The sequence below is a fragment of the Typopeltis vanoorti genome, chromosome 26 (assembly GCF_054136105.1).
Source record: "Typopeltis vanoorti isolate ZY-2024b chromosome 26, IOZ_Tvanoo_1.0, whole genome shotgun sequence".
In the NCBI taxonomy this organism is placed as follows: Eukaryota; Metazoa; Arthropoda; class Arachnida; order Uropygi; family Thelyphonidae; genus Typopeltis; species Typopeltis vanoorti.
In genome coordinates this window covers 25901087-26009616 of record NC_143574.1, presented here as the reverse complement: position 1 = coordinate 26009616, position 108530 = coordinate 25901087, and the positions used below count along the sequence as shown (strand labels likewise).

General features: G+C 35.8%; 1 protein-coding gene across 2 annotated transcripts; it reads right to left on the bottom strand.

Annotated features, from left to right (window-relative positions):
- Positions 1 to 17421: 17421 nt before the first annotated feature.
- Positions 17422 to 106371, bottom strand: LOC150092423 (uncharacterized). 2 transcript variants are annotated; one of them, XM_090415074.1, is made up of 5 exons: positions 106098 to 106371; positions 103624 to 105813; positions 58476 to 58677; positions 27045 to 27259; positions 17422 to 19574 (listed from the first exon to the last, which is right to left on the bottom strand). In XM_090415074.1, the coding sequence occupies exons 2-4, from the start codon at positions 105790 to 105792 to the stop codon at positions 27060 to 27062; spliced, it is 2571 nt and encodes an 856-aa protein (XP_090271200.1). In that variant the 5' UTR covers positions 105793 to 105813; positions 106098 to 106371; the 3' UTR covers positions 17422 to 19574; positions 27045 to 27059. The 2 variants fall into 2 exon arrangements, with proteins under 2 accessions (XP_090271200.1, XP_090271199.1); XM_090415073.1 differs by having other exon boundaries at positions 17422 to 19571.
- Positions 106372 to 108530: the final 2159 nt, after the last annotated feature.

The following is a 108530-nucleotide window of genomic DNA, read 5'->3' as shown; positions in this document are numbered from 1 at the left end:
GTATATCTGCTACTGCTATGTATATACCATGGATCAAAGCAAGCTGTTATTTTGCATCAATTAATTTACCAAATTTCGTCATACTGACAAACCATCGGTTGTCATGTAATTACATCTTCACAAAAAATGAACCGTATTCACTTATCTTTTTCTCTACAACTTCTAAGCAATTCCCTGCTGGCATACTACCATACACATGCAATATTTCACAAAATTTTCTCAACAGTGACCATTATTGTCTGTGGCGTACTGATGTCCACTCATCAGACTATTTGCTTTCTTATTTAAGTTGAGCTATATCTTGTATTGTCTGTGGAGTACTGATGTCCACTCATCAGACTATTTGCTTTCTTATTTAAGTTGAGCTATATCTTGTACAGGCACACATACGATACGTCAGGTTCCAGAACACCATCATATAGCGAATTTCGTCACACATATAGTGACTTACTGCATTTTTTTTCTTTATCGAATGCAGATGGTACTCGAGTGTCAGAAGCTAATGAGATTGTTCAGTTAATGGGTACTCACTTTACTAAGATATATCAACCAGGTAACTACTACTACATTGGATGAAGAGTTAGAGGTTCATGAAAATGAGGAGGAAGAGCTATTGCATAGCCTGGGTAATAATTTGTCTATCGGGGCAAATGGAATATCAGCCCGTTTGATAAAGGAATGTTCAGCCGAATTGGCTACGCCTTTCACATGAGTCTCAGCTCAGGAATGATACCACAGGAACGGAAGGAATGTAATATAGTTCCGTTGTACAAGGGTGGTGCAAAAACTGATGTGTCTAACTACCAACCTATCAGTATCTCTGGTGTGTAGTAGTGAAGATTTTAGAGAAGTTGGTAAGAATTTGCATACAGAAATGGGTAGACAAACATGGATTTACTAAAGGAAGATCAAGTTTTAGGCAATTTGCTTATTTTATAACGATGTTATGGCCGATACACACTGATAATGTTGGATTTTTCTAAGGCATTTGATATGAAACCACATGAAAGGCTGTTGCATAAACTGGAGAATATGGGATTGGAATATAAACTCTTGAATCGGATCAGGGGATGGTTGACAGACAGATATCAAAATGTGGTATACAGTGGGTGTGAATCTGCCAGATTTAAGGTGACCAGTGGTGTACCTCAGGGTACAATCCTTGGCCCATTATTGTTCAATCTGTGCATTAATGACATCAGGCAGGGTCTAACATCAGATGTGCAATTGTATGCCAATGATGTGAAGATATGAAGGGCAATCAGGGATACTACTGATATTCAGCACTTACAAAATGATTTGAATAGGCTCAAAATTTGGGCAAACGAAAATGGCTGTGAGTAAATGTTAGTAAGTGTAAAATTATGCACTTTGGCATTATTAGAATTCGCAACAATTATATTATATTATATTAGTGCTACAAGAAACTGAAGAGGCAAGGGATCTTGGCATATCAGTGGATAGGAATTTAAAGTTCAAAGGACACACGGCAAAAGTTGCAAATACAACTTTTGCTGTGTGGATAATTGTGATGTTGAAGCGAACCTCGACATCTAAGGATAAGAAGACATTTTGCATCATTTTGCATTAAGACTTTGATAAAACCACACCTGGATTATTGTGTGCAGATTTGGCCTTCCAGGTTCCAAGAGGATAAAGAAGCTGTGGTAAGTGTGCAAAGAAGAGTTACAAAGATTATATTCTGATTATAGGATTTAGATTATGAGGACAGATTGCGAGTGAGATTGGATTGCAGATGCTGCTTAACAGGAGAAAGAGGGATGATATGATAGCGGTCTATAAACTTTTGAATGGATGTTATAGGATATCAACTGATGAAATTTTTCTTTGTATAGAAGGTGGAGAGGGAACACAGGGACATCCATGGAAGTTAAGTTTGTCCACAGTCAAAAAAAAGGGGTAAGAGTTAGGTTTTTCTCTCAGAGAGCAGTGAGTAAATGGAATAATTTGTCCTTAGGGGTAGTGAGTGCATCTAGCTTGAATGAATTTAAGCGAAGGTATGATGATAGCTGTTTGGGTGATTTATAGCCTCCCTTGATGAGTCTTTGACTCCCTAGAGGTCTCAGATAATAATTTAATAGGTAAAAAATTGATCTGGATCATGGTACCATAAGCCCTAACTGCTGTAGGTTTTGCAAGTCGTCACGCATGGGTTGATATTGATACAGTATTTAAAAAAAAAATTCCTAGTGGGTTCAAAATGTTTAGCATGCAAGTAAGCTTACTGTACATTTTTTTAAGAAAAAAAAATTAAGTACATATATAGTTTCTTTAAAATTTCTGTAAGTTGTTTTATGGTTTTTCACTGATTATTGTAGCTGTAGTGAATTTCTTTTAGCATTGTGTCCATAGGACTTTGATAGTTTGTTATAGTCAGAGGTGACATTCATATTCAGTGAGGATGAGAATGTTATTTTCTTAGGTGTGTATGAATCACAGGATATGCTATAATGGATAGATAGTTGGCTGTAGAATTTTATAAAAATAGTGTACCTAATACCAGTCTTGGTCTTTAAAAGGCATTAACTTCATTCTCCACTGTTTTTTTTTTTTCTCTATTATCTTTGACATCAAACATCTGTTTTGCCATCCTTTTCTATCCTCTTAGATTAGTTCTGCTCACACATTCAAATGTTAACGATAAAAGTTCTTTTCTGATTTTTATTTTTAATATGAATCTCATTGAAGTCACATGTTCATTTCCATAATTTTTCTTGGAACTGTCAATTCTGCAGTTCCCAGTCATTGGTCAGCTATTTTAATTCTAACCCACTTTCAATTTGTTTAAATTTGTCTGTATGCGGAATGAAAAACCCGAGCTTCTGGGAGAAAAAAACCCTGCTACCTCTGTATGAGATCGGCTAACTCACCTTCGATTGAAATAGTCTAGATAAAGATTCCTCCCATCGTGATGAGAACTGAACTTAGGCCTATTCCAATTGAAGGGTGCAATATACCGTCGTTCTTCCAATTGCACTACGGAGATGCTTAATTGATGTGAAGTTATTAGCCTCTATATGCAAGTGGCCCAGTCGTGAAGTTACTTCATGCACAAACTTTGTTTGCTTCTTGGATAAAGGATGAAACCAAGGATATAATTTTTTGGCATCTTTAATTTTATAGACCTTGATGTTATTAGCATTCAGGAATGCATGAGTGGGAGTCATATCAGATGGTATAGTAATTTAGACAGAATGAGAGAAGAAAGATTAGTAAAGGAGGTGTGGATGGTAGGGAAAAAGACCCAGATCTTTTTAGTTAGAAGTGCTTAAGAAATAAGGTTTGATAATTTTTTTATGATGAAAAACACTTGAGTATTAAGGATTTTTTGTATTAATTTGAAATTTATGCCAATTAGCTCACCTAAAAAAAAAAATGGTAGCATGGCTTCTTTAGGGTTTGTAATTTGCATAAAAAAGGAAACAAGAATGCAACAAAGGAAACAAGTCATGTTATGTCATTGCATAACACATGACTTTGGCATCCAGTCATGTGTTATGCAATGCATGGTCAATAAGAATGTGAGAACATTCTCACAGTCTGAGAACTGGAGACGATTGATTTTAGGCAAAATTAAAATCTAAGATGTTAAAAGATTTAATGCGAGATTTTCAGATGGCATTTAATATTAATCACTGGATTCTGTTGAGAGATTCATCTGAATGGAAAACTGTAATGGATTCTTTAAGTAGTCTGGAGTAAAAGTTTTATTCTAAATATGGATGGTGAAAATATCCTAGTTTATTATATAAATAGATGAGGTAGGATGGGCGAGACCAGATCTTCCTTTGAATGTTGAAGTCCTGACAGACAAACCAATTTGGAGGATGATTGTTTGATAGGAAATTATTAATAAAGAATTTGATTAAAGAAAATTAAAGCATTTATCATAAAAGCCAATAACACAAGTAGCATTCTTCAAAAGTACAATCTCAATCTACAAAAAGAATGTTTAAATAGGCAAGCAGCAGTCATCCCATAAAACTGACAGCTATCAAGGTTCTTGATACAGTTTCAGTTTACAGAAAACCCACCCATACAGGCAGATACATCCACCAACAATCCCCCCCCCCCTCACAACAATATAGAGTGGTTAAAACACTATACAACAGAGCTAAACAAATCTGTTCTAACGACATAGCCCTTAACACTGAACTAAATCACATCCTCAACACTTTCTCAGCCAATGGCTACCCCCCCCCCCCCCAAAAATATAAAAACCTACAAACCACAGCCCCCCCTCCACAAAAAAGATTACTCTAAATCCATCACCATTCCCTACATCCGAGGCACCTCAGAAAAAATCACCAAAATTCTAAAAAAACATGACCTCACCTCCTGTTACAGGCCTTACAGAAAATTGGCATCCCTTATCCGCTCTACCAAAGACCAACCACTTCCCCTAGACCTACCTGGTGTATACCAGGTCCCTTGCAGTTGTAAACTGTCGTACTTTGGCCAAACAGGCAGGACAGCGAATATCAGAATTTCTGAACACAAGGACTACATCCGGTTTTACAAGTATAGCCATTCTGGTCTTGCAGACCATGCTCTGGATACTCGCCACAGAATACGGTGGAAGAAAGCAACAATAATACACCGGAGCAAATATAAATTCGAAAGATTATTTATGGAATCAGCCTCTGCCATAAGAAACTCTCCAAACCTCAACAAATTTGGTTGTATGCGACTGCCCCAAATTTGGGAGGCATACATCAGCAGACCTTCAGCCCAACGGCCAAGAACGCCTACTTAGCCCGCCAGAGGGCACCATCAGGACTTCTAGGAGAACGATAGCTTCATATCTTCATTCTCAGTTACTGTATTGTTATTGCCTGTTTGCACCTGCCTTTTTGTAAGTTCCTTTAGAAAATGGCAATGTGACATTGCTGAAATATCGGAAATATCTATTAAAGTATAATTTAATTTATATTCGGATCTACGTTGTTTCAATTCCCTAAGTTATTTAGAAATGCATAACCAACGTATAAGCCTGTCTACGAGAAAAAAAGAAAAAGAAATATCAAGGTTCTATAATAAATTTTTACCCATAATATGTACAACATATGTTCATGCAGGATCAAAACAAAGGGTAGGGGTAAGGGCTTACAAAATTGAGTGCTAGCTCAAGAAATTGAGTCACAGCGAGTGAGTGGTATTTTCCCCAACAGTAACTGAAGACATTGCTGCAAAAAGGAGACAGTTCTGTTTTTGGTCAAATTGAGTTACAGGTTGCACTTATGTTAAAAACCACTGAATAGATTGGTGTTAGAATGAGGCAGCTCTAATAAGCCAGTGCAAAGTTATGATGGTACTTGCATCCTAACTTTGCACAGCATGGAGATGACAGGTTCTATGCTCATTTTCAGCTGATTCAAAAAAAAAAAGAAGCTTACTATCCAAATATCAGCCTGTTTTTCTTACCTTAGTGCTGTCAGAAGAAATGGAGATAGCATAAACCAGGGGTTCCCAACCTTTTTTTTGTTTCCTAGAGCACATTCTAAAATACTGATAGGGCAACGGGCACCATCTATTTTTTCAAGCAAATTTTTTGAATTCGCTTGTTAAATGAATACATACAAAGTTTACATTATAATCAAATGTTTTATTACTTAAAAGTTTACATTAGATAAAAATTTAAATATATATATATATATATATATGTAAGTTAGTGTGATCTTTGGCATTGCATTTCATTGGCCAGTGCTTCATAATTAGGAGAATATGATGATATTCCAGTTCTTAAACTGGAATGAACAACTTCGAATGCGCGTCTACTTTACATTGTATGCATTTAATACTCGTCATGTGTCATTAACGCATGCATCATATAACATGCCATGAATTGTTGCGTGATTATTTCAAACTATATGACACATGGTTGAACAGCGGCGGGCACACACAAATTGGTCGATGGGCGCCATGGTGCCCGTGGGCATAGGGTTAGGAACCCCTGGTATAAACTGTCAACACCTGAAATCTGTACTAATCAGTGACCACCTTTATACATTTTACCAGTTGAGATCCATAGCCAATCTTGCTTTCATCACCATAGAGAAACCTATATCTTTGCACTCAATGTTTCCATGGCTTTTGTTAGGGTCTTGTCTTAAGGGCCTATCAGCAAATTGCAATGTTTTAGTCTGCTTTGACCCTCTGCATTTGGATCACCAGTTTTCTCTTAGGTTATTTATTACATGTAATAGTGGAGGTTGTATGTACTTGAGGACTCTGTTTCACTCACCTTTATTCTCATATACATACACAATCTTCTCTTTGTTAACCTCAAATTTTATCCATAGTTTTGCTGATTACAGCAATCTCCTATTCCTATGTTGAGCATTGTAAAATTACAAATTTTACAATGCTCAACCACCACTCTAATCACTGATCTCCATATCTTCTTCAGCATTAGTTATGCCAGATTTCTTTTCAAGGACTGATGCTGGTTCTCTAATCTTTTCTGGCATAAACATCAATTCTATAAGCCAAAGAACTGGACAATTTTTCACTCAAAATGTTCCTTTTGTCTCCAGTTACTAACTCTGTACAAATCCCAAATCTACCTAATCTTGAAATATTGTTCTCACATTTGGAATGGTGCACCAAAACTATCTACGTATTCTCAGATGTTATCTAGAAGGGTGCACTTCAGCTAATAGATGACTCCGCTCTTTCATAGATATTTTGTTGCATTGTCTTTCATGGACAATGTTGAGAAGAACTGACATTATCCCCCATCCATTTCAGGTAGATGAATGGGAAAAACAGGTTTGCTCATTGGCAATTCAACTACAAATCAATGCTGAGGCAGCTGTTGCTTGTATTCGAAGTTTAACTGAAATGGATGTGGGGGATAATATCAGTTCTTCTCAACATTGTCCATGAAAGACAATGCAAAAAAATATCTATGAAAGAGCAGAGTCATCTATGCACAATGAAGCCTGCCTGGTTGGCCGAGTGGATAGCGTACCCGCTCTCCATCCAAAAGGCTGCAGGTTTGGATCCCGCCGTTGGCATGGATGTTTACGGAAATACCAGTGGTGGTCAGCGGTAGATGATGGTGTAGTTGCAGTCAGTTGGTGATTGAATGGTGGAGACGGAGTTGTAGAGCCCTCCCTCGACGAGTCCTTTGACTCCCTGGAGGTATCAAATAATAATAATAATAAAAATCAATGCTGTGTGCATAGGGGATAAGAGAAATAACCAGTCGATATTCTTATTGACCCCCCCCCCCCTTCAATGAAGAGGAGGTGTTCTCTTCAACTAACCTTCATGGGGGGGGGGGGGGTTCAATAAGAATATCGACCGGTTTATTTCTCTTATCCCCTATGCACACAGCATTGATTTTTATTATTATTATTTGACACCTCCAGGGAGTCAAAGAACTCGTCGAGGGAGGGCTCTACAACTCAGTCTCCACCATTCAATCATCAACTGACTGCAACTACAGTCATCTACTGCCGACCGCCACTGGTATTTCCACAGACAATCACAAACTTCGAGAAGCTTGGAAATAAGACAGAAAGAACATGTTGGCGATGTAAATCACAACAGAACGATCACCTCCGGTTTAGCACATCACTTTTTAACTTCGAACTACACTATAGACAGGGATAACAGCTCTATTTGTATCTATGGTCAGTTTATCAATAAGTCTTATTTTTTTAACATTTTACTACCAAAAAAAGTATATATATATTTTTTGGGGGGGAATAGGTTCTACTTAATTTCCAAATAAGTTGATAAAAATTGGAGCTCATACTGTAAAGGCCTCAGTTATTCACAGTGCTCTATCCTGAGCAAATCTATGCAGCGATTTTTTTTTTTTATAGTGGAAAATGTTTGATATATTGGGCTGCACTGCATTACATTTTTTCAGTTACTTTTCAGTGTAATTTTATTGGTGAAGTTGTTTTTCTGATAATCCTATCTCTGAAAGTTGTTCATCCTACAGTACATTAGTGTAATGGAAATAAAGAAAGAAGATTCTGACATTGGATTTGAAGAACTATAGATTATACACTGTTTAGGAAGTACATGTTCCAAAAGACAATAAGAGAAATGAAAAATCTGTTCTGAGTTTGGAGTTGAACAACTGCAGCATGCATTTTAACACATTTGGAAGAGAGCAACTGATTCAGATTTCTTATGTCTTAGAATGGTTAGGGGTAGCTGGTAGACATGAACACTTCGAGATTGCTGGTGATGGTTTTTGTGCAGAGGTAAAATGAACACTGCTGACGAAACTGCAATCACACGTGAAATGAATTGAGAATGCATTGGAAGGTTAGCCTTTATCTGCATGTAAGCATTTTTCTTTGTTTGAATTCATGGTTGTTTAGTTGAAACTTGAGAGGGATATAGAATATATAGTAATGGATTCCTTATTAAACTGTATGCATGGAGAATTTCACTCTTTAACTCATTGTAGTTTGCAACTTTGACCATTTCCCCCAACATACTGACTCTCATCAGGAACATCTGAAAGAATAGTGGCAGCAAGCAGCATGGTTATTTGCTAGCTAGATCTGGAGCCTCTTAAGTAGCAGCCACACTGGAGAAAAACTGTTTTAAAGTTGTAACGTTGAAGAAGAAATGGAAGAGGAAGTAAAAAAAAAAACATGCTTACATTCCAGGTTTAAGATCTGGAATGTAAAAATGATTTTGACTTCAAGTCCCTAATAAGCAAAGTAGCGTAATGTATTACACCACACAGTAGATCTCGTGTACTATCTCATGACGCTACATTGGGCATCTGTAGAGTCATGAGATATTTTTATTTTTTAAAAATACTTCTCTTCCTGTGTTTTTCACTCTACTTCTATCTCCAGTCTATTACTCATCTTCTAGACAACCCCCAGTGGAAACAAGTGGCTTGCTATGGTGGCAACTTGTGAATATCCAGAAAGTGGGATTGTGGTCAAGATCACTCAGCTAGTGGGCTTGCTTGCACTGGCTAACAGTGTCGCACTAATTCTCCTATCATGGTTTGGGGTTCAGGATCTAAAAGAATGCTACATTATACAGGGTAACAGTGTTTCACTTCTGCAAGAATTTGCTTGCCTGCCAGATGAGTGCACAATTGCATTTCTATAAACGTATTTGTGTACTCACATTTTCCATACCAGCTAGCCAAGCTGCTAGTATGCCACTTGAAACCTCAAGTGGCATAAAAAGTCCTATGTTTGGTCTTCAGAGAATAATTTCAGGATTATCTAATCATTAGCCTAGCCACAGGACTAATACCAATGTATTAAAGCTAAAAGCCCTTCTGGGAATTGATTGCAATTCAAGCAGTAATCAGTACACCAACACATGCTATAATATTCCATCTTGGTTTTAATTCATTTTATTTATATACTGTTTGATGCCAGACGACTACCAACAAAATATTATGACTATTAAATTATTTAAGGAATTTATAACGTATAATGGAATATTAATTAAAAGAAACTTTAATAAATACCTCCTATATTTCTGCAATGTCACATTGCCATCTTCCAACATATTCTGTGGTGGGTATCTAGAGCATGGTCTGCAAGCCCAGAGTGGCTGTACTAGTGAAAGTTTCTTCTAATTAATATTCCAGTATACATTGTAAATTCCTTAAATAATTTAATAGTCATGTTATCAACGTATAAGCCTATCTACAAGAACAACAAAATATTATGCTTTTATATACTGATAATTTTAATTACTAATTTTCAACCTACTTTATTTTATAATTATGTTTGATTATCATATTTAGCTTAGAAGAATAGCATTAAATGTGGTTATATTTAATTTATAGCTTGTAATGACCAATTTCATGCATTAAATATCAGCATTTCAACCAATGCTGGCCTGGATGGCCAGGTGGTTAGTGTATCTGCTCTCCAGCCAAAAGGCTGGGGGTTTGAATCCCGCCATGGATGTTTGTGATTGTCTGTGAAAATACTAGTGGTCGGCGGTAGATAGCATTGGTGTAGATGGAGAGTTGTAGAGTAGGTGCCTTCCCTGAGTCTTTGGACTCCCTGGAGGTGTTACATAATTTCACTGGCACTTCCTAAATAAAATAAAAATACAAACAGCCAGCCATAGATTTTGTGACTGCAAAACAAAATGCAGTTTCACTAGCTAATAAATTTGTACAATACCCATGTTTATACTTTATTTGCATATTTCTTAAATCTTACATATAACATTTTGAAAGTTTATTTTTCACTTGGTTAGACTATAATAAATTTAGTTTAATCCTTTATCCAAGTGTGAGCAAACAAAGTTTGTGCCTGAAGTATCTTCAGGACTGGAGTAAGGTAGTACAACACCAGACAACTCGTTGCAAAGGTGGACCAAGCTAACATCACTCCTATCTCAGTATCTCTCCCATAATGCAAAACACATCTCCTTGCGGATATGTATAATGTTATGCATTAAGGGGAGGGCCATTACCCAGACTAGTTTCGACCTTTATTGAGGTCTCTTCAGTGGGAGCCAGGCCCAGATGTGGAGATACCAGGCAGAAGCATTCCAAGTGCTCACACTTGGATAAAGATACCTGGATAAAAATACCAACTCCTATAGGTAAAGATGACCTTGCTATTGCTTCTGCCTGGTATCTCCACGTCTAGGCCTGGCTCCCACTGAAGAGACTTCAATAAAGGTCGAAACTAGTCTGGGTAGTGGCCCTTCCCTTAATGCATAACATTATACATATCCACAAGGAGATGTGTTTTGCATTATGGGAGATACTGAGATAGGAGTGATGTTGGCTTGGTCCACCTTTGCAACAAGTTGTCCGGTATTGTACTATCTTATCCCAGTCCTTATTAAGATACTTTCAGGTGCAAACTTTGTTTGCTCACACTTGGATAAAGGATTAAACTAAATTGATTATATAACATTTTGGAGGAGAAAAAAAATTGCTTATGCAAAAGGTATATACAACGTATGCCTAGAACAACTTTCCTTCTTCTAAGGAGAATGTACAATCCCTACAAAAATACCAGTTAAATATCACAACACTTCCCACTTATACAGTATATTAAAAAATATTTTATTTTTTGTTGTGCTTTTGTTTTAACCACCATAAAAATTTCATAAATGGGAGATTTCAATTTAGGTTTTTCATCCCTCATACATTCAAATCAGCCAAGAACACATACTATGTGGTGGGTGGTAGATGGTGTTGTATGTTGATGGTAGTAGTGTTCTGGTTGGTGGATTAAAGAGGGAAGACAGTGAGTTGGATGGAGTGGCATGCCCTCCCAAGATGTGTCCTTTGTCTCCTGGGGGGTGTTATATAATAATTCGTATGACTACTTAGGAAATGTATTGTCAAGATAAAAATCAACTATAACTGGCATTCATCAAAATCCCCCACCCTCCCACACTGAAATTTGCAATAATTATAATGCAATTGTTAAATGCATTCTGTAAAGTCAAAATTTGTACTCAAATAGCTGTTCTTTCTTGCCCTTCAGGCCTTCAGTAAGCTAGGTGGTTGTCTCACCCCAGGGTGTGGCACTGGGGGAACAATAGCAACAAATTAATCTGATAGAACTAAATTTTTTTTTTTTTAGCCATATAGCTAGAATCTATGCTATTGTTACTCCAGAGAGAGAGAGAGTTAATTTCTGAATTTTTTTTTTTACTTATCCTTCTAATGCTCCATGCATGTTATATATATATATTAAAAAAAAAAGCTAACTTTTTACATTCTCAAGAATCTTTAATTTGTATTTATCTTGTAACTTAAGAATTAGTATTCAACTGATTCCTAAGAGGAAGATTAATCTTGGCAAATAAATAACCATCACGTTTCACTTTGAATACTAAAAATAATGAAATCTATTAATCATTTGACTTCTGTACTATATGAAAACCAACACAAATGACTACAGTACAGATTCTGTCAATGGCTATCTTCCTCTTTGAGAAGGGAGAAATCCAACAAAGGGATTCTATTTTTGGATAAATGGCTTGGAACAGCCTGGAAAAACTCAGATGAGCCTTGCTATGTCTTCTGCAATAACTGCACAGCTCCATTTCTTTTATTAGCCGTGTACCAACTATTTTTTTTTTTTTTTTAATACCAACAAAAGGCTTGCAAAACTTACAGCACAAGCACCTCCATAGCACAATTGGAAGAACAACACATTGCTCCTTTGATTGGAAAAGACCTGAGTTTGATTCTCGTCAGAACAAGAAGAATCTTTATACAAATGGACTTTTCAGTTGAAGGCAAGTTAGCCAATCTCATATGAAGGTAGCATGGTTTATCTCCCAGAAACTTGGGTTTTTCATCCTACATCAGACAAATTGGCCATGAAAACACGCTCAGTTTACAGAGACAAAATTCTGTTAGTGGTATGCAGTAGATGGCATTGTGAGTTGATGGTAGTAGTAGTATTAAGTAGAGGAGATGGTAGATTGTGTTTAGTGGAGTAGAATGCTCCCATGAGAAGAGTCCTTGGAGGGTGTCATGTAATAATAACATTGTTTGAAGACAACAGACTGCAAATGTAAATTTTTCTTAATGACATATCTTAGACTAAGCAAAGTACAAGAAAAGTAGAAGCTATCTACCTAGTCTTACACATCGATCATGTTAGAAGTAGACTTTACCACCAAATATGTATTAGAAGAGTCTGGGTTTATTTTGTCATTCAAAAAACATACAAAAACACCAGCTAGTTACACCACAGGTAGTTTGTGGATTCTTCCGGATAAAAAATAAAGATGACAAGTGAAAAATATAAATATAATATAAAATGCTGAAAGCAACTGTTATGGGATAAACAATGGAAAAACAGAGACAGTGAAGTATGAGTTATCTATTTTCTAGTAGTGGATGGAAATGGGTAGCAAAAAATTGAATTCGGAGTGTGAAGTGATCTAATCGATGACTTTTTTCACTTAGGATGAGTCCTTGGTTTTTGTTGCAAGAGTCAAGTGTTCTTTAATCTGATGAGAAAGAAAGTTATTTTCATGCCACACTTCACTGTCTCCTCATTTCTTAACTGTTTATACTTCAACAGTTTCTGTGTCAATTTATATTTTGTGCTTTACATTTTACCCTGAAGAAGCCAAATTACCTGTGGTGAAACTAGTTATTTTTATATGTTAAGATCCAAATAAACCATCTCTGAATATTAAATGCTGATTTCCAGTCCATTCAGTGGGATATAACTTTAGTACTAATAAAACTTATTTTAGTTCTTACAAAAAAAGCCTCTATTCCACAATTCTTTATCTTTGATATCTTGGCATGAACATCACATGTAATCTTCAGCATTGAAGAAACAGGTGTTTTCTGCATTCAAGGCCATTACTTTAACATGAAACAATTGTTATCTCTAAAAATTGAAAATCCAGTAATCAGAATACTCTTCTCACTGGGATGTGATCACAGGAGCTCTAATAACCAACTGTAGAAAAGAACAATTACACAGATAAATGATATATCAGTAATTTTCACCCATTTGTCAATTGTAAGAAAATGTTTGTTCTTATGCATATACAATTTCTACAGGATCACTGTTCTCTAAAACTGGCATCTATTTCCATGACCAGGGCTGGCAGAAGCGGGCATGCGATGCATGTAGGCACCGCAACGAACCCGGGGCACAGTTCATTTTTAAAAAACAAAATTTTTATCATAAAAACAAAAAATTCTTAGAATGATCAATATTAAAATAAATAAGGCAGGATACACCGAATAAAAATTTAAAAAAAATTGAATATTTCTGCTTCTTTGATCAGCCAGCTGTTTACAATTTTGCAGAGAGAGCAGGCTAAATGCTTGCCTGCAAAATGTTGTGTCTAATGCAGTCTATCTAAAGTGAAATGGTGAACGGTTTTTATGTGTACCAGTCATATGGCATGCATCTCAGTAGGCTACTGACAGTAGCGCAGTGTGGACTATTATTTCGTCTTTGTGTCGTGTTGTGTAATAATTTTTTGTGGGTATAAAACAGAAATGGAATCAAAAATTTAAAAAAAGTTATCTGGTGCACAAAATCGTAAGCATCATGCTGCGAAAGAAGCAGATATTAAGAAACAAACTGGGGCTCTTAATAAATTTGTTAAAATATCAAAATATTGTGATGCAGATTGTAACCAACTCGATACATCAGAAATCAGAGTTGAAGAACCGTGCACATCATCCAGTTTGCATGAAAGTATTGTTGCAACTATTGAACAAGATAATAAGACGCATGATTTAAGTGAAAAACAGAAGATTTAGTTGTAGTTGACCACGAAACTAACACATTGTTAGTCTCTGTAAATTTAGAAGATCCAAGTGAATGGGGAAATATTGATGAAAATTTACGAGTTGTTTTCACTGAAATGGGGCCTGTTCAAAAGAAAAATATAATATCCCAGAGATACATACAGATACATATGGTTGTAAATTTGGCGACATGTATTATAACAGAAAAATGGAAAACGGGGAGCTCGTGCCAAGAAATGGCTCATTCATTCCAAAACTTTAAATCCTGTTTTTTGCTTTTATTGCAAACTTTTCACACCTACTGAATCAAGTAGTCTTGTAGAAGGTTATAACGATTGGAGAAATGTAAGTACAACTTTGCAAAGACATGAGACTAGTTTAACTCACATGAAAAATTTCTTAAAATGGAAGGAACTTGATAAAAATTTAAAACACAAAACTACTATTGATTGTCAGATTCAAAGCATGTATGAAACGGAAAAGAAACATTGGACAAGTGTTTTAGAACGCTTGATTGAAATTATAAAATTCCTTGGTAGCCAAAATGTAGCTTTTCGCGGATCATCTGATAAATTATATGAAAGGAATAACGGCAATTTTTTAAAATTAGTCAAACTGTTTGCAAAATTTGATCCCGTTATGGAAAATCATGTTGAAAGGGCCCTACAACGAAACAATAGAGTACACTATTTGAGTAAAGACAGTCAAAATGAAATATTGGAAACTAAGTAATGGAATACAATTTTATTATCAATTTGCAAATCTAAATATTATTCCATAATTTTAGACTGCACACCTGATGCCAGTAAAACAGAACAAATGACCATTATTATTCACTTTCTTTCCTGTGACAATGGAATTGTCAAGATCAGGGAAAACTTTTTAGGTTTTGCAGATATATCAGATTCCACAGGAAGTGGTTTATGTGCAACAATAATGGAACAACTGGAAAAATGGAACATTCCCATTGAAGACATGCGAGGTCAAGGGTATGACAATGGGGCAAATATGAAAAGGAAAAAATATGGCCTCCAAAATTCGCTTTTGAACAAAAATCCTCCAGCTTTTCACGTGCCATGTGCTGCTCATACTCTAAATTTAATCATTAACGATGCAGCCAAAGTGAATGCAGATACAATTAATTTCTTTGCAATTATTCAAGAAATATATAATTTCTTTTTATTCTCTTACAAACTTGGGCAATCCTTTTAAAGTTCGTTAAAAATTTAACATTGAAACAGCCATCAAAAAATGCAATGGGAAAGTAAAATTAAAATCAGTTAGGAGAAATTTATGATGCACTTTTTGAAATTTTAAATAATGAAAATTTTAATAAAGAAACTCAGCATGAAGCACAAACATTATGTGCTAAAATAAGACTACAAATTTATTTGCTCTCTTATAACTTGACATGATTTATTAACAGAATGAACCCTGTGAGTAAAATGCTTCAAGACAAAAATATGAACATTACACTTGCTTTAGAATCTGTCGAAAACTTAAAAATATTCTTACAAGAGTATCGATCAGATACAAATTTTAAAGAAGTTATAAAAACAAAAGAACTGAGTGAAGAGGTGGATGGAGAACAAGAATCTAAAACTGGTACGGAAGTTCGACGACAAAAGAGGATACAACAATTTGACTACGAGCATCATGACGAAATGCCATAATCGCCAGAAGATAAATTTAGAGTGAATGTGTTTTATACACTTCTAGACGTTGCAATGCATTCGTTAATAGAACGTTTTGATCAACTAAAAACATATGATAATTTCAATTTCTTGTATAGATTACTACAAATTAATAATGAAGATTTACGAAAAAATTGTGACGATTTAGAGATTCTCTTCAAGGACGGCGACAATAAAGACATAAATGCAATAGAACTATATGACGAGTTATGTGCTTTCCGGGATATTTTTCAGAAGGATAATTTAAATATTCAAAACCCTTTCGATATTCTTAATTTCACTGTGTCCAATAATTTATCTTTCCCCAACTTTTCAATTGCTTTAAGAATACCTTACCTGTTAGTGTAGCGAGCAGTGAACTTTCTTTTTCCAAGTTGAAATTGATTAAGACCTACTTAAGAACAAGTATGTCACAAAAAGGGCTTGTTAGTTTGGCGTTAAAAGCTATTGAAAATGATATATATGAAATTAGACGTTAAGACCATTAATTCTAATTTTGTGAATATGAAATCAAAAACCCTAAAATTTTAATAAAAAAATTTCAAGTATATTTATGTAATTTAATTTATTTTCTGTTATTCTGTAAAGATGTTATTTTTTGAATACTTATATTAAATGTTCTAATTATTTCTGAATTCTTTCCTTATTTTCTCATCTATCTTGAGTTTCTTTTATTTTCCTAAAAGATAGTTCCGATTATAAAAATTTTTTACAAGTTACTAAGAATTTAGTAACTTGTAAAATGCAAGAATTTTTTAAACTTTAGTTCAAATAAATTTTAACTTTAATTAAAATTCATTTTAATTTTGTTAGCGATTTGAGTCGGTGAGAAGGCTATAATCGCTGTATCATTATATTCAACGATTAAAGTGAAGTGGCTTTATCAAATTTTGCTTTAACTTATGAGAATTTTTTTGAATATTCGGGTTTTTAAAGATTATCCTGCCTAGTCAACACCCCCGGTTCATTACATTTAGCGAACCAACGTGTGGCTGTTCTGTCAAAATTGATTTAAGAAATTTCAAATAATTTAAATTTTTATTATCGTAAAAGAACCACACATGCCCAGATCTTTACAGGGGCGCTTAGAAATTGCATGCGGGTGGCAAAGACCCTAGCGGCAGTTCTGTCCATGACATCTGTTAAGATGCAGTAACTAGCTCACATCCATTCACTATTCATAGGTTCAATCACTGCCTCTGATTATAGACAAAATTTGAATCTAAGTATGAGCTAATGATGGAAAATCAAAGCTCAAGACATTGAAATAGATAAATCCAGCAATACATTTTTTTCTCAAAAACAATGTTATTTTTAAACTGTTTTCAATATGTTTTTCACAAAAGATAATTATAACAGTTTCATGTGAACTATATCATCAAAGCAGAAACTGGTAGTTTAGTCTTTCTTGCAAACAGGAAACTGAACATACAAAGGAAATTCTTGAGGCAACTATTCATTGTCAAGCAGTAATGATAATGAAGCTAAAACCTATTAAAACAGTTTTATTAATATTCTAATTGCAAAGTCAAAACTGTGAAAAAAAATTACACTCTGATCACTCAAAGAAATAACAATTATTAGGGCTTATTATTTCTGTCTAGCAGATTCACCCTTTTTTGAAAAATGTACAACTAAATCGTCAAAAAAACAAATTTATACACCATTATATATACATGACTTGGAATTATGGTATAATATAAAAAAAGTCCCTCATGAATGAAGGGATTAAAAAAAACAATAGATTAAGTAGAAGAATCTACTGTATACAAGCTCGGAAAACAAAAAAACGAAAGAAAGCTGATACTGAAACACGTGTACAGTTACACATTCAGAAATCTTTACACACAATCTACTCTTGACTGCAGCAGGATATCTACAACACCATTAAGACTTATTTCTTAATATAAAGTTGTCTTAAACAGTTTTAAAAAAAAGTTCATTAAAATTATCTTTTTTGTTTTAAAAGTTGTACCAGTTACTATGGTCTTTGCAAAACTATACTGAATAAGGATGATAGCAAATTAAGCCATGCATTTTAAATATGTTATCGTCTAAAGTAGATATTCTGCTGAAGCCCTAGAACTTTTACAGTTTATCCTTTTCACTCAGATCAAGGCACATTACATCTAAAGCGTGCACAGACACACATCATTAAGTTAGACCAGCTGCATAAAGCACATATACTGCCTTAACACTTAGTAAAAAGTACTTCACAATACCGTTTCACATTTCATAAATGCTTAGTTCTCAAAAAAAATAATAACAATAATATTTGGTTAAAATTGCTTGTAAGATTTGAAACATATCCCTGATTTTTGAGCTTTAAAAACAGAACTCATTTGCAAAAAGCTAATAAATAAGAAAATATTCACACACTGATTTTTGTATGATTAAATGAAAATCATTAAAAATAATTTCATATAAAACTATTTTCTTGGTGGATGGAGAAAGTAAGATAAATTTGCATTCCTTAAGTGAATTTTTGCACCATACATATACACTCTCACTAGACACCATCTATTTTATTATGAGAGGTTAAATGTGGTGTTTTATCCTATGTGCACAAAAACAAATGCACTCCAAAACTGCCTTCCAAAAACTTCGTGGAAAAACTGCTTCTAAAAGTTTCACTGTGTACAAACATCACAAAAACTCCTGAATTATCAAAACATACATATAAATCTTTACATATAAATTGAAGTGTTTTATAAACCATGAACAGTTAAGTAAAAATACAAAATAAAAACAAACATTCTATTGCTTAAATTTGTTCAGGGTTCACAGTTAATTGCTAATACTTAATTGGTAATAAATTTATCTGCATATTTAAAATAATATGATCTAAACGCCTATTATAGATATGTATGTCAATATTTGAATTCTTAATATAAACTCATTTTAAGAAGGATAATTTCTGCAATTATACATGATTATTTTTATTATAAGTTAAAAAAAACAGTGAAAATATCCAGATATTTATGAATGACTTAACCTTTTCTATTATATTGGCAAAGTCATTATAAAAAGGCATCCAAGTGTGAAATAACCCCCCCCCCACCCGCATAGATAACTAGATTCCAAGATGAACTTGATATACTGTGTCAGTGGGCTTGGTACTTTCAATGATATGTAGGTTTGAGAAGGAAAAGTTAAGAATTCAAAATTGCACTACTTTTCATTTTCTTTGTGTAACAATATTTTTATGATACTTTCACAAATACCTGAAAGACAACAGTCTTTTTTAAAATATGACAAATTTCTACAGCTTGATTTTAAAGCATTACAAAAATTACCAAGTTGGAATGTAAGTTAATTCATTGTCAGTACTTCTGCTCCTAAAATGGAAACAAAGAATTACATTTAACAAAAGTTATGACAAGATGGATACAGAAATTGGCAATTAGCAAATGCATAGTTATTTATTCAAGTACCAATTAAAACATTCTAATAATGCAAATAAATACAGATAACTTTCCCTCACTCCTATCTTCTCTTGTTTTTTTCAAAAAAAGAAGCACTGTATTTTCCATCTTGTAATCGACCAGAAAAGCTTCAGTGAAATGCACCTTAATGATTCAACTTTAGCAGAAACAGCTTTAGAGGACACACCTGTAGCTGAGAGATGCTTGCACATCCTACTTAAAAAATTAATATATATATATATATATATATATATATATATATATAAATTACTAGACTCAACATTTGATATATATATATAAGGCAATAATAATCAGTAAGCAAGTTAAAATGGTACAAATTATGTGAATTTTCATATAAATTACAGATTTAGTTAAAACTGAACAAGAAATTATTTTCTACCCTGCTAGTGGGATTTTAACTAGACAGTAATTCATTCTTACAAGGATACTTGAGAGATAAAGCATCTCTTTTAAGATACTGAAATTCAGTCAGTATCCTCTGGAATGATATACAGTATTCAGACTCATATATAGGAGAGGAAAAACAAACAATTTAATGCAGTTTGTGTAACTGTATTTTTTAAGGAAATTACGAACATAGACAAATATATTAACTAAAATAAATTGAATTAATACTTCAAATATTTCAACAAAGTCAATTTGACATCGTTAGGGAATAAATTTTTGGGGCAGTTTCATGCAACCAAATTTGTTGAGGTTAGGACAGTTTCTTAAGGCAAAAGTAGATTCAAGGAAAAGTATTTTGTATTTATAATTTGCTATGCCAGAGTAATATGGCTTTCTTCCAGCATATTCTACAGCAGGTGTCCAAAGCATGGTTAGCAAGTCCTTAGTGCTGTAGCAATGGAAACTGATATAGTCCTTATGTTCAACAATTCTGATGTTGCCTGCCTTGCCAGTTTGGCCATAGTAGGTTAGTTTACAACTACAAGAACACCTGGAAAGTATAGGGACTATGGCTGGTCTTTGGTGGAAAAGATAAGGGATGCTAAAATTTTTTATATGCTCTGTAAGGTGGTTGAAAGGTATTTTTTAAAAAGATTTTTGTTAGTTTCTCAGATGTGCATTGGTTATATGGAATAGTGATAGCTTTGACGTGGTCTCTGTTCTAGAGAGAGGGTTTAGGGTTTTAATATTTTTTGGATATAACAGGAATTGTAACCATTGGCTAAGAAGGTTTTGTGAAGGTGGCCAAGTTCAATGGCAAGGGTACTGTTATCTGAATTAATTTAGTTCTGTTATATATAAAGTTAATAATTCCATACTGTTGAGAGGGGAGGGGTGATGTGACTGTTTGTGAATGTATCTACTAGTGTGTGTGGGTTTTCTGTAAACAGAAAATGCCAGGATCCATCAGGCTAATGTGTAATTAAAGTGTTCAGGAAGGGGAGACTGTTGTCATTTTCTTTTTCTAATGTGAACCAGATCCTGAGATGTTGATTGTTTAGGTATGTTAAAAATATGCTCAAAGCATCCAGACCAAGCATAGCCAAAAAGTGGGTCTATATGGTGCAGAGTTTAGAGGTTTCTCTTCAAGTGTTTCCATGAAGAAATTAGCTGGGGAAGGAAGAAAGAAAGCAGACAGCCCATAGTCCCCTCTGTTTGTTTGCAAAACTTTCCTTGCCAAATGAAATAGCCAGAGTTCATAGTGAACTTAAACAAGGCTGAAATATTGGGAGGAAATTTAGTTTGGATAAGGTCTAAGGTATCTCTTTAAGTGGGACATTGGTGAATAGAGATGGGATCTTCAAAACTAACGATAATGTCAGTGTGTTGGAGTGCGAGGTTTTCTATACTTGCTTTAAAGTGGGTTGAGTTTTTTTTTTAAGTGTAAAGGAGTATTGCCAGTATGTTGTAAGAGCACTTGACTAATTTGTATGCAGGTGACTCAGTGGCATCTATACTTGGGCATAATTATATATTCTTTTTATGAATTTTAGATAATCCATATATATGGGAGGGGGGGGGATGGTCTAGAATTATATGTTTTTAGTTTATTAGTAACTTTGACAGGCCAGAAGGTGACCTTTTTTAAATCTATGAGGTAATCTGATTTGCCTTGATAGGGTCAGTCTAAAGGAAGGTAGGTTGAGTTATCTTTAAGTAAAGAAGCCTGTTTTAAAGCATAAATCATTGCAATTTAAAACTAGCGTAGCATTTCTCTTATCAGATTTAGTAATTACTACATTATTCTTCTTGATTTCCAAGTGCTTCATATTCTTTATAGAAGAGGTTACTTTTTGGAGGTTTTGCTTGAATTAGTATATTGCAGCATCCATTCTGATATTGTTGGCAATATGGGTAGGAAGGCTGGGAATCCTACTTTCAATCTGAATCATAATTTCTTCTGTAGGAATTTTTATAGGTTTGAGAGTGTAAAACTCGATTGGAGCTTAAAAATATCAAGGTGCTTTACATCGATTTTTACAGGTCAAGTCTCATGGGAACTGTTACAAAAATAACCTTGTTTGTCTCTATGTATTTTATGTTCAAGATTAATGTAATTAACCCTATGGGAATTGATTGTATTTACTGTTTTAACTAAAGTTTATAGAATGTCAAACACTAAGGCAATGCTTAGCTATTATACAAAACTTCCGATGGCAATGTATAAGAGCACAAGAAAGTTGTTTACGATGAAGTGTGTGAGAAAGTTGTTTGCGAGCTCTGTGCATGAATACCTTCAAAGCTAGTATCAAAGAGGTCCACTAGGTTCAAACAAGTTTCCGCTGCCTGGCAACATACGATCAAAAGAGTGCACGGAGGAGAACAAAGAGTGGATTGAACTTAAAAGAAGATGAAAGAGTCGTGCCAATTCTTCAGGGGTTACAACCCTTCGTGCAAGGTCTCAGAGGAGGCGAAAATAAAAGGGGACTGAGCTGAACATCATGATGGGAGTTCCAGGTCCAGTTGCCGAGAGAGAAGAGGCGAGGTCCAATTGCTGACAGAGAGCCGAGATCCAGTTTCCGAGAGAGCAGAGGCAAAGCGCTGTTACCAAAGAGAGCCATAGGCAGTTGGCGGAGAACCAGAAGCAGTTGGACCCAGAGGAAAAATTGGGAGAACAGCCAATGTGATGCCAAGTGCCGGTTGAATGTCCTAGTACTGGGGGAAGTCAACGGAAGCCAAAAACCGCAGAACGATCTTCAATACTGAAAGCTGAAACTTCTTGCCTGAACTTTTGAGCACTGGGAAGATTGCAGTCCAATACCCGCTGATTTTTCGCTGAAGCGCCTCTCCGGACGGAAACCTAAGGCCTGAGATGAGAGAAAAACCATACAGACTTTGATGCAGGACTTTTGGAAGGTGTCATGACAAAGAGCCTCTGTAAGTGTATTACATCCTTTAATGTACATTCTTCTTGTAATTTAGGAGATATGTCATAGATGGACCGATAAGAAATAGCAATAAGAAATATCTATAAGAGAGTCCTCTGAGTTGTTAACTGGAATATACATTGTAAGATAACTTGCCATAGCTAGTTAATTTCTTTATGAGTAAATTAGACTCGGCAATTTGGTTTTCTTAAGCAGAGAAGTAACAGAGTAAATATATTGTTTAGTCATTTAATATTGAAAAGAGAAAGTTTGCTTCTTTCTACCAAAAGCATAAAGGATAGGTAGAGAAGAGTAACCTCCCTATCACTTATTTAATGTACATTATTTTAAATGTAAATAAATGTGTTTTAATTGTATGGCTATAGAGTGCTGCCTGATTGTTTATTTTAATTTTTGCAATTCACTGTTCCTAAAAAAAAATATCAGACTTGTGAGCAGGAAACCAAGTGAGATAGCTGAAGCATATAGTTAAGTGCAAATAGACTATGACTGTTTGTGTAAAGTTTTACTGATGGAATTTGTGTTAGAGAAAGAGAAATCAACTGGCCGTATTATTGAGTTTTATGCCAATTAAAAGATATTAGTGGCGCAGTCTCAATAAAATAAATTTTCTAGTATCCATAGGTATAAGACTTGTAGTGCAAAAGGTAGATAAACACAGTATGCAATAGTGCAAGCGGGAAAGGTTACGAGAAAGTGCACACTGCTAATTAGAATAACGATATTTCAAAGGCGCAGTAACCAAGCAGGCTTATTAAATAGCAAGAAGTAAGAGCACACACATTATTACAGAGAGTATAGTTGTAGAAAAAAGGATAGTGCACTAATTGCTTCCAATTTGAGGATGAAGGAAGATAAGTTTATTATAGTGTTTACTTGACAGCAGAGTGTTTTAGAAGTTTAACAAATGTGGATGTTCTGACTTTATATTTTTAGAAATTCTTTAGCAGCTAATGCTTTAGAGATGTCTAAAAGAATCATCCAAAGGTCAGCATTGCAAAGCGCTCTTCTTCTACCACACAAATAGCTTCAATTAATGTCAGCAAGTAGAATGCTTATTTGGCCAGACCTTACCTTCTTAGCCATATAACTAAGGTCTGAAAACAGAACAAGAGGTCATTCCTGGAAGATGAGTAAAATTGTGGTTAGTAGGGATGTGAGAACTAGATTTTTTTTGTTGTTGTTTGGAGAGTTGTTAATGAATGGAATGGGATGCCAGAGTCGGTTGTGAGCACTTTGTCTATTAATAGATAAGAGGAGAGGCATGATAGATTATGTGGATAGTGTGGATCTCCCATGATGAGTATTAATACCTTAATATCTGAATGCCTTAAAGAATAATAGAAAAGTAAGCAGTCAAATTTTAAAGTCATTTGAATACTTACAAACCTTTTTTGGAGTGCAAAATTATATTATAATTGCTTTACTGGAGTGATTTTTTTTTTTTTTTAAATGCCAGTTTTACCTGTAAAGTTATAAACTTATAGCACATTAGATGGGATAAGGATCAGATAATCCAGAAACCCTGTTCTAGAGATAAACATACTTTTTTTTTTTTTTTTTTTTTTACAAGCCACACCTTTAATATGAAGGATGGTAGTCTTATTACTTACTTGATGCTCTTCACTCCACTTGGGAGCATAGGTCTTCCACCATCATTTTCCACCGGACTCTGTTTTTTGCTTCATCCGGTATCACATTTTGGAAGATTTCAGTTTGCATAGCAAAAATTTTTTTCTGAGACTAGGTTGCTAGCCCTGCGCTCAACCCTCCCCATTTATCCGGGCTTGGGACCGGCATGTCAAGTTTTCACTAAGCATGGCTGGGTTGGTAGTCTTATATAGTTCGCCCACCATTTGTAGGTCTCTGCTTCGCGTCTTTCCAAGAATAGTTGATTCATGCTGAAGGGGAGAAAGAAATGAAGGACGTCCGAATTGGTCGCCAACATGCGAAATCACATGCTTTATAGGTAAAATTTTCCAAATGTTACACAAGCAACATAGTTAACTACAATAATCATAAAAGAGAAGTTAATTTTCCGACCGGTAATAATAAACAACTCATTCCACAATACGGACTGATTACCCTATTATCGGAATGGATTCTCCTTTTTCTGAGATGTGCAGAAGTGTCGAAGGATCTCTAATCGGTGGGCAAACTATACCAGATGATAAAAAGCACTGATCCACCTGACACAGCGAGACATTAAATTATTCTATTCTTCTGCAATGTTTTTTGTATACTAAGAGAAGTGATCCTATTTCTTTCCCTTCCCACTAAAGAAAGCTTCTGGTTATATGTGAGACAATTGATGATCTTGCATAAAGCTTCCAAAAGAAATTCCTGTTCCATCTACTTCATTTTTATTTTTATTAAAAATGCTCCTCCAGGGAGTCCAAAAACTCATCAAGGCAGGGCCTACTTAAACATTCATGCTTTAATACCTATGGGTAGTCCATTCCACATGCTTTCTCACCATACACATAGCCAGCTTCCAGAGATGACTTCAGGTCCTAACTCTACCAGAAATAAGCTGCAAAATCTCACTTGTGCTATACTGTAAAATTTGTTTACTGACTTGTATATATTTCTATCATATCTCCTCAGATTTTGAAGACCACATTCCCTCAATGTCTTCTCACAGGAAGAATTCCACAGCAGTTATTTTGGTCACTGACTGGTGATTTGCCATTTTTCCATCTCCTTGGAATCCTTCACTCACTCACTCACTCTCTCTCTCTCACACACACACACACACACACACACACACACAGTGATCAAAATTAAAGCATTCCTGTTTAAGTCTGTGGGGCACCATCCAATGATCCAAATGCTTTGCAGGAATACATTGTCCATCATGTGGAAACAATATCTGAGAAAAAAAGAAAGTTCCAAAATTCACCACTGAGACACTGTAAACACCAAATGCATGGAATTTGCATATCATGCAACTCGGCAGGTGCTAGGAGGATTTAAAAAAGATGGACATGGGATTTGGTTGTTAATACAGTCCACAGTGATGGCACTAACCTTGCCCCAATATGCTTTGCTTGTGAAGCTGTACTACTTAAAAAATCACAGTGGCATTGCTGCACTCCATGAATTTTGTTACCTGACAAAAGTCAATGAGGTCCACTATCTCAGTGCTCTGCAATGAATGATTAGTTGTTTTTGAAGAAACAGATTTGTTGGCAGTTAGACCTGGCAGAGGTTAGCAAGCAAATCAGTTCACAACAAGTGATGAAGTTGTTACTGCCATTGTGGAGCAGATCATGAATAACAGCATTGTTATTCATGACCTGCAATTAACAGGAAAATTCTACAGAAGATTCTGTATTTCTACCCATTCAGGATAACATTGACACAGGAGTGGCACCCATGACATTCGCTTTAATATTCCTTGCTTGAGTGGTGTTGGATGCTGTGTGGTTGTGGATGGATTTGTGGGAAGAGGCTCACATTCACCTGAACAGAGCAGTGAAATATCCCCACACTTGCTGGGTATGGGCTAGGTAAAACTTGCATGCAATCCAACAAATTCCTTTGCATCACCCAAAGTTACTGTCTGTTTCAGGTTTATAGTTTCATCATTGGATCATTCTTGTTGGAGGACATTTAGTAGTCAGGTCCTGTGACCTGCTCAGTTACTGCTGAGAGGTATTGCAATATGATAAACAATCTTGTTGTGCCACAGCTACAGCAGCACCTGTACATGGATTCAGTCATGTTCATGCAGGATGGAGGCCCCTCCACACATTGGTCAATCTACAGAAGGTTCTTTGAGAATATTTCACAGAAGCCAGAACGATGCATTTCCCACTGCATGGGCCACCTCATTCACCTGATCTGATCCCCTGTGACTTCTGGCTCTGGGGATTTCTCAAAGACATGATTTATAGGGATCATCTTGATAACCTGCCATCACAGAAAGACAACATAATGCAGTATGTGTGCAACATCAGTCCCAACCAGCTGTGTTCTGCCACTGAACACACTGTGCAAAGGATGCAATTTGTGGCATACTAAGAAGGGCAGCACATTGAACCATGAACTGGAATTACTTTTTTTTTTCTCAATTATTGCTTCTGCATGACGTCCAATGTATTGCTGCAAAGTTTCACAGCATTTGGATCACTGGATAGTACTCCACAAAGACTTAAATGGATACTTTAATTTTGATCACCCTATATATAAATATAAATAAAAAACTAAAAGCTAAACATTAGCATTTTCTACATGCATAGATACTTGATTCCTAAAAGATACATTTTACTTCCTTAATAAAATTTCTTTCACTTTTTTCTTTAATGCGACATGAAGTAATACTCACAAGTTGCATATTGAGTTAGAAGAGAATATCTGAAGTGCTGGATGCTGACCAGCTAGTAATATCTTCAGGATCAGCTGGCTTAATAACTTCTTCCATGACTGGTGGTGGACTCTTTGGAAGTGGGGGTGGGGATGCTTCTCTGTGAAGTGAGCGATATATACCCAGTTCAAATGTTTCATCACTTAGTAGGCTTGGAGTATAACTTGAAAGACTACCTGTCAAACAAGAAAATTTAGACAAATTACAAATCTTAACTATGAAAGGATATTCACTTTAAACCAGAAATATTTTACTTTTAACATTTTTCAGATAACCACAGGAAAAACACACAGACACAAACACAAAATATATTAGACATAACGATTTAACCCTTCATCAAACATAATTACAAAATCAAATCAGTGATTAACAGAAATGGTAATTCGGTAACAAAATCATGAGGGGGGGGGGGTGAACAACAATTAAAGTCAAACACAATAAAAGAACAATCACATTACTGATATGTGAAAACATGCAGAGCGGTTATATTCTCACCCCCCCCCCCCCATATTAAACTGAATATCTGAACAATATCATCATTATCAATCCTAAGAGGATATTATGATAGCACATAAAGTTTACATCATTACAAACTTTCTTCCAAAGTAACCTGCTGTCTGTTAGACTCCAATATTGCAATCTCATTTCAGTCTTCTTAGACACTTCTTATGTATTAATACACCTAGAGCTTGGTCTTCCTCTGGGTCTTTTTCCTACCATCCTGACCAAAAAAATGTTTTGTATTGACAATGGCTATGAAACTTTACCAAAAATTTTACAAATAAAAATATTAAACATAAGTGATTCTGGCAATAATATTTTGATAGATTAAATTGACAGTAGTGAATATTTAGATAAGCATAGGGAAGGTCTTATTTCTCTAATGTTAGCATTAGCATATTGACTATTTAGATTCTCATAAAGATGATCTTCTTCTTTGAGTGCCATCTCCTATCGGAGGTCGGCGACCACCTTGGCAAATTTTGAACGATTCTCAGCTATTAATGGAGAATGGAAACTGCAAGATGAGATCATCAAGGTCATCCTGGTACCAAGTACAGCATAGTAAGAAGAGGTACTACTGAGAAGTATATGGCTGCTGCTTCTATGTTTGTGCTGAGTGAGACTTGTTGGAATGGGAGGGGGGGAATAAGAACAAGATAGGGGATGTTGTTAGAATAAGGAACTTGTTGTAATAAGGAGAGGATATGGAAAAATTTAGGCTTTCTATGTTTAAAATATAAGAAATGTTCATTTCCAAAGGACTGTGTGTATAGGATTATAATAGTGTAATAATTTTTAAGCTGGTGCTCTTGCAACCACACGTGAAAGGATAGGGTATCCTTTACCCATTACCAATGCTTGTGATTACATTGTTGTTTCTGATGGTTTATGAGATGAACCAAAATATTTGTATCTAATTTGTACTTTAAACTTCTTTACTGCTATCATTTCTGCAAAAGATTTTTGTTTACAAACTGCCATAAATAGATGTAAACAAAAATATAATTTATTAGCAAGTATAATTGCTCATAAATTAGACAACTGATATTTTAAAAGACAAAGATGCTAGAAAACAAAAATTCCTGATACTTAGATGCCATTGAACAGTATTAGAATTTGTGACTATAAAACCCCACAAGTAATAAAATATACAAGTCAAGTAACTAATATATGGCATTTTAATTTTTATGACAGCTCAGAACCATGTTTGGTGTATAGCAAGGATGATGAATTATTTAACTAGCCCAACCAATTCATTGTAGGTATTACACAGTTTCTCAATTTATTTTCATTTTTTTTTATGCATGAAATATAAGCCTGTTATAGAAGACTTGAAATCATATTTATACACAGTGTACAAAACCTAAGGATGAACACTATTTCTGAAGATTACAACTGCAAATTCAACGAATCACCTAGTGGCAATTTGTATAAATGACAATTTTGAGTATAAAACAGGTACATATTAAAATCACGCACAAAGGGGTCACATGGTAGCACCCAACAGGATAAAAGCTTTCACTGCAAATTGTGTTTGAAGGAAACTCTTTTCATGAAGGAATAAAATTACAAACTTGTAATGTCTCAAAGATATCATCTGGATGATTTCATGTGGGGAAGAATTATTTGAAAGCTTGAAGGAGGCCACAAAATTACTGATATTGCCAGAGAGTTTGGAATTTCACATAGCATTGTATCCAGGCTGGGGACAGTGTTTCAAACCAATGGAATGTGTTTCAGACATTTGCTAAGAGGATGCCCTGGTTCTATCATGAAGCATGAAGACAAATTTTTAGTTATAAACAGCAAAACGTAATCGACACACCATGGCAGGTCAACTTGCAAATCTGCTCCATTCAAGCATGCAAACTGTGGCAAGACACCTACAACAAGTAGGCCTATGCACCTGAAGGACTATAGTCTATATCCCTTTATCCACAGTTCATCATTGAATAGAGCACGTTTTCAGTGGTGTTGTATCCAACATTACTGAATAGAGTTGAAAGTTTAGTCTTTCCTCTGATTCTAGACAAGCTTGATCTGGTGTGAAACTGGTACTGCTTATCATTGTGAGAATGTTCTTGAAAGTGATAGATATGGCAGTGCTGGGAAGCATTATGCTTAATAGATACACCAAGCTACAAATGCTGGAAAAAGGGGACTATGACTGGTAAACAACATTACAAGGAAGTTCTTCAATGTCGTGCTCGATTGTTCCATAGTGCTGTACTCAAAGAATTTATTTTTATGGATGACAATGCCACACCACATTGTACACAAGCAGTGGACATACTTCTGGAGACCGAGGATATTAATTGAATCGTGGCCAGCATGCTCCCCAGATCTCAACCCTGTAAAAAAACATATCTGGAGGGCTGTTGGCCCTCCAGAAAACAAATAAAGCATTGTTTGTTTGTTTTCTGGAGGAGGAGTTTTTTTATTATTATTATACGGGCACCTCCATGGAATCCAAACACATCATGGGAGACCGAATCTATCATACCTCTCCTTGAACTGATTAACAGACAAAGCACTCATAACTGACTCTGGCAATGAATTCCACTCATTCCCCACTCTCCAAGCAAAAAATCTAGTCCTCACACCACTACTAACCACACCTTTATTCAACTTCTAGGGATGACCCTAGCCAAGTGCTAAACAGTTCCCCTGCATCTATCCTATAAAATCCTTTAAGCAACCTACACGTTTCTATCATATCCCCTCTTTCTCTCCTCTCAACCAATTTCTGCAATCCACACAGCTTCAATCTATTCTCATAGGGAACATTCCACAGGCCACTCACCTCTGAATCCTCTCCACTGCTTCCTCATCCCAAAGAAACCTAGGAGACCAGACTTGAGCACAGTAATCCAGATGTGAGCATATCAAGGTCTTATAAAGAGGAATTACAACTTCCTTATCTGTACTTGTTAATGTGTTCCTCACTAGCCAAGTAATCTTATGGGCTAATTTAGAAACCTTAGCAATATATCCCCTAAGGTTTAACTCTGTCTACCACCACTCCTAAATCTCTAGCTTCATCTATTTCCTGAATGAGAGTGCCATCAATGTGATACACAGCTTGTAATCTATTTATCCCAAAATGCATAACTTTACATTTCTTGACATTAAACTGATGCCCATTAACTTTTGCCCATACTGACAGCCTATTTAAATCTTCCTACAAAATCTCCATATCGCCTTGATTAACTATTACTCTACCTAATTTTTCAACATCCTCATCAGCAAACAACTGAATATTTCCTTTCAGGTTATTTCCTATATCATTTATGTACAAATTAAACGGCAATGGTCCCAGCACTAAACCTTGTGGCATACCACTAGTCACCTGTTTTTGCCTCGATTCTGCTCCACCTCCATACACCACTTTTTGATATCTGTCCAGCAGGCACCCTCTTATCCACTTAACCAGTGTAATATCTATCCCCGTTTGTTCTAATTTGTATAACAGTCATTCCATGTGGTATTCTGTCAAATGCTTTTTGTAAAATCATCGTGCAGCCATTTCCTTTATCCATCTCGCTGTCCATTATAAAAGGTTAGTAAATTACTAAGGCATGACCAATCCTTTACAAAGCAATGTTGACCCTCATAGAGTATCATATTTTTATCTATGCATTCTTTAATTCTCTTTTTTACCAATTATTCTAGTACTTTTACCACCATGCCTGAGATACTGATTGGTCTATAATTTACTACTGTAGTCATAGAATCTTCCTATACAAAGGAATAATTTTGCCTTCTTTCCACTCCCTTGGAACTCTACCAGAGCTGAGACTTATATTAAGCAGTTTAGTCAAAGGCATTGCCAATTCCCTTGCACATTCTTGCAAAATCCTAGCTGTTCTCACTATGTTCCCACATTAGTGTCTGTCACATAAGTTAAAGCAGTAACCTGACTGGCATGATATATCCTTGCAAAGTGGTCACTCAGTAGCTCAACTATTTTATCCATTTCTGTCTCCTCATGACCATCATCATCACTCTTAGTTATTCTTCCTCTTACTTGCCACATAATGAAAGAACTCTTTGGGATTTCCTTTGGCCTGCTAGGCTAAGTTCTTCTCACAATCTGATTTTGCCTTCCTTGCCATGCTGGTCACCTTTCTTGTTATATCCATAGTATATCCTATGCACTACCAACATCCCTTACCCTGCAGCGTTTTATGCGATAGTACAGATTTAAGCTTTTTCCTAAGCATGTCGTAATCACCTGCCTTGTAATTTCACAAATACCCCTTCTTGACAGAATATTCCTCATGTTTTACAATCTCCCAAGTCAAGAAGACCACATGGTCACTTTCACCAATTGGGGGGCAATGTTGTCACCTTGGTTATGGATAGCTCTTCTGATCCTATGACCAGGTCCAGTACTCTCACTTCTAGTCCCCTCCATCATAGGCTGCCTTAAGTAATTATCCCCCAGCAGGTGTATAAATTCTATTTCCTTCCTGCCATGTGATCTTTCTTCCTTCCAGTCTATATCTCCATAGTTGAAGTCTCCCATAATAATCAGACGACCTGTACTCATTGTACTAATTTGGCGATGCATGTCTTCCAGATCATCTGTGGAATTTCCTTGCCTATAGCAACAACCAACTGTATATTTTGTCTTATTGGTCTTAATCTCACACCAGATTGCTTCAAATAAACAGCCACCATCCTGCCTGTCTCCTATTCTTTTTGGTTGCAATTCATCTGCTATCAAGAACCCCTGAATCACTTGATGCCAAGCATTGTACAACGTTGTGAGAGAGCTGCAGTTTGGGATAGACATATTTCATACTAAAATACTCTATCTGAATAGTCTAATTAAGTACTACACATTAATTCCTTAATTAATTCCAAAGTCTCTTGACAATGCTAGAAAAGACAAATGGATTAAAACAATTTTAATTTTACTCATTCCAATCAAAAATCTTGGTCCCTGATTAGAAAGCTTGACCCTAATACAAGGACTTCTGGTAAACTGCCCGCCATAGATCCAAAACACAATGCAAAGCATATAGTCTCGATGACTAAATATCCCCAAGACAGAGTAACTACGAGAGAGGTGAAACAAAAACCCAAAAAAATCTTAAAACAGATCTTCCACCATCATCACTATCTCAGGCTTTCACTTCCCAGGAACTTACCCAGGCAGTTACCTCATTGAGGACTGAGAAGGCAGCTGGACTCTATAACATCTACCTTGAATTCATTAAGAACTGTGGACCAAAAACTATTAAATGGCTCACTGCTATGTACAATGATATCCTGGACTCTGGCATACTTCCATCAATTTTTAAAAGATCTAAAATCATCGCTGTCTTAAAATCTGGCAAAGACCCTACAATTGCTTCCAACTACTGTCCAATTGCCTTGTTAAGCATCTGCCTGAAACTTCTCGAAAGAATGCTATACAACAGAATTTCTTCAAGTATACATAACAGAACTCCACAGGAACAGGCTGGCTTCAAACCTGATAGAAGTTGTTGCAATCAAGTACTGGCCTTGACAACCTTTATAGAGAACGGTTATGAAAAACAATTGAAAACAATAGCAGTATTCGTAGACCTCTCTGCTGCCTATGACACAGTGTGGAGAGAGGGTCTTATCTTAACATTCCTAGAAACTATCCCATCACCAAAACTAGCCAACCTAATTAATCAAATACTAACAGAACAGATGGATATAAGTATCTCTCAATGAATCCAAAACTAAATTCTTTAACATTAAAAATGGCCTACCTCAGGGGTCAGTTCTTACCCCATTGCTCTTTAACTTATATATTAGTGATATCCCAGAGACAGCATCACAGAGATTCATGTATGCTGACTATATTGCCATTGCAACTCAACATTCAACATTCCAAAAAGCTGAGAACACCTTAACTGAAGATCTGGTTGTACTTGATAAATACTTTAGACGATGGCAATTACAACCTAACCTGAACAAAACTGAAGTAGCATCTTTTCATTTAAGTAATATCCAGGCCAACAATATCCCAAAAGTTTACTTCAGAAATAAACAGGTGAAATTTAACAATCATCCAAAATACCTAGAAGTTACCCTAGACAGAAGTTTGATATTTAAATATCATCTAGAAAATATTGCCGTAAAATTAAAAACTCGGAATAATATAATGCATAAACTTGCTGGTACTTCTTGGAATGCTGATGCCAACACATTGCATACTACTGCACTGTCTTTGGTCTATTCTACAGCAGAGTATTGTGCTCCTGTGTGGCTGAACAGCACACATGCCTCTTTAGTCGATGTCCAGCTGAATCAAACAATGAAGATAATCTCTGGAGTTTTAAGATCTATTCCTGGCTACTGGCTCTCAACTCTCAGTAATATAGCTCTTCCCTCACTCCGCAGGACCCAAGCCTTAAGCAAATTATGGACAAAAATAATTGGAAACAGTTCTTTGCCTATCCACCAAGACATTTCTTTCCATACTTCACAAAGACTGAAATCCAGGCACCCTGCCTGGAGGAGTGCAATACAAATAAACGACCAGAACTTCAACCTATGCGAGTCATGGGGATAGTATTGGTTTCAACGTACCTCCAATCTTCAAATTCCCATTTCAAATCCGACATCTCGTTTGGAGGGCTTCAATTTCCCTAGACATGTCTGGACCACTTGAAATTGGATCAGAACAGGACATGGGAGATGTAAGCATCTCTTGCATAAATGGAGCTGGTCCAATACTCCAAACTGTGAATGCAGAAGAAAGATCCAGACCATCAATCACATTGTGCTTGAGTGCCCTATCTACTCATTCTCAGGTTCTAAACAGGACTGACTCCAGAATCCCTGGAGTGGATCTGGGATTTAAGGATTAAGCTCCGACTCCTGATTCTTAATTTTGAAGTTTAATCATTTCAACCTAGTGTACCCCTTTTTTAATATGATTTTTACAATTGTCTTCATGCTGTTTTATGTAATTTGTATGTATTATCCTGAGACCTGTACATCATATGCTAAATAAATAAAAATAATTTCTTAACTACATCCTTAAGAAAATTGTAACTTTTGCCAAGAACGTATTACAATTTAATATTTACGAAAATTATAACATGTTTTATGTAATATAATTTATTAGTATGCTGGCAATAAATTTATGTCCACATTTGGCTGCAGTCATGAAAATGTTTTCATATACAGGTATAAAAAATAAATTCGTGTTTAGCTTTTGGACACCAGTGTACTACTGGTAATCTCTTAAAAAAAAGCATCTGCCTGAAACTTCTCGAAAGAATGCTATACAACAGAATTTCTTCAAGTATACATAACAGAACTCCACAGGAACAGGCTGGCTTCAAACCTGATAGAAGTTGTTGCAATCAAGTACTGGCCTTGACAACCTTTATAGAGAACGGTTATGAAAAACAATTGAAAACAATAGCAGTATTCGTAGACCTCTCTGCTGCCTATGACACAGTGTGGAGAGAGGGTCTTATCTTAACATTCCTAGAAACTATCCCATCACCAAAACTAGCCAACCTAATTAATCAAATACTAACAGAACACATGGATATAAGTATCTCTCAATGAATCCAAAACTAAATTCTTTAACATTAAAAATGGCCTACCTCAGGGGTCAGTTCTTACCCCATTGCTCTTTAACTTATATATTAGTGATATCCCAGAGACAGCATCACAGAGATTCATGTATGCTGACTATATTGCCATTGCAACTCAACATTCAACATTCCAAAAAGCTGAGAACACCTTAACTGAAGATCTGGTTGTACTTGATAAATACTTTAGACGATGGCAATTACAACCTAACCTGAACAAAACTGAAGTAGCATCTTTTCATTTAAGTAATATCCAGGCCAACAATATCCCAAAAGTTTACTTCAGAAATAAACAGGTGAAATTTAACAATCATCCAAAATACCTAGAAGTTACCCTAGACAGAAGTTTGATATTTAAATATCATCTAGAAAATATTGCCGTAAAATTAAAAACTCGGAATAATATAATGCATAAACTTGCTGGTACTTCTTGGAATGCTGATGCCAACACATTGCATACTACTGCACTGTCTTTGGTCTATTCTACAGCAGAGTATTGTGCTCCTGTGTGGCTGAACAGCACACATGCCTCTTTAGTCGATGTCCAGCTGAATCAAACAATGAAGATAATCTCTGGAGTTTTAAGATCTATTCCTGGCTACTGGCTCTCAACTCTCAGTAATATAGCTCTTCCCTCACTCCGCAGGACCCAAGCCTTAAGCAAATTATGGACAAAAATAATTGGAAACAGTTCTTTGCCTATCCACCAAGACATTTCTTTCCATACTTCACAAAGACTGAAATCCAGGCACCCTGCCTGGAGGAGTGCAATACAAATAAACGACCAGAACTTCAACCTATGCGAGTCATGGGGATAGTATTGGTTTCAACGTACCTCCAATCTTCAAATTCCCATTTCAAATCCGACATCTCGTTTGGAGGGCTTCAATTTCCCTAGACATGTCTGGACCACTTGAAATTGGATCAGAACAGGACATGGGAGATGTAAGCATCTCTTGCATAAATGGAGCTGGTCCAATACTCCAAACTGTGAATGCAGAAGAAAGATCCAGACCATCAATCACATTGTGCTTGAGTGCCCTATCTACTCATTCTCAGGTTCTAAACAGGACTGACTCCAGAATCCCTGGAGTGGATCTGGGATTTAAGGATTAAGCTCCGACTCCTGATTCTTAATTTTGAAGTTTAATCATTTCAACCTAGTGTACCCCTTTTTTAATATGATTTTTACAATTGTCTTCATGCTGTTTTATGTAATTTGTATGTATTATCCTGAGACCTGTACATCATATGCTAAATAAATAAAAATAATTTCTTAACTACATCCTTAAGAAAATTGTAACTTTTGCCAAGAACGTATTACAATTTAATATTTACGAAAATTATAACATGTTTTATGTAATATAATTTATTAGTATGCTGGCAATAAATTTATGTCCACATTTGGCTGCAGTCATGAAAATGTTTTCATATACAGGTATAAAAAATAAATTCGTGTTTAGCTTTTGGACACCAGTGTACTACTGGTAATCTCTTAAAAAAAAGCATCTGCCTGAAACTTCTCGAAAGAATGCTATACAACAGAATTTCTTCAAGTATACATAACAGAACTCCACAGGAACAGGCTGGCTTCAAACCTGATAGAAGTTGTTGCAATCAAGTACTGGCCTTGACAACCTTTATAGAGAACGGTTATGAAAAACAATTGAAAACAATAGCAGTATTCGTAGACCTCTCTGCTGCCTATGACACAGTGTGGAGAGAGGGTCTTATCTTAACATTCCTAGAAACTATCCCATCACCAAAACTAGCCAACCTAATTAATCAAATACTAACAGAACACATGGATATAAGTATCTCTCAATGAATCCAAAACTAAATTCTTTAACATTAAAAATGGCCTACCTCAGGGGTCAGTTCTTACCCCATTGCTCTTTAACTTATATATTAGTGATATCCCAGAGACAGCATCACAGAGATTCATGTATGCTGACTATATTGCCATTGCAACTCAACATTCAACATTCCAAAAAGCTGAGAACACCTTAACTGAAGATCTGGTTGTACTTGATAAATACTTTAGACGATGGCAATTACAACCTAACCTGAACAAAACTGAAGTAGCATCTTTTCATTTAAGTAATATCCAGGCCAACAATATCCCAAAAGTTTACTTCAGAAATAAACAGGTGAAATTTAACAATCATCCAAAATACCTAGAAGTTACCCTAGACAGAAGTTTGATATTTAAATATCATCTAGAAAATATTGCCGTAAAATTAAAAACTCGGAATAATATAATGCATAAACTTGCTGGTACTTCTTGGAATGCTGATGCCAACACATTGCATACTACTGCACTGTCTTTGGTCTATTCTACAGCAGAGTATTGTGCTCCTGTGTGGCTGAACAGCACACATGCCTCTTTAGTCGATGTCCAGCTGAATCAAACAATGAAGATAATCTCTGGAGTTTTAAGATCTATTCCTGGCTACTGGCTCTCAACTCTCAGTAATATAGCTCTTCCCTCACTCCGCAGGACCCAAGCCTTAAGCAAATTATGGACAAAAATAATTGGAAACAGTTCTTTGCCTATCCACCAAGACATTTCTTTCCATACTTCACAAAGACTGAAATCCAGGCACCCTGCCTGGAGGAGTGCAATACAAATAAACGACCAGAACTTCAACCTATGCGAGTCATGGGGATAGTATTGGTTTCAACGTACCTCCAATCTTCAAATTCCCATTTCAAATCCGACATCTCGTTTGGAGGGCTTCAATTTCCCTAGACATGTCTGGACCACTTGAAATTGGATCAGAACAGGACATGGGAGATGTAAGCATCTCTTGCATAAATGGAGCTGGTCCAATACTCCAAACTGTGAATGCAGAAGAAAGATCCAGACCATCAATCACATTGTGCTTGAGTGCCCTATCTACTCATTCTCAGGTTCTAAACAGGACTGACTCCAGAATCCCTGGAGTGGATCTGGGATTTAAGGATTAAGCTCCGACTCCTGATTCTTAATTTTGAAGTTTAATCATTTCAACCTAGTGTACCCCTTTTTTAATATGATTTTTACAATTGTCTTCATGCTGTTTTATGTAATTTGTATGTATTATCCTGAGACCTGTACATCATATGCTAAATAAATAAAAATAATTTCTTAACTACATCCTTAAGAAAATTGTAACTTTTGCCAAGAACGTATTACAATTTAATATTTACGAAAATTATAACATGTTTTATGTAATATAATTTATTAGTATGCTGGCAATAAATTTATGTCCACATTTGGCTGCAGTCATGAAAATGTTTTCATATACAGGTATAAAAAATAAATTCGTGTTTAGCTTTTGGACACCAGTGTACTACTGGTAATCTCTTAAAAAAAAGCATCTGCCTGAAACTTCTCGAAAGAATGCTATACAACAGAATTTCTTCAAGTATACATAACAGAACTCCACAGGAACAGGCTGGCTTCAAACCTGATAGAAGTTGTTGCAATCAAGTACTGGCCTTGACAACCTTTATAGAGAACGGTTATGAAAAACAATTGAAAACAATAGCAGTATTCGTAGACCTCTCTGCTGCCTATGACACAGTGTGGAGAGAGGGTCTTATCTTAACATTCCTAGAAACTATCCCATCACCAAAACTAGCCAACCTAATTAATCAAATACTAACAGAACACATGGATATAAGTATCTCTCAATGAATCCAAAACTAAATTCTTTAACATTAAAAATGGCCTACCTCAGGGGTCAGTTCTTACCCCATTGCTCTTTAACTTATATATTAGTGATATCCCAGAGACAGCATCACAGAGATTCATGTATGCTGACTATATTGCCATTGCAACTCAACATTCAACATTCCAAAAAGCTGAGAACACCTTAACTGAAGATCTGGTTGTACTTGATAAATACTTTAGACGATGGCAATTACAACCTAACCTGAACAAAACTGAAGTAGCATCTTTTCATTTAAGTAATATCCAGGCCAACAATATCCCAAAAGTTTACTTCAGAAATAAACAGGTGAAATTTAACAATCATCCAAAATACCTAGAAGTTACCCTAGACAGAAGTTTGATATTTAAATATCATCTAGAAAATATTGCCGTAAAATTAAAAACTCGGAATAATATAATGCATAAACTTGCTGGTACTTCTTGGAATGCTGATGCCAACACATTGCATACTACTGCACTGTCTTTGGTCTATTCTACAGCAGAGTATTGTGCTCCTGTGTGGCTGAACAGCACACATGCCTCTTTAGTCGATGTCCAGCTGAATCAAACAATGAAGATAATCTCTGGAGTTTTAAGATCTATTCCTGGCTACTGGCTCTCAACTCTCAGTAATATAGCTCTTCCCTCACTCCGCAGGACCCAAGCCTTAAGCAAATTATGGACAAAAATAATTGGAAACAGTTCTTTGCCTATCCACCAAGACATTTCTTTCCATACTTCACAAAGACTGAAATCCAGGCACCCTGCCTGGAGGAGTGCAATACAAATAAACGACCAGAACTTCAACCTATGCGAGTCATGGGGATAGTATTGGTTTCAACGTACCTCCAATCTTCAAATTCCCATTTCAAATCCGACATCTCGTTTGGAGGGCTTCAATTTCCCTAGACATGTCTGGACCACTTGAAATTGGATCAGAACAGGACATGGGAGATGTAAGCATCTCTTGCATAAATGGAGCTGGTCCAATACTCCAAACTGTGAATGCAGAAGAAAGATCCAGACCATCAATCACATTGTGCTTGAGTGCCCTATCTACTCATTCTCAGGTTCTAAACAGGACTGACTCCAGAATCCCTGGAGTGGATCTGGGATTTAAGGATTAAGCTCCGACTCCTGATTCTTAATTTTGAAGTTTAATCATTTCAACCTAGTGTACCCCTTTTTTAATATGATTTTTACAATTGTCTTCATGCTGTTTTATGTAATTTGTATGTATTATCCTGAGACCTGTACATCATATGCTAAATAAATAAAAATAATTTCTTAACTACATCCTTAAGAAAATTGTAACTTTTGCCAAGAACGTATTACAATTTAATATTTACGAAAATTATAACATGTTTTATGTAATATAATTTATTAGTATGCTGGCAATAAATTTATGTCCACATTTGGCTGCAGTCATGAAAATGTTTTCATATACAGGTATAAAAAATAAATTCGTGTTTAGCTTTTGGACACCAGTGTACTACTGGTAATCTCTTCCTAGGAGTAATATATGAATAGTACTAATAATTCAAAATTAATGACAATATTTCAATTTTGTTTTTTACTCCCCACCCCTCCCTCCTTACAATAAAACATTCTCAGCGATCGAGCGTATAAATTTTCTTATAATGATCATGAATTTCGGAATTATTTATTCTCCAAACTTCCAGAAATTTACAAAATTACACTAATCCAAAAACAACACCACAAAAAAGTCTAGAAAAACCTCATTTAAGTACGCCATTAATAGTTACCATTTCTTTAGAGAAGTGTGTAGAATGACAACGAAGTGGACGTCAGTTTTCACGGTTTCTCGAAAACATCTAATAGTGGAATGTTTATTTAAAACGAATGTTTGATTAGTCGAAAGCTCTGTGGATTAGGAAACTTTGGTTTTGTAGTTTAGCTGCTAGATTAACTAGCTGAGATGTGTTTAAAGTCATTAAATTGCAGATTATACTGTATTCAAGAACATCAGCGAAGGTAAGTGGACTCTAATTGCAATGAGGGCGATTCGTTAGGCCTAACAGCCGTTAGAATCGCCATTGTTAGCGTATCTATTTCAGATCCATTTACTTGCGTTTATATGCAAACTGTCAGTGATGAATGTGTTAGATTTGGACGCCCTCACAGATTCGCTGGATGAAGAGCCAGCGCTCATACTTGTAAATAAACTTCAAAGGAAATTTAAGCTCAAATGGCCATCAAACTTGATAGATCCTGATATCATTATAGACTCTCTAGATAAAGGACTGGCTTTCAGCTTCGTAAAGAAACTCCTTAAGAAGTTCGAGCTTGAATGGCCCGGCTTCCTGAATCTTTACTCTTTACCCAAAACTGATGAAGATCAAAATGAAGACGTTCCTCAAATGGAGGAAAAACTAAGTCCAATTATCTCTGACTCTACTCATTCAGATCAAGAAGAGAGGCACGCGCGTAAAAACCGCAAAACTCTCGCCTCGGAGTCAGTAAATGAAAATGGCATGGATGAAGATGCCCCCAACACAGATTCCTCTGCCTCAACCAATGAAAGGGTGCCTCCAGTCATTCTTAGGGAAAAGCAGAGATGGACAGCCTTAAGAACCACCATGGCCAACCTGCAGATAAATTACTCCACTGCCAAGAACACAGAGGAGGGCATCAAAATTCAGCCCACTACAGTGTCTGACTACAGAAATCTAACCAAGGAGTTGGACACAAGAGGTATACAATATCATACCTTCACACTTACCTCGGAGAAAAATTTTAAAGTGGTACTCCGAGGAGTATCTGAAGACATTGAAACAGCTGAAATAGCTGCTGACCTCAACATGCAAGATCTGCATCCCATCAAAGTCAGTAATGTACAGATCTAACAAGACCCCTATGCCTCTAGTATTGGTGGAAATACACAACATCTATAAAGATATTTATAACTTGAAGACAATCTGTGGGCTTAAGGTCTCACCAGAGCCACTTAGGAAGAGGGCCTCTTCTGGGCAGTGCCATAGATGCCAAAAATTTGGTCATGCCCAGAAGTTGTGCAAAGCTCAATACAGATGTCTGAAATGTGGTGACACCCACCCCACATATACCTGCTCCAAGCAAAAAACCACCCCGGCTAAGTGTGCTAATTGTGGTGGCCCCCACCCTGCAAATTACAGAGGGTGCATTTGCCACCCAATAAACAGAAAAACTGAGTTAATCAGTCAGTCTACCTCACTGACAGAAACGAAAGCCCCAGAAGCTCAAGTTCATCAGGCTCTTATTAGCTTGAACAAGATGACAGGTGTTCACCCACCATCAACTGAGCCCCCTAAGAAAATAAATCTTCAACACCAAACAAGAACATATGCTGATGTGGCCTGCCCCAAAAAAGCAATCCATGACCAGAATATGAAAAATCCACATTCAAATATAACAGCCATCATCACCTCTTCTCTTGTAAATATGTTACAGGATTTCAGTAACGCAAATCCATCACTGAGCACTACAAAAAGTTTCTTGCAGCAAACACAGCTCATTTTATCTACACTCTCCAATGCATAGGAAAAAATTTACCCCAGATTCTCTAATGATTATCTCATGGAATGCCAACGGCCTTAAAAATAAAATACTAGAAGTGCAGGAATTCAATGACAGATATAATCCGGATATATTATTAATTAATGAGACTCATCTAAGACCTGCTGACAGTCCTAAATTCAAAGGATATCAACTCTACAGGAATGACAGACTGGATTACAGAGGTGGTGGCACAGCTATCCTCATTAAAAATCACATCAATCATCCTGCTGTAGCCATTCCTACAACCACCAATCTCGAACTTACAGGTATCAATGTCATCACAAACTCTATCGGAAACATAAAAATATATTCTGCTTATAACCCACCATCAAAATCATTGCTGGCCACAGATCTGGATACTATCCTCGGCATTAAACTGCCGGTTATTATTGCCGGAGATTTTAACGCAAAACATCACGCCTGGAGCAGTAGGTCTATAAATAGGAATGGCTGCATCCTCTTTAACTACACAAGCTCAAATTGTGCAACTGTGGCTGGTCCCTCAGTGCCAACTCACCACAGTCCTACTGGCTCATCCGACGTCTTGGATATAGCTGTCCTTCAGAATGTCAACCTACAGTACTCCCTGGAATCATTGAATGAGTTATCAGACCACAATCCTATTCTGCTCCAACTGGGTTATCAGAGGGATCTTCCCCATTTGCCTCATACCTTCATTCCCTGGGAAAAACTATCCAAAATGCTTCCAAACTACATTGATCCCATCCCTCATATTAATTCCAAGGAAGAAATTGATTCGGCAGTCAATAAACTTACTGATCAAATCAACACAGCCATAGCATCTATCACCTCAAATTCAGTTGCCTTCAAGCCTAAACGACTACCAGATGACATAATGAACTTAATCAGGGAGAAAAATAAAGCAAGAAAAAGATACCACAACGCCAGAGCACCCCAAGACAAGAAATATCTCAACAAAATGAACAGTGCAGTGAGAGATGCACTTAAAGTCCATAGAAACAAACTATGGGAAGATAAATTAGCCTCCATATCACCTGCTGATCAATCAGTTTGGAAGTTCCTGAGAAACATCAAAAACAAAAACAAATCTCTTCCTCCTCTCAAATCTGACCTGAAAATTGTTTACACAGATGCAGAAAAAGCCGAAACTATAGCTAAAAATTTAGAAAAACAGTGTAGCCCTTCATACAATAATCTAAATTTCAATTATATTTACAAAGTCCACCACCACGTCAGACACGTGTTAAAACGGCCTGATACCTGTACCAGCCAACTCACACCTACTTCCCCAGCTGAAATTTATGACATTATAAAGAATTTAAAGAATAAAAAAGCTCCAGGACCTGACGGCATCTCCAACAAAGTTATTAAACTGCTACCCCGAAAGGCCATCGTATATCTCACAACAATAATAAATGCTATGTTCAGGTTTAAGTACTTCCCCTCTGCATGGAAGTTGGCAGACGTAGTTCCTATATACAAACCAGGCAAGGATCCTCAGCAGCCTCAAAGTTATCGTCCCATAAGTCTGATATCTAATTTGGGCAAAATAGCAGAAAAAGCTATCCTTTCCAGAATTCAACGTTCAGTAAAAAAATTAAACATCCTTCCTTCAGAACAGTTTGGTTTTCGCCAATTTCACAGTACCACCCAACAAATTCATAGACTAATAGAATTCATTATCACAAGTTATAATTGGCATCAATACACCAGAGCAGCTTTTCTTGATTTAGAAAAGGTGTTCGACAAATTATGGCACTTTGGACTGCTATACAAGTTGATTTTGGCTGGCATTCCATTAGATCTAGTCCAAATCATAAAGTCATTTCTTAGTGACATACGAATGCAAGTCAAACTAAATGATATATTATCTACCCAGCGACGCATCTTGGCAGGAGTTCCTCAAGGGTCCCTTCTGGCACCGATACTTTTCGCGATTTACATGGCGGACATTCCGCACAATCCAATGTCATCTATTATTGCCCTATACGCAGACGACACAGCTATACTAGCCAGATCTATTAAACCGCACCTTGTCACCAAGAAACTGCAAGAAAACCTGCAGAGATTAGAGCACTGGTTCTCGGAATGGAGACTGCAAGTAAACCCTCAGAAGAGTATCGCCATGCTCTTCACTAAAAACACAATATCTCCCAAAGATGACATCTTCCTATTTAATACCAAGATTCCCTGGAAACCAGAAGCTAAATATCTGGGTGTACTGCTGGACAGAAAACTAACTTTCAGTTCACATATAAAAGCCTCATGTTCGAAAGCATCAAGAGTCACTGCACAGCTTTACCCTCTTATCAATAGGAATAGCAAGCTGGATACCAAAATAAAACTGCTCCTTTATCAATTGATGATTCGACCCATTATTACTTATGCATCCCCAGCCTGGAGCCACACCTCAAGTACAAATATCCTCAAACTACAGAAAGTGCAAAACAAATGTCTCCGCATGATCTTGAACGCACCATGGTATGTCAGAAATGTCCAACTCCACCGGGGTACAAATATCCCCTACATCTACTCTTTCCTGCAGTCTTCAGCAGTAAAGTTCTTCTCAGTATCCTCTTCACATCCAAATGAATTAGTGCAACAAGTAGCCAATTATAATGAAACAGACTTCTCAAAATACAGGAGACCGAAGGCCATCCTGCTTCTAAATGAAGATCTCTAAATCACACTCACTCAGGCAGAGCATTTAGCTCATAAACTTTTCCTCACACAGCAATCCTTATCAGATAGCAGGGATTAAAAAAGCATTTTGCTTCACCCTTATAGTTAGCAACGTCTTGCTTGCCATTCCTTTACTTTTGTCCGGTTTCATGGCGATGCATTTTTTCTTCTTGTCATTTTGTATTTTAATCCTTGAGCAATATGTCTAAAATGATGCAGTCAAAGTTAAATTAAATTAACAAAGGCGTTATCGACAATAAATCGGACTCAGGAATTGGTCAATTAAGACAGCGCCTGGTCAGACCATTTTTAAACTTTCTCAATCAGTACGCATTCCCCAAGTATAACCAAATTTTATCGAATCAAAATAAAGCGGTATCTACCGATAGATGGCGATATTAACCCGTTGACGAGTAGTAATGAGAAGAGAATGTGATGATAAATAAGAATTAAGAAAACAGGAAAAGAATGAAGTTCTAAAGACCTTGGATGAAAGAGTGAGGGTGGGGGGAAGAAAAAGACGAATACACCTTTTGACGAATGGAAACAACGTGTAGGCAGCTTTAATCTCAGAAAAGAAGCCAGCTGACTTTCAAAGCGATAAAACACGCCGTTGATAGATAAATTATTCTTAATATATAGTAAATTCATACGAAATCATGAATTTACTATTTCTATTTTTTTAAAAGAGTGCCTTGGGTGTAAAATACGTTAAAGATACAAGAAATTTTATGCTTAGTTTTAATCCTTTTTTCTAATTAAGCAAAACAAAGTTTTGCGCGTGAAATATATTCAACGTCAAAGTACTTTGTTGACGCATTCCTAGTTAGCCTCATCTTTGTTGTTAAAATACAGATTTTTTTTTTAATCCGATATTTCTTCTACTACACTTAAGATTATATAATCTTTATACTAAAGAAATTCGCCAAGTTCGTATACAATCTTGAAAATGAAATTGCTTTCTTTTGGTATTAATTTTCTTTGCTTGTTTTTTTGCTTCTTGATAACGCTAATCGTTTTTGTTCTCGTGAAAATAGTTACTGACACTGGCTACTTTATGAGAAATGAGACTAATAACAAACCAGTAGCAAATAAGAAAATGCAATCTATTGGCTCCGCAACAGCTTTCAATATGTTAATAAATCTGTCTGACGAATATCGCGGGTCTAAAACAGTCTAAGAAAAATGAATGTCTTTTATGCAACGGTAAAAATCTCATTATATACAATTTTCAACGCGATTTTACATTATCTAAGCTCACCAAAATGAATAACACGAAAAGCGTAGGTATTTCACATACAGTATATTAGCAACTCTCCATATGGCTTAACTTATTTTAACGAGTCCATCCCACACACTACAAAAGTACACTGCATATTAATATCAATGGTCGATCTTGTTAGGCATCAAAACGCCGATAATGTCAAAGGTGACACTTTCAGAACCGTAATGAAATTTATATGATTTAGACTAAAGTCGGAAATTTTATAAGAATTAAACAAAAAAAATAATAATAATACCGTACTAAAACTAATCAGTCATTCGCACTTAACACAGTGCCTATTTCTTTCTTTTATTTAAAAGAAAGAGAATATTTGTTGCGTGCATTTGAAAAGAATTTTATTTATAGTGATGGCCTATTTCATTCTTGACGATGGAAGGAAAACTTCCTATTAATATAGAAACATTACGCAACGTGCGTCTGTTATTAAACAAACCAAACTATTATACACAGTCTTGCCATAAATACTGTCACAACTTCCGCACACCTCGCGCTGCCCACAGAACTGTGACAGCCCAGTTCCGTTAGTGGAGCTGTGCGCAGTCAGCATTAGACCGATTATCTGTAATAACACTTCACAAGGTTGGAATGCATCCACCTGTTATTTTCAACAGGCTAAAAACTGGATCGGTAGGATACTGGTGTATCGGAGTATTAACCATGAGGGCGCAATAGCTTGTGAGGACTGTAAAGATGCGCCTCCACCGTAATCCTGCGAGAACACAGAACTTGATGTCACGAGAGATGAACGTTTAGTCACGTGTACTAACTGATGACCTGGAGGTAGCCTGGACACTCCCTAACACCACAACGTATGTGGCAGAGGATGATAAAATCAAAAGGTACTTCAGCAATACGCAAACAACAGACACGGAGATATCCTCTTCGCTGATGAGAAGATTTTCACCATTGAAGACTCGTTGAATTGCCAAAACGATCTGGTATATGCCCCAGATGGTCGCATAGCACCTCATTATCGCGCATCAGTGATGGTTTGGTGAGGGGTCAAAACTTCTGCCGAAGTGTATCTTGCTGGAACCTGTGATACGGCCCCTGAATAGCACCTTGTTTTGTGATAGGCAGTAGATCTTCCAACAGGAAGGTCTACTGCCCATGCACACAAGGCGAGGACCACACATCAGTGGTTGGAGGCGAATGTGTCCGACCACATTTCATCAATGATTGGCCGTCTGGAAATCCTGATCTGAATCCGTTGGACTTCAAATTGTAGTCGGTGCTTGAGAGAGAAGCCTTCAAGAAATGACATACCAGCATCGCCAGCCTAAAGGTAGATTTGGACTGAGTAGTGACTGCGTTTCCGTTGGATGTTGTGTTACCACTATCGATGTGCCTCAGACTTCGGGTGTCAGTGAATGTAAAAGGAGGCCTTTTCCAACATTGAGTTCTGCTATATGCATTGAGTTCCACATTATAATAATGCATATAATTTATTGATAGACTAAAGGTTTATGCGCTGCTCAAATTGGAACAATATTTATGGCTAGACTAGGTACTCAGAAGTAGCTTATAAAGTCGAAATGTATGTTTGTTTAGGAACCATGTAGAAACACGCTGAATCAATTTTAAAATCTTGTGAATATATTTAGGGTGGTCTTAGCCATGTCTTAGGCTATTTCGTCATTTGGTAGTATTTTGTACGTGGTTTCTAATATTAAACCGAGCTCTAGGCTCTGAAAGCGCATCGTACTGATCTCAAGGACAACCAGGCATTATCAACACTGTGCTAAGTAGATATGAAACACAGACAAATCACAAATCACTGCCTGGCCAAATCTTTGAATTCTTACTGCTCCTGGAATACTGCACATAAAATCAGCAAGCCAATCACAATGATAAAATTGAGCGATAACGTTAAGCAACGGTACTCGGCTAAATGTGAGAACCCTCCACACGAACATTATGGAAGCGATGATAGCAGCTGTGAAAACAGTGAATCTGTTTTGATTCCCTTAATTCCCACCAACCATCCCTTTGAATTTAAAGGCTTCTAGATTCCAAAGTATGCTTCGTCGCAAGGCTGAACTGAAGAACTGAACTGAACGTTAAGAACTGAAGGCGAAATGGGCAGCTACTATGTAAATTGACATTACTGCTGAAGAGATGTAGAAGTTTAGCTCCGTCGTGCCCCCCCCCCACACCCACCATTTTGAACAAACGTATCGGCGCAAAACAATTATGCTAGGAAAAAAAAATTAATAAAGTAAAATAATCGTTTTAAAACATGTTACCGAAAACTATCAATGCTGTAATTAATTCGAATAGCACATATCAAATATACACCAAGTGACCAGCTTCGGGATTTAACAAGTTTAATAAACGTCAGCAAAACGTTTATCATACTTAGCAAACTGGTTTTAAAATAATCACTCTCCAAAAGACTTGAACGTCACCGTATAGTACTTGGCACCGTTAGTGTTAATATGAGCGGTGCAATGCAAGCCAAGGTGGTTTCGATTCCTGTGTTGCTACTGTCGATCAATCCCAGACACCAAGGTCTGCAAAGCCGCAAAACAACGTGAAATAAATGGAAAAATTAAACAGGACTAACAGGATCATAAAACAGAATTTAAACTACGTTAATCCCTTAATATTAATAGTATCTATTCTAATAGTAACACGCTTTCTATCCTGCCACTACCATACAAGACTGCTAATTCACCTTCATTAACAGGAGCTTCTCAACCCCTACTATTAAAATATTCCTCCTATACTACGATGCGAATCAAAGCTAAGTCATTCTAATCAAATGACGTCATCACTAGTGGCAGTACAATCGAGGCGCTATTTTAGAAGACAAGGCTGTACGCGGGTTTGTTGCTAACGTAATTAACGTTCACGCTAATGAAGCTTCTGGATATTTAATTGCGATCCCTTAAAGGAAAAACTTTTTTTTTTAATCTTGAAGAGACAATACAATATTTTTTTTAAATATAAATTCCACCTATAGCACATTGGTATTAGCGCAGTGGATGGGGTAAGAACCAAATATGTAACTTCCCCAGCCATTTAACGCTTCCAATCAGCAGTACGATAGTCTCACCTCCTCTGCACCAAGGCATTCATTCCCAAGCAGCCATGCTCACGGTGGGATTCTAAACCACAGCCGGGATAGAAGCGCCGGTAACGCTGTCCGTTTGTACTGTACAAGGATATTTTCAAAATTATCTGTGTAAAGTTTATATGTTGCTAACAAAGTGACCATAAATTGTGCAGGTTTCACAAAAGTTGAGCATCATAGCACTAAGTAAATAAGTAGTGAATACTCGATCTCGATTTGTAGTTGTGTTTTACATATATTAAAATTACCTTCATCTCTTACTCACCTTTGTAGCCATTACGAACATATGCGGGAAAAATATCATCACAGTGGTATGTTTGTGCACTTTTTTGCGCCTATAAATTAGCGAATTGTGAAATATTTTAGAAATTTCGATTTAGACAGTATAAAAAAATTCGAAATTTGCTTACTTGAGCCTCGTTTCAATCATTTAAATAGCATACTGAAATTTATAATGACTTCTCTACATTACTTCTCTACGATACACAGCCAAACAACAGCCAAAATTCCCAGGAGGGGGGGGGTGCACATTCGCATTGTTAATAGTTTTAAACACGAGTTATTAATTTTTATGCAAAATAAAAATATGCTATTCTTTGCATATCGATGTAAAGAAATAAACTTATAGAAAATGAAATATGCATATTTGAAAATAATATAGATAAAATACTTGGGAAAAGTGCATACTATCGTTCAATATTCAAGTATTTTATTTATATTGCTTTCAAAAATGCATATTTCATTTTCTATAAGTTTATTTCTCTGCATCGATATGTAAAGAATAGCATATTTTCATTACTTAATTTATAATATATATAATGCATTTTATCGAAATGAAATTTATGAGAACTACAAAAATTTAACGTATTTCACCACCAAAGAAATGAGAATTTCAAAAGAAAACTAAAATCAATAGAAGGAAAAGTAAATAAAAAAATAAACAGAACTGGATGCAATCATGCATACCGAATGACAAATACTTGATATCCTAAACAAATATTAAATTTGTAAACCAAAACAAAAGAAAGACACCAAACAGTGATCTGTGATTAGCGTTATAATTATGATTTACAATTATTATTTTATTTATTCATCATCATAACGCTAATTACGGGTATAGATCATATTGGTCTGCTCCGTATTATAAAGGTATTTTATTTATTTTGGAAATTTCACAACGTTAATCTAATTGGCTTAACCACTTCAGTCGACATACAAAAGCTGCAATGACTGGAATTTGCTGTCCCTTTTATAATACGTTACTGACATGGTTCGTCTCATACGAAAACCTACACTTCCTTATACTGAAAATATGGAACCGTCTAGGACGTGCTCACAATGGAACTAACCGTTAGCGTATTGATTTGATGAGTCAATTACCACACTTCAAAGAGGACTGTAAACGACCAATGTTATACAGTAAAAGATCACATAAAAAAAATAATAAAAAAATAAAAAAAAACTGAAAAAATATTGTATCCAAATCAATCAACAGTATTATTTTAACAGCTCTTGTGCTTACTGGGCAGCTATTGGAAAATTTAGGCATAAGCTCTAAGGTTAGCATTTCATTATACACATCTCTGATATAATGAAAAATTTCATGCGCTCGCTAATGGATATAAAAGTCAGCTTTATCAGGTCTTCCTGCTGTAGAGATAGATACGACCTTGCGTTGACCTAAGTGGCGCTAGTACTGGCAGTTTCCTTGAAGGAAGTTGCTCAGGATGGCTTTGTCACAGCCTATTCAGGAAATTAATGATTGGGTTTCAAAACATCAGAAATGCAACTAAAGAATGCAGAAACCTTTTCTATAATATTTACTGACGTGGTGGCAAAGTTAAAACCATTGACTGATAGAAATCGTATTAACATAACCATGAATGCAGAATATACTAACAGACGATTGTTATTCAACATATGCGTACTCGACTACTAGCCTATTTCAGAGCGAACTAGTGAAAAGATCGAAATCACGGGCATGTGACTCGAGTAACTAATATCACACTTATCAGCAAGACAAGCACCAACAGTTCGAAGGAGTGCTATCCAGTACAACCCTAAAAATAAATAACTGATATCGCTTTGTGTTTAAAGCACACACATATACACACACACACACGAATAAAGTTTGCTAAATTGTTTTACTACGGATTGTGCACACAGGCAGAAAAAAAAGGATAGCCAGAATACACAAGCCAAAATAAGAATTTAATTTGGCGTGAGAAGAGTTGAAGACGAGCAAAAAAATAAGAAATGGACTGAAAGAGATAAACTTCTGTAAATATCCCTGCTGAGATCAGGAAAATAACCATGCTACTGATCTTGCTGTATACGAAGACAAAAAAATTTAATATGGCGCATTTTATAGGCTATTCAAGATATCATGACGTCACTGCAAATTAAATGGGGATATTATTTTTGAGCTTTGTTTAGAAAGCCGAACGTGGCAAACGTCAAAGAAACTGCTTTTTAAAAAGGAAAAGTACAAAACGATGGGAGTTTTATTTTGTGTTCGAATTATATCTTTGAAAACGGAGGCACTACAAGCCTTTGTGCTTAATAGTGAAAAAACAGAAGCTTGAAGCAATACTTCGAAAGATTTCCATTTCCCAAAGGCGCTCGGAGCAGCGCTGTTCTTTTACTTCGCCTTTTTTCGGTATTCTGTCGGTTTCACAACTGTACGATTGTTTTTGTTGTTTCTCGCCAAGTCTTAAAGAAAAAAATAAATATAAAGATTAACAGTTATTCTCCTTCCGTGTTGTCTCAAAGGACGACTCTTTTTCCATTTTCCTTTTTTTTTTAATAAACAAATAGAAATGGAATATTATATGCAGAAGGGCCAATCTAGGAATCAAACAGCTTTAGTTTCATTTAGACTGACGAATATATAACTACCGTACTTCAATAATTGCATTGCCCATATTGTTGTTGTATATAATATACCCATCATCATCATGCGTATCAAGGATTTAGGCCTAGCATGGCCTGTTCCGGCCTTAGAAGTTATCGTTGAATCGTTTAAGAGGACGTCCTGGTTTTCTTTTTCCTAATGGCTTGTACTTTAAGGCTTGTTTTGGTAATCTTTCTGTTTTCATTCTTTGAACGTGTTCCATCCATTTATGTTTATATTTTTTAATTTTTTCTATTACTGGTTCTTGGTTTAATTCTTTCGTAATTTCTTCGTTTCTTTTGTGATCAAACAGAGTATACTTTGCAGTTTTTCTCATAAACTTCATTTCTGCTGTTATTAATCTTTGTTTGTCTTTTTGTTTTATTGTCCAGATTTCGCTTCCATGCATTAAGACCGGTAGGGCTAATGTATTGTATACTTTTAGCCTGGTTTGCTTTTGAACTAGGTTTGGTTTAAATATAGAGTTAATTACACCTGTTATTTTTAAATATTTTGCAATTTTTATGTTTATATCTTTTTCATTTTCATATGTGGTAGTTAAATCCTAGGTAGTTAACTGAATTCACCTGTTCTAAGATCCTGTTATCTATTACTATCTTAGTTCTTGCTGGATCTTGTCCTTTAAAGGCCATAGTTTTTGATTTTTCTGTTGATATTATCATACCATAATCTTTGGATATCTCATTTAGATCTAAAATAGCTTTCTGTAGTTTATCTTCAGAATTTGTAATTATTATTTGGTCGTCGGCAAAGAGGAGAGTGTTTAAGTTAACTGTAGGAGAAAGTTTAATTCCTTGATGTAAATTTTTATTCCATTTTATTATTATTTCATTTAAGTAGATATTAAAGAGAGTTGCTGAGAGGGCACATCCCTGTCGGACCCCTTGGTTTGTCTCTCTCGTATATAATAGCTCGTGATTTAATCTTATTTGTATTTAATTATTTTCATATATACTTGTGATAGCTTTTAGGATATTATTTGGTATTTGTCTTTCTTTTAATATGTTAAATAATATGTTTCTTTTAACTTTGTCAAATGCTTTTTCAAAGCCAATAAATGCAATATGTGTTTCTAAATTGTATTATCTTCTTTTCTCTATTATTAATTTTAGGCAAAAGGGCGGGTCTATACATGATCGTCCTTTTCTAAATCCATTCTGTACTTCTAGAATAAAGTTTTCGGAATATTTCATTAGTTTGTTATTTAAGATTCTGCTATATATTTTGTAACAGGAATTTAGTATACTGATACCTCTATAGTTTTTACGGTCATCTCTATTACCTTTCTTAAAGATAGGAATCACAATTGCTTTTTTCCATTCTATTGGGGGGATACCAGTTGAGTAAATTTTATTTAAAAATAATAAGAGTCTTTCTTTGAATTTTGTTCGTATGTACCCACAGATGTACATACAATATATATCTACCTATCGGCCCTAGATAACAGAGTCCTACTGCACATAAATTCAAAACAAGGCTTCAGGAGTGGTCATATAATGCGCACAAACTGGACCAGAGTGCTTTATAAGTAAAATATCTAAGAAAACGGAATATGTAACTAATATTAATTTATTAATCGCAAAAAGGTAAGTGGTAGTGAAAATGCAACCTGCAAAACAAAATCCTAATCAACAGGAAGGTCAAATTACTATAGAAACTAAAGCCCAAACGCAACAAAGATGCTCTACACAAAGTTCCAGAACACAATGAGCCTTGCAGATAAATAGTATTTCGTGACAACGTATGTTTTCTAAAGAAAGGCAGGTTATGAACAATGTCAATGGAATCTTACAAGAGAAAAATATAAGAAAGATCATCTTGCTAATTTAGCACCAAAATGTTTCCGAAATTATTAGTTAGGAACAGAACAATCTTTGACTGCAAATCTAGATAACAAAGTAACGACTTTTTTCTCATAAACAGGAAATATCTTATCGTAGCTTCTTTAAATAGGTTTACTCAAGGAGGTTCCTAAAAGTATATCTGGTGTTCCCGAACAAGATAAGATATGATATGGAAGTCGGATAGGTTCTCCGTTTATCGAAGAGAGAGAGTATAAAATCAAAGGTGAACTTTTAAAATTATGTAACAACTTGAGATAAGGGCTTTTCAACTCAAGGGAGTTGCAATGTGAAAAACTGATCACGAAGAACGAGCAGCAATCTAGAAAAACTAATACCTATACAAACTAGATAAACAAAAACCTATATAGAAAATACTAGAGAGTAAAAACCTGAAAAGACACTCGTAACGTGAAGAAATCGATGGTGACAAATATCTCTTCGACGGGATCAAAGCAGAAAACTCGTCTCCAATTAATCACAGATCGAAGTTGGTCACGACTTCTGTTCCATCATACTTCTATTTCTCTCACGTTTTGATAATTCTACCAACAAAATCAAACGCTGGTCTCCTCCTTGAACTCAGTCATCCACTCGGTTCTTACAAGAGAATCCAAGTTACTTTATCTGACCCAACGCCATTTTTTTTCTTCTTCTGGCATTGATGGCGGTATAACTCTGAATCAAATGTGCATCCTAAACGTGTCACCTCTACGCACATCTCTTCTACAGGCTTATTACAGACATACCTTATATCTTGGAGGCTATTCCACATCAGCCTGTTTCGAAACTGAGATTTTTTTTAATTTTTTTTTCTAATGAGCTTTGCAATATCATAATTTTACTATGAAAAATTATAAATATTTGGTTTCCCGTGCTCTATGGTAAAATCCTATGTTCCTATTAATGAAATCCGGTATTCAGGCCTCTCGCCGCGTCCTGTACATGTATTGCTTTAAACATCCGTCTTTAGGTAGCTCCGGGAAATCGGCTAACATATACTTCACTCCCTAATTTCCATAACCTTTCCTGATACTCCTAACTACAACTGCATTATTTCAACATTACCCATATTAAAAAACATGTTCCTTTAGTGCTCGAGACCGGTTCGAAATTTCTTTCTGGTTTCTGGTGATTGCGTATAAATTGCATGATTACCTCACAATTTACGTATCTGCGTTTTAAGTTTATATTGCTTTATTATGTATTTTCCTGAGGATATTTTGTAATAGGTAAAGAACGACTGACACGTGCAGTTAATAGCAACTGATGAAAACAATGTTACATCCTAACTAATCGAAAAATAAATAAATAAATAAATCGCCATTTCAAGCTAGAAAAGATGCAAAAATCTTTATTTATCAAAATAATATTTAATAAATAATCCGTGTACTGAATATGTGATAGGATGTCATGTTGCAAGTCTATCTGTTTGACAATTGGGCCATCGCAGATCAACAATCAGTTACCATACTGAGATGGAAGCACAGGGAGTGAACTGCTAGTACTGCCAGCAGTGGACGATCCACCACACTCACCAAATATGCCCATAGGGTGCTACGAAGGATAACATGTAAAAACCACCATTCGTCGGCAGATGTTGAATGAATGCGGAGTTCCAGGCAGGCTGGAACACGAATCTGCACAAAAACATTCAGAAGCGAGGCTCATAACAACGCAAGCCTCACATTCCACGAATTAACATGCAGAGTGGTCTTTAGTGGTGCAGAGAGCGAGTACAGTGGGAGTGGAAGCTTGGAATGCTGTCTTATGGAGCGATGAATCACGCTACACCTTCTGCCGAGCACATTGACGGGTGTGGGTGGGGCATATGCATGGTGAACGTCTCTTAACTGATTGCGTAGCCCCCCACTATGAAATTTAGGAGGCAGTGTGATGGTATGGTCGTTTTTCTTGGTTTGGCCTCGAACACTGAACTTTGAGAGGTATCTGAACATTCCGGACAATGCAATGCTTCCCCACTTTGTGGTGTTTCTATGGAACTGACAGTGTTATAAGGCTGATGCTGTTGTAATTGCGTGGTTTGTGGACATGAACATCACCACAGTTGACTGGCCTTCACAGAGCCCTGATCTCAACCTACTGAACACCTGTGGGATGAACTGGACGTCCCTTGACCTCGAGTGAGGTCAAGGGACGTCCGCCACACAACAGTCCGATTATCAAAGTGAGAATAAAAAAAATAATATTAACTATGTGAAGCTAGAGAAAAAAGTCTGCGTCGAGTTAATTAGGGTTGTTTGGAAACGACTTCTAACAGCCAAGGCATATTGTATTATGTCCGTCAACTGTATGCATTAACCAGCGGATTTGTCTGTTTTGCTAGAGGGAACTTTTCCTATCTCCATTTGAGACTTGCTAATTCGCTGCGGCTAAAAAACTCGCCAAACTTTCCTGGAGTCTTGGAGGGGGATTCAAACGCAGGGCTTTCTAATTCAAGAATACGTGCCAGCCCACCTCTCACCAAATGGGCCACAGAGAGCTGTTGGAAAGTTACAAATGACTTGAAACACTAAAACATGCTTCAGGAATCAATGTCATGAACAAGCTTATTGAATGAAAAAAAAAAGTTTAAAGAAGCAGATGATGAAAATGCTGAAAAGCAAGATATTTAGTTTTTTTTTTTTTTTTTTTTTTGACACACACAGAATCTGAACGCAATATTGTCCATATTAACTATTAAAAAGCGTTAAATATTTCAAATAATGGCATCGCTGGATTGAGTATGCTAGCTGCCGATAACTATTTTGGATGCCCTCCTCCCAATATGCGCATCACTCGCACAGGAATGACTATTTTTGCTCATAAACTAACTAGTCTGAAGGAAAACATGCATTTCATATATTCCTCAATACCTGAAGGATGTTATAGCTAGTCTTTCGGCATGAAGACAAAAATTAGAAAATGAATAGTGATTACGGTTCGCAAATAAATGCGCGCGCGCACATCTCATGTAAATACGTTAATTCTTCTAAAAGGTATCCTGCCCAAAATTCACGGTACGACATCGCTGTGACATCCCTTTCATAATACGACAATGGAGGAGTGTACTTATTATGCGTGCCTCCGTACAATACTGTTGAAATGATAACAGAAGAATTCTTTCTGCTCCGTTTCCTATAATTTGACTCCATCGACATAACGGAGCGAACCATGCTGCGTACGCTCATATTACTGAAATCCGACGGTAGCAATGTTCTGATTGTTCAGCAGAGTGCAATGGCATGTGTTAGTCTGAAAGGGCAGACGAACGAATGTTAGTTCATTGGCCTGTACACCACAATTGTGCCAGTAAAAGTAAACGATATTTTAATAGCAAAAACTTTTGAAAAGTTACTCATGCACGACGTATATCCTAAGATTCTGAATAAACATTAGGGGGTTAATTACCAGCCATTGTAGCTTTCATATAGCTGAAATTTATGATAATTTCGCAGTTGTTTTGCAATTTTAAAGATGAGTTCGCACTTAGAATACCTAGAATCATGGCCGAGTCTATCAAGAAATATGCAGATGTTGATAACGATTCTCCATGCGACTGTCTGCCAAAATGGCTGCTATTTCATCGTCTTTTTTCCATAGTAATTTACCCGTGAATAAACGGATTTCATACGTCAATTTATTGCAAAATTAAAAATTCTTTTCCTTGGATAAAACTCGTAAACAGCAATACAATATTATTTTAAAAACAATGTAGCAGCAAAACTTGATACAGATACGATATTTTACTGAGTTCTAGCTTTCATCTACTGAGTTACGATAATAAACATGTAAGGAGAGACATAACAGTCCTTGGACTGGTACTGGTCCGATTATGAGAAAAAGAGGGGGAAATTTATATTAGTTTATTTTCATTTTTATTTTTTTTAATCCAGTATTCCCTTCACATTACTTTTCGCGTACACACCTGCTTTATTGCTCATACGATCCTCAGTAGAAGAAATTAACCAAGTTACAGCAACGTAACAAACGCTAAATTAAATTTAAAAAAATAAAATGTTTAGATTTATTGATAAAGGTGACTTGTTGAGTGACACGAGACACTACACAATGCGAGATCATACCATAATTAATAGATATCTTCTACCTATGGCTTATACAAGATCCTAAAGTGGTATCAAAAATTATTTTGTAACAGAAAATCGATTTTACGTTATATTAGTCATTGATAAGGCCTTAACTTTAATGGAATTCTATTGTCAGTTTAACTCAAAAACATATCGAAATATAAATCACTCACTTGCGTTCCCAATATTAGATGCTGGCCTTAGATTGGAAGTCTGCAGTCCGTATGCGTCAGCCGTGGACTCGACAGGAGAAATGCCATCGATGAAATCGATAGGAGAAATAGGACTATTAAGAAGTCCGAAGTCATCAATAAGTGATGCTTCAGAAGGATATTCAAAAGTGAAGGTGGCGCTGTCATCAAACTGTATCCTCAGCTAAAAAATACAAGAAAGAAATAATTTAATTATTTATATAATTTAATTTAATTAAAGAAATAATTTAATTTATTAAATACAATATGACAATATTAGTAAATACAAGCACATATGAACGAAAATGTATTAAATCAGCAATTACTATAAAAACTTCTCAAGCAGCGAAATCGGGTTAAATTATTAACGAAGTATGACTTACACCAAAACCAAATTCATAGCAAAAATAACTATTAGCTATTGCTAGTTTAGGAATATTTATGCCTGACACCCCTTGCAACATAGTTAAAGGATAAATCAATCCGTCTTGAAAAGATATTCAAGACGGTACGAATCATTATGGATATACTGTTTATCAAGGTACTCAATTGTCAACATTACACATCAACTGGCTATGCAATCATAATCTTGTCAAAATTACTGGAATATGAAATAAACCGGACTTCCTTAATGTTGCTTTCATAATAATTTGCGCTTTGGAGATGGCTTTCAATGTGTGTTCTAAAATAAGCAGGTAAACATTTGGTATGAATGTTTTATCGACGTTTTTCAACGTTATATTCTGCCTCACACTTCTCCCCCATCATTTTCACTCATCGGAGCTCTATGTCGGTTCCTGCTCGTGGCATCGATATCATTTTCCCACCCTCTCTTCTCGGTGTATACTTTTGAGGTAGAATCAATGTTATTAAATATAAAAGAAAAAATTATCTATGTCCTCTATATCGCCAAAAAGTATTGAAACTCAATGGAAATGCAAATATAAAATACTAAGTGGCTCCGCCCCCCCCCCCCCGTGTTCCGGACTGGTAGGCCGGTTCTCCTTGAATTCCGATGACTCGAATTTTGAAAACTCGACACTCAGGGTAGCCCCTGAGTTTCAAAACGTTTCAAATAACTTGACAAAAACGTTACAGCCTACATCCGCTTCAAGTCGACGTCACATCCGTTTCCAATTTCAGCTTATCATTTTACGGTATAGAGTAGATTAAACTTTTTAATTAGGTATAGGTTTCTAAGTCTATTTATTTATTTATTCGTATGGAGTTCGTCCCTTTTTCTCCCCCGTCCCTATTGGGGCGAGTTGAGTTTTTATGGCTAACTATTTATGGCTGTAGATCCGTGTGTGTTCACGGGGCCGGTTTGCCTGCTTGCGGGATGAAAAACGCCAGATAAACTGGCGGAAAAATCCCTACTGCCCGCGCCCAAGACCGGCTAATTTGGCTCTGACTGAGGAAGATCCTCAAATTCCTCACGTCTTCGACGGGAATCGAACCTGGGACACTCCTTCCCCAGGCATATGGTTGCTAAGCGCATAGCCACTAGGCTAACGCGGACTTCTAAGTCCATATTACAGTATTTCGTCAAGCACATCATTTTTTGTCGTCACTGACAGTTACTCCCTAACTCAGTCGATAACAACAGTAATTAGGACTCACAATACTGGCCGAAATCTTAATGGAATTGTAATACCGATTTCATAAATACAAGCATTTTTCTCAAACTAAATTTTGCAACTACCGTTAACTTTATGGGCAGCGTTAATATAACCGCAAACAAATTAATTCATCTTGACAGAAATTAATATTTGAAAAAAAAAAAAATCTTTTAAGCATGTTCCAACGAGTCTTAGAATTAATTACAAGACAAGTTTTCTTTGCCAACTTCTGCTGCAGTATACTCTTGTAAATGTCATTTTAGATCAGTAAGCTTCCAATAATTCGATAAATCTTAAGACAGATCGTATTCTCTACAAGTTCTAAGCAATTTTCTGTCTTAAGATTTATCGAATTATTGTGACAGCGTACAATGATTGCTAGCGATTCGATGCTATTACCGGAAGTATGGAAAAGATAGTAAACCAGTGTACGCTGTCACTGTGCTTGTCACAAGCACAATTCTCTTATTGCTCTTGAAGTATTCAGTCAATAAGAATTTCTGTGCGTAAAATGTCTGAGTAAACCAGACCTGAGTTTCATGAAGTTTCCGTTCCATTCATTATGGTTATAGTAATCCCTCAATTGCAACATTAAGTGATATTAATGATTTACTGTTGTCGATTGTATAAGTATTATGTGAATAAATAATTAACATTCAAAAAATTAGTACGGAGAAACCGTTTTTTTTTTTTGTTTTTTTTTTTCCCGCATTAGCAACATGTTGCTAATGACAAATCGGCATGCTTTTTTGAATTCTCAGTTACTAGACTATATATTATATCCGGAAGGATTGAAAATACTATGCTTAGTGATGTCAGGTTAATAAATCATTTTGGCATATCAGAAAAATTTTAACCATGTTTGTTTACATTTATATATATAAACCTACTGTTTGTTAACATGTGACCTCTAGCACTTAAGTACTGCACAAAAAAAATAGGATCAACAAACACTAAGTCATTTAAGACATTCCGTACATAATGCGTAACTGGAAGCGATCGTGTGGAACAGACAGCATCTAACCTAGTGGCATACTTAAATGTACGGAACTTAGTATTCTATTTTAATAGCGTCTGATGTCTGTAACTCACATTCTTGATAACCACATCCTTATCATTATATGCTCATGTAGCTATTCTGATCCGTCACAAATAGTGAATTTTATATGTGCGTGAAGAGATATCATGTTCCAGTTTAATGGAAACTAGTGCCTATTAGATCATCTAGATTAGAAATTTGATTCCGCTTCGATAAACAACTATAATGGAAATGTTTTCCACTAATTTATTGCAGAATATTCACTGTCCTGTTTAAAAAAACACCGAAAAATTTTGTAAACTCAAATTTTTAATTTATATACTTGAAATCAGCAGGGATTCCCTCATTAACACAGATTAAATGACTCTGGATGAATAAACTGGGCAAAAGAAATAACTTACAACAGCAAATCCGCTTCCTACTTTTTTTTTTTTTTTTGCACTACTTTACTTCTGATTTTTAGTATTCAACATCTACAATTTCGACTTCAACTTTAAAAAATCATAATTGCCAAAAAAAGTAGCAAAGGTAGGCAATAATACATATATATGAACCATTTCATTATATATATTTTTAAATTTAAAAAGAATTGCAGCCAAAAAAAAAAAAAAAAAAAAAAAAACGTTCTGATCCAAGAGTATTCAAAAAATAATAATAAAGCTTTGCTTATCTCTTTATATCCAAGATTATAAAGGGAGCTACATGAACCATAAGTTTAGCGATAATATAAAGTATTCATAAAATTTTCCTTTACGTTATTCGGAACTAGCTAGGTGTATTTTATTCACATTTGGAATTTGAAATAATCATAAAAATTTGTTTTCATCTCATCCTCTGCAGGAATGAAGCGTGTCGAAATTACATACGACATTAATCGTCCTCTGATTAGATGGAATTTAATAAATTGTAGGATTTAGATGTAAACAAGATGTCCGCGTGGTTCAATTTTGATTTGAATCGACGTATTTTCAACACCATATTTTTAAATCGAATTCTGGATATATTCCAGCTGGCAGGATTCATGGGGCTGCATGGTGAATATCCCGATCGTATTTTCAATGAAACCAACGATTAAACTAATTCCGCATTGGTTGGATAAAAATTAAATGAAATCTGGTGTTTTAGGATTTCTATAAAAATGGAAAAGTTATTTCAGCTATGGCTTCAATAAAACCACATATGATGGAAAAATTAGGTAGACAAAATTATGTCGAGTACATAAGTCCAATACGTTAAAACAGGTGGAATTTTTTGACACAAGTATCGCTACTTGTTTTGAATAACTTCCCTTCGCAAACACGATTGGGAAAACAAAGGAAATATCAATGATTCTTTATCTTACGCCTTAGGTCTCGAGACCTCTTGCGACAATACTTATTTATTGCGATTCATTTTCCCACCGTTTTCGTGGTCTTCTAGTATTTGGCTTCCATTTTTCTATTCGATTATTCTTTCTTTTTGCATTCTGTTGACATGCTTTTCCTGTTTGCTATCCATTCATGCGCTACTTCAGGCACTGTATATTTCTCAATTTCAGATTTTATCAAATTTATCACGTGTTCGGTTATTTTTCTGTTTATTTCTAGCTTACGCCTGATTGGTTGCTTACTAATCATAAGTGTTTTAGGTTTTTCTTTTTAAATTTTAAATTGTCAGATACCATTACTACTTCAATTGCATAACAGATTTATTAACAATTTTTATACCGTTTAAATTATCTTAGTTCTGCTATTACTTCATCTATTAAAATACTGAACAGTAGAGGATTTTTCACATTATAATTAAAATATCTTTTAATTTTATACTATCGAATGCTTTATGCAGAACTATAAAAACACACACACACAAAAAAAAAAAACAGGAGTGTTATATTCTATTGATATGTTATATTTAATTTGATAGGTTTTGCACAGATTTTCAAGATGGTTGGTAATAGATTGATCCTTCTGTAATTATTTGAATCTTTTCTTCCTCCTCGTTTAAAAATTGCCACTGATATTTTTACTCCATTTATCTGTTTTTAGTGATTCAGTTAACTATTTAAGAAAAGTGTCTTCTGATTCTTTTCCTCCATATTTCAATAACTCATTCTGCATTTTGTCTATTCCAACTGTTTTTCTATTTCTAATTTTCCTTAAAATGCTTTTAAGAATCGATAATTCTACTCAGAACAGTTTCAATGCAAGTAGAAGAGCACATAACGCCAAATACATACGAGTATCTGGCATAATGGCGCAGAAAATATGATAATACTAGATGTTGTTAAGACCTCCCCCCTCCAATCGATTGCAATTCTACGTTTATGGAGAAAACAATTTGAACTTTTGTTCGTTAGTATAGTTTTGATTCTCACTCAATACATTTCTGAGCAAAAATTTTTGATATTAAACCAATCCTAGGTTCAAGAATACTCTAGCCTGAACGGATGACTGACACTGACGAACTAGTAGATTACAAAGATCAATGGGAACCTAATAAACTGCTGACAATAGCACATATAACAAGCCAGTACAAAGCCAAACGCTATTTAGAATTATAAAATAGTTGGCTTTAAAGACACAATTCAAAATGAACACATTTCGCACCCTCTTTTTTTCTGTGGAGGCGTAATGAGAATCAGCCTGAAGGTTATCGATAAAGGATTTCACAGTTGTGACAGAAAAGTTTCGTATCTCACAAAAATAACACGCAAGCATACGATACACTGCTCAAACTAGCAGTATCGGAATGACTTGTAGCGCAATCACAAGCACAAAAGAATGTCGGCGAGTCTGGCTGCGATTGGTCGAACGTGATAATATCGACACTGCGTTAGATCGCAGTGCATTTGTTTCGTAATCTAAAGCGTTAATCGAACAATTCCAATCATTAACTATTCAATCACTGTCGAAACATAAGCTGTGACCTTTAACATGTTGTATTGCATTTATATAATGCTGTAAGCATTGTTATTATTTATAAACACAAACAAAATTTAAATTTTTCATTTTTTCCTTGGGGGTGCTGCGGTGTTCGCAGTGCTTATGTACGGGCCGCCACTGGTTATACAGTTATTATATTAAATGGCAAAGTTAAATAGTTATTATCGTTTCATGAAAAGGCGTGTTGAGATTGTTAAAAATCTTTGGATTAAATCTGGTGATTGTCTTAACCATAGCGTTACAATTTTTAAACCCCAAATCATGCTAGACAGGCTGACAAGTGCCGCCCATCACTGGCTCTTGTTCTTTGATTGCTAATACTCAAACTGTATGTAAAATTTGAAAACTTAATTCTTACTTAAATATAACACTGAAGAAGCCACTGATCTTCAGTGTGCGAAACTACACGGTCGTTAACTGAGCTTTGAGTGGTAAATATCACTGTTTAAATACAATAGCAAACTGGCTCAAAAAAAAAAATCAATAGCAATCACCAATCTGATTAAAATCCGTCCGGCCAAAGCTGCTTTTATGAAGAGATAAAAATGACATTAAGTGTTTAGACCAGTGGTTCTGAACTGACGTGAGTGAGAATTTATGAGTGTGAAGCGATTTCAAGGAAAAATTGTTCTAATAATAATTTTATATATATATAAATCTGTAGATCTTCCAGTCGGTTATATCTTCGAGATAACTCGTTCACATGTAACCAGAGCCGACCCTACCATACAAGCGAACCAAGCATACGACCATAGACGAGGGTTCGGATCACCGATAACCTTTCCCTTTTCTCCGTTAAGAGGTAAAACGAAACACTGCTTTTAATGGCTTCCAGAACAATATAGGGAAGGGATACAACGTGTGAGGTTCGTGGAAATGTTTTTCTAAGAATGTTTCCAAGCCTTTCTTGCAAAAGGGAAGCATTTTTAGATTAGTCTCATTTGGCCTGTCGTCCTCACAACATCAGTAATTTAAACTGATTGCATATAATTTATAATAGATTTGTTTGCTTTTTAATGAAATTAACGGAGATTAAAGTGATCGTTATGATGAAGATGATTGATATTTACAATTTTATTTTAAATATTACTGCCGTAAAAATATCTAATAATATTACAATAATATTCAGCTTTATATTTTATTTTGATTTAATTATCATAAAAAATTAAAAGACTATTTCTACTTTACAGTTAAACAAAAGATGCTTGGTCGTAAAAAAGTGTCGGGTGCCCAATATCGCTCGGATTCAATTAGAAATGAAAAAGCAATCGGAGTCTACAAAAATTCTTAAAAGAAGATTCAGCTTTGAGAGAATCCGTAATAACTGAAAATGTGGTCCTTTAAAACAAGAAAATTGAGCCTTCTTTGCGTATGTCTACGGGAGAGGCGGATAGTGTGATCAATTCTGTTCTTGGAGATGATGGAATCGTTGATAATATGTCGGATCCTAGCCATCTATTATCACAAATTCATGTAGATTAGAGGCAGTTTTAAACGGACCAACAAAGCCAAGAGCAGATATTAAATACGATAAAGAGAAAAATAGCCGACGATTTACAGTTGCACACGTCAAAAGGAAGCTGCGAAATGGAGAGGAGATTAATAGAATATGGCTTGTTTATTCACCCATTTAAAAACGCAGTATTTTGCCTTTTTTTTTTTTTTTTTTGAAAATTCTATTACTCAGGATGGTTATAGTGACTGGAGAAATTTGAGTCAAACCCTTAAAGAACATGAAACCTCATCAATTCACTTTGAATCACATAAAAAATGGATAGAACTCAATATTCGCTCAGAAAAGGGTTTTTAGTAATAAAACATTAGATTCATATTCGCAAACCAATTTGAGTGCTGAAACTCGTCATTGGCAAAGAGTATTAGAAAAACTATTCGCTATAGTCGAATTTCTCGGCCATCAATGTCTCCCATGAGACTCATCAGACAGATTGCATGAAAGCAACAATGGTAATTATGTACAATTAGTAGAGCTGCTAGCAAAATCTGATTTCGTTATGGCAGAGAATAAAATCAAATGAACTCCATAATCACTATTATTAAAATGAACTAAAACCATAAGTAATATGCGCGGTCAAGGTTACGACAATGTTTCAAACATGAAAGGTAGACACATTCGGGTGTTCAAAAAAGGATACTTGGTGCAAATAATCGTTTTTTGTTCCTTGCCATGCTCACTCCTTGAATCTTGTCGTCAATGATGCTGCTCAATCATCTCATTCACTGTTTTATTTTTTAGATTAATACAAGGTATCTATGTTTTTATGAGTGGATCTACAAGACGCTGGTCTATTTTAATTAAAAATGTTGCTAACTTAACTTTGAAGCCATCGAGTGAAACTAGATGGGAAAGTAGAATAGAGGCGATCAAACTTTTCAAGGTTTCCTTCCGGTGAAATTTATGATTCCTTATTGAAATAAGTCAAGATTCATCCTTTGATCCAATTTCTCGACATGAAGCAGAAACATTGGCAAATCAGATGAAAGATTTCCATTTTATTTGTTGTATCGTTGTCTGGTATAATATTTTAAAGACCATTAACATAGTAAGTATTCATAGGAAGAAAAAATATGCATCTCTCAAGTTGTTGATATATTAAAATAAACCCTAGAAACCCTAAAGAAATGTCGATCGGACATTGCATTTGCTGAATGTCTAGAAGAGGCCAAAAATTGCCGTTGATCTAGAGGTACGACCATTTTTCTCCGTAAGGAATCGTATTCGTCCCCGATGAAAAACTTTTAACTCTGCTCCCGATGAATCCCTAATTGATTTGAAGATGGAATTTAAAGTAGATTTTTATTTCTATGTCTATGACGTAGTAAACATTTCCGTAGAAGAAAGAATTATGTAATTACATAACCACAGTAATCTATTCAGTTTTCTATATGATGTAAATAAATTAAAAAATCTTTCTAAAGATGAACTTAAAAAAAAAAAAAAAAAAAAAAAAAAAAAAAAAAAATGAAGATCTACTTCGACTTTGCATCTGCAAAAGCCCGAAATCAGAAATTCTTGTAAATATATGTGTGACTTTTACACTGAATTCAACGTAACTATATTCAATTTTTCGTTGTTTATTATTAGTGACATTTTAATCTTATGTATATTATTTTTTTATATCAAACCTCTAGATTATTAAATACATGAAAATTCAGAACAATCAAAATGTAAGGTTTTTCATTAGTGAAAGCATGAAAAACGACTTGTAAAAATGTATGTAAATTTAATATTAATTCTCTGTAACATTTAAAAGGCGCCCAAAGGCTCCGCGCTTGCGCCGTCCATGTAACTAAAGCATATTGACAATACATGTACTGTCTATCTCAACAAGTGTTAAGTTTTCAGACCCCCCCCCCCCATTATATTATAGGTACAAAGTACTTTATTTAGCTCTTCTAGCAGGAAGAACAAAAATGAATATATCGACCCAATGATGGTTGTGAAGCAGCGATAAAAACATCGTGAAGCTCGGCTAAAAATATCATATATAAAATGGCTTCTTTAACTGAAGTACCAACTTTCCGGTTATTAAATTATTTCACATTTTATTTTCTAATTTTATATTATAGCTATTATAGCATTAATAAATACTACAGGAGTTTTTCTAAAAATAAACGTCTTGCTGTAAGTGTTTTTATTAATGATGAAATAATTCGGTTAATATTTTTAAAATGAGTTTTACTTGTATTTTGGAAAAGAGCAACTTCATTTTATATAAAAATAAAAAGACGGGGTCGAATGAGCGATTCCGACAGAAGGTACAAAGAACGGTGATATTATCATTTGAGTAATAAAAATCGGATTTGAGTAATGTCTGAAGCAGATAAACAGCATAATTTGATGCATTTTATTGCTATAAAATTTCTGAATGAAGGTCATATTTTGAATGAAGACACTAGTAGATAAAGCGCTTGAGTGCTAAGACTATTTGCAATTTATACTGCTGCTACCAAAAGTGATTACTAGTGTACTTCTTTATTCAATGCCTATTAAGCAAAGATAACTTTCCAATTTTTAGATCTTTTAGTGTTTAGTAAAATATGTGATCAGGCCGTTCAGGGGTAAGGAACAAGGGTGTGAAACACTGAGGTCGCCGAATTTTAAGTCAGCAACAATTTGGAAATAAACTGTCTACGGATTTGTAATTTATAAGTTTAAATTAAACTTTAATATATATGAAGACTTTATACGAGGGTGGTCTGAAAGGTTCCCGACCTAACAATGAAAAAAAAAAAATTTATAATTTCAAAATTACTTTTATTTTTCAATATAATCTCCATTAAGACTAATACGTTTATTCCGTTGATGCTCCAGCGCCATTATCCCATCTCTGTAGTGGTTCTCAGTAAGATCTGCAAAATACCTCTCTACAGCTATAACCACCTCTTGATTCGAAGAAAAACACTGACCAGCGAGGAAGAGTTTTAGTTTTGGAAGAGATAGAAGTCAGAGGGAGCCAAATCTGGGGAATGGGGTCGATGTTCCAACAATGCATAGTGCAGATCCCTTAATTTTCCCATTGCCAAAACACCTTTGCGGGCAGTTGCATTGTCCTGATGAAAGATGATTTTGCAGAAGAAAAAAATCATCTTTTCTCACGAATTTTTTCGTCTAGTCTGGTTAAAAGATCGGAATAATATTCCCCGGTTATTGTTTTACCCTTTTCAAGATTTTTTATAAACAAAATTAATAAACAAATTAACAAAATAAACAAATAAATAAACAGAATTAATAAACAAAATGCCAGCATCCCAAAACACCAATGCCATGACCTTGACTTTGCCCATGACTTTGTCTTCTTTAGCGGTGAACCGCCTTCTGTCCACTGTTTCGACTGCTGTTTGTATTCTGGTGTAATGGTGAATCCAAGTCCCATCCATAGTAATAAATCGACGCACAAAATCAGTTTTATTCTTGTTAAAACGCTCCAAGCACTGTTCAGAGATTTTCATGGCAAGTGCGTTTTGATCTGCTTTGAGCAAGCGCGGCACCCATCTTGCGCAAAGCTTTTTCGTATGCAATTCTTCATGCAAAATACAGTATATCCTACACGTTTTTTTTTTAAATGCCTGTAGTCTTAGCAATTTCACGCACTTTGACTCGCCGGTCATCCAATACCATATCGTGCACTTGATCAATGATTTCTGGTGTTGTTACACTTTTTTTGGACGTCCTTCACGTGGATCATCTTCAAGACTGGTACGGCGAGGTTTAAACTCGGCAGCCTATTTCTTAATTGTCGAAAAGGAAGAGAAGATACTCAAATTTTATTCATTTCAAGGGATACAGGCAACACTTTTGCTTCGGACAGCTGTATAAAACAAACCACTTGATAGAATGACTTGCAATTTCACATGGATGCTTATGACAGGTGTACCAACGTAGAAAAAAAAAATCTTGCTGATAGTGTTGCCATCTATGATCGAGGCCGAGAACTTTTTAGACCACTCTCGCAATGCTCCCCCCCCAAAAAAAACGTTTACAGTGAAAAAATTAGCAGATGTATCTGTTAATAAGGCAATTCGATTGTTTGAGGAAATTGACCCAACATGGAGAGATTTAGCAAAGCAAAGCCTGAATGATGCAATCTGCAAATACTTGCTATAGAGAAATATATTTAGAAAAGAAAACGCAAAGTGCAGATTAGGTTGGATGTAATGCACATACTTTTAAAGAAGCTCACACGAGCTATAACTTTACACCTTGAATGTCTCCTTGTCCTAAGAGAGTGTACTTCCAGTAGTAATAAAAAGCTTGTGTTCTAGAACTCCTACCCATCTTGTATCGTCTCTTCAGCTGTCATACTGATCTGACATATATCCGACTGATTACAAGAAAGTTTTTATCCAGCTTATTCCCAACAAAGTGAGATAAAAAGTCAATCAAACCATCGCCCTACTGCTCTGACCTCAACTCTTAAAAATAATGAAAAAGGTAAACAGCGACCTACTCTACTGCTACTTGGAGATTCACCAATTACTTAGCGATCACAATACGAATTCCGCCATTCTCTTTCCACAGCAGATCTCCTAGCCAACCTCACCCACCTTGGACACAGGCCATGGAAAAGTTCAGAAAAACTCAAGTGGTTACTCTTGATATTTCTAAGGTATTTGATTGAGTATGACATCGTGGCCTTCTTACCAAGCTACCCACTTATAGTATTCTTCTTTCTTTTGTGAATGAATTGCCAATTTCCTCTCAGCCGTTCATTGCATGTGGTCTTTTCTTTTTTCAATTAATGCTGGTGTATTCAGGGCTATCATCTGCACTCTTCCTCCTGTACATCAATGATATCTGACATCCAATCCTACTCATAGCTTTGCTGATGACTGTACTCTCCACTCTTCTCTCGTTTTTCAAAACCTTGTAGCCTTCAAGATCTTGAAGCATGAATTATCTGAGCTTTTGAAAATAAACCACTGGAGTACTTTAACCACTAACCTGTTTGCCATTCTCAAGTGGGTGAGCACAACCTGGAGAATTTTAATGCTACCAAAACGCAATCCTGTCTCATCTCCATGAAGAAAGACCATGCCCTCTCCTCTTCACATTTGACAATATTCTTTTCTTCAACTAGGATAAGTTTTGGTTTCTTGGGTTAACTATCAACATGCAGGGCCGATTTACGCATAAGTCAGAAAAAAACTGCAATTTTGGGCTCACGTTACAAGGATATCTGTCTTAATATAGATTAAAATTTACTCAGCACAGCCTCTTCAAAGGTTAAGGACTACAACCACTTAAATCCGGTCTTCCTCACATCTAAACTATCCTGGCACAAGCACATTAGGTCCATAGCGTCTTCGGCCTCCAAAAAACTGTATTCGTTTTCGTTCCAAACAGTTATTCCTTGCTCAACTCCTGACACTTTATAAAGCTGAAATCCGCCACTTTAGGTACCCTAAAGTGGTACTCTACTACTTTAGGTGAATTTATGGACAAGCTTCTTTAAAAACTACCAAAAAACTTCCTTTTCTAAATATTTGTCAGCTAAAATAACTGTGCATCCAGACATGAAGTCCAAAGAAGCGAAAGACGAATGAACTTTTAAACATGAGAAATCAAGCATATATTATGATTGGATCTTGTCAAATATAACTCAAATTTAAAAAAAAAAATTTTTTTTTATTTTTTTTTTTATAAAACTTAGGAAGCCACTGTAAAAAGAATTAACACGTAGCATTCAGCAATCCAGGATTGCTGAACACTCATCAGAATGATGACGCTTTCTACTCATAAAGTGATAAAAAAAATTTAAAAAATCAAGAAATTGAAAAAAAAAAAATGATGAGCATTACGACGAGTTCAACTACAAATATTTTTTTGAAATTGTGTGTGTGTGTGGGGGGGGAGTATTTTAGACGCCCGCCCTAACGGGTAGTATGAAAAAATATATATCAGACAAAGAATGAAAAAGACTTATGTGAAGTGGACTGAATAAACAAATCCCAGTCACAAAATATAAGTGTGTTCTCCTTGAGTCACAGTGTTTACGTTCACTAGACTCCAAGGCTTGTGACTGTAGATCTGAATATAAATGGGTACAACTTTTCGATTGTAACTATCAATATAAAGAGTACTGTAGTCAAGTGTTGACGTCACGGCCATCGACCTACTGTAGTAACGAATATCAAAAATCTCGACACTTTCAACAACATGTTGCATTCTGTGCACGAACATAACTGGTAGGGAGATCCAGGAAGTAAATGGGGTTAACGGAAGCTTTGCAAGCTATCTCTCAAGGTCGGTAACCTCGTATTCATTTACCCAGGTCAGAAAAAAAGCATTTCTTACAAACACCACACAATTTAGATAGTAACTAAATAGCACATATGAAGAAATAATTTAAAACTCCCGGGACTGGCGCATATAATTTTACTGAAAATTTTGTAAGTCTATATTCTCTATTATCTGTGTTAAAAAAAAATAAAAATAAAAAAATTAATTTTTGGAAGGCGGAGAGGAAATAAACATATACAAGGTAATGCGCTTCGTATTACATCGGATTTTAACACGAACTGGAATACGTAAAGGAAAGTGTTTTATGAAACAGGGAAAAAAAAACTCCATAGTAATAAATATTAGAACTGACAGGGCTGCCTTGCGAAGAAAGGTCGTTAAGCAACTAGTTCTGGTTTCGAAAGAATGTCGCATTGCCTTGGCGACCAAGAAGCAACGGCACTCAATCATCATGGTAATCTTTGTGACGACAGAATTATCACCTTACAGTGACTCACACGACTATGGTCGAATATATAATAAATGCTCACACAAGTTTTATCCCAGGTACACTATTTTTCTTAACCAGCAGAATTAAATCATGAAATCTACAAGGGCTTTTCAAATGAAAGCAGGAGCAGCTAGTGTGTGGAAGTCATCCGGCAAAACAAATTAGTCAGAAAATACATAATTCGACACGCCTAACAGACTATGTGGTTAGGCTTAACCGCGTCTCTCATAAGATTAATTAGATTTATATGAAGCCATATTATAAAAGTTTATAACTGAAATTAATTTCATATTGAAGTCGCACTACTCAAGTGCGAAATCATGTCTAAGAGCAGTGTAGGACAGTGGTGGAAATTTAGAGGCATACGACTGTTGCCTATTACCGAAACATTATGGCTCCACAATAATGTATGTGGAATATTAGGAGTATTAGTCAACGCCTTAAGACCGTTAAGTATTGAAAAATTTTCCGCTTTAGTGGCGCCACACGCAGAGGACAGTTTACATGCTTATAATCATTTCATCCATGTCGTCTGAAAACTGCACGAGAATCTGCTCTAGCTTAGCTTAAACCATACGATCCGTGACTTCAAAGCAGACGAGAGGTTTCGAATGATCAAACAGACGTAATCGGGATGACGATAGTGATCAATTTGTCACGAAATGACCTAGTTTGGTCCACTGAGTATATAAAGGAGGAACTCAACAACTAGAAAGGTTTCGCACTATCTCTCTGCTGGAAGCTATATACATAACTGCTTCCCAAATGTCTTCACATACGTCTTTCGATGTTGAAGAGATTGCATTTAGGGAAATAACACCACCATCATATCTACTCGTTCATCCTATCCTATAAAATGGTAATAATGGTTTCTAAAGTCATCCAACGCTGAATTTTGCAGTAATTAAAGATGCCAATGAAAGGGCGACTGTCCTCAATAAGTGTAAATTTATGAGCAAGTATCTTCTTTAATTTTTGCATAGCTCAGAAGACTCAGCATCCCTAGAAGGCCTTTAAATGCAGGGAACATCATCACTATTATTGTTTGATGGCTTGACGAAATTTTTGAACGAGCCCGTCAATTTGAATCTCATAATACTGTAAAACATTACGCTACTTACCTGAGTACGAGGAAACAGAAAAATTAAACTGAAATGAAATTAAATTTGCTATAAAAGCAAAAAATGTAAAACAAATTCTCGATCTTTGTTAAAAAGTCACTGTACAAATTAAAATAATGCTATTTTAAGCGCTTTTGTGTTTTTTTTTTGGGGGGGGGGACCTTAAGTCAACCACAGAAGTAATTACATCATTCGGTAGAATACAAGCATAAAAATTATCTCAGGCAGTAAAAGGAATATTTCGGTTGCAGTCTTTTATTAGTGACGTCATTTATTGTCACTGCAAATGAACTAAGACTACACAGTCTGTCATTTGTAATATATAAGTTTGCGTGCTTGTTATATTCGACCGAACTACGTTCCGCCAAAGCAAACTTTGTATCATTTTGTTCAGATTTAAACCGATATTGAGATGGCTTGACAAATTTTAAGATTCTGTTTCGTCATTTTAAGATGATATTTCGCCAATAGTTGACGCATTCTGTAGAAGGCGAAAACGATAGTCCATTTTTCCACGGAGGACAGGTTGCAAAATCCATAACAAATTCATGTCGTGTGTGGGTAGGAAGGTTAAGAGAAAAAAAATTTTTTTTTTTTTTTAATTTCTTTATGAAGAGCTGGAGGTTGCAATCTTTAAGGACTTAGGGAGGGACTGTTCAAAGCAAGCGTACATAGAATAAAAGAATGGAACTAGTGGGTTCAGTGAGTCAGCAGTTGAACTGTAATGGCCAGCAATTGTTGCTCATGTTATCATGGGTTTAGCAGCAAGAGGAATTGGGGGTTCAAACAGTCTAAATTTTTCGGTCAACTGCTGCAAACAGGAAGTTCTGTTTGTCCGTACATTCTCAGACGACAACGATCTCGTTCTTGATAGACTATCCCAGGACCACAGTTACGTCTCTTAGACGAGCAATGAGAGTTATTTTTCCACTGATTAAACAACCGGGATCTCACATTTTGAGAAACCTCTTCTTGAGAAGAGGTTTCTCAAAATGCGAGAAAAAACAGTTACCTCTGCCGTTTACAAAACGGTGGTTCCAGCTAGAAGGGCACCAACAATAAGCCTGTTATCGAACTCCGAAAATTCCTTCGTTGTTCCGATCGTGATCAACACTATTGATGATTTCTGACTAGCAACATTCTTAAATAGTTGCTTAGAACACGTGAAGACGCGCAAAGGTGTGTAAAGGTTTATAATTCAGTTTCTAATTCACATTAATCGTCAGTCCAAGAAGGGAAATCTGTTCTTGACTGTTGACCCGAGTGTTATCTAAGGAACGGGGTGTAGTACCTTATACATATTTTTTCTCCAAGAAAGACAAAATTGTGTTTTAAAAGCATAGAAGGTGACTAGCTTGATTACAATACTGAATGATAATATGCAGATAATATTCATATTAAGTGTTTTATGGCAATGGATGTAGATCTTGAAAGGTTGGGATGTTTGAACACTGCAAAATTTGTCATACGAGTAGAATTAATGGAAGGTGTTCTCATCGGAAAAATTATGGATATTGTTTGAGGTAATATAACAGAGCTCTGAGGAACTACTGCATAAAAAACACCATTCGGCATGACACGCGATCAACTACCGAAAGAAGACTGGTGATTCAATTACAAAAAGTGGAAGGCAGGCAAGATGGAAATCTGCTGAACTGCCATATATTCCGGACCATATCAAACGCCACAAAAATTCTAATATATAACAACAGATTTCTCCAAATCTTTCCATGGCGCGTTTCAAGAGGTAGGTAACGTAGGCAAGAAAATCTACCACGGATCTTAAAAGTAGCGAAATTCATCTTGATTGTCAATGATAGTGGCGAAATCCATCTTGACTGTCAATGATAAGATGGCAGCATTCCAAATGGTGTTCACTGCTGCCTTTCTCCATTGGTTTTGAGAGTACAGAGATGAGAGCAACAGGTCGATGGTTTGATAGTCGACACATATCTCTTTTGGAATGGGCTTGCTTCCATGCTGTGGTGTTTAGGTGAGTATAGTAGGCTGCACAGACAGAAGTAATGCTAGTTCGGGGGGGGGGGGGGGAGACACCATCAGGACTTTTTTTTGGCATTCAGGTTGTTCAAGATTCTTCTGATGTCATATTACTACAAGGTCACAAGTGAGATGAGGTGCGTTGTTCCAGGAATGTACTTGGCCTTAGTCGTCTGTACAGGAGTTGGAAGAAAAGAGGTGATGGACAGAAAATTGTGCCCACTGGCCTTTTCTAAGGACCAGCAGGTACATTATCATTTGTATAAAAGGATTTTTCTGCATTTAGCTCTCAAATTCGGACTTGAGATATCAATAGTAGTTTTGCATAATTGCGGACTTTTATGTAAGCTGAGATTCCCCCCCTCCTTCTTGGAATGTCTTTGCACATTTCTTGGAAAACTATGGCTTAATTATTTGCGAAAGGTTTACAAGTAGGAAATAAAGGTCCTCAATTCCAGCGTAAATGATTTCTGTAACATAATCACGCATCAAGTATACAGATCTGGATGGTGGAAACAATGGTCGATCCTGTACGTGGAAGTTTTTTTTTTTTTGTTCTTATATAAACTGATCAAGCAAATTCCTTGATTAATTAAAAATATATATATAAATAAAGCTTCAATAATTCAGGATAGAGCACACATAATTTATAATTGACATTTTATCGTACAGGATATTTTATTTTTATTTCTCTCCAAATTTTGAACTACCCCTTTCTAAAGAGAGGCCCTGGGCAAAGGCCGATGTGCTTCAAAGCACTTAAGACGATCGGGCCAACATGCAAATTAACGATAAAGAAAAAGCAACTGTAAAAAACTTGAGATCACAAGATGTAACAAAACAATGGAACCAGTAAATGCGTTGAAATATGCGTTCAATTTAAAGCCATCTTAAACAGTTAGAACTCTAACTACTAGTATCCAACGAACCGCTTTCGTATATATTAAAAGAAAAAGGAACGAAACAGTTAAGATACCAAATCCATGAAATACAGAATGCCGATTTAAGTTATTTATTTTTAATTTGGTCTGTTGAATGACTCAGTTTGTTCAGATGTCTGTGTCATCATTACATAATATTCACTCTTCTACTTGAGGCTCAAGAACGTTTAATGAACGTTCTCGGCGTTTTCAACATTAGTAAATGGAGTGAATAAGAAAAGTGCACAATTACAGCTTGTTAATTCAATTTATGAGAAGGAAGTGGGTTCTTTTGCAAATTCAATATGGGAGATTCACGTGGCGATCCTGAAAGCGAAAAGTACAAGCAGAAGTCCATTTTAAAAAAATGTCGTTATAACCATCACACATTTAGAAAGGTAAAAACATACTGCAATAATTTAAATAAACAACATTTTATTTACTGACGTATTTTAACATTTACGTGAATTTCATACCATACATGTTCAAACTATGAATCCGTAGCGTCAGGAACAAATATAGATGCCAACATTTGAAGGACAAATTAAAAACGGAAGTTAAAAAGTTAAATGACTTATCCCATTCAAGTGTATTATCTGTTAGTAGGAATTATTTGGCGATGCAAAAAACAATATTTTTCACCCATCAGTGGCAAGTAAGAGCAAGGCATATTTTTTTTTTTTTTTTTTTTTTTTGCATGGAAAATAGAATGAATTCCTGAATGACGTAACGAGTGCACAGACAGTGATCGATCTACGATAAGGTATGAGTGACACCAGGTATTTATACTACTAATAATAAATTATTAAATTTGAAAAATATGAATACATATTTATGGAAATTTGTATTCAATTACATAGAAATAGTGAATATTCGGCAAACATTGGCTTTGAAATAATGTTGGATCTTTTATATCCACCATTTCTATGTGAGTTACGTCGCCAAAATGAAGCTAACAAGAATGCCTACCAGCCACCTATTGTTTTACAAAGACTTGATTATGCTTTAAAAAAAAAAAAACGGACTGGAATGTTCTTTCTATTCAAAGAAAATAGGTTAAACACGGTTATATTTTATACAGTATCTAATACATCTATTTCAGATTCAAAGTTATTCTTCGAGTCAATGATAATATGGTGTTACAAAAACGTATTAGTTTTGTTGATGTGCCGGTGTCTAACACAGTCCTTACGTACTTTTTGGGGGGGGGGGGACGCAAATATTGCCGAGAGAGAATAATTTATTTTCAACATAACTCAGAAAAACAAGCCTGGTTAAGACGAAGTATATAACATGCAATAAAAACTACACTTTTTTGCTTTACATAGTGATTTAAACCAGTTTCGAGACCTGATTAAAAAAAAAAAAATAGTTACGTTATATTGCATTATTTTACTGCTACGTGTAAAGATGTTTGATATCCACTGCCTACGCAAAATGTTATTCATCGATTGTATAAGTTCTTTATAATTTTTTCTCACATTTCGACGGTGCAAGTAGTTTGAACTTGGATATTTTCAGGTTTGTGACAAACTATAGGAATGAAGTATCATTTTACTTGTACGTAAGTAGCATACCAGCACGATCCTTATCATGTAACATTTTTTGTTCTTTCCAGGCGTATAAGAATTTTGAATAATGAAATTAGTTGTTTTTATATTTAAAAAAATATAATAAACAACAAAAAAAATGAAACAGATCATGAAAGCAGGTAATTTTTAAGAGAATTCGTTTATCTCGTGATATTTATTTTTGAATCCGATGTAAACATAGTAGATACAGTGAAGACTTAAAATAAAACGTATCTATAACAGATACTCCAGGTTAGCGTGAGCGCTATCTGATGGGGAAGTGAACAATAATGGTTTTATATTGTCAGCTTTCTATCAGTGGTGTATCGACTTTCATTTTACCTTCACTATGACTTCTCCTATCAGTTTTAGACACCAGCTGCTTTCACTTTACTGTGCAAACGTTGATTTGAATTAAGAGGCTTATAGCACTCGAACTGTTGAGGAAACAAACTCGTGAAGTGACCTCATTACAGAGAAAGGGAGAGCGGTTTACTGGTTATTACAAGCCCGGAATAAGGATTTAGTGCAGGCAAAAGGTTTTCGAAGTTTTATAATTTTTGTGCTCCCTTAAAATTTAATTTTCAACATGAAGTTAAAGTATTGTTGCATATAAGCAATAACGAAAACTCACTTTTAATGTTTAACCTTCACACGTTTATTAGACAGGCATGTGAAAATCCGTTAAAAATGTCTGCTTACATATATTACGGGTTAACAGATCAATATTCCTTCACTTTTACTTTTGGATTAATTTTAATCCGTGAACAAATGGCGATACTGTTTTTATCGGTGAATAAAATATGTTATTGTTTCAATTTTGAATGGCAGAATTTCTGAGTAGGGAAGGACTTGATGCAAGCGAGTTATCTTTTCGTACGATAAAATACGAGTACAAGATGTACGGCTGTTTCAAGGTCACTGCGATAAAAACAAAATTATGTTATTCCAGTCTTACGTGATTGCACATTTCCAGGAGTAGACGAGCGATTAGTTTTTTTGTTTTTTTTTCTCCGATAGCAATTATAAACTGCTATCCCCTTATTAGCGTAAATATCTTTCTATTTTTCGGATGAAATTACTATTCTCCCCCCCCCCCAAATTGATTTAACATGGTATGAGAAAAAAAAAAAAAATCTGTGAAAAAATGAAGTTATTTTCATTTTGACCGCAGAACTCACACTACTGCAGACAAGAAAAGAAAAAAAAAATTGAAGGAAATCAAAATTAAAGGATATCAGAATATTTAAATAAGAATCACACACACACTGGAAAAGTCTAGCAGCAGGAGAAATTGAAAAAAAAAAAAATCTTGAAACTGCCGAACTTTTAACTTTCCCTGTGTGATTTTTGAGGCTCATTTAAATATTTTGGAATCGTTTATTTATTTTCATTACTTGGTTGTACTGTCTTAAATTTTAATTGAAAGTCGTCATTCAGTTAATGCTAAACACAATAGTTTGGTTGTGCGTGTCAGACAAATATTTGAATAATATTAAATATTGACATTAATTTTTCTTAATATTTAGTCTATATTAAATTAACAAGAAAAGTGAATATGTTGGACATTTGATTTTATCAGCGCTCATAATATGAATTCGAGTTAATCGAGGAATACTGTGTGCGTGTGTACGCGGCACTCACACAGTGCACTTGTTACTTGATGCATACACATCTACCCAATAAATCACTTCCCTCGAGCCGCAACCAGTTGGGACATCGATTCGATGAAGTAAAGCAGTCTATAGGTAATACGATCTATGCTAACCTCAAAACCGATGCCGCCACTTCCACTGTGTTCCATTTCCAAGTGTCCACTATCATGTTTTTGTTCCTCATTGAACTGTTAAACACACTGCGTGTTAAGATTCCTTTACAAATCACTATTGTGGTGCATTGCTCTTTTGGTTGTCACTACTTTGGGGAAACCGCTGCTCCAAAGTACTAAACTACTGTGCGCGAACTCCAGCAGAGTTTCCATGATAAATTCAGTGACACATCTGCTAACTACTATAGAGTACTCAAAGCACAGTAGTTTTGCTCAAACTGTTGATCTATGACTGCATCGAATAAAGACAACTGTATCTGCCTAATTACGATATGTAGTTCGTCAAAGACAGGGCCCAAGTTATTAGATAAAATGGACGGGTATACAGTCAGTCCTTGCCTTACAACATTTCGTTCCTATGATACTCCCGTAAATCGTTATAATATGAATCATAAGGATATATTAATAACATACTTGAATGCTAAAATGTGTCGCTTTGTTTTGTTATAATTTTAAATGAATTATACTCCTTGTTTACAATGAAATAATACTATTTACAACGGTGCTTCTGAGCTTACAATAAAATAATCGACTGGATATACATGGAAGCGTGAGTAATTCTTCCAAGCTGCTATACATTGTTTTAACTGGACGATTCATCGGATGAGGTACGAAGATCATCAACAACAAATCCTTCAAATTAAAGCGGAGTGAAAAACTTGGATAATTGCTGCGCTAAAGTACTATTGTGCGTGAACACTCCAGCTGAAAGATTTTCAGTGATAAATTCACCAAATGCATGACTTATGGAAGGTCTACGCTCATCTTCAGGTGTTGATATGACAGCAAGAGCGAACGTCTTTAAAATTTTATACATTATGTCCAACTTAGTCTGCAGAGTGGTAATCGGTTAACGTTAGTTAAGTATGAGTTATAGTAAGGCTCGCATACGTCAAGTGGATGCACAGGGTAAACTCTTAAGTGTGACCATTTTCAAGTATCCAATAAACAAGGCAGAGCCCTAGACATTGCCTAAGGCGATATTCCCATTAGGGAGGTAACTGTCTAATAAAATACAATCTTCAGGAAGATCGGAGCTTTTAGCAAGTGGCGCCATGAAGTTACTCTATTTCGACGGCAATACCAATAACTACACTAGTGTCCAAAAGCTAAGGAGGAACTACATTTTTAGCGTATGAACAATAATTTTAATGACTACAACCAAAGGTGGACCTAAATTTACTGCTCGCATACTAATAAATTATATTACTCAAAAATGTGTTATAAATTTAGTACAAATTAAATTGCAATACGTTTTTGGCAAAGGTTACAAATTTCCAAAGGACGTAATTTAGGTACAGTTACAGAAAACTATGCGCAGAGACATTTCAGTGTATGGAATATGTCCACCCTGAACTGCAATGCAGATCTTCAGCTGTGCTCTTATCCTCATTTTTACGTATGTGGGGGACAGTTCTGTGCGCCCATTTCACACAAAATGTTATATAAAGAACCACTCGAGTGTAGCGAGATTCTACGTTAGATAGTTTGTGTACTCCCCCCCAAACACCTTTATTCTACTACTTTATCTTTGTTATTAAACATGAAGGTTATCGAATGTTAGAATAAAGGTTGATTCCCTTTCTCCAATACAAAATGAGATCCTTAACATACTGGAATACATCTGTTTTGGAACATGTTTAAAACTATATCCTCTTGCATGGTTTACGAGAGAAAAAAAAAATTAGTTCATCAAATCCCCCTACTTTTTTTTTACCTTCATTAATTCCTCTTTATTCGTTGTATTACAAGATTGGGTTGTAATCCACGATCAGTTATTAATCTTAACGATTTTTTCCCTTATACCAGTGCGCGTGCACACACACAGGAATATCCTTTCTTGGAGACTTGCGTACCAATATTCTAAATGAGGTCAACTAGCATTAATACAAGAAAATAATTATATGCTTTGTGCTTACTGGTGTGCTCCCAATTGTACGCTCTTTAGAAAATGTTCATATTAATTCCCGAGTGATTCTCATTTCCCACTAGTTTACAAAGCCTGTTCTATAAACAGAAGGAAAAAAAAAATATGGCCATGGTCTCCAAAATGTATTACATACAGCCTTCATTATCATTTTACTGACGAAGCCTACGAAATAATGCAGTTTTAAGTAGTCAAGTAACCCTTCCCAGCTATTGCGCAATATTAACCTTTTCTCGCTCCGTACAGTCTCCTGCATAAACTGTGCTCTGAAGTGTGGGGGGGGGGGGTAGTGAGAGCGTGGGATGGTTACAGAATATTATGTAACAGGAAAAGCGCTACAATCCACGAACATGCGAATCTGCTATGGGAAATAACCAATCTAGTCTACACTGGATTTGTAATTTTATTTATTTAAAAAAGAACGTTTTTAATGGATTAGAGCGACTTTCGATAAAGTAAAAACCATATGGAGTGGTTTTAATTTATCGCGAATTTAAGTTTTCCGATCCTTATCCAGTTAGAATCTTAAAGTTGAATATTAACATACTGATGTCCTTAGTCTGTATGTTAATACTGTAAAAAAATTAAAAGTCGCATAAAGAAACAATAAATAAACAGGAAAATTCATACAGTATTTTTCTCTTCACCCATACTGCTTAAAGAAAATATGCTATTTAAAAAAAAATATTAAACACACCTGTATTTAATCCTTTATCCAAATAGTTCAGGTGCAAACTTGTTTGCTTACACTTGGATAAAGGATTAAACCAAGTATATAATTTCTTCGTATCTTTAATTTATAGTAAAATCAAGTGGAAAAACTTCCAACAAATTAAACGAATTATTAATAAGAATTAATTTATGTAACTTATTTCATCGGTTACAAACATATCAGTAATATATTTTAATAATGATTTTATTAAAATATTAAATTAACTACTGCAGGCTTTGGGATGACTGGGGGAAGAACTTTAGAATATGCACTATAATTGGGTGACTGGCTTCAGAAAAAAATATTTGCAAGTATGGCCTCACAGTAGCAGAATTCAAAGCCAGTAGCGAACATGGCACGTATCCGTAACACATACAGTAAATTGGACACAGGTGACGTAGCCATTTGCAAGAAACAAAACTCAAATTCATCTGGTTCAGTTTACCCATATAATATTGAGTTTCAGTTAAACATGTAACTATTCTTCCTCCGGTTGGTGACAGTGATCATGCGGTCCTCACTTGGGAAGTGCTTAAGTTTATGAATGTTCCATTCAGAAAAGGTTACAAAGCAGGAAATTATGGCCACCTGAGGATTCTGCGCCATGGTATGAGTTGTTGGACGGAAAGGATATCGACAATGCGTGGTAAAAAAATACTTAAATGATGAAATATCAAAATGTGTCCCTAGAGTTCGAAGAATAAATAGACTAGGAGTGAAATGGAGGTGTAATCTAATTAAGCAAGAGATTCATAAGAAAAGATGATGTGGAAGAAATAGAATACTGAGTGTATAAGGATTATGTCAGTTATAATTATACGCAGAAGGCCAGAAGAGGAGTCAACTGTTCTATGGAAAGCCGAGTATGAAAAGAAACCACCTCTGCAAGTTAAAGAGGATGAGTTTGAAAGAATAACTACTGAATGCAGATGGTATGCAGGTGACTGATGCAGAAGTGATTGCTCAACTAATGAGTAGCCATTCTGCTAAAAGCTATCAACCTCGTATATGCAACACTGAACTCGCCGCTACCTCTTCACTGTATGAGGAAGTACTAGAGGTGTTGCACAAACCGAATAAGAATTCTGCAATAAAAACTGATGAGATATCCGCACGGATGCTAAAAAAAAGTGTTGAGCAAGAACTGGCTATTCCCTTCACCAGGCTATATAATTTGGGTCTCAGAACAGGGAAAATTCCACAGGAGTGGAAAGAATGTATGGTAAATCCCATTGCACAAGGGGTGCAAAGACCAATGTATCCAACTATCGACCAATCAGTATATCAGGAGTGGTAGTGAAGATTTTGGAAAAGTTGGTTAGGGAAAGGTTGACCGAGAATCTCTACTTTGCAAACGAATAACATGGGTTTACTAAGAAAAGGACACGTTTTAGCATCTTGCTCACATTCTATAATAATGTTACCGCTGAGTTAGACAAGGGGAATGGATACACCATGATACTTTTGATTTTTTTTAAGCCTTTTGGCAAAGTACAACATGAAAGACTGCTACATAAATTGGATAATATGGGATTGGACTATGAACTATTGGCGTGGATAAGAGGATGGCTGACTGGTAGATATCAAAAAGTCGTATATGGGGAGCGTGAATATGATTCAAGGTGGCCAATAGTGTGACTCAAGGATCAGCCCTTGGTCCATTGTCATTCAATCTGTATATTAATGACATTGGGAAGGATTTTGACATGCGACATACACTATTTGCTGATGATGCAAAGAAAAATAGGATAATCGAATGCTGCTGATATGCAGTACTTGCAGAATGATTTGAATAGGCTGGAATTGTGGGCATGTGAAAATGGCTATCAGTTCAATGTTAATAAATTTAAGATCATGCAGTATGGTATGGTTAAATATCCAATGTCGTATCATATTAGTGGGATTATGCTAGAAGAAAGTGATCTTGGAGACAGGAAGTTGAAGTTCAAGAATCATATAACAAACATTGTAAATACAACTCAGAGAATAATTGCAATGCTGAAACGAACCTTGACATGTAAAGATAAGGTAGTCATTTTGCCTCTTTAAAAGGCTTTGATAAGACCTCATTTGGACTAGTGCCCGCAGGTCTGGTCTCAGTGGTGATTCTGATACAGTGGAGTGCAAAAATTGTGGAATACTGATTATGAAAACAGATTGAGAATTTGTAGGCTGCAGACACTAGCAAACAGGAGAAAGAATGGTGTTATGATTGAGACTTAAACTTCTGAAAGGGTTATAGAGAATTTCAGTACATTGAATTTTTCGTTTTATGGAGGGGTGGGGAAAGGACGATAGGGCATCCTTATAAGTTGAGAATGAATGATGTCAAGTAGGGAGGGGGTTTAAGGCTAGATTTTTCTCTCATAGAGTGGTGCATGATTGGAATGGAATTCCGTTGAATAGTATTGTGTGTGCAAGTAAGCATAAATGAATTCAAGAACAGGTACGACAGATGGTGCAAAAAGTATGGTTTTCCTTAAGATCTCTCTCTTAATAATAACAATACTTTTGTTTCAATAAGAACTCCGCAAGTGTGTTCCTATGCATAATATACTTCAAAACGTCTGTAGCATTTTTGAAAAAACGTGCGTTATATTTTCCGGGATGAATTTAATTTCCCGAAAAATAAGAAGGCTAGTATAAGGTTTTAAGTATCATACAATCTAAAAAAAAAATCCAAACCCAATATTATAGCCTGTCTGGAAGTGACCGGGCATCGCAGTGTGAGGAACAAACAGCCATTGCGCCCACCTTAATAACATGTAGGACCTCCTTTCGCTGCGATGTTTGCAACAAACAATCCTATGGGCATACTTTCCACAAGCATATGATAGCGATCAATGGGGATTTTGGACCATTCTTCCTTCAGTTATGTACTGAGGTCATGGTGCATTCTCTTGCTGAAAGAGTTCATGAGTGTGGTGGGTCGACTCCAACTGCTTCTCGCAGTGGACGCTTCTATCGCAGTATGGTATCACTGATTGTTGACCTGGGAAGCCCAATTTGTCGAACAATAGGTCTACAACTTTGACATCCTACAAACGCCTCTTTCAACTCCATTAGTTTCCTTCTTGCAGCTTTTCACCCGGACATAGTAGCACTGACTTAGGAGTATCATATTCCTCCAACTTATACCAGCTACAAACACGTGACTCGTTACATGGCACGATGCATCTTACCCATGGGTGTGTCCGTTAACTTCTTTCCAAGCAGGTATCTCAGTGCAAAGTTTCTTGTGAAGGTTCGCAATGGCTGAAATGCGTTCACGGAGTTTGCCTCTCCATGAACGTTTAGTCAATAAACTTGGAATTAGCTGATTAACCTTGTTTACAATATCCAGATTGAGTTCATAAAGTTTACACACTGACTAATAAAGAGACGGATAACAAATTAAACTTTTTTTTTTTTCTAAATACAGTACAAGTGACAGGAGTATCAGGAATAAAGGAAATGAGTTTAGCGGCGACAGGGTCAGTCGCCGAAAATTATTAGTAAAAACACGGTGGATAAAAGATATTCCGAAAAAAAAATTTATTTCTAGTCATTACTATTTTCCTTCCTGAACTTGTAAATCACGTGGCTTCACCATCCCCATCCAAGTATCTGTCAAGACAAAATCGTTCTTCTCAAGCCCTAGATACCACATGAATAATATAGTATCGCATTTCTGATGAATAAAAACGACTTGCTTCATGTTATTAGAACTGGTAAGGCTTCTGACCAAAGCATTAATAACACACATTGTGTGTGTGCGCGCGCGCATGGAGGAATTTATATATTTTTCATATGTTGTGGCAAGATCACGAGTACCCTATAGCAGCGTTTCCCAAATTTTCCCTACGACGGAACATTTCACAAATTCCTGAAATTTTAACGGAACATCTTGGTTAGAGTCGCAGCATTTAAAACCATTCCAGGCTCATATTAATATTAATTCTGATAATTATTTACGGAACACAATTTGGGAAACCCTGCCCTATAGGATGAAACTCTTCCTGATGCCAGTTTCTTACCATGGAATTTGCACTGAGTAAAATAAATACCCGAATGCTGAATTATATAAACAGACAGAGCAAAAAAAAAAAAAAAAGTATCATTAGTGAAATGAAAAGATGTATATTAAAAAGGATGGATAGAGAGAAGACCCTCCAAGGGCAGTTTTGACATGGATCCAAAAAAAAAAAAAAGGCAGGCCTGCACTACCTTGGCAGAGAATGACAGAAAAAGGCTATACGGTTGGGAAAGCCAGAGAAAGGGTTTCTCCCCTCGGCAACAGGTTTTTCAACCCGCAACCAGGCCATGAGAACACCCAAATATATTTAGGCATAAGATTAACCATCTTATCTTAAAATTATGATTCCAAAAGCCAAGGCTATTTCTGGTGAGCCTTTTAGTATCCAGATTTTATTTATTTCATTAGACACGTAGCCTAATCATATTAGAAGATATGTCTTATTTCCCATTTGAGTTTGAAAATTTCTCAAATGTGATTATAAAACGGCTGACAACGATTACAATAAACGAAACCTACCGTTATGAATACCAAAAAGACAAAATAATTCGTGTAATGTTCGGCTTGCCTTGATAATTATTCTTCACGATGGGCGTAACGAGACAGCCGAGCCAACGAGCACTAAGTTATGCAAGGAAACAACTCACTACAATGAATCAACGTACGGCAACTACGGGTTTTTACAATTATTGATTGCATATTCTCATTTTGCCTTTTATTTCCTTATGCATTTATCTCCATATTTTTAATTTTTCTTAAGGAATAAAAATAGAAGAATGCAATGCTATGAATTGCTTTTTTTTTTTTTTTTTTTTTTTAAAGGCAGACGTAAAAGCAACACATAACCTAAAAATACCATGCCCGTCTACAAAGCGATAGATGGAAAATATGACGATTATTTATTTGTCATTTTGGGGCTTTTCCAGTTTGGCAAATTCTCTGACTAATCCAGGTAATGGAAACCTTTATGAAAACTCTGAGTCGCCAGAGTGTCAATACAACTGAATTCAATGAAACTATTTTTAAAAACATAATAAAAAACTTTATTAATACTTTGTTTTTGTTGATTTATTATTCTTTCTTAAACTCATACGATGACAAATAATAACAAATACAGTACCATCTACTAACACAAATATAGTCTTACACTGGCACAATAATAAATTCTGTAACAATGTTGTCTTAAAAAATCTTTTGGCGAGTCAATATATTTTATATAGAAACACATTTCACAAGCTAGTGGGGCATAAAGAGCGAGATTTACATTCGATATTTTCTAGCGTTTTGTATATTTAAATATTCTTTGCCGTTTTAAACATGGGGAACATCATTTAAAATAAAGAAAGGTTTTTCTTTAATATAATCGACGTTTGAGAACAAAACATCGGTTATATTAAATCGGAAAACAGGCTGGAAAACCCAATAATTAATAGACCAAAATAGAATATTCAAAAGGAGGGAATTGGGCGACCTGTGTAGTGGAGCGGCCTCCTCACAACGATGGAGGTGCCATGTAATAATATTTAAAGTTTTTTTTTTTGTTGTTGTTTTAAATACGACTACAAAAAAAGAAGCGCTTTTTTTTATATATTTTTATTTTTACATGCCCAGAGCTGTAAATTTCAAACTTCTGCGTTAATATATAGTAGGCTGAATTCGACACTGCATTAGGACTTATTACAGATACTAAAACTATTATATTATAGATACTATACTTAAAAAAAAGTCAGATGAATAGCTATTATGCAATGAATTTATGCTCCCTTTAGTTATCAGATATATCGGTATCACTCAGTTAACACAGCACGCGTACAGAAATTATCTCTCTATGAAAACAAACAAGGCACAGTTAAGGTATCAACCATTTCAAAGCAAAAACAAACTAAAAGTTCCAGTTACATAAACGATAACACAGAAGTAAATACTGTATAGTGATTGGAAATTTTCCAACTACAGTACGCACCCATGACCCTGAAAATGAGTGCTGAGAAAAATGAGAGGTACAAAGTTCAGTTTGAATACAAATTATTCATCTCTCTGTGTGAGAGAGAGACTTGTGGGAATGTATGTAATCATATAATGTAAAATCCAGGCTCTCCAAATGATTATCTCCTTCTGAACATTGCTGGGAACTCTTCTAACATATGACAGAGCTTGTTTATTTTCTTTGCGCTTTATTCATTTTGTGTCATGGTACCAAATGCACGTTTCCTGTGCTTATTCTTTCAATTCCATGTTTTTTTAGACATTTTGGGGTCTCTCTCATTTATATTCACATCCCTCAATATCTCATATCCATTTAAATGCAGGCTAGCATATATAAATCCTTTCATCCATTGAATTTACTCCACATTATATATATATCTGACCCACACAAAAGTGTGGCAAGACCTATATAGCATATCAGTGCCATGTGGGGTAAACCATACCATCTCTATTACACAATCTGCGCTTTGCAATCATAAACCTTCATGAATTCGCTCATACGACAGTATGTGCGGTGAGAATGTTAGGTTTGGAATACGAGTCCCCAAAACTTTACAGCAAGTGGGATTAAAGATAGTGCTAGCGCTGGTTCAGGACGGAGATTACGTTTGTAGCAAAAGCGCAAACAACTGCCTTCTATGGAGAAATCCATTTGCAAGTTCCCAGATGGTAACATGGTTAATGGCTTCCTGGAAGTTTCTTTGCTCATATTGAAGTAATGACAGAAAAAGGTGAAACTACATAAGGCTAATTTCGTTTTCTGTTACAAATAACCAGTAGCAGATACACTCACGATAATGAACACTTGCAGTTACTACGTTGTAAGCAAGAGCTATCACCCCAACGAGCTATTTTCGACGTGAACTACAGCATAATATTCTACCAATCGCATCGAGTGCGCACACTCTCAATCCTCTCGCTTAATCTGGTTACAGATGTGTTATGGATACAGGAATCCTTTTGGCTCTGATGACAGATATATCGTGCTCGAGCAAGTTTGAAAGCAGTCAGATTAATTATAGAGTAACAGCAGAAGATAGTGGCGTCTAGGCGTTTAACGCCCTTGGCTAAGCGCCCTTTATAGTATGACGCTTTCGAAAATTGGTAAAATATCCCCAATGCCTCCGGCAAAACTTTACAGGCATTCACCATTTGTTTCCCAAATTGCGGTATGGTTTTTTTTTTGGGGGGGGGGGAGTACTTTTTGAAACTGATATTTTGTTCACTATATTGTCGCAGATAAGTGTATGTTCTATAATTAAAGGAAGTTTTAAACAAATTGTGTCTCTTAGCATATAGACTGACCTCCGTTAGATTCTGGTTGTTGTCACGATAGCGTTCGAAATATGTGATTTCGAACGCTTTCGTGATTGGGTGCATTAAGTTTAAATTCAAACAAGTCAAACCACGCGGTCAGAACTCTCCACTAAGTGTCAAAGTCATTCGTTATTTTAAATTACATACTATTCTCGGTGATTGTTTCACCATCAGTATGTGCGCCTATACGTTTAATTGTGTTTCTCAGCACTCTCTCATAATAATTATTCACACTGTTAGTAATCTAAAAACTGAGCTAATCTTTGACTTACACATGCTCAAATGCAATATCTCTCGTCGCTCTGTCACTGCGTTCCTACCAAACCTGTAGTTTTCTTTTCAATTCTTCTGTTTTCATAAAAATACACAACCCACTCTGTTCTCTCTGTGCTCCCTAAAATATAATTACAAGGATAAAGGAAATTGTATCTGCTAACAAAGACTCACTGCTACCTATAATTTTTAGCCAAGTCTAACTAATGTCAACTGAAATATAAGCTATTGATCAAGCCCATATAATACTCTGTTTGAATCAGAATTTGGACTCTGGGATACTGTATTCCATAGTCCTACTGGATGATAACAGCAGCCAACTATTTCATTCAAGCCACATGAGCTATAATTACTACAAGTCATACAAAAGGGGTTCAATTAAGTAATACTTCCTGCAGTTATCAGCATGTATATATACACAAACACACAAATGAGAGTGTAAAACATATCAGAGCCATATAGAGGCAAATGATTAAGGAGAAACGGATCCTTTTATTTAAGACTGTAAACATAGGAGCAACTGCTGGTCAATATTTATTCACTGCTCAGCTTCAAACCTACCAAACCAATTTTGTCATCCTCTTATGTATTTCTGTTCTCTGGACCAGTCGTCCTCACAGTTTTTCAAAGACTACAATCTCCAATAGTTCAAGATATGTCCATAAATATGCATTGGAATATTACAAAAAACTCCTGAATGGAGTAAAATTTATTGGAAAAGATTGTTTTCAGAACAAGGGGAAAAATATGCCATGAGAGATGATATGAAAGAGTTGTTAAAAGAAGCAAAAATGAAGAGTAAGGAAGTAAAGATTGTGAGTCTGTGCCACAGTATGATAGGACAGAGTTGTGAAGAAGGACCATGATCGCTAAAGAGTCGAGAAGATTGTACAGAGGGAATGGTGTGCAGTTTATAGATGTATCGAGCAAATTTGATGGACAAAAGGACTTATATGGTTTAGGAATTAGATGAGAGTTTGGAGGTGAAAACCAAGGAAACTAGACATGGGGAAATGCAATCAAGCATGTGTCTGGCCACCTCTGTGATAAATGAGTGTGTGTGTGTGTGTGTGTACAGAAACGATTATGCGATGCTGAATGCAATTTCACAGGTTTTAGATTCAAATGGGTTGGTAATGACATCACACAAGGGTAATTGTGGATCCAAGGGGATGTTTAAATGCATGTACACAAATACCAGAAGAATCAGAAATAAGGGAGAGGAATTTTTGGCATTGGTCAGCTGAATTGGCCAAAAACTATAGGCATCAGCGAGGCCTGGTTGCAGAAAATGATATAGTTGCAAGGACAAAATGTAAATAGTATTGTAAATGGGAGGACAGAGGGAATATGACAGGAGGTAAGGTACTGCTGATGATGGCTGAAGAACTACAACCAACAAAATTAGGAGTTAAAGATTTTAGATCTTGGTGAGATGATTCATTTGAGGCTGTCTGGTGTAAAATAGAGGCCAACAGGAAAAATACATTATTGTTAGTTGCTGCTATAGACCAGGAGGTTCACAGGAAGATATAGATGCCACATATCAGCAGATTAGCACAAAGAGTGCAGACTGAACAATTATTATGAGATACTTCAACTATGAGGACATATATTGGAGGGAGGAAAGGAGGCGTGGCAAAATGGAAGTGGAATTTATATGGCTGCTAAGGGATAATTACTTGAAACAACATGTTATAGAGGGTACCAGAAGTCTGAGAGTAGGGGGGGAAATCTGGTAATAGAATCAGAAGATATATCCATAACCAGAGTAGCCACTCTGCCTCCAACAGTGGAGAGTGATCATGTAGTCTTGTTCTGTCAAGAAAGGGTTTATGTTGAACTTATATGACAAGTTATCAAGGGAGTGGATACAGTGTAAGATAGTTGCTTAACATTAAAGTGGTTCTAAGTGGTAGCAAACTACAGACCAGTTAATATATTAGGTATATTTGTTAAAGTCAAATCCAACAATGGTTGGATAGGGATTTGATACTCTATAATGGGCAGCATGGCTTTGTAAAAGGTAGGTCCTGTCTTAGTAATTTATTTACATTTTATAATAAAAATGACAGTGGAACTGATTTTAACAGTATTAACAACACCAAATAAATTATATATTTAAAATAAAGATGTTTATTAACTGCTCACATTTCACTGGATTTTAAACCAGCATCTTCAGAGCACAAAGTTGCATGTTGTAGCTTACACACAATAATGAAAAAATGAGTAAGTGAAACATTCAATGGAATTAAATGGAAGAAAACTAATGTGCTATAAGTCATTACAGGTCAGAAATATTATTTTAGACTCCACCACGGCTATGAAGAATTCGCCTAACCTGAACAAGTTATATGAATTTGCCAAAAATTTGGGAGACTCTTAAGATCAACTCCTATATAGCTGTAATACTTTTTTTTTTTTTTTTTTTTTACAACATTAGAGGGCACTGAATTAGGACTTTACATGTTTTGTCAATTACAATTTGAATGTTTCACTTACTCATTGTTGTATGTACACTATAACATGCTGCTTCGTGCTCTGAAGATGCTAGTTTGAAATCCAACAAAATATAAGCAGTTAATGAACATCTTTTTTTATAAAATATGTTCATTTGGTGTTAATAACATTAAAATAAGTTATGAATAATGATCAACACTTAAAGCATTTGACAGAATACCACATGGAAAACTATTACAAATGTTGGAGCAAATGATAATGGATATGAAGCTAGTAGAATGAATAGGTGGTGGCTGACAAAAGTATACAGTGGAGTGGAATCTAGGAGAATGAGGGAGACAAGTGAAGTACCTTAGAACTCTGAGGTACTCCACTGATGATGCAAAACTGGGGAAGGCAATAGTTGATAAAGGCGATGTCTACAGATATCTTGAACAGTGTTTAAATAACTTCGCATTGTGGACAAAGGATAATGTTTATCAATTTAATGTTGCAAAATGTAAAGTTATACACTTTGGGATGAAAACATTGCATACTGTTTATCACATTGATGGTACTGGATTGAAGAAATTGATGAGACTAAGGAATTGGGGATAATGGTGGATGGAGAGTTGAAGTTCAGAGGGCATAATGCAAAAGTTGGTAAAATAGCTCAAAGGATTTTAAAAATTTATTTTCCACTTGGTTAGACTACAATAAATTTAGTTTAATCCTTTATCCAAGTTAGCAAACAAAGTTTGCACCTGAAGTATTTTCAGAATTGAGGCAACTCATAGTAAAGGTGGACCAAGCTCTCATCACTCCTGTCTCAATATCTCCCATAATGTAAAGCACATCTCCTTGTGGATATGTATAATACTATGCATTAAGGGAAGGGGCACTACCCAGACTGGTTTCGACCTTTATTGAGGTCTTGTCAGTGGGAGGCAGACCCAGAAGTGGTGATACTAAGACAGATGGAGAGGTCATATTTACCTATATGAGTTGCTAAAAGGTGTACCACCTTATTATTAAATTACTCTAGATTCAGAGAAAGATGTTGAAAGTTTATTTTCCACTTGGTTAGACTATAATAAATTTAGTTTAATCCTTTATCCAAGTGTTAGCAAACAAAGTTTGTACCTGAAGTATTTTCAGGACTGAGGCAACTTGTAGAAAAGGTGGACCAAACTCTCATCACTCCTGTCTCAGTATCTCCCATAATGCAAAGCACATCTCCTTGAGGATATGTATAATGCTATGCATTAAGGGAAGGGCCACTACCCAGACCGGTTTCGACCTTTATTGAGGTCTCATCAGTGGGAGCCAGACCCAGAAGTGGTGATACTACTAGTGGTGAGTCCTTAAAATACTTTAGGTGCAAACTGTTTGCTAACACTTGGATGAAGGATTAAACTAAATTTATTATAGCTCAAAGGATTATTTGAATGTTGAAAAACATGCCAAGTAAAGACAAGGACATCATTATCCCTCATTATAAGGCAACTAAGATTTGGCTGCATCTTGACTACTGTGCACAGATTTGGTCACCTTGATTTCTTGGGGATCAACCCTTCCTCTTTACCACCATTTGATGGAGGTCGTAAAGAGGATTGAGAGACAAGCGACCAAGCTGATGATAGGTCTGTGGGTTGCAAAGTTTAGTGGATAGGCAGAAAAAAGGGGATATTATAGAAACATAAGATATTAAAGAGGTTTTATCCAATTGGCATGAAGGAAATTTTTCAATATATGACAAAGAGTCAGAGAATTTAGGGTCATCCACGGAAGTTATATAAGAGTGTGGTTAGTAAGGGTGTGCAGACAAAACGTTTTGGGTAGAATGGTGAGTGGAATGGACTGACGGAATTAGTTGTGAGTGCCCTGACAGTGAATGAGTTAAGCAGAGGTATGATAAGTTTGTATGTATAAATGTTAGTGCATCAGCAGATTACTTATCATGTGGATCTTCCACAATGACCTGGACTCCATTTTATAATAATAAAACAGAAATTCTCAAAAATGGATCTTAGTATGTCTTCCATTTCCTGTGATAGCTATTATCAAAAGGACATGTTATCAGCAGTCAAGAGGAGACACTTATCCTAGAATTTCTTAATATTCTCAGTTTCCAAAAAAATTGGAAACTGAGACACATTCTAGTCATTGTCTAACAGAAGGCAAGTTTCCATATTGTATCTTTTCTACAGAAATTTCCATTGGCACTGTTCTTTAGAACTGGCATCCATTTCTCCATCATACTAAATCTACAATAATATGAACAGTTGCCCAACATCAATTTACAATTGAATTAACTGACTGAAGCTGCTACTTCAATTCACCTTTCATTCCATTTGTCTATTCTTTGGATCAGCCTTTCCCAAAGACTTCAACCACCAGCTATTCAAAAAAATTAGATAACTTTCTTTTGATCTCCCTGAAGAAGTTTTGCATTGCACTGATCTGTTATAGGTATATTTTTTCAAGAAACAAAAAAAGCACACTTCAGGAACAAAGCATTGAATCATATTGACACACCTAAAACAAACCATTGCAAAATCTGCAGCCAAAAACATCCCAATAAAAAAGAAGAATGGTAGTCCATGGATTACAAAAGAAACCCTAGAACTAATTAAAAAAGGAAACAAATTAAAACAGCAGATTGGGTTTTGCCAAATTACCTGAACCTGAATAAAGCTATTAAGAAATCTTGTCGAAAAGATAAAAATAGCTATATCCAAAGCATCTATAAAGAAAAATAGAAAGACAGAATATAAATAGTTATATCCTTAACCTTTTATTCAAGAAGGTTAAGGATATAACCATAAAATTCACATCAAAACTTAATATAATTGCAGAGGAAAACAGCAAGATCTTAAATGGCACTAATGACATACTCAGCTATTCAACAAGAAGAGCTATCGAAACAGAACCGGAGATCCTCAAAAGTGAAGTAGAACAAGCAATCAAAAAATGAAAGCCCCAGGTCCTGATTCAATACCAGCTGAAATACCTTGGAGAGAATGCAATCAATGGATACATGATTTATGCAACAAAATCTGGAAGATGGCCAAACTGGACTAGTTCCACCATTATCCCCATCTACAAAAAAGGCAATCACAACAACTGTGAAAACTACTGCACCATTGCCCTTATCTCACATACCAGCAAGATATTACTACACATTATTAAGGAGAGATTAAAAAGTTTTATAGACCATCAGATCTCATAAGAACAAGCAGGATTCAGAAAAGGTCAAGGGACTAGAGATCATATATGTAACATCAGACGAATAATTGAAAAAAGCAAGGGAATTCAACTTAAGCCTTTATCTATGCTTTATAGATTACTCCAAAGCCTTTGACTGCATGAGGTGGGATATCATGCAAGAATCAGGAATACCAAACCATCTAATAACCCTCATAAAGAACTTATATCAAGGAAATCAAGCAATAGTAAGAAATGAAAACTCATTGTCCCCTGCATTCCAATTTGAAAAAGGATCAAGACAAGGATGCATACTCTCACCATTACTATTCAACCTTTACAGTGAAACTATAATGAAAAGATCTCTAGAAAAGTGGAATGGAGGCATTAAATTAGGTGACTGAACAATTACTAACCTGCAATATGCAGATGACACAGTGATAATAGCAACAATCTTCCTTATACCCTCTTTTACCTTGCGGTGTCGAGGGTCCATTGATCATCGGACCTCACTCCGTTTACAGGATAAGGTGGTCAGCCTTATGCCCCGGTGTATCCTATGGCCTGTAGTGTTGAGTTCTCAAGGCCAGTTTTGCCTGCTTTGCGGGATGAAAAACCCCAGAATAAACTGGGGAAAAAACCCTGCTGTCCACGCCCAAGACTGGCTAACTTGGCTATGGCTGAGGAAGATCCTTCAAGCTCCTCACGTCACCGACGGGAATCGAACCTAGGACACTCCTTCCCCAGGCATATGGTTGCGAAGCGCATAGCCACTAGGCTAACCGCGCGGACTAATAATAGCAACAAGTGAACAAGAATTAAAATCCATCCAAAATCAATTAGAATGGGAAAGCTTAAGCCATGGTTTACGAATAAATCAAGTAAAACCAAAATAATGATTTTAAACAATGCAGAAGAGATAGATATAGAAGGAATTGAAATTGTTGACCATTTCAACTACCTTGGAGTGATAACAAAAAAAGATGGATGTAAAAAAGAGATAAGAAGAAGAACAGCCAGTGGCATAGCTAGAGCTGTTGCCACCCAGAGCAGTCCCTGAGTTTGCCACCCCTCTCAATACACACCAAAAATACTACAAAATGTCAAAACGACATATAGGGAAATAAATTAAAACGCTGTTTATTTTTGAAGTAAAATTTCAACATTCTAAAATGTTATTTTTCTTGCTTTTCTGTTAGCAAAATCGTCGATGACACTGGCGAAGTCTATTTCACAGTAATGTAGGTAATTTTTAATCAAATTTTATTTAGAAAAACTCCTCTCACAACTAGCAACACTTACAGCAATTGTGAGGAAAATTTGCAGCAGTATTACAATATTTGGAACTGAGTTCTTGAGACAATTTTAGAATTAACTGCAAAAGTTTAAAAAGGTTCAAAAGCGGACCCCCCCCCCTCCAGCTACACCACTGAGAACAGTGCTAGCTAATCTAAGATCTGGAAAGACAGGCACATCTCCAAAAAGAAGAAAATTAAGCTTGTAGAAACCTGTTTTTTCGATCTTTCTCTGCTAAGTCTAGGACAATGACAAAAGATGACAGAAGAAGAATTGAGGTGTTTGAGCTCTGATAATTAACTACTGATGTAGCTTTTTACAATTATTTTTACCATGTGTCAGGCCAGAGTTGACAGTTGGGCAAATTAATAATACTGTTGTTTGCCATGGCGAGATGAAGAGTAGCTTAGGTCTTTGTATATTTTAGTACTCTAGATGATCTTATCTGAAGACTGAAATGACCAGTAATTAAGTTTTTTTATCTTCCAGTTATTACTAGAAGCAACATCACAGGTCTCCATAATTTTTTCATAATAAAAGTTGCAGTAGATAACATTTAATGCTCAGCATAACATTGCCATAACTACTTAATGTAAGAATAAAATAGTATGAAAGCCTTGTTTGGTTTGCAAAGGACATTTGGCTTTTCTAGTCCTTGGTTTGTGCTTAGCTGATGCTACTAACAAAAGAAGTTCTGTTACTGAGCAATACATCTTTTCAGGGACAACAACTATTAGGCAGCAAGATTCTGTAGTATAACTGGAAGAATGATGGGATATTATGCTCTTCAGATGGAAAAGAACCAAGTTCAATTCTTGTCATGATAAGAGGAATTTTAATATGAGCTTTTTCCAACAGAAGGCGAGTTAGCCAATCTCACAGCAGGGTTTCTTTCTCATTGGAAACTCTGACTTTTCATCATGCATACAGGCAAATTGGCCAAGAGAACACATTCAATGTACAGACAATAAAATAAAATAAAATAAAATACTGTTAGTAGATGATAGCTTGTGATGATGCATGATGGATAGTGCAATTTTGCATGGACAGATGATTAAGTGGTGGAGATGGTGGGGTATGTGGAAAAGTGTGCCCTCACAAATACCCCTGAATTTTAGAGGATCTATAGAAGTGTTGTGTGTGGAAGGAGACATGAAACTGTAAAGGGACCACACTGAAGGCTTGTTGTGAGGTGAGCCCTCAACAACTGTGTTTGTGTTACTGTATTTCTGTTTTACTTGTTAGTTTTCGACTAGAATAAATATTTGTACAAATGAAGTATTTGCAAATAACCGTATATACTATTGTGAAAGAATTGATTTTAAGTACAACCTGATTGCAATGGATAAAATGTTTTCTAATTTCCAAGCTAAAAAGTGTGACACAGCAGCCAATATTAATATTGTTGCACAGTTACAATATCTAGTCGATCTCTCAATAAGTTGTCTTGGCTTCTCATGAAAAGTTTTATGAAACTTGTTCTTGATTAAACAATTATATTGTAGCAATACAAAGCTCAGCAAAGAGGGATTAAAAAAAAAAAAAAAGGCTTACTCCTAATGTGAAGGACCTCCCCACCTTTTAAAAAGAATTTATACTCATGGCAAAAAAAAAAGTGCAAGTTTACTAGGTCTGTTCATAATAGGTTTACCATGACTATCACACAGATGCTACGCTACTTCAACTCTTCTATTTGATCACAAGTTCTCTGAAACAGACATCACTCCTTGCTTCTCTTATTACTTAAAAATCATGTGTACATTTTACTAAACTGTGAACTAATATCATGGCAAAAATGTCTTCTTACAGCAAAACACCAACATACAGTCAAGAATGCTATGGGAGGCTTGTCCTAAATACCACAGCTTATTCAGTTATTTTACTCAGAACTCTTGGCAATACATTCCAATCACCTGCCACTTCTCTCCATGCAATAAATCTACTCCTTGTGCTCATCTCACATGGAGGTGGTATGGTGTTCCTTCCAGAAAGTGAAAGTTTTTCATCCCACAGAACAAGCAAACCAGCCTGAGGAACAAATAATGCATCTCTAAGGATGGTCTTTCAATTCTTACTCCTCCCTTGGAAACATTCCTCCAATATTTATCTGCTAAGCACCTCTCAATAACTTATGTCTCAAATCATATCATCCTTTCTTTCATTTAACAGGTTCTGCAATTTATATTCCTTGCTTTTGAGATGACATCCTAAAAGCACTTACTCACCAAGCCAGGGGCTATTTGTTCAAATGACAACCCTTGAAACTGAGCTCAGGGACCTTCTCAATACCTTTTTAGCCAATGACTACAGCCTGCATAAAATAGATAAAATACTGCAAGTACCCTCATTCCTTGTGCACCCAACACACAGGATCACAGCAAAACCATTCCCATCCCATAAATGAAAGGTACACCATAAAAAAAAAAAAAATAGCCAAAGATCTCTGCAAATATGATCTCCATGCCATCCAACTCTTCATCCTCTTGCACATCCTGGAGTGTATAAATTTCCTTCTACCTACAATTTAGCTTACTTTGAACAGTATATCAGTTAACATCAACCTTGAATAACACAAAAATGACATCCATGATCATCTGTATGGTAGATCATGCTCTGGATACCCTTTCACATACGATTAGACTGAGGAAAACATTGACATTACATAGAATGTCATTATAGGTCTGAGAGACTATTTTTAGAATCAGCATCAGCTATGAAGCACTCTCTCAACAAGTATGATTGTATTAATTTGCCAAAGATATAGGATAGGAGACTGTCATTTTAAGGCTTGATAGCATGACTTCTCCATATTAATCCTTTCATTTAAGCTTACACAGTAATCGAATGCATTTTTGAAAATTATGGAGACGACTACCGTGTTTGAATAAAAACTTTAGTTTAATATAACTAAAATCTACATTCGACGTTTCGACCTTTATGTCAAGGTCATCTTCTGGAGCATACAACTATACACAGAAAACAAGCTACACTACAATCAAACTGGTTTGTTAAAGATACTGACCAACTGCTACAACAATTGTTGACCTGACCTCTGGTAAAAAAAAAAAAAAAAATTATACATCAACGTTAGAGTCCTATTATTAGTGTTATCTGTTGGTTGTAGAAATACATTGGGCGCAACAACAAATATCTATCTGTATACATATATTAATATCATGATTATACCTGTACAGTCCAGCCAATTGGTATGGAATGGTTTCTAATACTAGTTGAAGATTGGCTAGAGTCCTGACTTATGCTGGATCTTATATATTAGGTAGGTTGAATGTGTGCCATCCAGATCCTTGGAATTTTCATGCCATCTTTGTTGTTGATATTTGGGTGGTTTATCAGGATTTTGCAGGCTTCCTTACATTTCCTTTCATACCAGGTTTTTGTGTGGTGTAAAGAGCGGGTGCTTTTCCAGTTGATTTGGTGTAAGGTGTTGAGCGCATGGTCTGAGAGGCCTGCTTCACCATAATGGTTATATTTAATGTGTCTAATGTGTTCTTTCTTGCATATAGGGATTGTCCGTCCTGTTTCACCAACGTACGGTAAGTTACAGGTGCAGTGAATGCAACAGACTCCAGGATGTGCTAATGGGAAAAGAGAATCCTTAGAGGAGTTGAATATGGTTTTAAGTTTAGTGGGTGGTTTAAAGGTGGCATTGAGGTTATAATATTGTACGATTCTGTTGATTTTTTTTGATAACCCTTTAATGTATGGGATGGCTATGGTTTTACTGTAATCTAGATTTGTTTTTGTTGTTTTATGGAGTATTTTATTAATAGTATTTTTGTTATAGCCATTATTTATGAATGTTTTGCTGATGATTTTTAGTTCTTGTTTCAGGGCTTGCTGGTTAGAGCAAATTGTTGTAGCTCTGTTTTTAAGGGTGTTAACGACTCCATATTTTTGTGATGGGTGGTGGTATGAATTAGCATGTATGTACTGGCCAGTGTGTGTCAGTTTTCGGTAGACTGCGAGGAAAGACTGTCTGAAGGAAGACGTGTGACTAGTGTGTCTAGGAACAGAAGCGAATTTTGATTTTCGATTTCAATGGTAAATTGTATGCGTTCGTGTTATTTGTTCAGGTGGCTAAGGAATGTGTTTAGCGTTTGTCGCCCGTGCGGCCAGATCGCAAACACGTTGTAAACGTATCTAAGCCAGACGGTCGGTCTTGGCGTGGCTTAATTTAGTTATATTAAACTAAAGTTTTTATTCAAACACGGTAGTTGTCTCCATAATTTTCAAAAATGCATTCTCCATATTAACTTTATGGTTATCCAGCCAATAAGGGGTACCATGTAAGAGTATTGGTTCAATTTCAGTTACAGTTTGAATTGTTTTCCACAATTATTTAGTTTAGTGCTGTGTGCTTGTCACAGCTATAATTATTCTCTGAAGATGCTGGGTAGAAAACCAACAAAATATTTGGATTAGTCATAAAGGATCTGAAATAAAGTGATGATCAAGTACTGAGCAGGACAAAATGAGTATCTCACCGAAAAGAAAAATGTGCAAAGCAGTGAAAAGAAAGTCAAGAAGCTTTGAGATGTGAATGGCAGACTCAAACATGCAAATATTATTATGAGGGAAAAGAGGGATAGCTGTTTTAGTACATCATTTTCCTAACAATTCGAAAGAATTATCATTACACCTCACTTTCTGAAAGCCAAAAAAACCTATGATGGGAAATCCACTCTAAACTGTCACAACTGTGTCACTTATATCTTAAATTCATTATTTGTGTATTCAAGCCTTTCTAACCAGTGTTAGTAGAAGAGAAGCACAATGAATTTGAGGTACCTGGGCTTCAAAACTACCAACTGGAAATGCTGATTGACATTTATGCATAATTTAAATAATTTAAAAATTAAAAATACACATTAAGTCTATAAATAAAGAAAAGCTGAAGGACTGATTAGGATTATCTTAAATATGTTTTTTTTTTAATGATCTCTGTAAATACACTACATTAAAACTTAGCTTTAAATTAATTCTAAAATAATATTTAGGAGTTCCCCTCATTTACTTAATCGTAGAAACCTTAAAACATGTACCATCCAAGTCCAAATATTGCTTGGCCAGTCCTATTTCTGACAACTTAATTCCTTACCATTCAAATAACCTACTTGCTCCTGGCTTTCGCAATCTTCATACAATTTTCAGGGACACTCTGTTTAATTGCTCTTCCTGCTCTGAAAAATATTCTAGGTATCTGATAGGATCTGCTCTACAACTTATGCCTCAAATCATATATCATTCCTTTCTCTCCCACAGGCTGAATGCATTGCTGCCTCAAAATTTGTGCAGTTAAATATTGCACCATAATATTAATTTAACACAAGCACATTTTTACTATGAAAATAACTAAAATAAAGTAATTTTTTAATGACTACGACCCATGAAAGTTTAAAACTTATAGCACTGCAGGCAGGCTAAGAATTTTTCTATTTTTATTATATATTTTTTTAACCAGGTCTAGGAAATCCTGTTCTAAATACCAAACATGGAACTCTTTTTAGCCAGTTTGGGCCTCCAACGAGCAAGGTGGTGGTCTCACAAGGCAATGCAATTCATCTCCCACCTAAAAACAATCACAAACATCAATATCCACAGTATGATTCGAACCCACACCCTGTTGGAGAGAGAGCAGATATGATAACCACTCGGCCAACCAGACCAGCAACAAACAACACAGAACTAGTATTAAGGCTTTGCCAGAACTTCTGTAGCACAATTGGAAGAATGACAGTATACTGCTCCCTTCGATTGAAAAAAACATGTTCAATTCTCGTCATTATGAGAGGAATCTTTATATAGGGTTTTTTATTTGAGGGCGAGTTAGCCAATCTCATATGAGGGAAGCAGGGTTTTTTCGTGAAACTCTGGTTTTATATCCTGTGTACAGGCAAATCGGCCATTGGAACACATGCAATTTACAGACTAAAAATATCGGTGATAGATGTGCGTGCATGTGCGTGTGTGTGTGTGTGTAGTGGAGTGGGGTAAGCTGTCTTCCCACAATGAGTCCTTGGAGGTATCACATAATAATAACTTATTGCCTTTTAAAAGTGAGGAGAACTTAGAAAAAATTCTTATCCTAAATACAAATCAATTTTTACATAATTGTTATCTTTTTGAATATTTCTTTCAAGATAAAAATAAAATCCTTTCTTTTAGTGTTGCACGGTGATCAGCATTCATTTTAGAAATCATGGACTTTACAATTTTATAAAAAAAAAAATAATTTCTTTAAGGAAATCTGTTAAACAGAGCTGGATAAACTATACTCTGAAAATGTAGTCTGGATACCAAGTGCTGATTTTAAAAAGTGCTTCCAGTACTGATCTATGTCTGTTGTTCATAATTCCTTGCTTCTTAGAGCACTCAAAAATTTTAAGATTGAGTAAAATGCAATGAAACTATTAAGACAAAGATTTCCAGATACAGACTATCTACAAGTAATAAACAAGTTAGTTTTAGCTAGCATCTTGATAGCAGATATTCGAGCTAAGCAGAATGCTCTTATAAGCAAGATATTCTCAAATCCTTCACTTCACTGAGTGAAGTGAAGCAAATAAATAAAAATATTTATCAGTACAAAGTATCAGTGCATTAAATAATTATCCCTAGATACTAAAAATTAACTAACAGAATTATAATTTTAATTAAATTAAACTTACTTTTTTATTCCTAGACGAGAGCATGGCTCCCCTACCAACTTTCACATTTTCACCAATAAACACAATTCCAGAAATGACCGGTAAGTCTGCACCAATGTCCATTTCATCAATGTCATCAAAATCCTCCTCACTTGATTCAGGACTCTCATCAAGTGCCACACCATTGACGGAATTTTTTGGATCAACCCTGGGAGGTGATCCAGATCGTTTTTTATTCTTGAGCACTTTTGCTGGTTTACAACCAAATGGCGTTGGATTCAGGGCAATATTAGGCTTGACATCTTTACCTCTGAAGTCAAAAACGACAGTTGTAGTAGATGGCGGTGGCTTTTGCCAAGTAGGCTTTTTAGCTCCTAGGAGGGTGCTGGGTTTCAAAACTTCACTGTCTTCAGGCTGCAGAACAGCATCACTGCTATCTTCAAAATGAGGAATATCATTACTTTCATTATTTAGGAACATGTTCGAAGATTGCTGCTTTATCTTTTCGTTCGCGATATCCATAGTTCCACTTACGACAGTGGATTTTCCTTCGGCATACGATTTCTCTTTCATTTTATCAGTTTCATTTACTCTTGTATCCGAATCTTCTTCTGAGAACGTTACGGGAGATGTCACCGAAGTATCATCGGGGGTAATCGGAGGTGCTACGTCCAAGGAGGTTCGTTTAGTGTAGAGAGGAGTAATACTGGAAGGTAGGTAAGATGCTGAGTGACAAACATTCACTTTCTCACCAGCGAAGGTCATTGTGACGCCATATGATCTAATCCTATCCAAAGCTTCGTCGCTCACGAATTTTATTCCTTTCTCTTGAGCTCCATCTGTTATATCGCCATTTTCCATAATTTCATCTTCCATACTGTCTGAAATATCTATTTCAATGCTGTTTTTCACTCCTAACATTTCCCCATTTATTGCAGGCGAGTTTTTGGCACTTAATTTGGCAGAAACGCCATTTACCCTAGACTCTTTCGGCAACATCTTCCTTTGCTTTGGGACAGGTTGAGATTTGGCACTAGATTTTATTATTATTGACTTGGTCCTGAAATTCTGAGTACACTTGTCATCCGAACCTTCAAAAATACGTTTATAAAACTTTACGGTATCTGGCTTTGGCAACTCCTCCTCATTAATATTACACACTGAAATCTGACGTATATATTCTCTCCGTTTCGTTATTGAGCGAGTTGGGCTTTTCTCTACATCTTTTGGCTTAGAAGCTTTATCGACAATAACCACATTTTCGTTGATAAGCATAGAAACAGGTGAGCAGCCCCTCGCTGAAGTACGGCAACTGCGTAGAGGCTTCCTGCCGACAGACCAGCGGTTCCCACGGTTTGGCTGTTCTGAGTTTACCAGCAAAGTTTCCATGCTTTTAGCTTTTTTAACGTTGATGCTTCGTTGACCTGGGATGCTCTTCACTTTGTTACCTGAGGCAACTGCCCTATTCCTAATTTGTGCAGAAGTGGCCTGGAACGTACTGTCATTGTCTAACAGGTTCTCCAAGCTTGAGTAACGTCTTACAGAGTTCGCCGGTGCTTTCTCAGTTTCTTTCAGGCTCATGCTTATAAAGCGTGATTTCAGTTTATCAACAATTCCGGGTCCGTATTTTAAATCCTGATCCTCGTCACAGTCGTGCACAGGATCGGTGGGGGAGCTTAGTCTGTAATCACTGGAATAGAGCACATCTTCGTTTAGAGGTTTTGTAAAAGCTGTATTTGCATCTTCCAACATACTATCCTTTCTGCTCATGAAATTTATTTCATCCGAAGAACGTAAGCTACGCGAACTAGCAGCTGACTGTCCCCCGACTGTTGTATTAAATCCATAACTTTCTACTTGATTTGACTCCGAAATCGATTTCGAAGTATTCGATGGTTCATTTGGGTTCCTACCGACAGGATTTGTTGAACTGCGATCGCACGCGGCTATTTGAGTATTCTTAAAACTTGTCCTTTCATTCATTTGCACAGGTGGGGTTAGCGGTTCGCTGATACCAGCAATTTTGCTCTCTTCACTAATTACTGTACTACCAGACGTAACAGCTCCCGTACGCTTTTTCAAAATTAACAGCCTTTTCCACTCAGGTATATCCGAGTTATCCTGAAGTTCGCGGTCGACACCCGCAGTAACTGCGGAACCAGGCCTACTGATTCCAGTGTAGACAGCCATAGTTGGTTTTCTTTATATCAGCTACTGGTCACAACGATAAAAAAAAAAAACCTGTATTAGAGATTTAATACTGCAGAATTAAACCAGGCAAAAATTTAACGTAAAGGCAGTACTTGCAATCGATTTTGGAATCACTCGCTCTAACCTTTTTTTCCTTTTTTTTACACAACGAAAATCAGATCGCCCCCTTCTGGCAAACATTAAACTGTTAACCTAATGTTAGCTATGTATAGATTCATTCAATTTCTTTATGTTTCGGTGTTTATTGCGAGAACCACTTTTAAATAAATTAATCATATGTTTACCTTGTTAAATACACCGCCCATATTTTATCAAGGGGAAATGACACATCCACCACGACGAAGTTTTCAAACGAATATCATCTCATCGCTAACATAGATACCGCAATTGTCAACCTTCATTATACTTGATAAAATCCTGCGATGCTCACACTTTGAAAGCCAAACACTATTTAAGCAGACTAACCATTTCCATTTTCTTTAATAACAAAACATATCCTCACAAACAGCCAAGGAAAGCGACTACAAATACCAACCATCATCATAGACAAAACATAACTCACTCTACCAACGACAGATACAATACAGTTGACATCTAGATGGTGACGTCACTGAATTTGTTGTATTGCCTGTATCGCCATCTATCGTTAAGAAGAAGGAGGTAGATAAAAAAAAGATCACGAGGTTGATCTTCGAATATGCTTTCAAGCAAGACGAGATTAAAGGCTACGTTACCGTGAATTGTGTTCACGGTAACGTAGCGAAATAATAATTAACACATTAGTTTTATTATACGGAAAATCAGAACGATTTTCTAAGTTTCTCCAGGGCCTTCTACTACTTTAATGTAGTGGTCTTGTTAAAGTTTATTATACAAAGCAACACAAAATCGGACATTAAAACATTCTTTAAAAAAATTTCAATAAATCCTTCATCCCACAGAAATTTAAATTTTGTTCTCGTAAAGAAGAAGAGAATTGTCCCTGAGAAGGGACAATTAGCAAATACGAAAGTAATGATTAAAAAAATACTTATTCTATAATTTACTATAATTATAAATATAATTTACTTCAATGTTTTGTGAATAATATTACCTCAAAAGTTTTATTTATATTATAATAAAACAGAACGTAGATATGTTTCTACTCCCTTTGAGAAATGACGACGCTACTTCATACCTGAATGGGTATCGTGTGCTCATTTCCCTAACTCAGGTCGGATATCGCGCAGTTTTCATGACAGATATTTCACCACATGCTTCTGGTGAAATATCTAATCTTATGAAAAAGAATGGATGGCATGTACTCATTTGTCCCCAAAGTACAATGCTGACATGAGTCCGCCAGTCTTGGATCTGTATCCTAAGTTGAACGAAATACTCTGTGGGACGCTTAACTACCATGGACAACGTTTGTGCTGAAGGGACTCTGCCTATCAAACGCATTAACAAATAAAGTTTGCTGAAGGATTACAAGGTCACACAAAAGTTGGGCAGCAGTGATAACACAGAATGAAGATTATGCTGAAGGCCTCTAAATGAATGAATAAATAAATAAATAAATAATAATAAAATAAAGAAAAATAAAATCAGATAACACCTTTTATTCCAGTATAAGGAGTAGGCGAGAGAGTTTTAGTCCTATCTAAATTTTGGAGGCTGAGGGGGGGAAGTTCAGTTAAATAAATGTTTAACAACAGAAGCACTGTGCAGAACTTTTTTAAATAATAATAATAATAATAATAATAATAATAATAATAATAATAATCTAACGTCTTTTCCATTGTAGAAAGTAGTAGAAGCAATTTTTGCCCTTTTTAACTTCTGGAGACAAGGGGTAAGTTCAGTCTCCACCGGTAGCCAATTAGGGATAGCTACTCCAAGATTATTGCTAATTTGATGTGTCGTCCTGTGAAAAGAAGCGCTCAGAAGTGCTGCCATCTAGTGGTCCCTAATTATAACACTATGTTTATCGCCTTAATTTAGTGTGGGTTCTACAGTCGATTTTCTTGAGTTTATGGAACGAAAAGCCTGAGTTTCTGGGAGAAAAAACCCAACTTGCCTGTGCCAGAAATCGACTAACTCGGGAACAACAACAACAAATTTCAGTTGTTCCTGGGTAGCTCAGTAGAAGTGAGAGTTGTACATCCACAGCTCTAGGCCACCTGAAGAAAGAGAGTCTAAGTTCGATTCTAGTCGCCGAGTAGAGGACTTTTTTCTAAACCTTTCTTCGACCTGTTCCCGAGTTACTCGATCTCTGGCACAGACAACGAGTTTTTCGTCTTGTAAACACGAGAAAATGGACAAGAATCCATATTGTTTCAGACATTGCAAAAATATTATGTTAGAGTTACAGACCGCGGGTTTAGCGACACCTCATGCGATGTATAATTAGTGATAATCTTTGGCTAGGTATTTCTAACTGGCTACCAGTGGGGGGGGATGAACATCTCCTCGATCTAAAAGTGAGTGGCCTATAGGGAAATAAAAGGTTTTATTTTATTTTATTTTTATGTTTTTTTTTTTGGATTTCAGTTGTTGACGATTGGTCGCACTCTTAAATTCAGGGTAAGATAGCTGTGGTCACAAATAACAGAAATCAGTGTATCATGGCTGAAAACTAACTTTTTACAATAATTCTGGTGTTCTTATTCAAATTTGGATTTAATGAACAATTTCTATATTCTGTGTCCTTCACTGTGCTTGCAATAATGTAATTT

What these genes read in the sequence shown, in the direction of transcription:
- LOC150092423 (XM_090415074.1), bottom strand. Translation starts at nt 105,792, where the DNA reads ATGGCTGTCTACACTGGAATCAGTAGGCCTGGTTCCGCAGTTACTGCG. An exon ending in TCTCGTCTAGGAATAAAAAA is followed by an intron (nt 58,678 to 103,623) that starts GTAAGTTTAATT and finishes TGTATTTTTTAG; the next exon opens with CTGAGGATACAGTTTGATGA. An exon ending in ATCTAATATTGGGAACGCAA is followed by an intron (nt 27,260 to 58,475) that starts GTGAGTGATTTA and finishes CTTGTTTGACAG; the next exon opens with GTAGTCTTTCAAGTTATACT.